The following is a 144,179-nucleotide window of genomic DNA, read 5'->3' as shown; positions in this document are numbered from 1 at the left end:
TTTACTTACCCCCACTGAACCACCAGGAAAATAAACACCTTATTTTCCCTATCCTGTAGCATCCCTCACTTAGTGTTTCCAGCCACGAATAAAATGTATTCCTGAGACAGCAACTTTGGGGAGTTGGTTGACTTCACCCCAGGGTGACAAATGGCTACACAATGCCAATATTTCACTCAAAAGGGGTGTGTTATGCACGTGGTTCACCTCAAGAGAAATACATTTAGCCCTAGCTCGTTTGGCTCAGTGGATAGAGCCTTGGCCTGCAGACTGAAGGGTCCCCGGTTCTATTCTGGTCAAAGGCATATGCCCAGGTTGCAGGCTCAATCCCCAGTAGGAGGTGTGCAGAAGGCAGCCAATGATTCTCTCTCATTGATGTTTCTATCTCTCTCTCCCTTCCTCGCTGAAATCAATTTTAAAAAAATCTTTAAAAAAAAAAAAAAAAAAAAACACATTTAACAGTTTCAGGATGGGTTGGGTCTGGACTGTCATTTCCGGTGAGTGTCACTGAATGGGAGAGGGGCTGGAAAGTGGCATTGGCACCAGGTGTCCCAAAATGAAGTGACTTGGATGCAGGTGTCTTAAACGGACACAAGGTGCCTACGATTTCAACCAAAACAGTGGGAGTTTTACCTAAGTAAGCATCCCGGAACCAATCCCAAATATTTAAAAGCTGTCCATCTAAGACAGGTATGTGAGGTTAATAAATTCCCATTTCAGTACCTTAGCCTTGTATAAAGAAAGGTCAGGAAAATGAAGGCCAGGAAGTAAGTCCATTGTAGCCTAAGAGTATTTTGAGGAGAACACATCATTCAGTTGCTGTCATTTCTTTGGGCAAGAAAAGACACCACCAACAAGAAGTGTAAAAATAAAGGTTTTTTGAGTTACCTTATTTTGGATAAGAGTTTGAAAAAATTTTTAATTTTCCAAAAGCAAGGAGCGTAGTATACTATTCAATAAAACACGTGAGTCTTTACTAAGTACACAAACATCTTGTTTTCTAGCTTAATTCTTGATTCTTAGTATAATCGTGGCAAATTCTTAATAACCTCTAAGCACATATGTGAGAACTTACATCTGTGATTTTGCTTTCACATTTCACTTTCCAAGCCACTTACTGCTTATCAGCAGGTGTCAGTTTACCCTGTGAAAGAATCATAGTCAATAAGTTCTTCATTTTTCTGACACTGTTTTGTTCACATTCATTAGAACATTCCACAACTTGCAAAATGGACCATTCCAGGGTCACATGAAAAGGTCAATGGCTAAATACCACAAAAGGTAGTTATTCAAACCATTCCTTTCCCCTTCATTTGGGGAGGCGATAAGAGAAACAGAATAGTGGTAGTCTGGGAAGTTCTACAGTCCTGACAGAATTGAATATGTTTATACTAAACTGTAAAAGTATTTATATACTAGAGGCCCAGTGCATGATTTAATCATGCACCTGGTGCACCAGCGGGCTGTCCGCCGGTGCCCCAGGCCTTCCGAAAGCCTCCGGCGCTGCGGAGGCTTTCGAAAGGCCTTGCGCCGGAGCAGAGAGCCGGCCAGGTCCCCCGCTTTGGCCTTTGATCGCGGGGGACCTGTCCGGCTGGCTGTCCGCCGGCGACCCAGGCCTTCCGAAAGCCTCCGGCGCTGCGGAGGCTTTCGAAAGGCCTTGCGCCGGAGCAGAGAGCCGGCCAGGTCCCCCGCTTTGGCCTTTGATCGCGGGGGACCTGTCCGGCTGGCTGTCCGCCGGCGACCCAGGCCTTCCGAAAGCCTCCGGCGCTGCGGAGGCTTTCGAAAGGCCTTGCGCCGGAGCAGAGAGCCGGCCAGGTCCCCCGCTTTGGCCTTTGATCGCGGGGGACCTGTCCGGCTGGCTGTCCGCCGGCGACCCAGGCCTTCCGAAAGCCTCCGGCGCTGCGGAGGCTTTCGAAAGGCCTTGCGCCGGAGCAGAGAGCCGGCCAGGTCCCCCGCTTTGGCCTTTGATCGCGGGGGACCTGTCCGGCTGGCTGTCCGCCGGCGACCCAGGCCTTCCGAAAGCCTCCGGCGCTGCGGAGGCTTTCGAAAGGCCTTGCGCCGGAGCAGAGAGCCGGCCAGGTCCCCCGCTTTGGCCTTTGATCGCGGGGGACCTGTCCGGCTGGCTGTCCGCCGGCGACCCAGGCCTTCCGAAAGCCTCCGGCGCTGCGGAGGCTTTCGAAAGGCCTTGCGCCGGAGCAGAGAGCCGGCCAGGTCCCCCGCTTTGGCCTTTGATCGCGGGGGACCTGTCCGGCTGGCTGTCCGCCGGCGACCCAGGCCTTCCGAAAGCCTCCGGCGCTGCGGAGGCTTTCGAAAGGCCTTGCGCCGGAGCAGAGAGCCGGCCAGGTCCCCCGCTTTGGCCTTTGATCGCGGGGGACCTGTCCGGCTGGCTGTCCGCTGGTGCCCCAGGCCTTCTGAAAGCCTCCGGCAGCCATGGTACAGACGCTGAGCTCGCGGCGCCAGTGGCGCCGCGAGCTCAGCGTCCTGCTGGCCCAATCAGCTACCCCGGCCACCCTGAGTCCCGCCCCCTGCGCCTCCTGCTGGCCCAATCGTGGGCGTAGCGGAGTGATGGTAATTTACATATTACCATTTTATTATGTAGGATTTTTTTAAGTTTGAGTTTCTGTGGGTACCACAATTTTCTTTTTCTGGCTGAAAAATGGGGTGTGCACTTAAAAAAACATTAATGCTCGCAAACATCTGAATTCACAATATAATGTGCTTTTTATGCTTGACTATGTTACCCAATTCTGGCCAATAGGATCTGAGCTACCTACAGCAGGGCATGTTATCTCTCATAATAAAATTGACTCACAGAATTAACATTCCTTTCTTTTTCAGTGGATGTGGTCCTATTTACATATGACCCCTGAAACCTCTGCATCCAACAGATGACCCTGACAGAAGACATCTCCGGAATGCCAAAGGTGTCAGAGTGAAAACATGGTGAGATCTTAGTCTTTAAAGAGATTATGAAGGCCAAGAATTAACCCTAGGATTGTCCTATATGTAGACTTCCTATTGGATGCGAGAGAAAGTGTCCTTATTATTTAAACCACTTTTTATTGCATCTTGTGTTTCTTGTAAATTAAAAGTTTGCTGCTGACAACCTCTCTGTAGCAACTAGCTTCCAGGCTGGCCCCCAAACGGCCTCACCTGCTGGTATTCAGGTCTTCGTAGAGTCCCTTCCTACATTGAATCCGGGCTTGCCTTTGTGACTAATAGAATATGGCAGATATAATAAGTGTGACTTCTGAGGCTAGTTTATAAAGACATTACAGCTTCTGCCTTGATCTCCCTTGGATCACTTGCTCTGGGATAAGCCAGCTGCCATGTTGTGAGGCACTAAAGAAAGCTTGCGGAGAAGCCTTCTTGGATTGGAGCCAACTGGGCAGCACCAACTTGCCAGCATGTGAGTGAGTCTCCTTAGAAACAGATCTTCCAGTCCCAGAATAGTTGTCAGCTGACTGCAACCTCCTAAGAGACCTCAAACCAAAACACACAACTGAACTGCTCTTGAATGTCTGATTTGGAGAAGCTTTGAGAGTTTCAGCCACTAAGTTTTGGAGTGATTTGTTACACAGCAATTGCTACTTAATTGAGTGTTCTTCAACACCAGGAAAATATGCCCAAGTTGCCAGGGTGCTCCCAAAGTTAATACTATTGCTTTGGGCTTGGGAGCTGCATTGCAAAGATAAAATACAACCCTTCATTTTTTGAGTGCCCACCAAACATGATCCCAAGAATAATATAGAAAATTATAAGAATAATATTAAAAGAGTAGAGAGAGGAATTTATTGAGGAACTTGGGAGAGATTGATACGAAGAAAATATGAAAGTCATTGGAATAAAGGGAAGAATGTGTTTTGAAGAGGGACGGAGGTTGGGTGGTAGAATTTCATTATTTCTCCATAATGTCAGTGTCCATACTTGAATTTTGAAAAGCACTCTCTGGACAATAATGTCAGGCTGTGTACATAGCAAAGGGTCATATTAATTAGGTAATAAGCCATTAGAAAGCAAGTTTTAGACTCAATTCTCATGCTTATGATTTAGAGAAGAGGGCTCAAGAAAAACCTACCCTTTTCCACCATCAAGCAATTGCAACAAATGTTTATTCAGTTTATTATGTGGTAGGCACTGAGGGATAAAGTTAAATGTACTGGTTCAGCTAAGATTTATTGAACTCCGTCTGTATATCAGGCCCTGTTCTAGGCACTAAAGATTCAATGCTGAGCCAAACGAAAGCTTTTCCTTATGAAGTTAACATTCCATAAAGGGTTTTGGTAAGGAAGATGCTAGAAAAGGGGAGGAGATCACAGGCAAAGAAATAAGGATTAAGTAATATGTTTTCACATCATGAAAAAAAATGCAATAAAAATATAATAGGGCAATGAGGAAATGCACGAAGGGGTCAACTTTTGCTGGGATGGTCAAGGAAGATTTTTTTTGAAGAGGTGGTATTTAAGTGATGAGAAGTCAACCACACAAGGAGATTTCTAGGTGGAAGAAACAGCAAGTGCAGAGCCCTGTAAAGTGAATAACTTAAAGTGTTTTAGGGACTGAAGGAAGATCAATGTGGCTAGTTCCTGGTGCAAAGGACAAGAATGGTAGATGAGGTTTGAGGAGATGGGCAAGGACAAAACCAGAGGAGGCCAGGGTGAGTAAGGAATATGGACTTTATTCTGATTAGGAGGCACTGGAGGGCTTTAGATAAAGGAAATAACTTATCCCTTTAACTAAGGCAGTGGTCGGCAAACCGCGGCTCAAGAGCCACATGCGGCTCTTTGGCCCCTTGAGTGTTCTAATGCCACTTCTTCAAAAGAGACTTGCCCAGGCCAAAAACCGACTTCTGCGCATGGGCCATGAAGTTTCAATCACACTGTACGTGCGTGCACGCATGTGGTATTTTGTGGAAGAGCCACACTCAAGGGGCCAAAGAGCCGCATGTGGCTCGCGAGCCGCGGTTTGCCGACCACTGAACTAAGGGATTTGATTTATGTCTGAGAAGATCTTTTGGACTGTTAGGCAGAGAATGGACCCTGAGCACCAAGTAGAGAAGACCAGAGATGAGTTAGGTCAGTGGTCGGCAAACTCATTAGTCAACAGAGCCAAATATCAACAATACAACGACTGAAATTTCTTTTGAGAGCCAAATTTTTTAAACTTAAACTATATAGGTAGGTACATTGTTATTAACTTAATTAGGGTACTCCTAAGCTGGCCTTTGCTAAAAACTCAAGGGGCCAAAGAGCCGCATGTGGCTCGCGAGCCGCAGTTTGCTGACCACTGAGTTAGGTTATGGCGTTTTCCAGTGAACCAGGAAAAAGGTGGTAGTTGCTTGCATTAGAACCAAAGCAGTGGAGGTGGTAAGAAGTGGCAAGATTCTGAATTTTTTGAAGGCAGATCCCTCAAAACTTGCTAATAGACGGGATAATTGAGAAAAAAGAGAGTTCAAGATGAGTCCCTTGGTCTGGGGCCTGAACTCTTTCATGAAAGGTGGTGTTACTCTTTTAAACTGTTAAAATTAGGAGAACAGTTTTCTAGGGAAATCAAGAGTTCTGCTTTGGCCAATATGCTTATTGGGTGCAATAGATGTCCTTTAGACATACAGGTATCCCCACTTTTCAAAAGTTCACCTTACTTCTCTTCGCTTTTACAAAAGGCCTACAGTAGTACCTGTTTTCATAACAGAAATAAACTCAAAAAGAATTTCACTTCTATGAAAAAAGTGAAAACAGCTTTCAGCATTTGTTTTGCAGCGAGCTGTTATAGAGGCATTACATATTCCAAGCAGCAAGAGAGCCACCCAAAAGCTCCTTCCCAGGGAGCTACACTCATCACCAGCATACAAATTAATGTTAATTGCTTCTTTGCTTTAAGCCAGTGGTTCCCAACCATTTTTTGGCCATGCCCCACTTAAGCATCTCTAAAATCCTGATGCCCCCCCTGTGACATATAATTCTTATTATTCAAAAAGTGAACTCCTATTCAGGTGGAGGAAGCCTAAAAGGCCATTAACTTGGTCTAAACAAGCTTCCAAAGAATGTGGCATCCATGAAAGAGAAAAAGAAAAGAACGAAAGGACAGTTGAAGTACTGAGGAGAAATCACTAAGAAATTGTTTAAAAAAATAATAATATGAAGTGATATAAAAATATAGCAAATAAAGTTTCAAAACATATAATAGAGGACTGAAATGCATAAATATGTCACAATATATATTTATATACTGTATATGAGGCCCCTAGAACCATAAGAAGTGTAAAAAAAAAATCACTGTTAATAACTCATTCTCGATTGCCCGCCCCCCCTCCCCCCTGCTTAAAAATCAAATTGTCCCCTTGTGGGGCATGTGCCCAACATTGGGAGCCACTGCTTTAAGCCATAATGGCTTACAAAAGTTTCATAGGTATACTTTACTTTCGAATGGGGATGGAGTGAGAGTGGGGGTGGAAACCTGCATTAGATAATGTGTTTTCTCCCGGTCCTAGAGAAATTCAAAACTATTTACTCCTGCAATAGATTGTTAGGCACTGTTCTAGGTGCTGGAGCTGACAGTGATCAAAGCAGATTAAATTCCTGCCCTCATGGAGCTTACATTCTAGTGAGAAAGACCAAGAAACAAGTAAATAAATAAATATAATTCAGGTGGTGATAGGTGCTATAAAGAAAAAAACTTATTTAATTCATCCATATACTGAAAAAGTACCTTCTTTTTATAAGTGATCAGGCTGGGTGTGATTAACCAGGTTTTACCCTGAAAAGACCCTAGCATAAAATTTAGGACACGAACAACACAAAAATAAGTGCCACATCCCTGGCTGGTATGGCTCCACTGATTGCAGCATCTCCTAAGTACTGATGGGTCTTGGGTTCGAGTCCTGGTCAGGGCACATACCCAGGGTATGGGTTTGATCTCCAGTTGGGGTGCCGATGGGAGGCAACTGATTGATGTTTCTCTCTCACATCAATGTTTCTCTCTCTCTCTCTCTCTCTCTCTCTCTCTCTCTCTCTCTCTCTCTCTCTCCTTCCCTTCCTCTCTATCTAAAATTGAAGGAAAACATGTCCTCAGGTGAGGATTTTTTTTAAAGTGTCACAAAAACATAATTATAAAGCACTAAGTTCAAAGTAGAATGAGCTAAGTTTCTAATGAGAGCATCAAATAAAGAATAATTAATGAAAGGTATAATATTTAAGCAGGGCTTCAAAGGCAAGACAGAGTTTAGATTTATAGTACTGGCAGATAAGAGAAGGTATGAAGAACACGCCAAGCAATGAGACCAGTTTGAATGGGAAATGGTTTGTATTGAGAACACAGAGCAATACATTTTGGCAAAAGCATAGAGTATATAAAGGGGAATGTATGTTATCTATGGCTAAGTAATAAACTATGCCAAAATCTAGCAGCTTAAAACAACAAACATTTATTATCACTTTGTTCTGTGAGAGGGCTGGGCCCTCTTGCTAAGGCTGCAGTCATCTTGAGGTTCAACCAAGCAAGGTCAGCTTCCAAGCTTATTCATGTGATTGTGGGGAACCCTCAGGTTCTCCCTGGCTACTGCCAGGCACATCAGTTCCACGACACATGGGCCTCTCCATAGGACAGTTCAAAGATGGCAGCTGATTTCCCTCAAAGCAAATGAGGGAGAAAAGAGGGAGCAAGATGCAAGCCGGAGTCTTTTTGTAACCTAATCCTGGACGTGACATGCCATCACCTACGCTTCATAGAATATTCACTAGGTCCAACCCTTATTCAAGGAGAGGGGATTAGAAATGTGCAGGAATATTAGGAGGTGAGATTCTTTAGGAGCTATCTTAGAAGCTGGCTACCACGAGGAATAATCAGTGATAAAGGTAGAAATATAGGCTAGGGCCAGATCAAAGAAAGCCAACCTGAGAACAAAACTATTTGGATGGAAATGGAGGGTAGAAAGAAGCAAATTTAGTCTTTAAGCCCAATTCAGGGAAATTGAGATGTTGGATAAATAGAATTTTGAGAATCGTCTTAAAGATCAGCTGTTTAACAAGTTGGGACGGTCCACTGGACTGGTTATTGCCCTCAGGAAACAAAACCACTCTGTTTTATCAGGTGGTAACAGTCAAATAATTCTACAGAAGATAACTATCTGTCCCATAAAAACTTCTAACCATCTACCTTGACAATGCATTCCTGAAAATTCAGAGTTGACAACTAGTATTTGTGATTACTTTTCCTGTCTTAGGATAGGTTTGCTCTTAGTAGCTTTCAAAATTCTTTGATACCAACCCATAGTGAGAAATACATTTTATGTCATAACTCAGAATATATATGTACTAGAGGCCTGGTGCATGACATTCATGCACTGGGGGGCGGGGGGGAGGGGTCCCCCATCAGCCCGGCCTGCCCCTGGGGAGTAGTGGGCCTAAGCCGGCAGTCAGACATCCCCTGAGGGGTCCTTAGTGCTGCCGCTGCTGGGCTCACCAACCATGAGCCCGGCTTCTGGCTGAGCGGTGCCCCCCACTGTGGGGTGCACTGACCACCAGGGGGCAGCCCCTGCATTGAGCGTCTGCCCCCTGGTGATCAGTGTGCATCATAGCAACTGGTCGTTCTGCCGTTCAGTCGATTTGCATATTAGCCTTTTATTATATAGGATGTATGCATGATCAAATTAAAGTTTTACAGAATAGTAAGTAGCATCACCATACATGGCATACTGATTGTTTTTAATTCTATGCATTAAAGAATAAAAACTCGCCGAAACCGGTTTGGCTCAGTGGATAGAGCGTTGGCCTGTGGACTGAAGGGTCCCAGGTTCGATTCCGGTCAAGGGCATGTACCTTGGTTGTGGGCACATCCCCAGTAGGGGGTGTGCAGGAGGCAGCTGATCAATGTTTCTCTCTCATCAATGTTTCTAACTCTATATCCCTCTCTCTTCCTCTCTGTAAAAAAATCAATAAAATATATTTAAAAAAAAAAGAATAAAAACTCATGGTAATCCACTGAATTCATTAGTCTCTACTGCTCGGTCCTGTTTTGCAGTTAGAAAAATGCTGCTCTTCTAAAACATTAGCTTGAACATAAAGCAAAACCATAACACTTCTTACCAACAAGACTTTGGTGGTACACTTTCGCAAAAAGTGGGTAAGGGCACTGTTTACCATGCATTCTAGCCCAAAGCATAACAGCAAAACCCCAAGCACATCAGGCCTCAGTTGGAAGCCACTTGAATTAGATATGCCCCAGCTTGGCCTTTGAAAGCATGAATAAAACAACCATTACAAAAAGACAGTTCAACACCTCCTGCTCTTGGCATTAAAAGCAAAAATTGTCGTCACACCCAACCGTTTCCTCTATGCCCTGCCCAATCCTCTCCCACGTCCACAAAAGGAAAAGAGCAGTAGGTCAAGCTCGTTTGTTTATTAATTCATTCAACAAACATTTATCTCTCAGAAGAGGCCTTTTATTTCCAGCAAAGGACGCATCCTGCCTTTCCGGCAGCACCGAGCATTCCACAGCGGAGGGGCCCCATAGTTGCCTGGCTCAGCAAGACACATCGTGGCTGGAACGGAAGGATCAGGCTCGGAAGTCTCAGACCAGCATCCCAATGGAGGCAGTGCCTTTGTAAATACAGGGAAAGAAAGGCGCGGAGGGCGAGAGGTGCTCTCAAATCGGGGTGGGGATGGGGAGGGTGGAATGAGTGAAATGTGCGAAGTAAAAACTGGGGACTCCTACCACCTCTTTAGAATAGCCGCCCCCCTAACCGGGGCCCCCTATCTAGGGGATCTGGCTTGTTGTTCGGGATGTAGCATTTCCCCTGGTAGGGTTTTCCACGTTCCTACATAAAGGCTATCCCGAAACGGAGTTGCCACCCCAACTAATCGGGATAGTGCTAAAGAGTGAAAGCAGAAACTGACCATGGAGACAACGTTGCTGCCGGCGTTAGCCCAAGTTTGCAAGAAAAAAAAAATAAATACCCCACGTAAACCATAAAAATAACAAGCAGGAGAGGGTTGTGCGCGCGGAATATGTCCCCCAAAATGCCTTGAGTAGAAAGCAAACTGCTGGTAACACGGCCCGAGGGGAATTTGAAGGGAATCTTCATTCCTTAAAGACAACCGCATCTGTTGGCCACCAATCCTGGCAGAAATGAACAGGGAACCATGGGGTGGGGGGGATCTTGCCAGGCTGACCGGGGACCTAGAGAGAGAAGGGTCTGGCATTCCGGGAGCGTGGGGGGGCGCCGGGGGGCGGGAGGGGCGCGGGGGGGCAGTGGGCGGGGCCTGCGGGCCGGGGGCGGAGCCCAGGTGGTGTTGATACACAAAGAGAAGCACCCGGAGGCCCGGGCCCGCCCACTGACGCGTCCTCGGGGTGGCCGCTATAACCCGCCGCTCCCCGTGCCACTCCGGAGTCTCCATACGCCGCTGTCCCGGAGCGTCTCGCCCCGCACCACCCCCCGCTGCCCGACCACGCGTTCCCGCACACTCGCGCCTTTCCCCTGAGACGGCGGACGCCGCACGATTGGGGGGCAACTTGCCATTTCCCTTTTTTATTAAAATTATTTTTCCTGCTTATTTTTTGGGGGGGAGGGATTTTTGTTTTGTTGACGATTTTTGTTTGAGAAAAACCCACCGAAGGAGTTCGCGTGACATTCCGGGATTCAGGAGCGGAGACCACCGAGGTAACAGCGCGGGGGGTGGTCTGCAAAGGGCGCGAGGCCCCGGCGGGAGTGGGGGAGGGGCCGCGGCGGGAAGGCAGCTGCGGGGGTCGTTTCCTCCCGCAGAGAGGCGCTTACGGTTAGCGGGGCCGGCCTTATCCCCCGGCCTAACCCCGGCCCACAAGGGGGCTGCGGGGGGGGGGAGGGTCGCCGCCCACCTTCGGACAGGGGAGGGGTGCGCGGCGCGGGGGCCTCGTGCCCGCCCGGAGCGGAACCGCATTCTCCCGTTAGGGGGAGGGGAGCCAGCCAGGCCCGCGTCTCCGCTGCGGCAAGTCTTGTGACTGGTTTGCATGAATAAAAATAATTAAATCCAGGGTGTCTGGAATTTGGGGGCACGAAGGTGGGTTTGGGTTTCTAGTGTAGCAGAGGCCACGATTGGGGAAGACGGGCAGAGGACGTTTGACAATCGGCGATCGATATTGCATCAGTTGCCTTTCCGGGCATAGGAGGGGCCGGCGGCGCCAGCGCTCGCCAGCCACATGCCCGTGGACGGGAGTGCTCGAGGGCACGGGCGTGCGGTGTAAACAAACCCGCTGCGCTCCCGGGGACGGTCCTTCTCCCCTGCTCCACGGAGACTCCCGTCTGCCCTTTCCGCCCCCCTCGGTGGGCGAACGGCCGCAGAGGCATCCCCCCCTCTGGGGGCTCAGGGCATGAAAGGACGGGTTCCGCGGCACTGCTGTTTTAAATGCTGGAAACGGGGAGCTCTCCGTGCGCCTGGGCGGCATGCACACCTAGCCAACGCCTGGGTGGGCTGTGCGCCCGGCGTGCCTGGGCACGACCAGAGAGAGGCAGGGGAGTCAAGCCACAGACCTCCCCGCACCCCGTCCTCCGACTCGGGATCACGGAAAGGCTGAAATACTAAAAATGTGCTGTGGGGCTTCGGGGTCCGACGGGCGCGGGACCTGGGCGGGCGCGGCGCCGCGGTGGGACCATCTTTGTTCTCCGCGGCTCGCCGTCTGTACTTTTCCGCCCCTCGGCGCGCCCCCGCCCCGCGCGCGCGAGGCTGGTACTTTTCCACTCGCCTGGCGGGGGCTGGGTCCGCCGCGCTGCGCCGCCCGGCGGCGTCACGTGACCCGGGCTGGGCGGGCGCTGCGGGTCCTGACGCGCCGCCTCTACCTTCGCCGGCAGGCAGGCAGGCAGGCGGGCGGGCGGACACGCCGGGCGGTGCACCGCGAAGGACAAAAGGCGTCCAGTGTTGCTCGAAGCATCTGATCCCTCCCGGCGCCCAGCATGAAGAAAGCCGAAGTGGGAAGATTCAGTATTTCCCCGGATGAGGACAGCAGCAGTTACAGTTCCAACAGCGACTTCAACTACTCCTACCCCACCAAGCAAGCCGCTCTGAAAAGGTGGGAGAAGTTCTGTCCTTTTTTTTTTTTTTTAAATGCGGCTTGTGCTTCTGTTTCTTTAAGTTACTGTAGCGTTTGGAGAATGATCGCTGAAAGAGCTTCGGGTTGTCTTATTGCAATGACAGTATCTGGCGTGAAAGTCGACTCCTACTTAACACTTAAGCATTTAAATGAAGGTGTGTGGCAACGAAAGGGCTGTTTTGTGTTAAAGCATTCTCTTGTCTATTTCGATCTAACTTAAGATTTTTCTTTCTTTTTTTTTTTTTTTTGCAGCCATTATGTAGATGTAGATCCTGAAAACCAGAACTTTTTACTTGAATCGAATTTGGGGAAAAAGAAGTATGAAACGGACTTTGTAAGTTAAAAATAATAAATAATTTGTGTGTCTGTGGCTTTATGGAGTGAAAGAATAGTTTTACTTTTAGATTTCAAATCTATCTTGCCCAAAGCTGGTTTTCTCCATTTAATTATTGTTATATGTTTGGTTATCGTTTTCCCTCTATGTAGCATCCAGGTACTACTTCCTTTGGAATGTCAGTATTTAATCTGAGCAATGCGATTGTGGGCAGTGGAATCCTTGGGCTTTCTTATGCCATGGCTAATACTGGAATTGCTCTGTTTATGTAAGTATGTGTAAGTAGTGAGTCTGCCATGCAGGGCAGTTAATATGATGATACAACGCGTTTTGGCCCCAGAAACTATAACTTGAAAATCATTTGCTTAAAATTTAAAATACGAGAAATAAAAAAACATTTTATTCTGGTATATAATTGCATGATATCAAGAAAGCCAATTAGGGAAAAATAGGACAACAATTAAAACTTGAAAATTAAGTCTAAAGTCTTTAAGTCAATGGGAATAGTTAAGACAAAGTATTAACAGGTGGATATTTTAAAGGAAGTATTAATAAATCCAGGGTAGTTAGAAATTTTACTTGGCAAAAATCAGAAGCAAAAAAAATATTAATAAGCATAGTACTTCCAAATCAGTTTGGTAAATTGGCATAGACTCCCCAAGGACCTGTGGCCCCTGCATGTTTAAGGAAAACAAAAAATTTAAAAAATATATATATGATGTAGTGGTATTTGCTAACCTGAAATAGGTTTATTTTAAGAAAAGTGAGTCATAAAGCAGTTTTTAAATATTCTAGATCTGATTGCCATATGCCATAGCAAGAAATTAATGTTTTAATAAGTACCTGCTTCTAAATGGTATTTTTTTTCCTAGTTGACAAGTTAGAATTAATTACTCCTGTGCTTTCCAGCATGTATACCTAGAATAGAGTTTTGGAGCTATAGGAGATTTTAGAGCAGTGGTTCTTAACCATTGTGGGGGGTCACTGGCCCTTGGAGAGTGTAGTAGAAAGTATGGACCTTAGTTCCAGGAAAAAAGGCACAAAACAAAAAAATACAGTAAAGTTCAGCGTGCATTTTCAATGATGTTTATGTCATAGGTATTAAGTTTAAATACCTTTGGGCTTCTGGCTAAGTCAATTTCTGTGGAAGATGTATGATTGATTTTGTTGTACAGATGAAGAAACATGGAATTGTCCCTTTGTGACAGATAGACATTTTGTTAGCTGACAGGTGTCTTCTCTTCAAGTTATTTTCCCAGCAAAGTAAAATGTTCATGAAAAGAAAAGCAGATGTTTGCAAAGCTCTGCTGAAGTTAAGCACAGTTTGAGCTTTGAAAGCCAGAATTAAGCTTCCTTCATTAACAGGAGGCTTTTGAGACCTCTTACTAAAGTGAAGGACCAGACATTTACATAGAAAGGCCCCTGGAGTTTCAAAGTTTTTAGTGGGAGAATTGAATGGCATCATTATTAAATATTTGAAATCCTTTCTAACTCTTACTATAAAAACTGGAAGCCGTTTTTAAGTGGGGTTCTAGTGCAGTATTTTACATGGCATCTCAGTTTCATAAGTAAAACCACAATTCTGATATATGAGCCTTGTGCTTTAGAAATTATTTATATTTTAATAGGGTCTCTGTGTTTGATGATTATGGTTACATAGTATCAGGAATGCTAAAGTGGTTTTTAATCCATCAGTATTTTACTCTGGAGCTCACCTTATCAAGTAGAATCAATCTTGAGGTTGAAAGAGAACCTCCAAGGTTCTGAAGTCCATGCATCTCTCACTGTCATTTCAGTGTAAAGAAAGGGGGACTGGCTTTGTCAGCATACTTTGAAAACCGTTTTTTATTAAACCAGCAGCTTTGACTACTTAGATGTCCTTCCCCACCTCAGATTAGACCCCATAAAACATTTGGCGTTAGAAGAGCAGTTTGATGTCACCACCTATGTTTAACTAACAGACATCAGTTTCTTTGCCAGACCTTATATGGTACTGTATTCGGTTTGCTCTTAACAGAATCAAAAAACATTTGACTGTCTTCTTGTTTGCAGAGTTTAGAGTTTTCTCTTAAGAGTTTCCCTGATTTTGATTTGTTGTTCCTTCTACTAAAAAGAAATGTATATTTTTCTTGGCTTGCCCTGGGGGAGGAAAATAAAGCTGGAATGAGAGAGGACCTGTGCCCTAAAGAGAAACATTAGGAAACCTTAGTCCCAGTTCTTTTGTCTCCCACCCTATTCCAGGGAGGCTATAGCCTAGACAGTTGGACTAATAAGTCTACGTATTCTAAATAGCACAGGCATTGTTTAACTCTGTGACAATGCTGGGCCTATATTCCACACCATAGATTGTCACATTAGTTGCTTCTTTGATTTATGCTATCTCAGTTGGATCTCAAAAGTACCTTGTAGGCTAGGTTTCCTGGCAGGTATTATCACCATTTTACAGGTAAAATGAACTATTAAAGTGCAGACAAGGGGCAAGTATGCAGCTAACTATTAATGGTGTCCGAATTCAAATTATAAGTCTCATAACTCCACCACTTCAAAGCTAGGCTTTCCATAACTCCCTGCATGTTTGGTTCAATGGGTAAACTCCTGCCCTTACTAGTACTGTAGAACCTATTCTATTACCTGAGATATGATGTAAGTTTTTTTAGGGCTAGGTAAGAGAATATGTTGACACTAGCCAGTAGAGTGTCATTCTTGAGGATATTCTAGCACAAAAATATTAGGACAAGTTCCATATTTAATGTTCAAATAACAACACTGAAGAATTGTCTTTAAATAGAGCTATGCTTGTTTATAACCTTGTACCTTTTCTTTCTCTCATCAGAATTCTCTTGACATTTGTGTCAATATTTTCCCTGTATTCTGTTCATCTCCTTTTGAAGACTGCCAATGAAGGAGGTATGGTAGCATTCTTGGTATTTCTGAAACAATTATGCCTGTATGATTTTGCTCCCCGTATAAAATACTTGCTTCACGCTACTGCGTTCTTCAAATTATAGGGTCTTTATCATATGAACAGTTGGGACACAAGGCATTTGGAATGGCTGGAAAGCTTGCAGCCTCTGGATCGATTACAATGCAAAATATTGGAGGTAAGAATTTTTTAAAAGGTGATTTGGGTAGACTTTTTGTGTAGCAGAGTGGTGACACGTTACTTTTGGTGTCACGTGCCACATTTTGCACTTGTAATGGTATAATTTCTTTTCCTCCAGCTATGTCAAGCTACCTCTTCATAGTGAAATATGAGTTACCTTTGGTGATCAAGGCATTAATGAACATTGAAGATACAACTGGGTAGGTGCTAAGTAAGGTTACTCATAAGAAACAATTCTAGTCTAAAATAGTTAGATACATTTTATCAAAGTTGGGTACAAAATTATTATCAGCAAATTATTGTAAATGTTATTGTTGAAACTGAGAACTTTTGAGAATGAAAGGCCAAAGATGGTAGCTAGTCCTGTAACTCTGAATAACTTAAGTTTTAGCCTACATGTAGAAACAGGTTTTCTAAACTTTTCTCTTTATATTTACTCTTTAGAAATTATAGCTGAATAACACCCCAACCTATGTTAGGACTACAACTTTTAATTGTGTTAAAAACCGACTCCTATCTGCTTTTTGTAAATTAGAAATTCTTAAAACTTAATCTATTTAAAATTTGTAATACCAGAAATGTATGACCATGATGTAGACATTTTATCCTTCTAGCAAAGTTACTCATCCCAGGCTACTAACACGTTTTTATCTAAAGTAAACATGGGGGAGATAATTTACTTCCCCACTTATATGCAGCCCTTTAGCTCAAAATCCAGATGTGTTGTGGTTATCTCCATGCTTTAGAAATTTATTTTAGTAACCTGATCTATAGATACTAGTTTTCTGTTGGATCTTTGTTGCTGAAGTGAGTGGAGCAGAATTCATAGGGCAATTAGAATTTGAAATAGTGATTTAAAAGAGAGGGTATAGTTGATTAAGGAAAAATATTGCTAGAACTCTTAGGACTCCTGGGTAGTATTTTCTCTTAACTTCAAAAGGGATCTTTTGACTATTTTTACATTTAAGGTGGGTCAAGGTATTAAAATATACTCTTGACAATCTGGCATAAGTCCGGGTTTGGGGATTGGTTTTTGTCTGTTTTGCTTTGTTTTGTTTTTGCCTATGTATTTTGTCTATGTATGAAAAAATTTCTTTGTTGAAGTATTTCATATGTACATTTGCTAACAAATTTCTGAAAGTAGCTTATTTTAAAATTTCCTTGTTTCTAGCATTAAAAATTACAAGCCAAAGCCATGACAAAGTTTGGTGTACAGTTTTTCTAAAAATGCTCAGAGATAAGATTACTGGCTTAACAGTGCCTCTTTGTGTTCCCTATATTAGTAGCAAGCATTTAAGAAGTGTTTTATGTTATGAATCAACTGGCAGCCTTCCCAGAGCAAACAGTGGGACAAAAGTTATACTGTTTCATACCCCATTCCTAACCTGAGTGAACATTCATCTAGCACCACCAAAGTTGGAGATTTACTCCTGTTCATAGGCTTTTTGAATAAGCGATACTTCCAAACCTATCTTTTTTTGTGTATGTTTTTATAGTACTTATATAAAATGAGTCCTATGAGAAGACGTGTATATTATTCTGAGAATATTTGTGACTGGTTTTGACCTAGTTTTTCTTTTCTTTAATTCAGACAGTGGTATCTGAACGGTGACTATTTGGTTCTACTGGTGTCGTTGCTGCTCATTCTTCCTTTATCACTGCTGAAAAATTTAGGTGAGCAAACCCATCTCTAAAGAGGCTTGAAATGACCCTCTCACTAGCTAATTGGCTTTCTCTTAATAGACATTGAGAGCTATAAAGCTCTAAAAACATATCTTTAGGAGTTGCAGCATACAAACCTCTTTAGGTCTTGCAAAATCCTAGCACGATCACCACCAAGGCACTAAATTATGGTGTTGACATTTTATGATATCTTATACTTTGTAAATAATAATAATACAAAATGAATGAAAGTTTTTATTTTAGTTATTAACAACTACTTTTAACTAATTCTATAGCTTAGTATGTAAGAATTAGAAACTTAATATTGTGGCCATGTTGAAGTTTTCCTAGCAGAATTGAGTTATTTTATTTAGTAGAAGAAATATATTTGCCCTAAACCTATTTCATTAAATTAACATTTATCTTCCCCTGCTAGGATATTTGGGATATACCAGTGGCCTTTCCTTGTTGTGTATGCTCTTCTTTCTGATTGTGGTAGGTATAACTTCTTTAAAGCTAGAAATTTTTTTTTATATGCCCTGTCACATCATTCAGTTTAACAAATGAAAAATAATATATTTTCAGGTGATTTGCAAGAAATTTGAGATTGCTTGTCCTTTTGAAGATGCAGTAAACATAAACAGCACCTTCATAGAGCCAACAGCTTTAGTACCTCATATGGCATTTAACACGACTGATGATTCTTGCAGACCGCATTATTTTTTCTTCAACTCACAGGTAACTAAATATAATCTTCATTGTCTGAAAGGAAGATTTTAGGGAAGAAAAGGTGGAAACTTTAAAATAACTCCCAAGGTAAAGGAAGAGGGGTAAGAGCTGCTCTTTAGAAAACATGATTAGCTTATTACTGAGGACTGAGAAGAAAGTATTCGTTTTGTGTCTTAATGTAGATTAAGAAATGAGCCCTAGCTTGTTTGGCTCAGTGGATAGAGCGTCAGCCTGCGGAGTAAAGGGTCCCGGTTCGATTCCAACCAAGGGCACAGGTCCTAGTGCAAGCTCAATCCCCAATAGGGGGCATGCAGGAGGCAGCCAATCATTGATTCTCATCATCAATGTTTCTATCTCTCTCTTCCTCTCCCTTTCTGAAATAAATAAAAATATATTTTTTAAAATGGAATAAGAAATGAAATATAATTACGTTAATAATTGACACATTCAGAAATTGGGACACTGATCACACATAGTGAACAAATTAGAAGATTGGAATTTAATTATGTAAGGAAAACTCTTGTAGGTTTTGATTATAACATTAGTTGATATAAAATATAAGTTGCACAACTGATAGGACATGAGTTTGTTACATTGGGATATTGAGTGCATTTTTACATCTTTTGCAGACCGTGTATGCTGTCCCAATTCTGACTTTTTCATTTGTTTGTCATCCTGCTATTCTTCCCATTTATGAAGAGCTGAAAGAGTGAGTGCCATACCTATTTTAATATAGGTTTTTTGGAAAAAAATTATGTGATTACTGCTATAACTACTGCTAATAAACATTTTTGTGTTTTTCTTTGAATTTACATAGCCGCAGCCGCAGAAGGATGATGAATGTATCCAAGATTTCATTTTTTGCTATGTTTCTCATGTACCTGTTTGCTGCCCTTTTTGGATACTTGACATTTTATGGTAAATAATGTCTGTTTCTTTAAAAAAAGAATCACATTGTGAAATGAAATTGATATTTTAATATCTATAATTCTATTTAAAATTCAACCTGTTTTAGTATGTTTCATTTGTGATAAGAAATTGAATTTAGAGCTTAGAATTTTCTATAGTATATTTAATCAGTAATTTTTAGAATCCAGGTTCAGAAGTATACCATTAGTCATTTGATGCCATTTTTTATATGATACACTTCTATCAACGTTCATCCTACCTTTTTCCTCCCATCACTTTCAAGTTATACAACACATGCAGACTGTAAGCCAAATCATGGGATTTAGCTATTTAGCTCCTGTTGTTTTTAATGGGGGTCATGTGGCTAAATCTCTACTTGGTATTTAGAAAAATTTTCCTTCAATGTTATTTTAATTGCATTAACCCTAATTCTAAATTAATCTTATTAGCCTCTTAGTTGGTAGTTATTTTGTGAGTAGCTAATAATAACTTTGTAAATTTTGCCACAAGTTAGATCTTCTACCCAATCTCCAGAGAAAACAGCACACTTCAAGTTTTGTTTTTGTCTTTTTGTCTTTCTCCACAGAAAATGTTGAGTCAGAATTGCTTCACACATACTCTAAAGTCTTGGGAACTGATATCCTTCTTCTCATTGTCCGTTTGGCTGTGTTAATGGCTGTCACCCTGACAGTTCCAGTGGTTATTTTCCCAGTAAGTAATCACTTGCTCTCTTTTCAGTAGGAATGAGTTTAAATGTGAAGATTTGTGAGATTTTTATCTTCTGGGAGAAGGGAAACCCCACTAGAGCAATATTGAATTGATGGTTGTTTTGAGGGGGCTTTTTAAAATACTTTGTAAGTTTTTAAAACATCCCAGGGCATGTTTTTCATAATTGAAGGTGTTAAATGATCTTTTCAGTGTTCATATGTTTAGAAAACAGCAGTAGAGGAAGGGGCACAATTTTATTTAAATAGCTGCTTGTTTTAAATACATTTTCTATTTGGGTTTTTTATTAATTAAAGCTGAAACTTTAATTTGTTTATCTGTTTATTTATTTTTGCAGATCCGGAGTTCCATAACTCAGTTGTTTTGTCCAACAAAAGATTTCACTTGGTGGCGTCATGGTCTCATTACAGTGTCCATCTTGGCATTTACCAATTTGCTTGTCATCTTTGTCCCAACTATTAGAGATATCTTTGGTTTCATTGGTAAGTTTTAGAAAGTATCAAGCTTGATTTAAGTATCAGGAATTTAAGGTTTAAACAATGGATGATAAGTGGTTTATTGAACTCTCAAGAAATGGTAAATGTTCTTTTACAGGTGCATCTGCAGCTGCTATGTTGATTTTTATTCTTCCGTCTGCCTTCTATATCAAGTTAGTTAAGAAAGAGTCTATGAAATCTGTGCAAAAGATTGGGGTGAGTAAGAGATTATGGCTATAGAAACTAATAATCTTCCAATAACAAATTCCTCAACTGATTTTAATTTTAGTCTCTTAGCTATCATTCGTTATAGTTTCACTTTTATGTTTCTAGTAAATGTTTCTATAACAGTGTGCTTCACAGTTGAAAGATTGGGGGCAAGGAGGTGAAAGACAGTTTGCCTTCTAATACATGCTTAATTTAATTGCAAGAAAATTATTAGATATTAGAGAGATGGAGTATAAAGTGTAAAGATACTTAGCGTTCAGCACTTGTTGAACCAGTATTTTGGGGGCTGCCTGTTGTGTGACAGGCACTTAAATGGGCCTTGAGTATATGAAAGAGAAAAAGAGGGGTTGTTTAGTCAAACAAGAAAAACCATCTTCAAAGCAAAGTTTGGGGTGGGACTGTTTGTAATAACTAATTTTTCAAAGGGTATGATATATTAAGTGTAAATGATTATGGTGGGTCTGTTTAGGAAAAAAGACTGCTTTTCAATTTTTATTCTCTACTACCATGCTAATCTGATTAAAGGACTGGAATTGTTTATAAGCCAACAACTGTCATCTTTTTACTCTAAGTATATAGTGGCAGTAATTGAAGGGTGGGTAGGATTAGAAGTAAACTTCTGTCCATTAGAAAGACCTGGCCTTGACTCGGGCTGCATTTTAGGATGACTTGGGTTTGTTTTCGTGACCTCAATTTTTGCTTTGAAAAGATCCAGCCCAGTGCTGCTTTACGAAGTAGTTTATACAGCAAAGAAAATGATTTACCTTTTCATTGGAGAGAAAGAAATTTAATAGTGAAATTTTGGAAGGTTTCAGAGAGTTATTTTATATTATAGAAGACTCTTTGATTACTTCAGACCATTTAAATATCTTTAGCGAGGGGGAACTGTAGTTCTGTAAAATACTGCAGTAATTTTAGTAATGACAAGCCCATTTTTCAAAGTAGAAAGAGAAATGTTGAACGGAACATATTTTGTTGCTTGCTGATCAGTGTTCTCTGTGTGCTCATTGCAGGCTTTGTTCTTCCTGTTGAGTGGCTTCGTGGTGATGATCGGAAGCATGGTGTTGATTATCCTGGATTGGGTACACAATGCCCATTAACTGGCACTACTAAAACTTCAATAGTCCATTTGATGCCAGTGTTGAGTCAACTCTCAACTACTATGAAATTTCACCTAATGTTTTCAGTTTCACTTCCTTTTGAAGTGCAGATTCCTCGCTGGTTCTTCTGAGTGCAGAATAAGTGAACTCTTTTTTTTTGTTTGTTTGTTTTTTGTTTTTTTTTGTTTTTTTTAAAGGAACTATTCTGTATGATAGAAATGGACATTAACAACAAAACCACGAGTCTCGGGTTAATGGAAGTGACAATTTTATTCCATTCCAGAGAATGGACGAACTCTTAACTTTTATCAAGCCACATGTTTGGCTGTGTCATTGTTTAAACTTGGATATTTTATGGTTTTACTTGAATGTGCCTAATGGAACCATTTGATGTGAGAAACAATTCTTAATTTACAGCAAAGTATTGAAATAACCATTGAGAAAAACACTATTATTTTTTGTACCAAAAATATTTAAAGACCTCAGAAGCACTATTTTACTTTTAAAAAATGCTTTTTTTGAACATTGTCCAAAAAAACAGTTGTCAGTAAATTCCGTAAAAAAAATTTTCATTGTTTAAAAACAAATGTATTATGAAATGAATTGCCTTTTTGTAGGCATAATAAGCCAAATATGTTTTTTATCCAAAATGATTTTTAGGAAAAATGATGTAATGAAAAATTGTACTATGAGTTAGGAGCATAGTTTTTTTTCCATGTCAGACTTCACCATTGGAGGATAATGGATTGCCTATTGTTACACCAAATCAGATGAACCCTGTTCATCATTTTTCTTCTCTGTTCCCAAATAATTTAGTTCATTCAGACAAATATTTATGGCTTCAGTCTATTAGAATGGAAGATAATGCAGATATTTCTGTGGGGAGTAAAATAACTAATTTTGAGGTACCAAATAGTGCAATTGGGTAAAACAGGGTTTATTCAGTTGCGTCTGTTTCCAGAGTTGGATTGACAGCTCTGTGTTTTTGGGCCAGCCCTTTGTTAACACTGCTTCCAGCGGCGGGAAATGGGCATTTGATGGCAATAAGGCCAAAACTATTCTAACCAGAGTACAACTTTTCAAAATGCTCATCTACTACTGGAAGTGTGAATTACTTGATACTGTATGGCTTAGTCATGTTCATGTTTCGTCTACAGTAGAGGTCTAATCTACAGTTTACACCGATATTTGGAATAATGTAAGTTCTCTTTATATAGGCCACTGGGTTTCATGCAGTAAGCTTTCTAAATACTTACTTGCACTGGAATGTCATCTCATTCTTGTACAACACAGAATTATTTGTTTACATCCAACAAATGGTTAGCTAGGGGAAACAGTGCAACCTGAGTGTAAGTAGTTGGTACAACTGCATGTTCACCCTTCCATATAAATTCCAGTTAGAACTGAAAAAACTAGTTGGCTTTTAAGAGCACATTTATTGTATGTTACGGTGTATGGTGAATATATTATTAAATAATGTGGTACTTTGCTCATCAGGCATAATGTCTAAAATCTAATATACATAATTCCATTAGTGGTTGAGGGAAGCAAATAATGGAATCATCAATTGGTCATCTGGCTGTTAAGGATTTCTCTTGAACTAAACATTTTTTAGTTCTAGGCAAGGGCCAGAAATGGGGCAGACATGGTTTTTGTTACACATTCTTGTATTATATGTGACTAGCTTATAGATCAGATATGTCTGTACTTAAAGACCCTTGTGGAACTGGAAGACGTCTTGTAGTGCTACTTTGGTGAAACCAATGGTCCATTTGTGTTTGTTTCTACAAAAATAAGCAATTGGGGACCACCTAGAAAGGCAGTGAGAAGGCAGATTCTACAGCACTGCTTTCATTTAATTGGGCTTTGGTACTCCCTTCGAATCCAGAACCTCGCCTTTAGTTCAGAGCAAGAATTGGTACTTCTGCTGGAGTTCCTGAAAGAATTGCTGATTTTGGATCTAAGGCCTATCGGAGAATACCAAGTAAAAGTTTACGTCCTTTCCTAGGGGAAGAAATACCCCATCAACCAGGAAAGAATGGAAAAAAAGTCCTCACAGCTAATCAATGTGGGGAGGCTCATCCAATCTTCTTTGGCTGTTTGAGGTTCAAAATCAGTTGCTTAGGATAAATTCCATTGCATGATTTTCTTGGAGCTATCTTGTCTGTCCTGAGGTTCCTGAACAGTGAATTCCCATTAATAAGCAGTCTTCAGTATTAAAACCACTGTCTTGTCACCTCATTTTGCATTACTGTCTTCCGTGGATGTTTCAGTTATAACTGTAATGTTATTTATAGAACAGCAGTAATCCATTAAAGCTAACCTATTTTTCAATATTTATGATAATCTATGTACATACATTGTCTGTCCATATGTATTTGTAAATAGGTTGTATATAATTCCATGGGTCAGGTTTGGGTCTTGGGTTCAAATGTATATATTCCTGTAACTTTCTTAACTGCATTTTGATGAATTCACATTATGTATATCTAAGAATTGTCCCAAAATTACCTGTACAGAGATGTCAATATAAACAAATTGATAAATTGTGTAAACACTAAAAATTTTAAATATTGTTTAAATTGTATTTGCAATAAACAGACTGGTTTAAGCATTATTTTTTTTTTCATGAAAACTTGGTGCAAATTTAGATCTCTTAAATTTCAAAAAGATCTAAATTTTCAAAATGCAGTAGTTATCAAAATGTGATCTAGTGTAATGAAATCAAATGTGATCTAGTATAAGGAAAGACCTTTGAGAACCTACATGTGTTAATCTTATGTATATAGTGTAAAAACCCCCTTGTACTGTTAGAGGCCAACAATTCCAGTATGACTTGTTGGCAAAGAGTGCTACACCGTTTCAATGAAACAATGTATGTTTTAACTGAACTAAAATAAATACATGCTTAATCCTGAGTAGCAGTGTTTTCTTTGGGGTAATAGGATCAGCAGTGGCTGATGTATTTTGTAAGGACAACACCTAGCATATAGGTCCATATTGATTTGATTATAATGATGAAGGGAAAAAAAATGGTCAGGAATAAAGTTCTGCTTTTAAGTTCCTGAAAGATTGTAAATTGACAGTAGAAAAAAAAAAAAAAAAAGTCATCTCAAGGACCCAGGTTTGAACCTGCTGTAAGTAGGCCAATAGTGCATCAGAGTCACCTGGAGAGCTTTAGATTAGCTTTCTGGAACAAGTGCCTTCAATAGGAGTCCACAGGTCTGGAGGGCTGTCCACAACCCACCCCCACCCCTTCACAGAAAGCTACCCAGGTGATATCTGATGCACAGTGTAAGGGGTGCTGAAACTCCTGCAAGAAGTCAGATTAGTTCTTTGGTGAATTAGCAAAGGAGAGGAAATGCTGGAGAGGACTGAAAAAGACGTGGGTATGTAGATGGACCTTAGTGACACCTAGTGAAGAGGATTACTAAGATACACAGCATAGTTTAAGACCTGTTTAGGGCTCCTAAAGTGAGCTATCCACAGTGGAAACAAAACGGGGTTACCACAGAACAGCAGGTGTGCTTGGGAGTGGTTCCAAAGGCAAGGGGATTCTGCAAGAAACACCCCTGATTAACCTTGGTCAAGTGGGAAGAAATTTGTGGTTAGAAAGTGCAGCAGGATTTGAGCCACAAAGTTACTCATCTGAGAAACTTTGAACACCTACCATGTGCAACTAAGATGCCCATGAGAAAAAGGGTAGGGTTGTGTGTCAGACTTTTTTTTCTTCTTAATTTTCTTTTAAATATGTTTTTGATTTTTAGAGAAAGGGTGGGATAGAGAGAAACATCAATGAGAGAAGCATCATTGATTGGCTGCCTCCTGCACGCCCCCTCCTGGGGATCCAGCCCACAACCTGGCTGGGAATTGAACTGGTGACCTCTTGGTGAATGGTGCTAGCCCAACCAATTGAGCCACACTGGCTGGGCCAGACTTGGGTTTTAACAGAATCTGTACACTTCCAATTAAACCATTTTTTAAAAATGATACCAAAATGAACCAGAAGGCCAGTTTATTAATGTAAAATTAGAAATACATTTAATGGATACGTCCACAGCATATCAAAATACAGTTCTATAGCGAGGCAGCCAGCTATACCCAAGAAATTTCAGTAAGCCTGAGGAATGATCTAGAAAGATTTCTAACTAAACCAGAACTGTTTGTCTTGACTGGAAATACTCTTACCTGGAAAATAGGCTTACTTAAATTTCTGGTAACAAAATAAAGAAAATCCATTTAAATTAGCTAATGCAAAAATGGTGGCAGATGGAGAGAACTTCCTAGGAGATTGGGGTACTTCTGAGAAAAGTTAAACAGGCTTCCAAAAGATCAAACACTAGATTTGTTCTAGAAACTTCACTATAGAACTATACAGTTCGATTCTGAGCAATTTCCTCAGCCAACTTCTCAAGATAAATATTGGCTAGTAATGAGTGTTGATTTATTAATTAATTATTTTTTAATTCTCACCTGAGATTACGTTCTCCATTGATTTCTAGAAAGAAAGTGAAAGGGAAGGAGGAGGGGGACAGAGGGAAACATGGACTTGAGAGAGATATATCGGTTGGTTGCCTCCCACTTGTGCCCAGGGAACCCACAACCAAGGTACGTGCCCTTGACCAGGAATCAAACCCGCGACCCTTCAGTCCATGGGCTGACGCTCTAACCACTGAACAACTGGCCAGGGCAGGTGCTGATCTTCTATATAGCCAGGTGGACATGGCTGCTAGGACCCTCCCCAGTGGTTGAGAGAAGAGTTCTCAGAGGAGGAGTGAAATAGTCATGGGCTGCAAATTTGGTCATCAGCCTTGGCCAGTGTAGCTCAGTGGTTAGAGCACCAGCCTGCACACTGAAGAGTCATGGGTTTGATTCCCAGTCAAGGGCACGTACTTGGGTGTCGGGTTTGATTCCCAGCCCCAGTTGGGGCATGTGGGAGGTAACCAATGGATGTGTCTCTCTCCTCCGCCTCCCTCCCTCTCTTTTACTCTTTCTAAAAATCAATGGAAATGTCATCAGGTGAGGATTAACAACAATAAAAAATTGGGTCCCCAGCTATTGCAGTTTTAGCACTGGAAATGCATCCTGGGAAACCCTTGAGTCCAACCAATCTCGGGTAGTTGGTCACCTCAGTTATGAAGGCACACACACAACAATGCCTAATAAAATAGCCTAGAGATAGCAGTACATTCATTACTTTTGGATTTCCTTTTTCTAGACATCCAGGTAGAACACCAGTCTTCTTTTATGACTTTGCCCCAACTCAATGGATTACAGCTTCCTCAAATCACTATTTTTTCTGTTCCCCCTCGCCCCCACCAGAGTTGTAAGCTTTGCAAGAGCAGGCATCTGTCTTTTCACTAATTTATCCCCAACAGTCATAACAGTGTCTAGCAAATAGTACATAAATCCTCAGTTTCATTTGTTGAGTGAATAAATATGCCCTGCGTTTCCTATAACATAGCTGAGAGGAGGCTCAACATTTTAAACAAGAATTTACTAAACGCTTACAAAAGAAATACAACAAATACCATGATATTAGCACTGACTTAAAAGATAAGTTTATTTCTCTTCAACCAGAGGCCTGCTACCTACAGGAGAGAGGCTTTCTTGCCCAGCTTCTGATCTGCCTCCAGGAGGCAGAAGCCATCTTTAGCCTCTACCGCATGTACGTGATTTTGTAGTTGTGAAATCCTTTTTCCAATCCTAGCCCCAGATTTGGTGTCCTCCACATATAGTGAGGAAAAACACTGACCCAGCAAGTCCAGGGGCTTACTACTTCTGTCTTCCAGGGAACCATGGGTGAACCTTGGCAAACTCCTGGGAATGTGGCCTTCAGAATGCTTTTCATGTTAGTGATGGATGGTTTTGTTATACACATCTGAAGCAATGGACCGTGCTAGACTGGCTTTGGAGCTTGCTTTACACAAACGCCAAGATTAATGATGTGTACCTGGTTTCATTGCCGGGGTCCTTTGTTTCGGTTGCCAAGGCTGGCTGCAAAGCAGAATGTGTCTACGTGACCGACCCCACTAAAAGCTTTGGACCTTAAACCTCATTTGGCCTTCCCTGGGCAGACATTCCATATCGGTCCCTGTAGTCCACTGCTAGAAAAAGAGCATACCTTTGTGGAAGCCTCTAGAAGCCTTGCTGGACCTCTCTGGACTCCATGGTTGCATGTCTTTTTCCTTTGTGCTCCGTCTCTTTTGCTGTAATAAATTGTAGCAGCACCTATTACCTGCTATTGAGTCCTGAGAGCCATGCTGGTGAATCACCAAGTGAAACATGTAATGTTTCTGTTTTACTTTACATCATCAGTTTGCAAACCTTACAAAAGAAATACAACAAATACCATGCTTTCACCAGAAAGAATCAATCCATGACTAAAGTCCTTAAAGCATTACTGTATTGAGCAAATTTTACTAAATATTGTCTTGGGTGTGGATGTTGGGAGGGTTAAATAGCAAAGCTAATTTTTTATACTGCACATCCCACTATGTTCAACTTCATAAACTCTCGTTTGGCTGTGCTGTGAACTAAAGAGTCTCACTGTCCCCCCTTCCATACCATACACAGCCTATCCCCTATCTTCATGATTTAGTTCAACTCTGTCCTCAAATCTGCCTATCCTTCTTAGGTAAAAAAGTAGTCAAGTCATCAGGACTCACTTTCTTGAGATGGCATTTTATTGGCCATTTATTTTCACTTCATTGTTGCTTTTGAGGATCTCACTTCTACTCCCACTCTTCCAAAAGGACTTAATCTTAGTATTCTTTCTTACTACTTACAGTACTTCCCCTGAAAAGAGTTCTGGAAAGTTCAGCCTTTTCATTTGATTATGTTAAAAAATATCTGCTGTAGAGCTCAGTCTATAAAGGAGATAGAAACAAAGCTGTGTGGTTAAGATAGTCAGGGGTGAGGTCTAGAGCTGAAGAGCTAATCCCCACAACCTCTTTCCACCTGCCTCATCTCCCCACAATGGCCCACCAGATGCTGCCTTAAACTAGGGCCCCATGCATCATGGTTTGAAAACGATGGCTCTAAATTCTTTCAGGAGATTAAGACCCCAAGTTAACCACGATCCTGCCAACCTGAAGCTCAGCTACTGAGTTGCCATTTTCTGGAAACCTTTTGCCTCTTTCTCCCTCTATTGACAGAACAGTGACCTTAGCCCCCTGTCTCTGACCCAATCACCTTTAGGCCAGTACAACCAAAAATCCTCAAGATTGACACTCAGTTCACATAGAAGTAAAGTCTCCTTGCCTGTGAATGTATTGGTAAGGAGATAATCAAGTCCTTCCGGGTATCTCTAAGGTAGAGTGGGTAAATACACACTCATATTGAAAAATTCATTTCCTGTCCCCTCATCAACAATGAAGTCATTGCTGAGAATTGCCTCAGGTTTCGCTGAAAGAAAGTGTAGTGTTTATAAATAGGTAGGGGAATAAACCTTAAAAAAAGAATGACATTTGGTTAGATCTGGTTCTGGAGGTCTTTACTTGGATTATTATTATTTTTAATATATATATTTTTTATTTCAGAGAGGAAGGGAGAGGGAGGGAGAGAGAGAAACATCCATGATGAGAGAGAATCATTGATCGGCAGCCTTCTATACGCCCCCTACTGGGGATCGAGGCTGAAACCCGGGCATGTGCCCTGAACAGGAATCAGATCATGACTTCCTGGTTCATAGGTAAATGCTCCACCGCTGAGCCATGCTGGCCAGGCTGGAGGTCTTTACTTTTAAAAGAACAAGTGACTGTAAATCAGTCCTCTGAATCATGTTTCCCAGGGAACTTGGGGAATTATTCCAAGGTCCTAAATGTATAACTTTAAACTTCCAAAGTTACATACATTCTTACTGAAAATTTGGCAAAATCACACATCAGTATAGTTTTTTAAAGTGAGGAATCTGGTCAGTAGGCAATAAAAGGAACCAAATAATATTAAGATGCCTGTTTCAAGGATGCAATTCCAGCAGCCAACTGTTTATTTTTCTGGAGGGGAAAAGCACCCTGTAAGTTTTGGTAAATGATGGATTTTCTTTATTATCTCCAATCTACTGTAGCCTATCTTGGAATCATGTTGTGTTCCAAGCCAAAAATAAGCTATATTTCTTTTTTTATTTCCTTTTGTTTTCTTTGTGTTTCCTCTTGAAAGAGACTGACAGTCTCAAGAGACCTGGAACTCGTGGTTCACAACCCTTCCGCTCCAGATAGAGGGACTGTATTTTTAAGCCAATCCCTGAGTAGGAAGAACCAAAGAAGGAAATATGTGGAGTATAAAAATCTCTTTTCAAAATGCATGAGAGCCTCATAAATTTGAAAACATTTTTCTCTCATAAATTGTTCCAAAAAGAAACATTTAGTACTTACCACCTGTATTGGAGGCAATTAAGCAAACCAGAGAACATTCCTTCTTTCTTGTGGGGGAGAGACTGGTGAATTGCATTTTAAACAAGCACTCTTTCTTCTTAGAACACACACACACACACACACACACACACACACACACACACAACTGAGACTGGCCAATAAGCCAGGACAAGTGGAATAGGGAAACTGAGATAGTTAATTGGCCAAGCAGTTTACAGCCATCTAGTAAATAGCAAAAATCCTATCTTCTGTAACAAGGACATTTAAGAGTAAATGGTTTCCACTTCTCTCCAACCAGAGGGTAAATAGCTTAAATCACCCTAATCAGGGAGATAGATAGCAGACATCCAATTAGTACCATTTGTGCCAACCACACCCAAGGACGGATGAAATTAAGGGAATAAATCTCACTTGGGTGCACCAGCATAAGGCTGATGAATATTCTATTAAGATCTTCCCCTAAGACCTCCCCTAAACTCAGCCTTTAAAACCCTCAAGACAAAGGACCTAGGATGCGCTCTCCCTCCTGGGAGCATGCCCACGCCTTTCTCCCCTCTCAGAGGAGCATCTCCTGAACTCTAAGGGTCCCCACGAGACTTGCAATTAGGGGAGCAACGGGCAGTGGCAGCTCCTCCTGGCCTGCCCCCCTGAACCTGTTCCGAGGCCTCCTTTTCTCTGACTTTCCAGTGAGCCAAAGCAGCTCAGCCTGGGCTCTCCTGTTGCTTCTAATTAGGCCTTCCCTTTCATTTCACTGTCCCCAGCTTTAATAAAGGTACTCTCAACATCACCGGGACTGGTACTGTGAAAACTTTCCTGCACAAAGTCAAGAACACACACACACACACACACACACACACACACACACACACACACACAGGCCAGTCCTACCCTAGGCAGACCAGCTCTGGGTCCAGTCCCTTTCCAGTAACACAAGCAAACAATATTACACTTAAAGGCTATCACAGACTTTACTACAATATTTGCTGAAGAGGAATTAATAATCAACAGTTACCAGTAATTGCTCCACACCAGTTGTTACTATGCGCACTGTTTATGGAAAGCTCTCCTGGTTGGAGGGGAAAAAGCATGACCTTGTAGTTGTGCAGAGACAGGTTCAGGTTCTGGTTTGCCGTTACAGTCACGTGCCACTTAACCTGGGATACGTTCTGAGAAATGCATTGTGAGGCAGTTTCATCTTTGTGTGAACATCAGAGAGCGCACTTATACAAACCTAGATGGTATCGCCCACTACACACCTAAGCTAAATAGTATAGCTTATTGCTCTGCAGGGGAAGACAAATAATTTTCCCTCTACCTTTCTGGACTCTTGGCCAAGACATCCCTGTAATAAAAGACAGATTAAGCCCTAACCGGTTTGGCTCAGTGGATAGAGCGTCGGCCTGCGGACTGAAGAGTCCTAGGTTCGATTCCCGTCAAGGGCATGTACCTTGGTTGCAGGCACATCCCCAGTAGGGAGTGTGCAAGAGGCAGCTGATCCATGTTTCTCTCTCATCGATGTTTCTAACCCTCTATCCCTCTCCCTTCCTCTCTGTAAAAAATCAAAAAATATATATATTTTTAAAAAGACAGATTAACAAGATTTAAAAAAACACCCACAAGTTTAATAAGATGTGTGTCTCCAGTATACATGGGAGCGACCCAGCAAAACTGAGTAACTCACCACAAAGGCCGAAGCCACCACTCTAAATACCATCTTCACTAAAGACAAAAAAAGATGTTGGGGGAGGGGGGGTCAGTTACGGGAGGTTACCAAGAAAAGCCCAGGTAAGGTTGCTATACAGATTTAAGTTGCTGTCTTCTGCACTGATAGGAGTTTCTAGAGATAAAGTTGCCCCCCCTCTTCCTGGTACAGCCAGGAAGACACCTTATGAATGGAGGTTCCCCTTTACAAATGCAAATGTCTCTCACAAAGGGTAACTTCTGCTTGGTTTTCAGATCTTCTTCCACGTCTGCTGTTTCTTAAAATTAACCAGCCTAAAATAATCCTTATGTCAAATAGACATATTTTGGGTTGACAACATCTGTTCCCCTATAGCTCTTAGAACGCAAACCTGCATGGCATGTTACTGGACTGAATACTGTAGGCGATTGTTATGTCACCAACCCTTGCAGGTCAAAGACCCCACATCGTGGTCGTTCTGTGGTAGGCAGTTAGACAGACATGAGCAAAACAAGGACAGTGGGCCAAGCACAGAAAGTCACCAGGGTGGGAAGCCCCAAGTGCCTAGCAAAGGACCTTGCCCACAGGGTGACCTTTCCTCCACTAGCATATCTCTGATCTTTCTGTTCCTCTTTAGAGATAACTTCTAGGCCTCAGTTGTATTTCAGCTCCAGGCCCAGGAAAGCAATAAAACCAGACAAGTGACTGCAAGGCTGACTTCAGGACCGGCTTCACTGGATAATGACCCCCTTTTGCAGACCCATCAATCAGTGGGGACTACAAACCTGAAGGGACACACCTGGAAAGCTGCTGAATATTCTATTGAGATGTTCCCTCTGGGACCGCCCCTAAAATCTTCACCCTTAAAACCCTTAGGAGGAGGACCAGGACCCGGGAACTCTCCCTCCTGGAAGCACCCCGGAGCCTTTCCCTTTCCCCTTCCCATCTCCCCCACCCCCAGGAGTATTAACCTTTAGCTTCCTCCCTCCCAAGCTCCAAGGGCCCTTCCTTTACCTCTATAACCACCTCTGTGATTTTATAAATACATGTTCTCTTACAGTTTGGGTCTGGCTGATTCTTTCCTAGCCAGAACTCAAGTCCCGAGAGGTTACTGAACCCAGGTCCGGTCTGACCGCACCAGCCTAACACCTGGTGCCATTCCTGCCACCTACAATAGTTCTGCCTGGTGTCACCGCTATCAGTAAGATGAGACAGTATTTGAAAAAGCAAGTCAGAAACTTTATTTCTTGGCCAAGGAATGGAGAAGGATAGTTGAATGCGTAATGATTCCTTCTCCCATTTCTGTGGAATTAGGAAAGAGTTACCGGACAGGGAGTGGGCCCAGTGCGGGTCTGCCTCAAGCCGCCAGGTAGTGTGTGGGTTCTTGACTCCGTGCAGGAAACATTTCACAGTAGGAGTCCAAGTAACTTTGAGAATATGTTTCTTAAAGCTGGGCACAGTGAAACAAAAGAAGGGCTTAGGATAGAAGAAGCAACGGGAGAGAGCCTCGGCAGGGCTCCTTCAGTTCTCTTAGAAACATCCTATCTAATAAAGAGGGAATATGCAAATTGACCATCGTGCCATCACAAAGATGGTGGCGCCCATAGCCACAAGATGGCGGTGCTCAGTCCCCTCAGCCCAGCCAGAGTCCCACAGTCCTTTCAGCCCAGATGGGGGGGTTAAGAGGGGCGGCAGGCACACCATGTGGCTGGACCCACCCTCAGCCCCCCAGCCGCCCAGGGCTGGCCTGAGGCACAGGCAAGCCTCAGATGGTGGCTGCCCAGCCACCCAGGGTCGCCTGAGGCGCAGGTAACCAGGGCCGGCCAAGGCTTGTGCTGCCAGCAGTGGCAGCAGCAGAAGTGTGATGAGGGCGTCGCCTTCCCCTGATCGCTGGATCACCTCCCACCCCTGAGGGCTCCCAGACTGTGAGAGGGGGCAGGCCAGGCTGAGGGTCCACCTCTTCCAGTGCATGAATTTTCATGCACCAGGCCTCTAGTAATAGGAAAAGAGTGGGCCACACTGGGTTGCATGAACCCACCAAGAAGTAAAAGTCACAGTGACAGAAGGGAGCTAAGGAGGGACTAGAAAATCAGAGAAAAAAGGTTCAGGGGGTAATCCCAGGACAAGCTGCTGCTTCCCATTGCTCTCCTGGTGGCAAGTCTTGCGGGGACCCTTAGATTTTAGGGAAAAAGAGAGCAGAGATACACATCTAGGAGAGAAGGGCATGGGCATGCTCTAGGGCAGTGATGGGCAACCTTTTGAGCTTGGTGTGTCAAACTTCGCCAAAAAACTGAGCATAACTCGGGTAGTGTGTCACTTTGAGGAAAAAACTAACTCCAAGACTCTAGTCGCAAATGTTTCATCCTCAGGAGCAGCAAATGTTTCATCCTCGGCATGCGGCCGCATGTCATCAGAAATGGCTACGCGTGTCAGTGCTGACACGTGTGTCATAGGTTCGCCATCACTGCTCTAGGGAGAGCGAACATGAGGTCTTTTGTCTTGACCCTTTTTATCTTGCTTTAGCCGGTGGGAATCCTAAGGGAGGTTTCGGGGAGGGTCTTAACAAAATATTCATTAACTTTTCAGGTGTGTCCTTCGATATGTTGATTCATCCAAATGTGCGTGTGAAGGGGTCAGGGTTGTTTTCTGGGTAGTTTCACTTTTAAAGAACTTAATGGAAGAGGGACCAGGACCGAGGCTGGGCTGCCTCAGGATGGTCTGGAATGTGTAAACCATTTGTGCCTTAGTGTCCTTGGTCAGGGAAGATAAAACCTTGTCATTCATTAGTTAGCTGTAAATTGCTCAAATTGTTTAATTATTTTGTCTCAGTTCCCTTATTCCACTTGTCAGGGAATTTCCCTAGCTTCTTACTATTCTGCCTCATTTTCTTACTATCAAAGGTGTTACAGGGTTTGGGGGCAAGGGAGGGTGTGGGCCAGTTCAGGGGTGGGGATTCCCCAGGAAGGGTAGAGAGTTCTCAGGTTTCTAAGGGAGATGTGCAGTTCCCACACATGTTTGGAACGTGCCCAGCCACACATGGCATGTCTCATTTTCATGTTAAACCTCCACCTCTGGGGGTGACTTTTAGTATGCTAATGAGCAAATGTTCATCCAAAGGTTGCTTGGGAAGGGGTTACAGGTGCCATCTTGTATATTTCCTGGTGCAAACCAATTTCTTAGTGGTGGTCCTTGGGTTTCTTATTTTATTCCTTCCAGCAGTCTTAACTAGCTCTGGAATTTCTGCCTTTTCTTGACATGTTCAGCTTGCTTTTGCCAGGGGATATGTTAGAGATAAAACAAGGAGTGGGAGAAGTTTAAAGATTAACTGATGATGTGGTGGCACAACCTGGGGACAGTTACGCTATGGTATTTGTGTAATCCGTGGTGCTTTGAAGCTAGAACAGCCATGACATCACTCAGTGATAGGAATTTTTCAGCTTCATTTTAATCTTATAGGTGGTCCATCACTGACCGAAATGTTGTTTGTGGCACAAGACTCTACTAGCTGTGTGGTCTCCAGCAAGTTCCTTAACCTGCCCATGCCTCAGTTAGCTCACTTTGTAAAAAAATTTAACATAACTCACATCATTTAGTGCTTACCACATGCCAGGTACCTCACCGAGGGTAATCACTACAATCACCTGAGGCTGGTGCTTTTTTAAAAAAAAATTGTTTATTTAAACTTTACTAAAGAAGAAACTGAGGTTTAGAAGTTAAGCCTCAACCTTAAGAGGTTAAATAAGTTGCCTAGAAAATGGTGGAGTTGAGACTCAAGTCTGAGTCCTCACTTCATGCTGATAATTAATTTACTCTCAAAGTAAAGATGAATATTAAAAGCCCATTTTTAGAGTGTTTTTTAGATTAAATAAAGTAACCCAGAAAGTGCCTTTCAGTGCCTACGTCACACAATGAAATATTCGATAGCATTGAACATGAACGAACTTCAGTGCATTTTAGCAGTAGAAACTTGAATGAAAACAGCAAGTCTCAGAATGTTACATACTTACAGTATTATATCCTCTTTATAAAGTTCAAAATAACTAAAACTAAACAATATCCTGACTAGCATACTTCTACATTTGATACAATAATTTTTAAAAAAAAGCAAGGGAATGTCATACATAACTTTCAAGATAGTGATTATTTTGGAAGAGGAAGAGGGCATGTAGGCAGATGGAAGTTATTGTCAGTGTCTTAGTTCTCCGTGTTCATAGGGAAAAGTTGGAAAACAGTAGACAAGAATGGCCTATAGGACCAACGGTGAACGTGACTGATTAACCCCATTATGCACTTCTGAGGCCCATAGTCTGAACGACATGAAACTGCTAATTTACTATAAGTTTTCACCTACAAAAGTAGAAATTTAATGTTTTTTTCCCTCTCTTCTTTCTTTCCTTTTTCCTCCCTCCCTCCCTCCCTCCCTTCCTTCCTTCCTTCCTTCCTTCCTTCCTTCCTTCCTTCCTTCCTTCCTTCCTTCCTTCCTTCCTTCCACAAACCCTTGTGTAGAGGACTTTCAATAGATCGCAGCAAGGGGGCTGCTCTGCTACCTACCAAACCCCGATCCAGAGGCAGGCCGTCTAGGAATGGTTTAGCACCAGGTTCCCCACGAACGCGCATTGCATGAAGGGTGAGGGGGTAGCTCCCTTTCCGGCTGCGCCCTGTTTCCTGAGACAAGGGGCTCTCCACACCGGCTGCACAGGGAACCTGGTCCCAATGCATGGTGGGCTCGTGGCACCACCATGAGGGGTGTGTGTGCTGGCAGGGAGGGCAGGAACCACTGTGTGAGGCTTGTCACTCTGCCTGGATGGCGTTCTGACTTAGAGGCATTCGGTTATAATCCCTCCTCAGCCAAGCACATACACCAAATGTCTGAGACATGGACATGTTCTAAATGACTATGTAATCAATAAATATTGGTTTCTTCTATTTACCCTTTTTCTAGCTTGCTTGATACAATGAGGTGCCTACACCATCCCACAACACCCTAAACTGGCCAGCATCCCCCAGCCCAGGCTATGAGAAAGACAGGTTCTCCATTCCAATGCCAATTACTGGTCTCTATTCCAAGAGCTCTATAAATTGACAGTCTAGGGGGCCAGATGCACCATAAGGTTCATCTCAGATGATGAATAATTGTTGAGTTAATGATCTCTCAAAATCTCAACATAGTTCAATGGGAGAAGAAAGGGATTCCACTGGGTGCAGTATAGGTACAGAGGCTTGGGCACAGATCTCAGGGACCAAAAGCTTGGCTCCTTCTTGTCCTACCTCTTGCAACAGGGGACATGCATTGCTGCTTTGAGGTTTCCTCTGTGATAGCGCAGACTCTGCACTTCTTCGAGATCCCAGTCCTGGAACCCACGCCCGCTGTTGGCACCTACTTTCTGCCTTCTGACCCAGCCTGGCTCCTCTCAGTGGTTCTCGGACAGCAGCTCCCTTAGACGGCCTGACTTGGCTTTCAGTCCCTATCTCTGGCATCTGCACCCCATGTTCTTTTTAAAACCCTACGGTACCTTCCTATCCCCTTCGGCGTGAAGTCCCAGAGTTTTGTGGCCCTTCTTGATCAGGACTTTCCCCACCTCCCCAGCACACCGCCCCCCCACTTTACTCCATATCCCAACCACAAAGAATGAGTCCCAGAGCCTACCAGGCTCAATACCTCTGTGCCTTCATGCTAGTATATGTTCTGTCCTCTGCTTGGAACACTGTTTACTGCTCTTCTGCAGCTGGGTAATCTCCTCCTCTTTATTTTATTTTATTTCATTTTATTTTATTTTATTTTATTTTATTTTATTTTATTTTATTTTATTTTATTTTATTTTATTTTTTGTTAATCTTTACTGGAGGATATCGTTTTCCATTGCTTTTCAGAGAGAGTGGGAAGGAAGGAGGGAGAAGAGAGAGAGAGAGAAACATTGATGTGAAAGACACATCAACTGGTTACCTCCTGCATGCACCCTGACCAGGTATGTACCTTTGACTGGGAATTGGACCTGTGACCCTTTGATGCACAGGCTGACACTCTAACCACTTAACAACACTGGCCAGCCCCCCTCCCCGCTTTGTTTTTAAATCGAGAATCAGGTCAAGCACCACTTCCTCCACTGTACCTTGTGTGCTCCCTGAGCACACGTCTAGCTGTTCTTGAAGACTCCGTCTTACTGTGCACCTGGCCCACCAGACTGAAGTTCCCTGAGAGCAGAGACTGTGTGCTCTTGTCCCGGCACCCCAGCATCTAACAGTGCCTGGAACTCGTGCTACACTGCGGCTTGCTGAGTCATCACAGCCCATTCTGGACCAAGCCCTCAACTGGGTCTTGGCTTGATCCTGGGCAATGTCTTCAGCTTCCAGAAAACTCCATGTGTCAGACCCTGAGATAATCTTTAAGCATTCAATGACAGAGAATGCTTTCCCGTCTTTTAGGAAGCTCACAGCCAAGCCAGGGGAGCAGGCCAACAGTTAGCCACATTCTAACAGAAGTTCTGTCATAAAGTGGTGCAGCAAATAAGGCAATCATGAGTTAGTGTAGCATAGGATTAAGAAAAGGCTTGAATCCATACCTAGGTTTGAATCCCAATGCTGTACTTCCTAGACGTGTGAGCTTGACAGTGCTGTTTTCCAAGCCTGAGTTTGCCTCTCCATATTGCAGGAAATAGTACCGAGATGGCAGAGACAGCGTGCTATTTGGAGGGAGGGGTTTTGATAAAATTTACATAATGATATTTAGCATTCTAACTATTCATAAGTGTACAATTCCATGGCATTAAATTCATGTTGTGTAACCATCATCACTCACTATCCCAAAACTATTTCAATATCCCCAACAAAAACTCTGTGCCCATTAAACAATAGCTCTCCCTATCTCCTTCCCCTGTAACCTCTTTTCTATTTTCTGTCTCTATACATTTGCCTAGGCCAGATACCTCGTTATGAGTGGAACCATAAAGTATTTGTCCTATGTCTAGCTTATTTCACTAAGCATAATGTTTTCCAGGTTCACTTATGTTGTAGCATATAATAAAATGTCATTCTTTTTATGATTCAGTAATATTTTATTGCTTGTGTATATCACATTTTGTTTATCCACCCATCTGTTGATAGACACTGGTTGTTTCCCTCCTTTAGCTACTGTGCATAATGCTTTGGCTATTGCGCATTGAACGTGAATATACAAATATCTGAGTCCCTGCTTTTAGTTCTTTTGCATATATACTGAAGAGTGAAATTACTGGGTTATATGGTAATTCTGTGCTTAACCTTTTGGGAAACTGCCAAACTGTTTTCCACAGCAGCTGCATCATTATGCAGTCCTACAAGCTCATGCATGGGGCTTTCAATTTCTCTAGGTCCTCACCAACACTTGCTATTTTCCTTTTTATTTTATTTTAGTCATTCTAGTAGATGTGATTTAAAGTACCATATTTTCTAGCGTATAAGACGACTTTTTAACCCAGGAAAATCTTCTATACGCCCAGTCGTCTTATACACCAGAAAATACGGTAATAACTGCAGCTTCCTAAACTTGATGGCTAATTCATAGATCAAAGGATGGCCTTTTGGGGCATGAAAGATAAAGCTCCCCCTGCTCTCTCCTTCTAGGCATAGTCTTGAAAACTGGGAGAAAAGAGTACAATTAAGGGAGAACCAAAAAAAAGGAGCGGAGAAAGTGGAGCATCCAGGTTGAGAGTAGAGGGAATAGGAGGGGAGGAAGGGGTCCAGCTGCGAGAGGCAGCCAGACGACATGTTCTGAGGATGAGAATGGGCAAGGGACTTTTAAGAAGAGCAAAGTAATAATTTTTAAAACAATTTAATAAATTGTTTATTATTTTATTTTCTTGAAAAGATGTTATAAGCCCATGGTCCAAATTAAAAGCCCATCTTCCAATCCTGAGTCCCTAACCTTGCAATTCCCTCCTCCTTAGGTATCTACGATTAGCAGTTTCTTGTCCATTCTCACATAGATAGTCGGTTTAATGTTCAACTTTGTATTGCTTGCTTTGCTGCAATGAAACATGCTACTTTTCCCCCCTCAAAACTTGGGTAGAAATCTGCTAGCTGCCACGGCCTTAATCTGGTGATACAGTGGTGACGTTAAAGAGAAGGCCCGTGTTCCCCGTTTAATATAGAGCTAAGAGATGACACAGGCAGGAGGAAAGACCCAAGTGAGGTCAAGAATTCAGGAGGGACAGAAAAATAAAAGCAAGAAGAGACTATGGTGTGTGTGTGTGGGGGGGAAGTCCTAGGAAATTTGCAGGAACCTTGGGGAGACAGTAATTACGGTAAGGGCTCCCACTACTTGGATTTGCATGCTAAGGGATAGGGAGACCCCTGAAGCCTAGAAGACCTGGGGGACTCCTTCAACTAATATTTGTGTTAAGACCTACACATGATTATCAGGATTAATGAGAATTGTGTGTAAAGCTTTTAGCGTAGCACTGATGCATGGTGAACCTTCAATAAGTTATCGTTGTTGTCTTTATTATTTATTGATTACTTATTTTTTGCAGGAGCTGGGAATATAAAGACATAGGGTGCTTAAAGAACTCACACTCCAGTGAGGATAATAGATAAGTAAATGGACCATCAATTACTACACAGTGTGATAGAAGCTGCTTTAGAGGGAAGCATAGTGTTCTAAGTGTATGTGAAAGAAGGGTACTAACTCAGCTGAAGGGTCTGGAGAGGTTTCCCACAAAGGTGTTTGAGTTGATAATCTAATGTGTTCCCGAAGCAACCCAAACACACTAAATTTTACAAATACTTTTTAAAAATATATATTTTATTGATTTTTTACAGAGAGGAAGGGAGAGGGATAGAGAGTTCGAAACAATGATCAGCCGCCTCCTGCACACCCCCTACTGGTGATGTGCCCGCAACCAAGGTACATGCCCTTGACTGGAATTGAACCTGGGACCCTTCAGTCCGCAGGCCGACGCTCTATCCACTGAGCCAAACCAGTTAGGGCTACAAATACTTTTATAACTGAATTCCAAAATGCAAAATTCTGTACTTCTAATAAAACACATCTTGCTGAAATACTTAGAAAATCATCAAAAGTTTTTATTTTTAAAGGAAGCTGGTAAGCATATATTCATATTTAGAAAGGTCTCTCTATTTATTAATTTATTTTTTGTTAATCCTCACCCGAGGATGTTTTTCCATTGATTTTTAGAGAGAGTGGAAGGGAGGGGGAGAGACAGAGAGAGACATCAATTGGTTGCCTCCCGCACATGCCCTGACCAGGCCCAGGAAGGTCTCAGTAGCAGCCCATATTATATGCTCTATAAACTTTTATTAAATGGAATTAATTCATTTCCAGAACTAAATGATAAGCAACTAAATTGATACTTTATTTATTCTTTCCACTTTCAAACAATTACAATGTACAGATTAGTGCTACAGGCATTGGAGAAAATGGAAAAGAGAGTTCCTGGGTTACCCAAAGGCACAAGTAGCACAGGGCAGAACCATGAACAAATACTAAATGCTAGTGAGGGTCTTTTATGTATATGAATGACCTTCTCTTTACTGGTTCAGCCTAGAGGAAAACTTAGATAATTGTGGTGAGACAAAATGAAAGCACATCTCCTAGAAATGGCTTAATTACTGATATCTACTTAATAATATAGGGCACAAATGGCAGCATGCACTTTGCTTATCTAAGGCATTTGATTTTATTATGTGTTTCAGACAGAATACACTTATCCTAAGGGAGACAAGCCGAAGTCTCACCGACAACATCCAACTTCAAGTCTAGGACTTCTGGCAGATGTGTGTGGTATTTCATTGGGCGTGATGCTCCATTATGTCTACACTAGAAGCCCAGTGCATGATTTAATCATGCACGTGTAAGCTGTCTGTCCGCTGGTCGGCAGCTCCGAAGTCCCTGGGCCCCTAGGGCGAGGCGGGGCGGGGGCGTGGTCCTCCTGCGGCCAGAGCCCAGGCCGGGGTCTTGCCTTTGCCTCCCGCCCAGGAAGGCTGGGGCCGCTGCCACGTGCTCCTGCGGCCCAACTGCCGCCAGACTCCTCCCCGGGGAGCCGCGCCGCCCGCCCACCGCCCGCCGCCTCCAAACCTCCAAAACGCCGGCTCGCTGCCCCAGAGGCCTGTCTGTGCCGCAGCGGCAACGCGAGCTCAGCGTCCTGCCGGCCCAATCACCACCCCAGCCACCCCGAGTCCCGCCCCCTGTGTCACCCGCTGGCCCAATCATGGGCGTAGCGGAGTGATGGTAATTTAAATATTACCTTTTTATTATGTAAGATTAGTACTAGATGGGATTCCTCTTGCTAAATACTAAATATATACTATATACTAAAGTCCTATATACTAACAAAGGTAAGTTATCAGCTCTCAATATACTTATTATACCCTGGGGGTCAGGGGAGTGTTACATGTGGAAGTCTGGGTCTGTAGCGAGTCTAAAATCCAGCTAGGTCAACCTGAGGAAGGCTTCCTACCTGGGATGGGATAAGTTCTTTAATTAGCCTCCCATTCTGTCCCCTAGAAGGGACTCCTCAAGCCACTTGTCTCCATAGCCCTGGAATGAACTCTTTGTAGGAGTCTTCTTTTTCTGATATCCTCCTGAGCTTCACCCAAAGTGGGGATTAATGAATACATCGTCCTTAGAGATTAAGAAATTTTCCTAGCCCACTTCCTACTCATAGAAGGTTGGGGCCGAGGGTTGTTTTAAATCCTGAGAAGTCCATTTTTCTTTTTCTAAGCTAGTGGTCCCGTTAACAGTTTAATTCTCTCAAAAATGTAGTAATATACTCATCTGATCCCGGTGAATTATATACAACAGTAGTCATACCCACAGTTTTCTTTTCTGGACATACTCTTTTTTTTTTCCCATCTAAGTTTATTCTTTGATATGTAATTAATATGTCATGCACTTAATATACAATTTAAAGTATACAGTTCAATGGTTTTTAGTATATTCGCATAGTTGTACAGCCATCACCACTAATTACAGAACATTTTTATCATCCTCAAAAAACCTCCATACCCATTAACAGTTACTCCATACTCCCCCCACCCAACCACCCCGTCTTCTCCCACCCCAACCCACTCTACTCCCAACAACAGGCAAATACAAAAATCTGCTTTCTGTCTCTATGGATTTGCCTATTATGGACATTTCATATAAATTGAATCATACAATATTAGGTCCTTTGTCACTGGCTTCTTTGACTTAGTATAATGTTTTCAAGGTTTATCCATGTTGGAGCAGGTATCTGTACTTAATTTCTTTTTATTGACAAATAATATTCCACTGTATGAGTATACTGTATTTTATTTATCCAATGACATTTGGGTTATTTCCACATTTTGGCTGTTATGAATAATGCTGCTATAAACATTTGTTTACAAGTTTTTGAATGGACGTGTTTTTATTTCTCTTTAATCATGCTTCCTGAATTTTTTACATTTCTTTGCTTTATTGCCTCTCTCTCTCTTAAAAAAAAAAAAGATATAGCAGATGCCACCTTAACACATACAGAGATTTTTACAATATGTTCAATGGCTTTGCCTTGATTTGATCCTTGCCACAGGGCTACTTTTTCAGTGCCACTTTTTATTGTTTGAGGCTCAGAAATGGTTACTTTTTACAACTACTTCCCAAATGTTGGACACTCTCTAGTTCCTAGCCCACTTCCTACTCATAGAATGGCCATTTTTTTTCTGAGCTCATCTATTTCTTATAATACCTTGCCAAACAGTCATCAGCAAACAACACGGGCTACAAATATTCCATTTTCCAAACTCTTATTCTAAGACTACAAAATATTAGGAACTTGATGTGCCTTCCAAATGATCTCAGATGCCAATTTTACTAAACATTTTACCACTGCATAATAAGCTGTACATCCTTCCATCCTCCAGTAATAACCATTGTCTGCCACCTACTACCAGCCCCTAAGTCAGTACCTCATTTTATGAGAACTTAATTTAAACAAAAATTTCTATGCATCCAGGATAGCTCCATCAGTGGTCGGCAAACTGCGGCTCGCGAGCCACATGCGGCTCTTTGGCTCCTTGAGTGTGGCTCTTCCACAAAATACCACAGCCTGGGCGAGTCTATTTTGAAGAAGTGGCGTTAGAAGAAGTTTAAGTTTAAAAAATTTGGCTCTCAAAAGAAATTTCAATCGTTGTACTGTTGATATTTGGCTCTGTTGACTAATGAGTTTGCCGACCACTGGCCTAGGTTATGTTCTGGCAAACACACACACACACACACACACACACACACACACACACACACACACAAAACCTCCAGAATATCAGCAGTTCAATCTTACACAAGTTTATTCCTTGCTCATGCTACATGTCAAGTGAAGTTCATCAAGGTAATGAGAAAGTAAAAATCGCTTGGACTGTGTAAATCTGTCCCACCACTCATCAGATTGGAATAAAAGATACAGAGAAAGCCAGCTGCAAAGTTAACCGGAAACATTCTTTCCCCCAAGGACACACTGCAGCTGTAAAGTGTCATAACAACCCTCCTCCTGGGGCGACTATTGCTTTCTACTCACGGAGAAACTGTTCTCTAAAATCAGAGACTATCATAAATTTAAGTAATTTGATTTAAATTACTGTTTAAAATGAGTCAGTGAGAATGAAACAACCCACCGTTGCCTGCGGGGAGGTCTAAGTTACTGTGACAGAGAAGCAATCTGGATCGGCAGCCAGGTGCAAAGCTTCAGATAAGGGGTTTCTGCACACAGCATTCCGCATCAGTCTTCACTTCCTTTTTTTATTTATTTTTATTTTTTATTCCTCACCTGAGGATATTTTTCCCTTGATCTTTAGAGAGAGAGTGGAAGAGGGGGAAGAAAGGGAGAAAGAGAGAGAGAAACATTGATGTCACATCGACTGGTTGCCTCCCGCACTTGCCTGACCAGGAATTGAACCTGCAACTGAGGTATGTGCCCTAGACCGGGTATGGAATCCGTGACCCTTCAGTCCGAGGGCCAGTGCTCTAACCACTGGAAAACCGGCCAGAGCTTCACTTGCTTTTTTCTAAGTAAACAAGAGCCTGGTTCTACTTTCCAGTTTGGATGTCACATTCACCACTTTATATGGCCTTGGAGCCTATTAAAACACTGATTTATCTAAATTTCACCTCAACTCTACTCTTCCCCAGAATTCTATCCTAACTCTATTTTTCTCTTTGGTGAGATGCCCCACAATTTCTCTAGTGTATGGTCTCCCACTCAGCAATGGGTTCATAAATCTGATTTTGCCTACCAAAAGGTTTGTTTTTATTAGTTTGCGGCTGACTGGATTAAGACAAAGCATTCAACTCATTATAAACTTTTGACCTTAAAGTATCTGTATTTTATGTAATGAAATAATTTTAAGTTCCTGTCAGGCCCGGCCTTGACCATAGACTATCTTAGCTTTCTGATGATTACTTCGTTTCTGGAAAAAAAATGAAGCCAGGTAGATTTCATAACACAAGCCCACCCTCATAAATACTACGGGGGTTAGAAATAACAATAGCTGAAGTCCTAAGTACTTCAGGGCAACTTGGGTACCAGGTTGTCGCTTAAAATTCCATTGGTGCATAGCCAGGCTGCCCACTAAGCCCCTTTCTGTCTCTGTCCCTTTAAAACTCTGTACAGGGGGAATCCCTGCACTGTCCCAGTAGTTGCCATCTCTCAGTAAGATTTATTGAATAAAATAGAAGGAAATGAATTATACATATGCAATCCTTTCTCACTTCCCACCCATCAATGTGGTTATCCCAAGAGAATAAGGAAGGAGTTCAGAAGTAGTCATTGGGAGTCCCACCAGGAAGCCTCAGAGGGAGATACACAGGGAAAGGTGTAGGATGTCAGTCATTATTTCAACAAGAAATAGATGTGGACAGGATTAAAGAATCTAACAAGGCAAGAGGAAGCACCTAGGACAAGCAATACAGGAGGCCATTGTCACCACTTGGTCTGGAAAGGTCAAAGGAGGGACATTGGAGCCTACTGTCATCTGGAGATAGGAAAGGGCATTGCCTGACAGGAGCTAGGGCTGTAGAGCAATGAAGCTATTGCTAGGATCACAAGAAAGTGAGGGGTGGGAGTGGGGGGTGGAAAAGAAGACAAGAAGAATAAATATCCCAATCTCCTTACTTTCATCTTCCAAACGAACTTCTTGTGCCTCTTATTGGCCAAACCCAACTGGACCCCAAAATGCAAGAGAATTCAGGAGATGCATTGGTGAAGGTCAACCTCCAGAACACAGTACAGGGTGGAAAAGAACAGACAGTGGGCTGAGGTTGGGGGTGGGGCAAATGGAGACTAACCAGCGTAGGTGGGTTGAAGAAACCAAGGGGAAGATGGACTTGGGCAAATACATGAAATAGAAGCTATTGCCCATCACTGGCTTTTATGTGCATGCAACCTCTGCCCGGTCTGAGCTGGCACTTTTCTGGGTCATCCAGTCATGGCCTCAATTCATTCTTCTCCATGAACCAGGTGCTAGAGCTGAACAACATTTTACCAGGAGTCTAGTATCTTTTTTTAAAATTGAGATATAATTCACCCACTATAAAATTCGTCCTTTTGAAGTACAAAAGTGATTTATAGTATATTTATAAGGTTATATAACCATCACCACTATCTGATTTTAGAATATTTTCATCACCCCCAAAAGAAACCTCAGGTCCATTAGCAGTCATTTCTCATTCCTCCCTCCCCCCAGCCCTAGGCAACTATTAACCTAGTTTCTGTCAGACACTTCATATAAATGGGATCCTATAATACATGGCCTTTTGTGACTTGTTTCTTTCACTTGGCATGATGTCTTCCAGGTTCATACATGTAGCATGCATCAGTACTTCGTTCCTTTTTTATGACTGAATAATATTCCACTGTACAGATATACTACATTCTGTTCATCCATTTGTCAGCTGATGGACATTTGGGTTGTTTCCACTTTTTGGCCCTTCACTTCCACGGTAGCACTCAGGCATTGCTGGGCATGAAATTCTTTGCTGACATCAGCTGAAAAGAAAGCTGTTTAGGCTCAGGAAAGAGACATCTATTTGATTTTAAAGAGGTTGCAAAGGATTGACTCTCTACTTCTCTTATAATTTATTTTTGTTTTAGTCTCAAAGCTCTGTTTCGTAGGGGAGCTAGTAGTGGATTAATTTATTAAATAAATATTATAGATAAGTTCTGATAATAATACTGGTTTACAGGGTAGGTAGGGAGATTTGTGTGGCCATTTCTAATCTGCTTTATAGATTAGAATTTATTTTTATCAATTAGTATAATTAAGTGTATGATCCAAATAAGCTCTGGATCTGATTACATAATGTATTATTTTCTGTGTAGAAATTTTTCTATTGAGAAATGACCCCTAGCCCTGAAATATCAGTTGTTGCACCTGTAAGATTAAAAACATTGCATAACATAAAGCCTGTAATATTATTTCAATCTGATTCCTTACTTTAGCCTATCTATGACATTGTTCAATTTAATTCTTAAAGGGGATCAAATGGAAAAGCAATACAAAAATTCAAGTTTGTTTTTAGAATGGACTTTATCTTTGCTTACTGGTTTCTCAATTTCTGGAAGAAATTCATTGCTTAAATAAATTGGGCAAGTAGAGAACAGTGGTAGAATTTAGACGCAGCCTTGCTAGAACTTCATTAGTCATTCTCTTTAATTCTTCGTGTCAAATGAGTATGCTGTTTTAGAATCACTCTTAATAATAAGAATTCTTCTGCCTTTTCAGGAAGCTTTAAATGTTCAGAAAACAAACATTGCCTCAGAGGCTTCAACTGGTGAATGTGAATAGAGAGTGCAAAAATTTCCATAATCCTGCAAAAGGGTTTGAGCAAATTTGCTATTAATGTTCCCTGCTTTTTCTGGAAAACTCTGATTTTCAAAGAAAGGATGTTTTCAGAAAAAGTTGGCTTTATGTAAACAAACTTCAAGTTATTTATAAAAATGCTATAACTCTGCTGTGGTGAAATTATATATAGATGTAGTAAAACAACTATAATAGTCCTATCGGTACCTAGTCATGCTCCCCCCCCCCCATTCCTTTTTAGCAGCTTTATTGAGATATAATCCACATAACATACAATTCACCCTTATAAAACATACAACTCAGAGTATTTTAAGTACAAAACAGAGTTGAACATACTAACTATAAATATATCTACATTTATGGAAAGCATAAATATATTTCATTGCATGGATACACCACATTTTATTTATTCATCAGGAGATGGACATTTGGGTTGTGTCAACTTTTTTGTCTATTTATGTATATAAAAGCCTAAGCCACCAGCTGACCAGCCAGTAGGTATGACATGCACTGACCACCAGGGGGCAGACGCTCAATACAGGAGCTGCCCAGTGACAGCAACTTTGCAGAGTGCCCTCTCTCACTCTGGGACCCCTTGGGGGATGTTGGATTGCTGGTTTCGGCCTGATCTCCACAGGCCAGGCTGAGGGACCCTGCTCACTCCGCAGACGTCCTTCGAGCCCTGGCTTTGGCCCATTGCGGTCAGCTGGGGAAGGGACCACGGGAGGTTGGTTCCAGGGTGTGTTGTGCCCGTCTCACCCAGTCCCGCCCTGCCAGCCACCTTCTAATTAATTTCCTTTCAATGTTCATGAATCCGTGCACTGGGCCTCTAGTTATGAATAATGCTGCTATGAACATTCATGTACAAGTCTTTGGACATAGGTTTTCCAAACCAGTCATGTTTTAAATATATGTATAGCTTATTGACATGTGCTTTTTCCTTCTGTATGCCTTCTTCTGAAAGAAACTTTATAATCAAGTACACCCTCCCATTCTCTTTAAGCCTGAGTGGGAGGAGAGTAGATGAGAGAGGTAAAAGGAAGGGTGACCTGGAACCCTAAACTCCCCTTTCCTAATGCAAAATGAAGGGGTATGTTCACCAAGGTTATCCTGCCATTTCATGTTTCTTTTTTTTCTGTCAAAAAAAATGAAAGTAAGCAAACCAAGAAAACACACAAACACATTTACATAAGCATTAACCTATGAATGTGTTGTGTGTATGTGTGTATAAAGCCTTCTTCATCCAATAGGTAAATAAAAAGTAATTGAGAAGGAAGATTTTCAAATGAAAATATTAATGTTGTTTAAAAAGTATCTGTTTTAAGCCTGGCCAGTGTGGTTCAGTGATTGAGCCTTGACCTATGAACCAGGAGGTCATGGTTCGATTCTCAGTCAGGGCACATACCCGGGTTGCAGGCTCAATCCCCAGTGGGGGCGTATAGGAGGCAGCCAATGGACTCTTTCATCATTGATGTTTCCATCTCTCCCTCTCCCTTCCTCTCTGAAGTCAATAAAAAAAATATATTTTAAAAAGTATCTCTTTTGAATACCGGATCTCCAGGTCTTTTATGGAAAACCAAATTTGCACAAGTAGGTCTTGAAAGACTTTATCTAACCTTTGTTCTAAGAAGCCATTTGCTCACTTAGGCCCACTTTGTGTATAGGGTAAACTCAAGTAATACTTTTTTTTTCTGCTTGCCTATTTTCTAAATTTAATCGAGAAATCATTATTTTCTATACAATCTACTGCAATTCTCCATTTTGTTGATATTGTGTAATGATCAATAAAGCAATGCTCTGTACATAATTCCCACTCCACATTACTTATGCTGGTGTGGTCAACTCATCATCAAATAGAATAAGAAAGAGTGAATCCTCCCACCATCCTGCTGGGGCCTCTCAGTGTAATGATAACATGCACTGGCTCTTAACTGGTGTCAGGCATGGTTAAGATACAATGCATTGTATCATTATATATGCATTTTGCCTTTGAGCTTCCCCAAAGACCCCAAAGGTAACTTACTAGCTCCATTTCACAGATAAATAAACTGAGACTTAAAGAGGTTGTGCAACTTCCCAGGGTCACAGAGTAGTTCCTTGTGAAGCTCACATTCAAACCATACCTTTTTTACTTTTTTCTGACTCCAGAGTCTACATTTTTAACCACTCCATTATAATGCCTTCATATGTTATGAACCTAGGTGAGGGCAAAGAAACCTATTAAAATTTTACCAAAAGATTTCACCTATGGAACTGAGCTATTAGATAAACTTCTTTGCATAGAACAGAGCTGAGAACCAAGAAAGAGACAAAATTCACCTCATATAAGTGGAATCATACAGTATTTTTCTTTTCGTGACTGTTTTTTTTTTTCACCTAGCATAATATCCTTAAGGTTCATCCATGTTGCAGAATCTCCTTGTTTAAGGATGAATGGAGTCAGTTGTATGTATGTATCACATTCTGCTTATCCATCATTCATCTATCAACAGACACTTGGTTTGCTTTGTTTTAGCTGTTGTGAATAATGCTGCTCTGAACATGTGTGTAGAAATATCCCCCCAAGACTCAGCTTTCAATTTTTTGGAAGTGTATACACTCAGAAATGGGGTTTGCTGGGTCATATTGAAATTTTATTTTTAATTTTTTGAGGAGCAGCCAGACTATGTTCCACAGCAGCTGTACCATTTTAACATTCTCACCACCAGTGCACAAAGTGTCCAGTTTTTCCACATCCTCACCAACACTTGCTATTTTCTGTTGTTTTTTAAATAGTAGCCAGCATAATGGGTGTGAGGTGGTATCTCATTGTAGTTTGGATTTGCATTTCCCTAATGGTTAGTGATGTTGAGCATCTTCTCATGTGCTTGTTGGCCATTTGAATATATTTTTTGGAGAAATGTTTATTCAGGTCCTTTGCCCATTTTTTAATTAAGTTGTTATTTTCTTTGTGGTAGCCATGAGGATTATATTTAACATCCTAAAGTTATAGCACTGTAATTTGGGTTTATACCACCTTAACTTCAATAACAAACAAAAATTGTGCTCCTTAATATTTCTGCCTCAACCCTTTCAGTTGTCATAAAATTGCATCTTTATACATTGTGTGTCCAAAAATATAAATTTAATAATTTTTAAATGCATTAGTCTCTTAAATCATGTAGAAAACAAAATGTCGATCTATAAGCCAAAGTTGCAATAATACTAGCTATTAGACAAGTAATTGTTTTAAATATATTAGTCTCTTAAATCATGTAGAGAACAAAAAGTGGAATTACAAACCATTGTTACAATAACGCTAGATTCTATAATTGCCCATACATTTATCTTTATTGAGCTTTTTATTTCTTCATTTGGTTTTGAGTTACTGTCTACTGTCCTTTCATTTCAAACTGCAGGACTCACTCAAGTATTTCTTGCAGGGAAGGTCTCTAAGGTAACAAACTCCCTTAGATTTTAGCTGGGAATTACTTCATTTCCCTCTCACTTTTGACAGACACTTTTGCTGTTTGCTGTATAGAAACCATAAAATGTTCATGGACACAGTTATTCCATTACAACATGTATAGTCTCAAAAGAGAATCTAAAGTGTGGCAAGTTCCATGCCCTGCTTTATTTATAGTGCTGACAAATTATAAGAAAATGAATGGTCAACAATAAAGATATTAGAGTTTATTTATCTGATGAAATTTTATATCGATATTAAAATAATTAGTACAGGATGGGGCTATAGTAAGTTTACAGTTGTTTGTATGGAAAATAATACAATAATTAATAAATAATAATACAAGAATAAACTCTGTGTTTTGCATACTCCCAACTGTAAACCTATTTTTGCCCCACCCTATACAAAGTCTGTGGAATGACATATCAATAAGCTACCATGTACTGAATGCTTACTATGTCCCAGGCCATATATCAGCCATGCTGTGGATATTACTTCATTTCTGTCTCACAATAATTCTGTGAAGTAGGTATTGCCCCACTTAACGTTCTTTTCTTTTTTTTAAAAAAAAAAATTGATTTCTGAGAGGAAAGGAAAAGGAGAGAGAGATAGAAACATCAATGATGAAAGAGAATCATTGATTGGCTGCCTCTTGCACGCACCCTATTGGGGAACGAGCCTACAACCTGGGCATGTGCCCTGACCAGAATCGAACCCAGGACCCAGGCTCTATCCACTGAGCCAAACTGGCTAGGGCTTAATATTCTTTTGAAGGTTTTTCTTTGAGCACCCCCCCCCCCCAGCCCTCTTCCTCTCCTACTTACAAGAAGAGGACTCCTTAAAGAGGACTACAGAGCAAAAAAACATTACCTTAAACCAAGCATGTCAAACTCAAAGGATAACATGGGCCAAATAAACAAGGTTTAAGTTTATGTGGGCTGCAAAAAACAAAAGCTCAATTTTCATAGAAACATAGGTTTATTTCGAAAAGTATCCTATATAATAAAACCCTAATATGCAAATCTACCGACCGGTGGAACAACTGGCAGAACGACTGGTCGCTATGATGTGCACTGACCACCAGAGGCCAGACGCTTAATGCAGGAGCTGCCCCTGGTGCTCAGTGCGCTCCCACAGCGGGAGCACCGGTCAGCCAGAAGCCGGGCTCATGGCTGGTGAGCGCAGCAGTGGTGGTGGGAGCCTCTCCCACCTCCGCTGCAGGCGGGTGGTAAGGAGCAACAGGTCCCAGACTGCAAGAGCCCCCACTGCAAGAGGGATGTCTGACTGTTGCCTTGATCTCCAGGGGGATTGGGTCTAAGCTGGAAGGCGGACATCCCCCAAGGGGTCCCAGACAGCGAGAGGGTACAGGCTGGGCTGAGGGACCCCCCTCCCCAGCACAAATTTCGTGTACTGGGCCTCTGATAGTATAAAAAAAGAAGAACAAGAGCAATGAATGCAATACGATTATAGTAATCAGTCATTAGCAAACATTGTAGTTCATTATTAATAATTATGTATGCAGGATATTGTAAAACTTGTTACAAAATTTTTATTAAAATGTTTCTTACGTACCATTATATTGGCTGGGCCGCAAAAATATTCATTGTGGGCTGCATGCGGCCCGTTGGCCGCAAGTTTGACATGCTTGCTTTAAACTGTCTTCTATTTTATACTAGAGGCCCGGTGCACAAAATTCATGCACTTGGGGGAGGGGTTGTCCCTCAGCCCAGCCTGCACCCTCTCCAATCTGGGACCCCTCGGGGGATGTATAAAACTGGCAGTCGGACATCCCTCTCACAATCCGGGACTGCTGGCTCCTAACTGCTCACCTGCCTGCCAGCCTGATCACCCCCTAACCACTCCCCTGCCGACCTGGTCATCCCTAACTGCCCTCCCCTGCAGGCCTGGTTCCCCCAACTGCCCTCTCTTGCTGGCCATCTTGTGGTGGCCATCTTGTGACGACATGGGGGCAGCCATCTTGTGAACACATGGGCGTGACCATCTTGTGCTAGGGCATGATGGTCAATTTGCATATTACCTCTTTATTATATAGGATGGTGTTAAACGGAAAAGAAAAAGGAAATCAGATTTTTTAAATTATTATATCCACTACCATTTAAACTAAAGATTTGTCTCTGGAAAAAACTTGGAAGAGAATACACAGAATTGATGACAGTTTTCTTAGGGTAGTGGAATTTTAGTGTTGATATTGTCCCCAAAAATGTAATTTAATTATTCTTATAATATAAGCATAAACATTTTAAAGCCCCCCAAATGGAAATAATTGGGTTCTTGAATGATGGATCATTGTTTTGTTGTTCTAAAGCATTCTTTATGGTCATTGTATTGTTGTTTTAGGAATTATAAAATATGCTAAGCAATAAAAAATGTTGTTGGCTTTGTTTATGAAAGTAATGATGATTAAGCTTTAAAGTCTTGGAGCTTAAGGAGAGAAATACAATCTCACACAAACACAACAATGTAATGCTTTGTAGGTTTCAATTTTATGTACATTGGCTCACTTGATCTTTCTGACACCTGGATGGTTAGAACTTCAACTTCCTGAAAATTGCCAGAAAGCCCATTCCTTAGAGTTTCGGTGTAGCCATCGCTCTACCATATTTACTGTTAGTCTACACGCTCCGGAAGACGGCCACTAGGGCCCTCGACATACGCACCATCCAGCCCCACTCGGCACAGCTGGAAACACAGCTGCCGGCTGCAGCTGGCTGCGTCCCTGAAGCAGGCATCACTGAAAAATGCTGAAGAGGAAGGCTCTGCGGCAGGTCCTTCCTCACCATCACCCCCTCCTCCGTCCCTCTAGGCTGACTCTCCCACTTAATAGGAAGAGCAAGTCTACGTAGCGTTGTTAAACAATGAACAGGTGCTGAACGATGAGGAGCCTCACTTCTTCCCTGCGCTTAAGGCTCTCCCAAACATACCAGCAACAGGGCAACTGCAGCAATCTGGGGGACTACTACTGCCCCCGCCTGGCAAAGCACTAAGCAGAAACTACAACTTTAATTCAGATCTAAACGCCTAACCAACCAACCAAACAACAACCAACCAAACAAACAAAAAACCAAAAAGCATACACTCTAAATGTCGCTTTACTTTTTTAAATGTATGGTATTTTTTATGATAAAATAAGTATGTACTCAGTGTAGAAAATTGAAAATAAATTTAAAGAATAAAAGAAATGCACCCAAATCCTTTTACTCAGAATAACCACTAAAAATATTTTTAAATAACTTCCTGGTTTTTAAAAATATGTGATATACTAGGACATATATAAAACATACATTATATACACTTTTTAAGTGTCACCATTCCAGAATTATATTGAATATATTACTCAGTTTTCTATCTTATTTTCAGTTGACATTACTTGCATCTTCCCATTTTCTTAAATGTGCTGCAAAAATATGTTTAAATGCTTTATGCATAATGTCATAACTTTAGGAAGCGTTCCCTGCCGCTTTGTTGTATTAGCACCATCTGACTCCTCTTCCTGTAACCCTTCACTCCGCCGAATCCTCATGGGCATCTAACACTCTCTGGCTTCAGTGAGAATTAAGCACAGGAAGAGGAAAAGCAGGCCATCTGTGCAGGAAGGTAAACCCAGTGTAAATTAAATGGAGTGTGAAAAAAAGCCACTTATGCTCTTTAAATATGTGCTACTTGAGAGAAATGCTCACCTATGTACAGAACTAATCACTGAACACATGGGCTCCAGGTGCATGACCAGTTGGTTCTGAGTGTTCTTTGTTCACAAAGCAAAAACAATCCTATTTTTTAAAAAATAATTTTTTTATAGCTCCAACACGATTCAAGCAATCGATCAAACCTTTCCAGGATGGTAAGTCAGAAACAAAACAAGCCTCTGGTCGGTGCCTTTCCCCCCAGCGCTGTTATTTTGGACTTTGCCTATTCATCCAGGGCTGTGTGCTTACACACTGCCACCTCTGCCTTGTGGATGGGCTTTTGCTCCTCCCTTTCTTTTCTACTTTTTAAAAAATATATTTTTTATTTATTTCAGAGGGGAAGGGAGAGGGAGAGAGAGATAGAAACATCAATGATGAGAGAGACTCATTGATCGGCTGCTTCCTGCACTCCCCCTACTGGGGACTGAACCCACAATCTGGGCCTGTGCCCTGACCAGAATGGAGCTGTGACCTCCTGGTTCATAGGAGGATGCTCAACTACTGAGCCACACAGGCTGGGACCCTCCCTTTCTTTCCTATTCTCCTCCTGTCTTCACTGGGATGCCTGTAGTGGGATAGCCTGGTGGTGGAGAGCACCAGATTTGAAGTCACGTGTGCATTTGAATCCTGTCTGAGGCCATTTATGCAAGTCCCTCAGTTTCTGACAAATGGGGATAGTAGTATCTACCTCATAGCACTGCTGTGAGGAGTACAGGTGTTACTTTCCGTAAAGTGCTTTTAGAGCAGTGCCCAGCACACAGTGAGCCCCAGTTACGATTGCCACTGGAGGAGCTTTCTGGATGCTTTCTCCATTTTCAGTCTCTCAGGCCCCACACAAGAATACTTACAGCTCCCTCTGTCCCAACTGAGTGCTTCCTATGTGCTGACCCTGGTCTAAGCTCTTTGTGTGATTTACTTTTTTTTTTTTTTTTTGGTGAATTTAATTTTTATTTTTTAAAAATAAACCTTTATTGTGGAAAGTATTACATATGTCCCCCTTCTTCCCCCTTTGACCCCTCCAGTTGGCCCCACCCCCCACCCCAGGCTTTCACCACCCTATTGTCTGTGTCCTACTAGGTTTATTTTTATTCCTTACAATGACATGCACAGTAGAAATGACTCTCTATTTCACAGATGGGAAAACTGAAGCTTGAAAAAGTTCCAGTCCATCCTTTACAACTTCTTTTAAAAATGGCAACATCCTTTGTAGCCACATTTCTTAGCTCAACTGTCCACAAGATATTCTGTAAATGGTGCCCACATCACTTGAGCTTTCCAATCATGGGTATCGGGGTGGTGCCTGTTCACGCATTCTCACTGCAACCAGTCTGGCCATTCCAAGTCTATCCTGTCTTTTTGGCTCAAGTCCTGAGATTACTTTTGATTCTGCTTATGCTCCTTCCTTTTCTTCATTACCTTTTAAATCACAAGACAAAGATTTATATCTCCATCTTCTCCTAAAAGTACAGTGAAGTACTCTATCCCTGTACTTGAAGCACAGCACCCACATCTTGAACATCCCTAAATTTAACTATACTCAACTTTTATAAAAAAAAAAAAATTCATGCATGCAGTCAAGGTTAAAATGATTGATACATGTTGGTAGAATTTTGGAACAAAGCATTATTATTTTAAGATTTTCCAGCCATTGACAAAGAAGCATGGTGTAATTTCAGGTGGCTGTGATGGTTTAACACAGTGCTTCTCAGAGAGCACATAATCACCTAGGGATGTGTTTCAAAGCAGATTCTGATTCAGTAGGTCTGAGGTAGGGACTTGGATTCTGCATTTCTGACAAGCTCCCACGTGATGGGGACACTGCTGGTCCTTGAGCAGCAAGGGTTGAGTAGATATTCTCAAGAAAGGAATTGAAGAATTAATGGAGGACCATAAAAAGATTAATTAATAAAGAGTTGGAAAAACAAAATCTACCGAAGACAAATATTTATCAAGAAACAGAAAGACCCAAAGTTTTAAGGGATGTCAGGTATAAATTTGACTGGATGTATCTTTCCTCTTTTATATTAACTTTAGACCCTAACTCTGCACTCCCTCTCACCATGCAAGATTTATTGCTCGTACCACCTTTCAACACAATCTGGTCAGTCCTGTATTCCATGTTTACCAGCACCTTAGAATAATGTTTAGAGCTCTTTAGAGATCAGCAACTTTTACAGATACCTTTGGAAAGTATTTAGGAAGCTGTAATGGGCTGAAGGGAGAGGAAGAAAGCAACATCAGGGGTCAGAATTGAAGAATTTGAAGGAATAGCCTGGTGGTTCAGAGCAACAACTTCTCCAAACAAAATCTGGGATACCTAGTCTGACAGTGGAATAGCCAAAGAGAGCACAAATCACATATGTGAAAATTTTAAGTGCAGGACATATTGCCAATACATATATAGGGAATGGTCAAGGGAACTAGAAATACTTACGCTGAGGAAGAGAAGACGAGACAGATTGGGGTGGGGGAAGACGGTGGTGGCTACAGACAGAATACACGAGAAGCTTCTCCCAAATAGCTGGAGTGTCTGTCACGTGGCAGAGGGAAGGGGAGGGTACCCTCTGTGGTGAAGGACAGAGCAAGGATAAGCAGAATAACCTGAAAGCAAAATAAATAGCCCCAAGAGGCTAGAAGACCACTTATCAGGGACTTTTAGCTTCCCGGCTTGGAATGCTGTATTTCAATGATGCTTTCAGGATCTATCTGGTCATTCTTTTAGCTGACACTTTCATTGACACTGGCACACTCAAGGCATGCCTAGTCTTTTCAGGGGCCTTGTCAAAGCCCTCACCTAAACGTTCTTCTTCTCCCTCTTCTCAATGTGGCTTCCTTCTTTTCTTCAACTGAAAGTGCAAAAGTTTCTTATGGGAGAAAAGTCAAAGAGACTGACCAGATACGTGGAGACAACACTTCCTAAACTGAAGATGGAACCCTTGATTTGACTCATAATCTGGGAAGGGATCAGTACAGCTGAGGTGTCCAGCACACCTTGCACATATACCCTAGCACCTCCAGAGAAGCAGCAGGCAGAGGAGATGGGTCCCAGTGCTCCACTGATGTGGGCTCTCACCATGCCCCGCCCCCCCCCCCCCCCCCCCCAGGTATGAAGGAGAAGGGGGAGGGCTGGAGAGTGGAAGCAACAAAGCAGGCATTGACCTTTCCTCCTGTAAAAAATGAGAGGTTTCATGCCTGAGGTTATCAGCAAATACCTTAGTTAGAGTTCATACTTTAGCAGGCTCACTGGTGAAAATCACTGAAATCTGGGACCAGGCACAGGAGAGGCCCTGGGGGCAGAGTTGGATGGGAGTAGCAGAAGGAAGAAATATAAGCTGATAAGGGAGGTGAGGAGGGCACCGGGGTTACCCTTTGGCCTCAGGGTGGCTGGGCCCCAGGCAGTTCAGTCCTCCTGTCTTATCTTGCCCTTAGATTTTGTTACAGAAATCAGCTCCCCTCCCCAGGGAAATTCAGCAGGGGAAGAATGCATTGCTGGTCTCCCTAGGTCTGCAGCAGCTTGGACTGTTTGTAGCTGGGGTGTGTGTGTGTGTGTGTGTGTGTGTGTGTGTGTGTGTGCGCGCGCGCACATACCAGTGTGTTTGTGTATATCTGAGGGCTTGTGTGTTTTGCTATGTCAATGGATCTAGAGGAGCACATGTCTTTAATAATCTGAGCCATTGATGCTGATGATGGCGATGATGGCCATGATGATGATGATGATGATGATGATGATGATGATGATGATGATAGCTAACAGTCTCATGGCTCTTCCTATATGGTGCTTCTCTGGAGGCTTTACTTACACAAACTCAATCTTCACAACAACACCATTAGTAGAAACTGTTAACATCTCAACTCTGCAGAAGGAAATTGAGGGACAATGTGGTTAAGTAACTTGTCCAAAGTCACGCAGTCAGCACACGGCAGAGCCTGGGTTTGAACTCAGACTGTCTGGTTCCAGAGACTATTTTAAAAATAACCAGACTTTACTGTTACCCAGATTAAATATAAAACAGAGTTAAATAAGTGTTCAAGTAAAGAATACTAGTTCTTAACAAGAACTAATCATGGTAAGCACTGTCAGGCCCTGTTTAAGCTTGTATATCATGGAGTCCACACACCAATCCGATGAGATAGGTTACTATTTTTATCCCTGTTTTGCAATGGAAGATACTCAAGAGTAAGGAACCTAAGTCACTGCCCACACATGCATCTTGTATGTGGACAAACTAAAATTGGGTATATTCCGTAGCAAAGCCCATGCTTGTAACCAGGACCCTATACCAAATGAAAAAAACGAATGGCATCTAACTTGCCATTTTAGGTTCTTCATTAAAATCAACAAACAATTCAGGAATGCCCCTCTTACCTCACATTTTTACTCCCCTAAAACCACATTCTTTTACTTTGCCTCCGTTAGAAAAACCGGTTGCCAGTTCTTGATAGCATATCCCCCTTTTATCTCCAGAAATCCACCCCACGGCACACCCTCTGTGTCAGATGCCAGCTTGACATGCACTGAGATAACTTGGTGAAAGCTTTCAAAGAAATTATAACTATTCCAGTTACTTTGACACTTGTAAAGGAGCAAAATGGCAAAACCAACACCCTAATAATTAATGGGACTGATAAGCTCGGTGGATCTTCATGACTGAAACTCATGTCTTTTTAATCCCCCACAACTAGTAAAGTGCCTGGCAAGCACTCAGTAAATGTTCATTAAACCACTGAGTGGTAGAGTTATGCTCACATGGAGGAATGATTTCTGATTGTTTTGTCCCATTCTATCCCTCATATGTATAGCACATGATAGAAACAGCCATTGGGAGCAGAAGGATCTGAGTTTGAAATCCAGCTTAGCTATTGCCTGTGAAATCTTGACTAAGTCACATCTCCTCTCTGCCCTTCATATCCCCCCTCTGAAAATTTAGGATAATAGTATCTATCTCAAAGATTGCTGTGAAGTCGAAACAGGCAACATGCAAACACATGACCCAGAGATGGGCATAAAGAGGTGTTCAGTCATTTTCCTTCTGTCCCCCTCCCCTGCAATCTTCCTCAGCAGGCACATCTCCGGTGCTCCCCATTCTGCCCTCTACCTCTGCCTGCTTTGTCTCCTCATCCCTTAACCTCACATCATAAAGGTGAGAACATTTAGCTACTTTCACTTATATGGATAGGTTACTATGAACTCTTCCCTGTTCAAGAATGTATGGTGACCTTGGTCTCTTGTTACCTCCTCCCTCTCTCCCCACTTCCCCGACTTCTTTTAATTGTGCTGCTTCACTAAAGAAGGGAATGGATAGCAAAGGAAATGAGATTCAAATTCTTCCATTCTAGTTTTTCATGTCCAGGAGTCAGAGAAGTCAGGACAAAGAGAACCCTGGAATCTTTTCTATTTCTTATCTGTCTTTATGACATGAATGAAGTACACTAGGTTGTGTGTGTATAAAAAGAATCTTCTCAAAAATTTCTTGCAATTACATTTATATTTACTTTTGTTGAGTATTCAGTGCGATATGATGCGGAAATTATAAGGGGTACTTGAAGTATATACGACAGAGGACACTGAGGGACAGTCCATGTCCCCTTAGGATTGGTGCTAGAATTGCTGCTGGCAGATGCTCTTACTCATCCTCCCTCTTATGGAGTGTCTCAGCCCCAGAAAGTTGATTCACCTAAGGTCATACTCTCCTCCCATAGCAGGCAGCATCCAATATGGGGGTAAAATATCTGGCCCCTCAGCCTTACTCAAGACAGCTCCAAAGGGCCTCACAGGCTTGGAGCTCCCTGTGGGGTTGGCCAAGGCCTTCACTGAGACTATGTCATAGCCCAGCTTCTCTTTCCTGGTATAGCTTCTCTCTCTCCCTTCCTCAAGTGTGGATCCCAAGAGCACTCCCTAATAAACTTTCTGCCCAATTAATCTCAGTCTCAGGCTGTTTCCCAGAGAACCCCATTTGTGACAGATACCTAATTGGTTGATTTTCTAAAGCAACGTTGGCAACTTGGACCAAGATTCTCTTTTCACTCAGCATGAGTTGTATCTTTTATTTTTATTTTATAGAATAAGAATGTCCGCAAATATATTGTGAATAGTTAACAATTAAGCACACAAGGAGTTCTTATTTTTGCTTTCTTAATGTAGAAATGTCATTTACCTAAAAGTGACTGCCTTAGCTGTGAATGGTTAGCCTGACACATTTTTTATTTTTATAAAAGGATTTCATGTGCAGTTAATTTTGTGTCAATTAATTTAGGAAAAATTGCTGTCTTCCAACTGAATAGTATATTTTTCAATGTATTCAGATCTTCACTTACATATTAGCCACTTTTTATATTTTAAAAATTGTGGAGCCCTAGCTGGTTTGGCTCAGAGGATAGAGTGTTGGCCTGCGGACTGAAGGCTCCCGGGTTTGATTCCGGTCAAGGGCATGTATCTTGTTTGCAGGCTCCTCCCCAACGAGGGCCCTCCTCTGGGTGCGTGCAGGAGGCAAACAATCGATGTGTTTCTCTCACTTCGATGTTCCTCTCTGTCTTTCCCTCTCTCTTCCACTCTCTCTAAAAATCAATGGAAAAATATCCTCGGGTGAGGATTAAAAAAAAAATTGTGAAAAGAGAGCCTACACATTTCTTGTCAAGGGAATTCTTAGATAGTTGGTGTTTCTGTTGTAAATGTTTTATGCATGTGTTTAAGTTGATTTACAAGTATAAAAAAACTCTAATTCTAGTGTTTTTGTTTTATTGGTTTAGTAATGATCCAAAAATTCACCCGGAGTAATAAACAGATACAGCAACTAAGAAAAATATGAATGGACTTGTGCCCTAGTAGATATTAAAACACATAAGAAGGGTCTAAGCAATAGGTAATAACAGCATGGACAGATCACTGGACAGAATAGTTAGATCAGGAGTAGAACCTTATCTCTATCATAAAAACCCTGTGGTCGTGACACTGTCATGGCGGAACGACCAAAACCGGTCACCAGGAGGCTGAGTGTGCAGGCGCCGGTGGGGACTTGATGCCTGTGGGGGTGGGCGAGGCTGTGAGCACAGCGAGGCCGCATGGGTGGGCAGGGCCATGCGATTTCGCGTGCTGGTCTTCTAGTGTATATATATATCATCCTATATAATAGAAGTGTAATATGCAAATTGACTGAACAGTGGGATGATGTGTCGGTGGGGGCTGGTCCCGCAAGCAGGAGGCACCAGGCCAGCCAAGGCACATGCCAGCGGGCAGAGGGAGGGGATGGCGATGGGGGGGTGGAGGGGAGGGCGACTGGGGACGGGGCTGGCCACTCACTGGCCAGCTCTGTCCCCAGATTGACCTGCCAGGGTTGCCTCCCACAGAGGGAGGCCAGACTGCGGCTTAGGAGCAGGCCTAAGCTGTCAGTTGGACATCCTCTGAGGGCTCCTGGACTGTGAGAGGGTGCAGGCCAGACTGAGGCCCCCCCCCCCCCATGCACGAATTTTTGTGCACCAGATCTCTAGTATAGAATATATTTCAATGTAACAACATTTGATAAAGGAGGCACCACAACTAAGGAGAAATTTTAACAATGGGCACTGAAATAACTGATTAGTGATTTGGAACAAATCAATTTAAATTCTTAACTCTCACTAGATGGATTGAAGAATTAAATGGGCCCTGGCAGGGTACCTCAGTTGGTTAGAGTGTCATCTCCATAGCCAAGGTTGTGGGATTCAACCCCTGGTCAGGGAACATACAGGACTCAACCAGTGGGTGCATGAATGGGTGGAACAACAAATCAATGTTTCTCTTTCTCTGTCTCTAAAATCAATCAATAAAAAAACATTTAAAGAATAAAAAAGAATTAGCCCTGGCAGGTGTGAATCAGTTGGTTGGAGCGCCATCCTATATACCAGAGGATGGCGGGCTCCATTCCCAGTCAGGGCACATACCCAGGTTTCAGGTTTGATACCCAGTCGAGGTATGTACAGGAGGCAACTGATTGGTGTTTCTTATTTACATCAATGTTCCTCTCTCTCTCTCTCTCTCTCTCTCTCTCTCTCTCTCTCTCTCTCTCTCTTTCTCTCTCTCTCTCTCCCCTCCCCCACCTTTCTCTCTCTCTTCAATAAAAAATATATTTTTTAACGAAAAATAATAATAATTAAATGGGGGGAAACCTAAGCCATAAGAAACTAAGGCCAAATTCTGGTAGGTATTATATCTGTATGATAAATTAATTTGTAGGTCTAAAAAACCTCAATTTTTTTCAAAAAAATTTATGAATATAAAAATAGAAGGCAAACCAAAAAATAAATCAAGAAAAATTAGCTATAATTATGACTTTTGAAATACCATCTGTCTCCTCATTTCCACAGTGAGAGGAACGGGAATAGAGGTAAGAGCTTGATAGCTGCTCCAGTATGGGGTTAGTATAATAAAATACTTTGTGCCTCTCAACTTGTGCTTTGAACATTCATTGCCCAGAGCTCATTTCTGCAAAGTGTGCAAACTATTAACAGATACCATTTATTGAGCACCTATTATGTGCTAGTATTCTGTAGACACTGAGCCACTTGATCATCAGATGGGTATCATTACCCAATTTGGCAACCAGCTAGGAAGATACACGCACAGTTGAGCTGCATAATGATGCATAAGTGTCAGGTAAATTAGACATTAAGCTTCAGGACTGATCACTGGCCCTGGTTCTTAGTTTGGCTTGGATGAATAAGATTGTATTGTCGACAAGTTATAATACCTAATGAACCTTATTCCCCACTCTCCTAAGAGATAAAATATAAGTGACCCTATAAAACTGACCGGGGCCAAAATCAGAGACAATAGGCATATTTAAAGAGGCCCGTACTGGGATTTTAATTTAAATTCAGTTTATTATCCATGGGAGTTTCTGATCTCCTGCCAGAGCCAATTACAAATCTGGTGAGGTGGAATGTTCATCAGGAAGAGGTGCCAGTAGGTCCTGTCACAGTGCTACCAAGGGGGTTAGGACCCAGTGCCATGTATCTGCAGACGGATGACCACATTACTTTTTGCTGTGGCTGTTTAACTAACTCCTAGTGTCAAAATATTGTCATCTATGGATGAGATCCAAGGAATATTAAGGATGGTAAAAAAAAAGAAGAAGAAAAAAGAAGTTACTCAGGCAAGGAAATGCCAAAAAAGAACCCAATAATTTTGAAGACCATTTGTTGTTTCAGGGTAGACCCTATCAATAGAAATAGAAGGTTGATTTCAGAATAAATAACTTACTTTCTAACAAGGTAAGCTTTGTTCTTAGATGGTTTTATTGCTTCTGTTACAAGTTTTTTTCTAATTATTCAGAAGATAGTTTTGATCCTGTTACAGAAACTCAAACACAAGCGGTCTGCTAGTATCAGACCAGATTATTTGGAAAGCTTTGAAAACCTACAAAGTTCATTTTTTCCGTTAGCGCGCCGCTGGAGGTAATGCTTCCAGCTGCCCTATTGGGTAACTCAGGCTGGGAGGCAGTGCAAGCCCGGTGACTACTGGGTGAAGCTGGGTTGGCAGCAGGTGTGGCTGAAGCGCAGGCTGAATCCTCTTTGGGATGTGATTGGTCTTTGTTCACAAAGCTGTCCCTCCTTCCTGGAACCACACAGAAAGGGCCTATGGGACTCCTAGAAACTTCCAGGTGATCTGAGGTGATTCAATTTTCCTTTTACAGTACCAATTCCTTCTCCAGCCTCACTTTCAGAGCAGAGGCAGAATTTTTATTTTCTCAGTTCCACAGGGCAGGTCACAGTACAACCTGTTAATGTGTCCCGACTACCTCAGTACCATTTTGGGAACATTCAATCTATCAACAGTGCCCTTGGAGCTCACAAACCTGTTAAAGAGTAAGCTGATTCCCTGGACTCTCTAAACACAGGGCAGTCGTTCACATCTGAAGGCAGAGTGGTCTGGGACCTTTCCCACCTCCGAGCCCTCCAAAGAGGGGTGTTGCAGCATCAGGGAACATTTTATTTTTCAATTACAGATTGCATTCAATATTATTTTGTATTAGTTTCATGTGTACAGCATAGTGGTTGGGCAATCATATAGTTCACAAAGTGATCTCCCTATTATTCAAGTACCTGCCTGGCATCACACACAGTTATTACAATATTATTGACTATATTCCCTATGCTGTACTTTACATCCCCGTGACTATTTTGTAATTACCAATTAGTACTTAATCTCTTCATCTTTTTCACCCAGCGTTGGGGAACAGATTAGAGTCAAGCACAGAGAATCAGCTTTGGAGTCAGCTCTGGATTCAAGCCCTAGAGGTGCCAATTAGAGCTGTGTGAACTTGGGATATGTTCCTTAATCTCCGAATCAGGGATTAGAATGGTCTGCACTTCTTAGGAATGTTGTGAGGATTAAATGAGAGACCATCTGTCACCTGTATGTCCTCCTTGGAGAAGTGTCTATTCAAGTCTTTTGCCCATTTTTAATTGGATTGTTTTTGGGGTTTTTTTGGTGTTGAGTTTTATAAATTCTTTATAAATTTTGGATATTAACCATTTATCAGATGTATCAGCGAATATGTTCTCTCATTAAGTGGGTTGTCTTTCGTTGATGGTTTCCTTTGCTGTGCAAAAACTTTTTAGTTTGATGTAGTCTCGTTTATTTACTTTTCTTTGGTTTCCCTTGCCCAAGGAGATAATCAGATAAAAAAAAAATGTTGCCATGATCAACATTCTACTGCCTATGTTTTCTTCTAGAATTTTTATGATTTTGAGTCTAACATTTAAGTCTTTAGTCAATTTTGAGTTTATTTTTGTGTGTGATTTAGTCCTCTCCCCCCACTTTTTTTGCACGTATCTGTCCAATTTTCCCAACACTATTTATTGATTAGACTATCTTTATCCCATTGAGTGTTCTTGTCTCCTTGGTCAAATATTAATTGACCATAAAGGCATGGTGAACACACACACAATATACAGATGATATATTATTGAATTGTACATCTTAAATGTATATAATTTTATTAACCAATGTAACCCTAATAAATTCAATAAAAAATAAATGGGAAACTATCTGGAAAGTGCTTCTATTACCCATCTCTCAATAAGCACAAAGTGGACAGTTGTCATCATGGTATTCTTTTCCCCATTTGAGACCACAGCAATTGGGTTTCAGAGCTGAGCTACTTACTCTGAAAAGAAGTTTCACCTACAAGTAGTCAAGGAGAAAAATGCACATGAAAGTTGTAGAGAGCACCTGGGAAGGCACATGAGCATTTCTTTAATTATTATCAGCTGAATCCAGTGGCCATGTCCTGGAAACACACCTTGCCAGAGGCAGGTGTGTTGTCAGCTTGACCTTCACCTCAGGCACCAGGGGATGGGTTTCATTCTCTAAATCCAGCCAAGCACCAGGAACAAGAGCGATTATCCGGGCCCACCCAGAAGTGATGATTACAAAGAAGCCACAAGAATGCACATAATCTTCTTTATCTTGGGCTTTAGTAAAACGTCCTAGTTTTTGCTGTATAAAATAAACGCACTGTAGCGGCTCTGGGTCACTGTCTCTCCATCAGAGGACAGCTGTCCCACCTGGCCCCAGCTTTTTCCTTCTATCTCTGTGTCTGTCTCTTTCTTTCATTTTCTCAATCCCCAGCAGCCCCTACTCAGGAACCGGACCACTCTCTAGCCAAGCTGGACTCGGAAAAGAGAGAAATATTTACAGGAAGTTACTTGTCGTAAACACTACCTCTTCCCTCCTGACCCCCAATTCTCCACATAGTGACAGTTCTTCATTTCAGCCTCCAGGTTGACATGTATACTGCAGTTACATGTTGTCTACTAAATGGGGGTGTAGATCCTTGTAAATTCTAGGCCCAAGAATGTCTAGTTGCAGATGGTTATAGCATCATGGTTAAAGCTAAGCATGGACTTTTTGAACTGAGACCTGAACAGGAATCACTTCCCATGCTTCCCCTTTCACCACTTAGTCTTAAGTGATATGGCCAATTTAGCCACTTAGAACTTGCTTTCTTGTTTATACAAAGAGGATAGTACTTAATTGAGTGGTTACAAGGATTAAATGAGAGAATATTTATATCTGAAGTGCTTAGCTGGCAAAGAGTAGCAGCTCAATTCATCACTATTGAATCCAATTCAAAAAATGCCAGGTAACTGCAGTTTCTTGGTGCACTGAAACTAGCAAATAAGTTAAAACTGTAATCAAAAGATAAGCTCTGCAAACCAACATTAGTGAATATACATGCTGCTTAATAAGGTAAACGTTTCAACAGGCTTATGGACCTGTACCCATAGTTCACCTACTTTGCCTATTCAGACTTCTTAGTTTTTTCATAAGAATTATGGTGCCATTCAGGCAAGATGCACGCTACTTAAAATGAGTAATTTTATACTAAATGAGCTGCTTCTAGGACGGAAAGGGGAGAGGGGGAGAATCAACTTTTTGATAACCTGTAGAATATTACTATGATGTGGGTCCTATTAACCGCCCCCCCCCCCTTTTTTTTAACAAAGTGGGGAAACAGGATAAGGACAAAAGTGGGTGAAGGAAGCAATAACTGTCAGACAGAGTTTGATGGCAGGTCTGTCTGAGATGGGCTGCCCATCATTTCCCCCCCTTCTGTTGGCAATGACTGTTCAGTTTCTCAGGTTTACTCAAAAGTATTCCTCCTAAATGGGGTTCTCAGGAAGCCATTGTTGAGCTAAAGAAGATATTTACTGCCATTCCCCAGCAACAGGATTTTAGTTGTGAAATTTGGCGGTCCTCTCGCTTTTCCAGTGGTGCTAAAAAAAAAAAAAAAAAAAAAAGCATTAGCCACTCCATTACACGGACTACTGTCTGTCTGCCCGCTTGAAACACCCCAGGTGGATTAATTTATGATTCACCTTCCCTTTCCTGTTTTGATGGAACACGGAGACTGAACCATTCCTGTTAATAAAAAGCTCGAGTTTCCACCCCGCAAATTCGCTCTATGATGACAGTCTAATTGGTGGCTGACGCGCAGGTGGGATTTCCTGTCGCCATTTTAAGGAAACACAACTCCCCTGCAAGGAAGTGCCCAGTCGATGAAAAGGTGCTGAAACAAAGAGTAAGCAAAAGGGAACCGGGCCCAGTGGGCCAGTCCCCTCCATCCTGCTCCCTCGCTCGCACCGCTCCACGGGTGTGAAGCGCCCCTGCCCAGGTCCCTCCAGCGTGCCCAGCGCGCGGGGCAGAGTCACGCGGGTAGCCAGGCTGGGGACCCGCGCGCCCCTCCGCGCCCAGGCAGGTGCGCGCTGCCAGCTCCGCAAATCCTCTCGGTCTAAGTCACACCCAGTCCCCAAAGCGACGCTTCGGAGCACAGATCTCCGTGGGGTGCCGAGGTCCACGCTGCAGGTCCCGGAAGAGGGGAGGCCCCTCCCACTGCGGGTTAGAGACAAAGGCTTTCCCAAGGTGCCCCGCTGCCCGGCCACTTCGGCCCCCTTCACGCCCACCTAGGCGGTCTCGGTGCGGTCCCCGGAGCCATCACACCGCCCCAGCGCCGTCCGCAGCTCCGGGCTCTGCGCGAGGACCAGCCACTCCCGCGGCTACCCTCCGCGCTGCGCCCTTCCCACAATGCAACTCCCCTCCCTCCGGCCCCGGGGCTGGACTCTGGCGTACCCCAAAGTGCGCCCTCCTCTCCTCCTCCCGCGCCCACCTGGCCTCCCCACTTCCATACCCAAGGGTTCCCAGTCTCCAGCCACCGCCACAGCCCGGCTCTGGACTGGCTGCCGGACTCCAGGGGGGCGTGGGGCAGGTGTCCAGGCTGCGCGCAGCCTCTGCTCCCGCGGCTACCGTCGATGCGCCGGGCATAGGCGTACCCCGCCACCCCTCCCTCGCCCCTTTCCCGATGTTCAGTCTCCGCCAGCCGCGTCCGCCGCGTCCTCAGCGAGCGGCGAGAGGGAGGCCGCAGGCTCGGCCGCCGACAGAGACACCATGTGACGGGCACTGCTCACGGGTGCTCAGCTTTGGTGAAAGAGCGGGCGCGCGGAAGGGGAGGCCACGGCGCGCTGGACCAGGAGGAATGGCTTAACTTTCCATGTTAAACCCCTTCACCAGCCATGGACGAGCGCGGGCGACGCGGCTCCCCGTAGGAGAATGACGACGATTCGAGACCCTCAGCTCCCGAGCGTGTCGCAGTAAGTGCGAGGCTGGCGGGCAGTGTGTGTGTGTGTGTGTGTGTTGGGGGGGGGGGGGGGGGAGGAGGGGGAGGCTCTGATGCAATCCGCCCCTAAAGGAGGAGGAGAGCTAGGGGAGCGCGGGCTGAGGCAGCCTCGCTGCTGTCTGAAGGTCGCCGGGAACCGCCGCCCTTCACCTTCCTCGGAAACCGGCCGCACCACGCCAGGGCTCCCCGCCCAGCCCTCGCAGACAGAGGCCACATTTCCCCGGCGGAGGCAGCGAGACCTTGGCACAAAGGACATCACACCGCCGGGGATAAAACCCGGCAGGGAGGACGCCTTGACTTCTCCCCCTGGGACACTTTCCCCTTTATGGCCCAAGGTAGGGTGATTTTTCCTGGCTCGAGAGAGCCCAGGGCGCGGCAGCGGGAGGAGAGGGATGTGGGCGCTGTGCGGGGAGGAGGCGGTAACCGAGAAGTCCTCCGCGCGGGCCTGGGAGGCAGGGGTGCGCGGCTTTGCCGGATGCATTTGGTTTTTTGCTTTGGGGAAGGGAAAAAAAGTCCAGGTCCCCTGTTCTTCCCAATGCACGTGGCAGCGGGAGGAGGCTCAGAGGTCCCTGATTTCCCCTTCCCGTGGCGGCGGCTTACTTTTTTGGTTCCGTGTTCACGGCGGGAGCACATGGCACCCGACCTGGTTAAGTTACACGAGGGTCAGGGACCTCTCGGGTCTGGAGGGAGAGCGCAGCCGAGGTGAGGGCGCGACCGCATCCTGGGCATTTGGGCAATTTCCTGTGTCCGTGGGGCCCAGCGGAGAGTGTGTGAGGTCCGGAGGGTGTGCGTGCGGGCGGCCTCGGATCACATTTGCCGCCCCTCGCTCCAGCTCTGCGGGTGGGTCTCCGTAACGGAGGGGAGCCGGAGGATGCCGGGGGAGATCACTACAGGATGCTAGCAGCGATCACTGTCCTTTCCTTCCCTGAAGAGGTTCTTTCCAAGATCAAGGAGGGAGGAAGGAGAAAAGTGCTGATCTGGGAGCCAGGGTCGCTGGAGCTGACGAACAAAAGGCCACCGCTTGCGCGTGGCCTGGGTTCGGACTGTCTCGCTTCCACTCCACCTCCGGGCCCCGTCCCTAAAAATGTTGCCACAAAAGGCCTTTAAACTGGCCGCGGTGCCGGGAGGAAAGCGCTCCACAGCCCTAGCGTGCGTCCCGCCCTCATCCCCCCCCCCACCCCCCTCATCCTTCTAGCAGAGTGTCGGGCTCCTCAGCACCCACTGGGACCCCACACCATCCGGGGATGCCTGGGCGCTGCCCCCCTGCGGAATCTCCCGCCCTCGGGTTTGGGCAGAACTGTAGTCAGAGAAGGTGGAAGTGCATATGGCGGCAAAAGGAATTTCGCGGTAACCGCGTCCGGGCGTTTCTGGTGCCTTTTACAGGCTGCCTTGAGCTGGGGAGGGTGGTGCTACAATTGCGAGTCCTTTGTGTCTCGCTCTGCGGCACAGACCCAGTTTTTATCGTACCTACGGATTTGACATCTCTGCGGTGGGTTAAAAAAAAAATTTTTTTTTTTAATATAAGGGGGAGGAGAGACTAAATCTACGGTTTGCAGACTACGGGGGCCCAGCAAGGCTGTAATTTGTCACCTTGATGGAAGAAATTGTGCAGTAACTCGTGCTTGTTCTGACGTCAGAAAGACAACGGAAAGAAAACCTGAGCTAGGTGGCTGGCTGCCCTCATTGTTACCAAACATCTCACGCCGGGTTGAGACCCTTGAAATCTATGTGAAACAGTCGGTCCCTTGTGGGCCCCCTGGATTTTGGTTCAACCCCAACCTCAAATGGCTTTGCTCTTCAGTCACTTCAGTTCTCAGTATGTCCCTTAGGCATCTGGAAACCCACCTAGTTTGGCTGGAGGTCTTAACCTTGATGAGGTTTATTCCCTTTAAAAACACACACCGCATATTCAATAAATACTTGAGGGTGAGGGGGGCTTGTTTTGTGGCTGGCAGCAACTAACAAGACACAGTTCCTGTGAGGCTTCTATTCTGGGGGGCAGGGAGGAGACGGGCAATATATGCGTGTATAAACTACTTTCAGATATTTGTAAGTGCACTGGAGAAGTAAAACAGGGTCATGTGGTAGGGGAGGGTGCTTGTGGTAGATGACCCTCTAGGAGTGCCTGTGTGAGAGGGTGACATTTGTCCTTTGACTCAGAGGCCAGGCATCTTAGTCTATTGCTAGTCCTGTCTTTTCCTCACTCTGGATGGTACTTGAGGCCAAAACCAATCTTACTCATCATTGTTCCTCTAATGACTAGCAGAGTAGCTGCTTAATAAAATGCCCGTTGGATTGAGATCTTGGCCAATCTTCATCTCATTCACCTCTTTATGCCAGTGTTGACCGCCCCTTCTTTTTCTACATCTCATTATTGGTTCTCCTTCTCCTGGGTTGAAACATTAATCTTTTTCTAGTCTGCTTCTCTCATTCTCTCTTACCCTCTCCTCACTTCTGAGCAGCTGCCAGGCCCTTGCAAATGCCCCTCAAACCTGTTTTCTCATCCCCAGTCCCAGTGTCCAAGTTCAAGTTCTCTGTCACCTGACCTAGACATGGCGATTCAAGTAGGGTGTTGGGATACAAGAATCATGAAACAAGACATGGAGGTGCCCTGAAGAAACCAGGAAATCCTTCCTCCGGGGAGGAAGATGGAAGCACAACACGTGGTTAAAAAGGGGCTAATTGATGAGATATAACAGCTTTCTAGTTGGTCTTCTCCATATCAAGCTCTCTTAATTCAATCTCGACACTTCCAGGAGATCTGTATTTCTAAAACAATTTGCACTTTTTACAGGTAACTTTATATATATATATATATTTATTGATTTTAGAGAGGAAGGGAGAGATAGAAATATCAATGATGAGAGAGAATCATTGATTGACTGCTTCCTGCACTCCCCACACTGGGGATCGAGCCCACAACTCGAGCATGTACCCTGACCAGGAATCCAACCGTGACCTCCTGGTTCATAGGTCCATGCTCAACCACTGAGCCACACCAGCCAGGCTCAGTTTGCACTTTTTAATGACCTTGCTTCTAAAATCTCCAGTGGGTTCCCATTGCCCACAATTAAAGTATAAAATCCTTAGCCAGGCACTCAGGACCCTCCACAATCTGACTCCTCACCTCTCTCTATCTCTTTGCCCCAGTTCACCTTGTACCCTCCCTGTCACTTTTCTGCCTCGATATCAGTGTTGATTCCAGACTGGAATGCCTACTGAAATTCTATATATTTGTGAAGGCCTAGCCCAGTGCCAATTTTCTATCTCTTTGAATGTGTTCACTGATCACCTTTTAGCATTTCCATAAAGATTTGTTTACCTTCTACCATGTGCACTGTTGTCACTCCAGGTGATGGAAGGTGGGGGATAAGGCCACAGGCTTTGAGTAAGATGTAAATACAGTCGGCCCTTGGTATCCGGCATTCTGTATCCCTGGATTCAACCAACCACAGATAAAAAATACTTTTTAAAAATGTTATGTTGTTGCTGACGTGTACCACGTAGTTAAGCCTACCATGGTTGTGTCTGTTTTAAACAACACAGTATAACAATTATTTACATATCACTTATAGGTATTATAAGTAATCTAAAGGTGATTTCAAGTATATGGGAAGATGTGTGTAGGTGATATACAGAAACTATGACATTTTACATAAGGGACTTGAGCTTCCATGGATTTTAGTATCCACAGGGGTTCTGAAACCAGTCCTCCTAGGATACCAAGGGATGACTGATCCAGGTCTTAACTTACTAGCCTAGGGACGTTGGGTAAGTTGTTTAGCATCTCTAGACCTCAGGGGTATTTTTTGTTTGTTTGTTTGTTTGTTTGTTTGTTTGTTTGTTTAATGGAAATAATGATCATAACGATGATGGTGGCAGTAGTGCTACCCATCTTATTGAGGTATCCTGAAGATTTAATTAAGATAATGGATGTGAAGTGCTTGGCATGGTGTTAGCATTCCATATATATTGAATTAAAAGGAAATTTGGGTTTCTCACTTATCATAGGGAGTGGGGAAAGTTGATCAGTCAACTTACCTCTGATATTCTATGACTCTCTAATAATTTCAAAATGCTTTTCAGAAAATAATATCTGAGGGAAACTACCTGAATCTTCTCAGTCTCTGGGAGAAGATGCATCTGTGAAGGGTGGTGTGGGGGTGGGGAAAGTATGTGTGTGGAAGTAAGCACATTCAAAATCACATCATAGATCTCAAAAAAACACACCTTGAAGCACTGACCCTAAACTGAGTCATTGTTATACTTACTTTTGAAATTTAAACACTTTATTTTAATTGGTTTTCTAGGGACCACCTATGTGTTAGGAATTTAGTGATTACGAATGCCCCATGGTTTGGGGAAACTGCAGGCACGGGGGTTGCAATCAAGGGACTCTGCCTCAAGTGAAGTTACAGTGTGTCTTTGCCAATAATTAACTGGGTACACTTGGGCAATTCATTTTACATTTTTATGCCTCATTTATCATCTGTCTAAGGCTAATAATAGTATCTGAGCTGCCTAACCCACAGAATTGTGAAGACACAATGAGAACGAATCTAGAAAATCCTTGAGCAAGTTAAAGGAACTATAATCATCTGAGGTTAAACACACTGCTAATGTTTAGAAGATGGGTTTAGATTAGTGACTTTCAACTCTGCCTTCACATTGGTCTTACCTGGGGTCTTTTTAAAGCTTTGAATGCCCAGACTCCATTTCCAGAGATTCAGATTTAGTTGGCCTGGGATAGAGCCAAGACATGAGAATTAAAAAACAAACACACGCAAACTCAACAAACACCATGTAATTCTAATATGCAGTGGTTTGGAATTAAAAGCAGACAAAACAGAATCAGAAATTACATGAAGACCTCCATATGTTATTTGATAAAATCTTAGTAATGTGAAATCATGATGACTTTTCCCTTGACTCAACTAAACCAACCAGTTATTGACATCATGGAGCCACAGCCTCAGGTTACAATTTATAACCTGAATTTCCCCAGGTATAGAAGCCTGTCCAGTGAGTGATACAGCCACAGCGGCATAAAGATTTAATGTGTGGGGTCTCAGTTTCCATCTCTTAGGAGTGACAAAGAAGATTGGGAAAGAACGAGACAATGGAAAGCAAAAGGAAAGGGATAGCCTAGGCCCTAGGGCCCAAGGTATGGGGGGGGAGGGGGGAGAAGGAGAGGGGGGAGGGGGGGCTCTGAGTGGGAGAGAGATGGGACAGAGTACAGGGAAGAAGCTGTGTTTGCTTTATTGAACTGGTTTTGTTAAGGTTATAAACTGGTGGCTATAGAACCAAATGAAGCCTGTGGGTGTGTTTTGTGTGACCTACCGTGTCTTTTAAAATTGTGTGGAATTAGTTGTCAACATTTAAATATCAGAATTTCATTTAAAATCTGGATCTCTTGCATGTCCTAAAAAAAGAAAAAAATATATCTGGCTTTTTCTTACTAAAATAGAGAAGATACTTGTTCTCTAGTTGCTTATGCCCGATCTGCTTTGCTCATTTATTCTGCCTACCTGGGTCCTGGCTGCATTTGTTTTTAACCCTGAGTCTAAATCTATAGGTCTTAATGCACATTAGAATCCTCTGGAGAGCATTTGAAATATCCGTGCTTGGATGCGATCCTAGGTCAATTAAGTCAGAAACTGGTGTGTGTTGGAAGGGAGCTTATCACTATTATTATTTTAAATCTTTCTCTTTTTATTTTTACTTTTTAATTTTTATTGAATTTATTGGAGTGACATTGGTTAATCAAATTATATAGGTTTTAAGTGTACAATTTTATAATACATCATCTGTACATTGTATTGTGTGTTCACCACCCAAAGTCTAGACTTCTTCTGTCACAGTTTATCCCCCTTTACCCTCTTCCACCTGCCCCACCCCCCTGACCTCTAGTAAACACCATACTTTTGTCTGTCTGTGAGGTTTGTTGTTTTGTTTTATTTTGCTTAATTTTTCACCCACCCCTACAACCCCCCTCTCTTCTAACAGCTGTCAGTCTATTTTCTATATCTGTTTCTATTTTGTTTATTTTTGTTCATTAGATTCCACATATAAGTGAGATTATATGTTATTTGTTTTTCTCCGACTGGCTTAATTAACTTAGCATAATACCCACCAGATTCATACGTGTTGTCACAAAAGGTAAGATTTCCTTTTTTTTACTGTGGAGTAGTATTCCATTGTATAAAGGTACCACAGCTTTTTTATCCACTCATCTACTGATGGGCACCTGGACTGCTTCCAGATCTTGACTATTTTAAACAATGCTGCAATGAGCATAGGGGTTCATTCTTTTGAATTAATGTTTTGGGTTTCTTTGGACATATTCCCAGAAGTGGAATCACTGGGTCATAAGGCAGTTGCATTTTTAATTTTTGAGATAACTTCATACTGTTTTCCACAGTGGCTGCATCAGTTTTTATTCCCACCAAAAGTGCACCTGGAGAGGGTTCCCTTTTCTCCACATCCTTGCCAACACTTGTTGTTTGTTGATATCTATACTAATAAAAGGGTAATATGCTAATTAGACCGGGTTGACCGGCCATCTTCCGGACGTCCGACTTCCTTCCACACAAAGCCATGGTGGTGTGGGGAGAGGCAGAGGCAGTTAGGGGCAATCAGGCCGGCAGGGGAGAGCAGTTATGGGCGAGATCAGGCTGGCAGGGGGTTAGGGGCAATCAGGCCAGCAGGGGAGGGCAGTTGGGAGTGACCAGGCCTGCAGGGATGGGGCCTAAACCAGCAGTCAGACATCCCTCTCGCAATCCAGGACCACTGGCTCCTAACCACTCACCTGCCTGTCTGCCTAATACCCCCAACTGCCCTCACCTGCCTGCCTGCCTAATGCCCCCAACTGACCTCCCCTGTAGGCCAGTTTGCCCCCAACTGCCCTCCCCCGCTGGCCTGGTCGCCCCCAACTGACCTCCCCTGCTGGCCTGATCTCACCCCCAACTGCCGTCCCCTGCCGGCCAGTTCGCAGTCGGACATCCCCTGAGGGGTCCTGGGTTGGAGAGGGTGCAGGCCAGGCTGAGGGACACCACCCCCCCCCCCGTGCACGAATTTCGTGCACCAGGCCTCTAGTCCTATATAATAATAGAGGGATATGCTAATTAGCCCAGATACCTTAGCAGTCATGACCGGTCAGGAGCGGCCCCCAGCGGAAGTGGCCACTGGTGGGGCCCGCGTGGACCCACGGCGCCGCCCAGCCTGGAGGCTGCCTGGCCGGGGGGCATGAGCAGGCACATCATGCCGCCCAGCCTGGAAGCCACCCGATCTGAGAGCAGCTCCCAGCGGAAGTGGCCATGGGCGGAGGTGCAAGCAGGTACACCGCGCCACCTGGCCTGAAGGTCACCCAGCCTGGGAGCAGGCCCCAGCAGAAGTGGCCACCAGCAGAGGCGCGCGCAGTCCCGTGGTGCCACCAGGCCTGGAGGCTGCCCAGCCGAAAGAGTCACTAGAGATTTTGGTTAAATTCAATAGTTAAAATCACTATGCTCTGTGAGAGCTGACATCCTCAAACACTCAGGACCCTCATTCGTACAAATTAATAGGAAACAATTGCATAGTGCTTTGAACTAATTGTACACACTTTAGTATCCTTTAAAAATTATTCTGCATCCTTCAAGTAAATTCAGCAGCTGACTGAGGAGAGCAGGCGCTGAGAAGCGTGAGGCCCCAGCTCTGCTATCTTGAGTTTGTGATTTCCAAGGAAACAGCCAGAAGAGATGATAAACCCTCCGCAAACAGCTCAGCCAGCACCTATCTAAGCGGCGGCAAGCGATGGCTTGGTTTGCATCGAGCCTTTTCGGCAATGAATGACCCCAACCCTCCCTGGACCAGGCAGGTTCCTGTGGAGTGCAATCTCCAGGCAATACAACCGGGGCCCCAGTTTCATCCCTGACGATCTCATGCGCGTTAGCTCGGGGCATCGGGGAAGGAAGGGAAAAGGCATCAGGCGGGGCAGCTCTGGCGAGCAAGCAGAAGGAAACCATGTCTGGCAGACACTCCCCTGCCACCCCCTTCAACGTGTAAGAAGAATCAAATAAACCAATACAAACACCCCCCCCCCCCACCCTGGAGAGATCTGGGACTGAGGGGCGTCCAGCCCAGGCATTGTGTACCTGCTTCCCACCCCCTTCATCCAAGTGGACAGGTTAGGGGGTCAAGGGGAGGAGGAGGAGCCTCACAGGAAGGGGATCCTGAGAACCGCACCCCTGCCCTCCCTCCGGACCTGACCTCTTGGAGCACAGGGCCTGACCCCGCCCCCAGCAGATTTGCATATCCCAGACCCTCTGGTGCTTCCAGGCACTGGGCATTCCCTCGTCTTCCCTGCCTCCCAGCCGCTGATCCTCACCGTCTCCTACCCCAGAAGCACTCTGTCCTCCCCAACTTTCGGTCTTTATAGCCTAAATGCATGGTGGGCGTAGTTGCTTCTCCACGGAGTTTATTTGATAAGAACCCAGCGAAGTCACTTAGCAACTGAGCTGCTCAGACTTCATCAGGGACAACGAATGACACCACCTTACTTGGCTTTGATAGCAAAGCAATCTTCTTCTTCTTCTTTTTTAAATATATCTTTATTGATTCCAGAGAGGAAAGGAGAGGGAGAGAGATAGAAACATCAATGATGAGAGAGAATCATTGATCAGCTGCCTCCTGCACACGCCCTACTAGGGATCGAGCCCGCAACCCAGGCATGTGCCCTTGACTAGAATCGAACCTGGGACCCTTCAGTCCTCAGGCTGAAGCTCTAGCCACTGAGCCAAACCAGCTAGGGCAAGCAATCCTATTCTTAAAGACTTGATTTTTGTCATAAACAAGTGGATTTGAATCATATCAAACCAATATACATTTTTAATGAAATGTCTCTTAATTTCTACTAATGCAATTCTACCTTAAAGCTTATGTAGTATAATCTATACTAATAAAAGGGTAATATGCTAATTAGAGCGGTCATCTTCCGGACATCCATCTGGATGTCCTTCCGCACAAAGCCACAGTGGCGGGGGCCAAGGTAGTGGCGGCTAGGGGCGACCAGGCCTGCAGGGGAGGGCAGTTAGGGGCAATCAGGCCAGCAGGCAGGTGAGCAGTTAGGAGCCAGCGGTCCTGGATGGGGAGAGGGATGTCCGATTGCCAGTTTAGGCCCAATTGGATTGTTTGTTTTTTGTGTTGAGTTGTATAAGTTCTTTATAAATTTTGAGTATTAACCCCTTACCAGATATAACAGCAGATATGGTCTCCCGTTCAGTGGGTTGTCTTTTCATGTTGTTGATGGTTGGTTTCCTTGCTGTGTAAAAGCTTTTTAGTTTGATGTAGTCCCATTTGTTTATTTTTTTATTTTGTTTCCTTTGCCCAAGGAAACATATCAGAAAAAACATTGCTATAAGAAATATCCAAGATTTTACTGCCTATGTTTTCTTCTAGGATTTTTATGGTTTCAGGTCTTACATTTAATTCTTTAATCCTTTTTGAGTTTAATCTTGTGTGCTGTATAAGAAGGTGGTCTAGTTTCTTTTTTTTTTTTTTTTGCACCTATCTGTCCAACACAATTTTTCAATACCATTTATTTAATAGACTATCTTCACCCCATTGTATATTCTTGCCTTCTTTGTTGAATATTTATGACCATAAATATATGAGTTTATTTCTGGGCTGTCTAATCTGTTCCATTGATCCATGTGTATGTTTTTATGACAGTACCATGCTGTTTTGATTATTATGGCCTGGTAGTATAGTTCAATATCATTTGCATGATTACTCCAACTTTGCTCTTCTTTCTCAAGATTGTTGTAGCTTTTCAGGATCTTTTGTGGTTCCATATAAGTTTTTGGAATATTTGTTCTAGTTCTGTTAAATACATCATTGATATCTTGATAGAAATTGGGTTGAATCTATAGATTGTTTTGGGTAGTATGGACATTTTAATGATATCAATTCTTCCTATCCATGAACATGGTATATGCTTCCATGTAGTTGTATCTATTTCATTTATTTCTTCAGTGTCTTATAATTTTCCAAGTACAGGTCTTTTACATCCTTGGTTAAACTTATTCTAAGGTATTTTATTTTTTGATGCAGTTTTAAGTGGGATTAATTTCTAAGTTTCCCTTTTTAATAGTTCATATAGTTTCTTAAAGTTAGTTCCCTTATTGGTGTATGTATAAAAATGCAACTGATTTCTGGATATTTATTTTGTGTCCTACTACTTTACTGAATTTATCAGTTCTAGTAGTTTTTTGGTGGAATCTTTAGTGTTCTCTCAATATAATATCATGTCATCTGCAAATAATGACAGTTTTACTTCTTCCTTTTCAATTTGGTTGCCTTTCATTTCTTCTTCTTGTCTGATTGCTGTGGCTAGGACTTCTAGTACTTTGTTGAATAAGAGTGGTGAAATTGGACATCTCTGTCTTGTTCCTAATCTTAAGGGACACACTTTTCATTTTTGCCCATTGAGTATGGTGTTGGATGTGGTTTTTTCATATATGGCTTTTATTATGTTGAACTAGAGGCCCAGTGCACAAATTCGTGCACCAGTGGGGTCCCTCGGCCTGGCCTGTGGGATTGGGCCAAAACCAGCTCTCTGACATCCCCTGAGGGGTCCCAGACTGCGAGAGGGTGCAGGCCAGGCCGAGGGACCCCACCGGTGCATGATCGGGGCTGGGGCCAGGGAGGGATCATCTCACTCAGTCCTGATCGGCCAGACCCCAGAAGCAAGCTAACCTACTGGTGGGAGCGTCTGCCCCCTGGTGGTCAGTGCACATCATAGCAACTGGTTGTATGGTCGGTTGTCTGTCCCCTTGTAGTCAGTGTACATCATAGCGAGTGGTTGAGTGACCTAAGCATATCATTAGCATATTACACTTTGATTGGTTGAACAGCTGAGCAGACAACAGGACACTTAGCATATTAGGTTTTTATTATATAGGATTATGTTCCCTCTATTCCCACTTTGCTGAGAGATTTTATCATAAATGGGTACTGTGTATATGTACCATAGTTTTCAAATCCACTCATCTGCTGATGGGCATTTAGGCTGTTTCCAAATCCCAGCTATTGTAAATTGTGCTGCTATGAACATAGGGGTGCATATATCCTTTCTGATTGGTGTTTCTGTTTTCTTGGGATATATTCCTAGAAGTGGTATTACTGGGTCAAATGGCAGTTCCATTTTTAAATTTTTGAGGAAACGCCATACTGTTTTCCACAATGGCTGCACCAGTCTGCATTCCCACCAGTAGTGAAGAAGGGTTACTTTTTCTCTGCATCCTCTCCAGCACTGTCATTTGTTGATTTGTTGATGATAGCCATTTTGACAGGTGTGAGCTGGTACCTCATTATTGTTTTGATTTGCATCTCTTGGATGATTAGTGACTTTGAGCATATTTTCATGTGTCTCTTGGCTTTCTGAATGTCCTCTTTTGAAAAGTGTCTATTTAGGTCCTTTGCCCATTTTTTTTATTGAGTTGTTTACCTTCCCTTTGTTAAGTTGATTGAGTTCCCTATAAATGTTGGAGATTAAACCCTAATCAGAGATAACATTGGCAAATATGTTCTCCCATGCAGTGGGCTTTCTTGTTGTTTTGCTGATGGTTTCTTTTGCTGTGCAGGAGCTTTTTATTTCAATGTAGTCCCATTTGTTTATTTTCTCCTTAGTCTCTCTTGCCCTATGATCTGTGTCTGTAAAGATATTGCTACAACATATGTCTGCAATTTTGCTGCCTTTGGAGTCTTGTAGGATTTTTATTGTTTCCCATCTTACATTCAAGTCCTTTAGCCATTTTGAGTTTGTTTTTGTGCATGGTGTAAGTTGGTGATCTAGTTTCATTTTTTTACATGTAACTGACCAAATATCTCAGCACCATTTATTAAAGAGACTGTCTTGACTCCATTGTATACTCTTGCCTCCTTTGTCAAATATTAATTGAGTATAATGGCTTGGGTCAATTTCTGGGTCCTCTGTTCTGTTCCATTGGTCTATATGTCTGTTCTTGTGCCAGTACCAGGCAGTTTTGAGAACCTTGGCTTGGTAATATAGTTTGATGTCTGGTATTGTGATCCCTCCAACTTTGTTCTTCTTTCTCAGGATAGCTGTGGCTACTCGGATTCTTTTTAATTATTCCAGATGAATTTTTGGAGAGTTTGTTCTAGATCTTTGAAATATGCCATTGGTATTTTAGTAGGTATTGCATTGAATCTATAGATTGCTTTAGGTAGTATGGACATTTTAATGATGTTGATTCTACCAATCCATGAACATGGTATGTTCTTCCATTTGTTTATGTCTTCCTCTATCTCTTTTTTAAATGTCCTGTAGTTTTCCAAGTACAGGTCTTTTACATCCTTAGTTAAGTTTATTCCTAGGTATCTTAACTTTTTGGTGCAATGGTAAATGGGATTGCTTTTTTCATTTCTCTTTCTGTGAGTTCATTATTGGTGTATAAAAAGGCCATAGATTTCTGGGTGTTAATTTTGTATCCTGCTACATTGCCAAATTCATTTATTAGGTCTAGTCATTTTTTGATGGAGTCTTTGGGGTTTTCTATGTATAGTATCATGTCATCTGCAAATAAGGACAGTTTTACTTCTTCTTTTCCAATTTGGATGCCTTTATTTCTTCTTCTTGACTCACTAGATCAGATGGAATTAGTTGACATCTTCAGAACATTTCACCCCAAAGCCACAGAATATACATTCTTCTCAAGTGCACATGGGTCATTTTCAAAGATAGACCATATATTGGGTCACAGGCAAAGTCTCTTCAAATTCAAGAAGATAAAAATCATATCAAGCATCTTCTCAGATCACAATGGCATAAAACTAGAAATTAACAACAATAAAAACAATTGAAAAAAATCAAACCCCTGGAGGCTAAATAGCATGATATTAAACAATGACTGGGTTATCAGAGAGATCAAAGAAAAAATAAAAAAAATATCATGGCAACAAATGACAATGAAAACACAACAATCCAAAATCTATGGGACACAGTGAAAGCAGTCTTGAGAGGTAAGTTCATAGCTATACAAGCCTACCTCAAAAAACAAGAAAAAATTGTAATAAATTACCTAACCCTATAACTCAAAGAGTTAGAAAGAGAGCAACAAGAAAAGCCCAGCGTAAGCAGAAGGAAGGAAATAATAAAGATCAGAGTGGAGATAAACGACATAGAGACCAAAAGAAACAATACAAAAGATCAACAAAACCAAGAGCTGGCTCTTTGAAAGGATAAACAAGATTGATGAACCTCTAGCCAGGCTCACCAAGAAGCAAAGAGAGAGGACCCAAATCAACAAAATCAGAAATGAAAGAGGTGAAATAACAACCGATCCCACAGAAATACAAATGATTATGAAAAAACTCTATTCCAACAAAATGGAAAACCTAGATGAAATGGACATATTCTTAAAAAAATACAAGCTCCCAAAACTCAACCAAGAAGAATAAAAAAACATGAATAGGCTGATAACTACCGAAGAAATTGAAACAACAATCAAAAATCTTCCAGCAAACAAAAGCCCTGGTCCCGGACGGCTTTACAGGGGAGTTCTACCAAGCATTCAAAGAAGAACTAAAACCTATCCTCCTCGGACTATTCCAAAAAATTCAAGAGGAAGGCACACTTCCAAGCTCTTTCTATGAAGCCAGCATCACCATAATACCAAAACCAGATAAAGACAACACACAAAAAAAGAGAACTACAGGCTAATATCCTTAATGAACATAGATGCTAAAATCCTCAACAAAATTCTAGCAAATCAGATTCGTGACCAAGTGGGATTTATTCCAGATATGCAAGGATGGTACCATATCCACAAATCAATAAATGTGATACATCACATAAACTGAGAGACAAAACTCACATAATCATATCAATTGATGCAGAAAAAGCTTTTGACAAAATCCAACACCCTTTCTTGATAAAAACTCTCAGCAAAGTGGGAATAGAGGGATCATACCTCAACATAATAAAAGCCCTATATGACAAACCTACAGCCAACATCATACTCAATGGGCAAAAACGGAACCCATTTCCCCTAAGAACAGGAACAAGACAAGGATGCCCACTTTCACCACTCCTGTTCGACATAGTACTAGAAGTACTAGCCATAGTGATCAGACAAGAAGAAGAAATAAAGGCATCCAAATCGGAAAAGAAGAAGTAAAACTGTCCTTATTTGCAGATGACATGATACGATACATAGAAAACCCCAAAGACTCCATCAAAAAATGACTAGACCTAATAAATGAATTTGGCAATGTCACAGGATACAATATTAACACCCAGAAATCTATGGCCTTTTTATACACCAATAATGAACTCACAGAAAGAGAAAAACAATCTCATTTATCATTGCACCAAAAAGTTAAGATACATAGGAATAAACTTAACTAAGGATGTAAAAGACCTGTACTTGGAAAACTACAGGACATTTAAAAAAGAGATAGAGGAAGACATAAACAAATGGAAGAACATACCATGTTCATGGATTGGTAGAATCAACATCATTAAAATGTCCATACTACCTAAAGCAATCTATAGATTCAATGCAATACCTACTAAAATACCAATGGCATATTTCAAAGATCTAGAACAAACTCTCCAAAAATTCATCTGGAATAATTAAAAAGAATCCGAGTAGCCACAGCTATCCTGAGAAAGAAGAACAAAGTTGGAGGGATCACAATACCAGACATCAAATTATATTACCAAGCCACAGTTCTCAAAACTGCCTGGTACTGGCACAAGAACAGACATATAGACCAATGGAACAGAATAGAGGACCCAGAAATCGACCCAAGCAATTATACTCAATTAATATTTGACAAAGGAGGCAAGAGCATACAATGGAGCCAAAATGGTGCTGGGAAATTTGGTCAGTTACATGTAAAAAAGTGAAACTAGATCACCAACTTACACCATGCACAAAAACAAACTCAAAATGGCTAAAGGACTTGAATGTAAGATGGGAAACAATAAAAATCCTACAAGACTCCATAGGCAGCAAAATTGCAGACATATGTTGTAGCATTATCTTTACAGACACAGATCCTAGGGCAAGAGAGACTAAGGAGAAAATAAACAAATGGGACTATATCAAAATAAAAAGCTTCTGCACAGCAAAAGAAAACAACAAGAAATCCCACTGCATGGGAGAACATATTTGCCAATGTTATCTCCAATAAGGGTTTAATCTCCATCATTTACAGGGAACTCATACAACTTAACAAAAGGAAGATAAACAATCCAATAAAAAAAATGGGCAAAGGACCTAAATAGACACTTTTCAAAAGAGGACATTCAGAAAGCCAAGAGACACATGAAAACATGCTCAAAGTCACTAATCATCCAAGAGATGCAAATCAAAACAATAATGAGGTACCAGCTCACACCTGTCAGAATGGCTATCATCAACAAATGACAGTGCTGGAGAGGATGCAGAGAAAAAGTAACCCTCATGCACTGCTGGTGGGAATGCAGACTGGTGCAGCCATTGTGGAAAACAGTATGGTGTTTCCTCAAAAATTTAATAATGGAATTGCCATTTGACCTAGTAATACCACTTCTAGGAATATATCCCAAGAAAACAAAAACACCAATCAGAAAGGATATATGCATCCCTATGTTCATAGCAGCGCAATTTACAGTAGCTAAGATTTGGAAACAGCCTAAATGCCCATCAGCAGATGAGTGGATTTGAAAACGATGGTACATCTACACAATGGAATACTACACTGCTATAAAAAAGAAGGAATTCTTACCATTTGCAGCAGCATACATGGAACTGGAGAGCATTATGCTAAGTTTAATAAGCCAGGCAGTGAAAGAAAAATACCACATGATCTCACTCATCTATGGATAATAAAGAACATTATAACCTGATGAATAAAAAGATAGATACAGACGCAGAGAGGTATCGAACAGACTGTCAAATTACAGCGGGAAGGCTGGGGAGTTTTGGGGAGGAGAGAGGTAAGAGATCAACCGAAGGACTTGTATGCATGCATATAAGCATAACCAATGGACACAAGACACTGGGTGGGGAGAGGGGGGGTGACGGCATATCCCGGGGGGGTAGGGGAGACTGGGAGAAGGTCAATGGGGGGAAAAAAAGGAGACATATGTACTAGTATTTGTAATACTTTAAGCAATAAAATAAATAAAATAAAATAAATAAAATAAAATGAGAGTAGCCACTATAGTCACCATAGCTTACAAGAACCAGGCCAGGCACTGCTGTAAGTGCTGCACATGGACCCAATTGTGGAATCATTATAACGACTGTATGAGGTGGGTATTACTTTATCTCCATTTTACAGAAGAGGAAACTGAGGCGAAGAGGCTTTAACCTACTTGCCCAGGGTCACACAGCTCCTAAATGGCAGAGCCAGAGTTTGCCATTCGGGCGTGGATTCAGGGGAATGATGAGGCCAGGAGCAAGTTGTTCAGACTGTTGGCTGTAAAGAGAGGAGGGGCAGGTGGTAGTTCATGGTTCTAGACATGGTTACTTTCCATATACAGAGCTGAGAGTGACTGACAGAAGTGGGGGAAGCCAGCAGAGATGAAATGGCGATACAGGGTCCTAGCACACCTGAGATCACTAGCACTGGTTACGTTGTGAGGTTTGAGTGAGGATAGAGAAAATACCTTTTCCTCTTAGATTGCTGACTGGCTCCCAGCCTGTTCACCACCAAAGGCCATTTTTATTATTCCCTACCTCCTAAGGAGCTCAAGTTTTCAAAGATTTTGAGTATCCACTTTAAGCTTTTATTTTAATTGAAGTATAATTGATATGTAGTGCAACATCCAGGTCTTAACTATACTGTTTAATGAGTCTTGACTATAGTGTTAATGTATTAATTCATTTTCCATTTTTATTCCTTGAAGATATATAAAATTGCCAGTTAGAATCTAGGATTATCACATCAAATTAATGCAATCTACAAAAGCAAGCATACCTGACATTTTAGTTAACCTGTTTAGCCTGTTTGAGGTTTTCCAAAATACAGAAAAGCAGCTCTTAGATCCATACCATTACCATCTAAGAGCCTGTTGATTCAAAGACCCCACGTGGGTAAGGAGGCTCAGTCAGTTACTGGGAGAGATGGCAGGAAGAACGGGACCCCCGTGGGCCTTAGAACCACTGTCAGGATTGCTTCTCAGAAGTTGAGCTCGGAGCGGTGTGATTTTATTGGTTCTTCAGAATAAAGAACATACAAACTGATTCATAATAATTTAAAAATTAAGTGAATGTGACTGGATACTTAGGGATATTAAAGAATTCTTGTCATTTTTTTAGGTGTGATAGTGATATGGCAATATTGTTTGAAAAAATAGTTTTTCCCTTTTAGAAATATGTGCTGAAATAGTTACAGAGATAGGATATCTGGAATCTGCTTTAAAATAATTCTATGTGATGGTGGGGGTAAAATTTCAACCAGACTGGCTTGAATTGATAATAGTTGAAGTTGGTATATGGGGGTTCATTATTCTATTCTGTTCACATTTACATATGTTTAAAAGTCCCCATAATAAAAAATTTTAAAGGGAAGAAAAATAAAATTATGAACATTAGTCAGGGTTTAGTTTAACAGGCATCTTTCTATGTGTGTTAAACAAAAGGGATTTAACACAGGGAATTAAGTGCCTGTAAAACTGTTAGAAGAAATGATACAGCAGGTCTAGGTCAAGCCTCTTGGAATAATGACCAGAATGCCATCGTTCAACTGACCTGCTAAGGAAACTGCTACTTGTGCCTCCATCAGGAAGCTGGGAAACCAGGAAGCTGGTTCCTCATTGTCTCAACTGCATGTTCCAGGAACACATCACTTGAGCCAATCTGATTATCAGGAATCCATAGACACAATTGTTGGCTCCAGTGCTGTCTGCTTCACCTGATGGAATTGGACCAGCCAAATATATGCCTTGTCCCCAGCACCTTGCTCTCTGATTGGTGGAATCTAAATCAGATCTAAAACCCAAGCTGCAAAGGGACGCGGGAAATATAGTTTTCAATTCTCCATCCTCTGTAGTACTGGACTACAACAAAGTGGGAACAAATATTTGAGCGGACCAATCTACCACAAAGTATATGAGCAATTGAAATTGTATTTCAGCTTATTTATCCCCAAAAGTAATTTTGAACAATGTTTAAGTTACACTACATTCTTCGGTTTGGTTTTCCCTGTAGAATCTTTAAATCAGCTCCTATCCTATCTAATAAAAGAGTAATATGCAAATTAATAATCACTCTGTTATATCCACAAGCCATGCCCACCAGCCAATCAGGAGCAAGTATGCAAATTAACCCAACCAAGATGGCTGCGGCCACGGAGAGAGCAGGAGGGAGGCTTGGGTTTCCCCGGCAATGGAGGAAGCCAAGCTATCCACACACCCTGGCCGGCCCAGGCCTCCACTCCAGGCTACAAAGTTTCAATTATAGAAGATAAATAAATCCCAACAAAAATGGTGGCAGCCATGGAGCTGGAGAGAGCAGGAGGCTAGGGTTGCCCCCGGCGATGAAGGAAGCCAAGCTTCTGCAGCCCTGGCCTGCCTTGGCCTACACTTAAGGCTACAAAGTTTCAATTATAGAAGATAAATAAATCCCAACAGAAATGGATGCTGCCACGGAACGAGCAAAGGCTTGGCTCTGCTCCAGGCTACAAAATTTCAATTGTAGAAGATAAATAAATCCCAGATACCAGGGCCTTCACTTGGGTCACTGGGGGGCGTGGCCAGCCTGCAAACCACCACAGGCCCCTCGCCCAGGCCACCCCACGCTCCAAGGGAACCCCCACCCTGATCCGGGACACCCTTCAGGGTAAACCAGCTGGCCCCCACCCATGCACCAGGCCTCTATCCTATCTAATAAAAGAGTAATATGCAGATTGACCATCACTCCAACACACAAGATGGCTGCCCCCATGTGGTCAAAGGTCCTGCCCCCATGTGGACACAAGATGGCCAGCAGGGGAGGGGAGTTGGGAGGGACCAGGCCTGCAAGGGAGGGCAGTTGTGGGCAATCAGGCCAGCAGGGGAGGGCAGTTGGGAGGGACCAGGCCTGCAAGGGAGGGCAGTTGGGGGTGATCAAGCCTGCAGGGGAGGGCAGTTAGGGGTGACCAGGCCAGCAGAGGAGGGAAGTTGGAGGTGACCAGGCCTGCAGGGAAGGGCAGTTGGGGGGACCCAGGCCTGCAGGGGAGAGCAGTTGGGGGGGGGGACCAGGCCTGCAGGGGAGTGCAGTTGGGGGGGGGGGGACCAGGCCTGCAGGGGAGGGCAGTTAGGAATGACCAGGCCTGCAGGGGAGGGCAGTTAGGGGCAAACAGGCTGGCAGGGAAGCAGTTAGGCATCAATCAGGCTGGCAGGGGTATGGTTAGGGGGTGATCAGGCTGGCAGGCAGAAGCGGTTAGGGGCAATCAGGAAGGCAGGCAGCCGAGCAGTTGGGAGCCAGCAGTCCTGGATTGTGAGAGGGATATCTGACTGCCCGTTTAGATGGACATCCCTCGAGGGGTCCCAGATTGGAGAGGGTGCAGGCTGGGCTGAGGGACACCCCGCCCCCCCGTGCACGAATTTCATGCACCGGGCCTCTAGTAAACTATAAACCTCCTATTCTTCAAGGAAAATGTACAGTACCTTGCTCTCCTTACTCTAGCTGGGCTCATCTGAATGGTCTCACAAGGCTGTTCTGTGCACATTTGGTCTCTGTGTCTTTGCCTATGCTGTTCCCAGTACTGTATAAGAAATGCCTTTCCGCCCTAGCTGGTTTGGCTCAGTGGACAGAGCATTGGCCTGTGGACTAACGGGTCCCAGGTTTGATTCCAGTCAAGGGCACATACCCAGGCTGCAGGCTTGGTCCCCAATAGAGGACATGCAGGAAGCAGCCAATCAATGATTCTCTCTCATCATTGATGTTTCTATCTCTCTCTCTCTCCCTCTCCCTTCCTTTCTGAAATCAATAAAAATATATTTAAAAAAAGAAAAAGAAAAGAAATGCCTTTCCTATCCCCCAGTCTAAATCCTACCTATTTTTAGACATTGTGCAGGTCCTAACACTGTAAAACCTCACCTGATTTCTCAAGGCCCCATTTACTTTCCTTCCTTTCCTGCCTCCCTCCTTCCACCACCCCTCCTTCCGTTGTTCCTTCCTGCATGTACATATGTATCTCTGTCTGTCTCTGAAATCCTTCTGGACTTACTCTTTGTTCTGCCATATAATTTGGTTCTACCATGCAAACGTTTTATGGAATATTGTCACTTTATGTGGGATGGTGTTGCTTGTTTAAATAGGCTGTAAGCCATGTAAAGCCAGACAAGTTTGCATATCCTCTCCTTTGCTACCTAACACCATGAAGAGCAGAGAATAAGTTTATGTATTTTACATTGGTCGTATGAATAACATGTACTAATAAGCAAACTGACATAATGTAGTGAAGGATCAGAAATGTCTGTGCTGAGTAAATTGTGATTTGTTACCTAATATAAATGTCGAGAGAGAGTAATTATGGTTGTGTTAACATCAAGATCTTCACATGATGACCCCACTCAGCTTTTTAATTAATTTTATAGTCTGATAATTGCTTTGATCTTTCAATGACACTATAATTCTTTGTTTCTTGAACTGCACCTGTACCTCCTGCCTCCGTGCTGTTGATTATCTTCTCCTTCACTGAGAAGTCTCAGCCCAGGCCTCAGCTCTGCCTGTCAATCTTCTGTCCACCAAGCAGTGTAACTGTCCAGTAGTAGCATGTTGGCTGTCAATTTATGGTATAGTCAAGCGGATAAACCATCATTAGAAGTAATTGTGTAGACCTGTGCTTACTGACATAACTCAGTGTAGGAGACCATATCTTGTTAAGTGAAAAATATGTTTTTTAAACTCTATGGTATGATTTCCATTTTTAGAAATGTATACGTATTTTTCATTTGTATTCATTCTTTTCATTTAACAGGTATTTATTGAGTGCCTACTGTGTACCAGGCATAGGCTATCTCTATGTGCATACAAAAACCCTGGAAGGTCATACTCCAATATATATACAGTGATCGTCTCTGCTTGCTAAGATAACAGGTGACTTTTTTCCTTTTACTTGTTTCCTTCTTCATTTGCAAACTTGCTTTTTATAATTTTTATACAAAACATGTATTTATTAATAAGGAACTGATATGTTTTTTTATTATATATATTTTTTTATTGTTTAAAGTATTACAAATGGTAGTACATATGTCTCCTTTTTTTTCCCCATTGACCTTCCCCGGGCCTCCCCTACCCACCAGCCCCCCCGGCACATGCCCTCACTGCCCCCCCTCCAGTTGATATCTTTTTTAAAAGCACTTCCTCAAAATGCTTACAATATAAAGCTACATAAAAATAGGTTTAAAAAGTCTAAAATCCTAATTATAAATAAAATAGAGAGAGAGAGAGAGAGAGAGGGAGAAAGAGAAGAAAGAAAAAAGAAAAGGAAGAAAAGAGGAAAGACATGAAAATCCAACAGTGGCCATTTTTGGATGGTGGGATTCTCTTACAATGTCTGTTCTAAAGACCCTACAGTGAACCTGTATTAGTTTTAGAATCAGAAAAAATATTTTTTTCTTTTTCAAGACCCAGTGCAAATGTGACATTTCTGTGATGCTGCCTCAGACCCCTGAATCTGACTTTTCCCAAACTTTCACATCCCTTCCTCACCTGGCACTCAATAAATATGTACAGTGAGTGGATTGTGTTTTCTGCAGATGTCACTAACTTTGTTAACTTTTCCCATTTTTCAGTCTTCATTTTCAAGAATAATTAGATTTCACATAGGTTATTTCACAACAATAAATATTTATTCTAAAAAAAAATAGATTAGGGTACACACTATATATCAGTGGTCGGCAAACTCATTAGTCAACAGAGCCAAATATCAAGAGTACAACAATTGAAATTTCTTTTGAGAGTCAAATTTTTTAAACTTAAACTATATAGGTAGGTACATTGTTATTAACTTAATTAAGGCACTCCTAAGCTGGCCTTTGCTAAAAACTCAAGGGGCCAAAGAGCCGCATGTGGCTCGCGAGCCACAGTTTGCCGACCACTGCTATACATGGACAGAGGAAAGACCATGTGAGGACATAGTAAGGAGGCAGCTATCTGCAAACCAAAGAGAGGGGCCTCAGAAGGAGGTATGGACTTGATCTTGGACTGCTAGCTTCCAGACTATGAGGGGAAAAAAAGTCTCTTTAAGCCAAAGGGGGGAGAAAAAGTATTCTATATGATTAACTTAGTACTGGTATTTGCCCAATACTGACATAATTTACATAATTTTAGTGGCCAGGACTTTCTGTATTCTTTTTATTCTTATCTCTTTTTGTCCATTTTTAAATGACTGGTTTTATGTATATATGTTTATATATATACTAGAGGCCCAGTGCACGAAATTCATGCACTCGGGGGAGGGGGGTGGTCCCTCAGCCTGGCCTGTGCCCTCTCGCAGTCCAGGAACCCTCGGGGGATGTCCAACTGATGGCTTAGGTGGGGAGTGGGCCTAAGCCCACAGTCGGACATCCTTAGAGCTGCCATGGAGGCGGGAGAGGCTCCCGCCACTGCCACTGCACTCGCCAGCCTTGAGCCCAGCTTCTGGCTGAGCAGCGCTCCCCCTGTGGGAGCACACTGACCACCAGGTGGCAGCTCCTGCGTTGAGGGTCTGACCCCTGGTGGTCAGTGCGCATCATAGTGATTGGTTGATTTGCATATTAGCCTTTTATTATATAGGATATATATATATTATTTGTATAAACACACGCACACATACACTGAGTGGCCAGATTATTATGATCTCTGAACGCATAATAATCTGGCCACTCGTTGTGTGTGTGTGTGTGTGTGTGTGTGTGTGTGTGTGTGTATATATATATATATGAGGCCCCGTGCATGAATTTGTGCATGGGTGGGGTCTGGCCAGCCTGGCCAGGAGGAGAGAACATGGGCGGTTAGCTGGCCTGCCTGCTGGTCGAACTCCTGGTCGAGGGGACAATTTGCATATTAGCCTTTTATTATATAGGATATACACTGAGTGGCCAGATTATTATGCTTTCAGAGATCATAATAATCTGGCCACTCAGTGTATATTGATATGACAGTTTAAATTCAAACAGTAGACTCCCAATTTATGTTTAGTCAATCTTTCCTCTCCTCAGAAAGCTTTTGTCTAGTGCCCTGCTTCCTACCAGTTTATAGAGAGGCAAGGGCTCCTTAATCCAGACTGGAAACACCATCCACTGAATCAACTTCCTACCAGCCCTGTAGCATCACTTCAGTAGCTTCTGAGGGAGCCATATAGGAGACAGCCAGTGCATTTGTGCAGCTTTCATCAAGGGGGCAAGGGGTAAGATGGTGTTCAGTTGTCTTAATGCAGTTCATCTTTTGCAAAGTAAAGACAGGGGTAAACCTTGCTAATGTGTGATCGCACTAAAAGCAATTAGAAGTGGCCCATCTCTCGTACTACCACCCTGGCTAGAAGAGGCAGCCCCGAGCTGCCAAGTGGGGCTTAGACCAGGAGTTCACGGAACTCACATATCCCTACCCCGGCTTCCTGCTTTCCAGGAGAGACCCTGCCTGCAGGAAGGTGAAGCTCCTGGAACCTGAGGTATTAGAAAGTATGTATGTTGTGGAAGTTGTAAAGGATCCCTGAACTGGGGAGGTTTCATTCTAGATAGGAGACTGTGTGAATAAAAAGGAGTAATGTATGGCCTGGCTGTGTGAGAAGGAGAAGAAGAAGAAAATCCTGGATAGATATCATTCTAGGGTACTTTCTATGGGTCCTGCACATACTATCAATTAGCCAAATGCTTCTTGAGATATGCAGGATGTTAGATGGGCACATTGGTGTTTTGACACTGAACTGCAATCATCTTATGGAATTCGGGATCAGAAAAATATGAAAGGATCATCCAATTACCATTGGAGGTAAAAAAAAAAGAATTCATTGACATTCTGCTTCATTCCATGGTCCCCATCACCTCACTGAGATTCTCCCGGTGAGGCTCCTGCACATATGGAAGCCTTACTTTTGAAACTGCATTCGCCACTCTTGCTACCTACTTTTTTTTTTTTTTTAATTCTCACCTGAGGATATTTTTTTCAATTGATTTTCAGAGTGGAAGGGGGTGGGGAGAGAGAGAGAGAAACATTAATGTGAGAGACACATCGATCGGTTGCCTCCCACACCCACCCCGCCAGCAACCAAGATACTTGCCCTTGACCGGGAACTGAACTGGCGACCCTTTGATGTGTGGGCCTACGCTCTAACCACTGAGCAAACCCAAGCAGGGCACCGCCTGCTTTTTGATTTGTGATGCTATGTGTCTGAAACTTGGTTCCCTCCTTGTATACTATTGGTGACCCCTCACAAATTTAAATCCCAGTCATCTACGTGGGGGAAAATGTGAGCTCTGCAAGTCTTTTGTTTCTGATAAGGAAATGTAGTTTCAGAAGGATTAACCTAAATCCCCTGAGTATGAATTTTTAAATCTCTAATTCCCTGACATGGAGTGATTTCATTGCAGAGATTGAATTAATCTCTTGCAGTTGATGGATAAACTGCTAAATTTCAAAACACAGATTTGTCCTTTGCTATTTGACCTCTGGGTTGGGTGGTTGATCCCTCATGATGCCATTTATTGCATTTTTATTCAACTGGGAATGCTAAATCAGAGGTGCATTTGTGGCTCTGTGGTCTGTACCCAGCTATATGTGTGTCCTACGAGCTGACGCATTCAAGTAACCAACTCGCTTTCATTTTAAACACACTGTTTTATAAAACAGTATCAATATTGCCTGCAGCTGACATGGTATTCCTATAAATGCGAGCATAAAGATTGTGGGACATAACTCATTTTATAGTTAAAAACGGAGGGAGATTTATGAAAGGCATAAAATATAGAGCCTTTATAACTTGATGTACAAAGATCACTTTTAATGTACTGAGTAGCAAAATGTAAAAGTTGCATTAACTGTTTGCTTACTTAAACTATCTTAATCAGTTGGTGATATTCATATGTTTAACTATATTTCACTGTGTTATATTTTAGGGGTGTCAAGCTTATACTTTTGCTGCTATCCACTTGTAAATACGCTCAGAACAGTAGAGTTTGGACGAAGTTTTTGACTACAGGTACTTTATAAAGATGATGCATTTCAAAAGTGGACTCGAATTAACCGAGTTGCAAAACATGACAGTGCCCGAAGATGACAACATCAGCAATGATTCCAATGACTTCACTGAAGTAGAAAATGGTCAAATAAATAGGTGAGTCTTTTCCTAACACTTTCTATCCAGTAAAAGAAATGTCTCTAAAATATTCTGATTTTCAGTTACTCTCTTGAATTATTCATTACTAAAGTTATGCTCCATTTGAAGATGTAATTTGAATTTCTTATGTGACATCTGTTGGGCATAGTCTGCAATAGCAGATGAAGCAAATGGGAAAGCAATTTATTCATCCTTTCCAATCTTTCAATTGAGTCTAATAAAAGTGTATAATACATTGGACCCCAACCAGCCCTAACTTTTCAGAAGCTCTGTGCTTATGAATTAGACAGACTATTGGCCTTTCACTGCAACCCACATCTGAATGTGCCCTATCGTCGTCTGACCTCGCCCACATTTTTAATCAAGAAATGGTCAAAGTCCCATTTGCCAATGTTCCCGTGTTAAAACGACAAATGCACTATTACAAGCATCATTTGCAACATGGATTTTAAATAATAATAACTACAGTTGAACCCAGATGGCTCTATGAGAAACTAGTAGAAAAATAGTACACGTAGCAGAAGAAAAAGAAAAGATGCCACGAGTGAGAGGAGGTAGAGAGGCAGGTGGGAAGAGTGCTGGCCTGGAAGCTTTTGGCCTCAGCATGTCTTTCCAACTCTTGGGTTCTGAGTTTCTTAATTTCCAAGAGTAGGGCCCAATATCTTTATGTTTTTAGTGATGTGGGCATTCTCTGACCTGCTGAGTTATAGTCAGCTCGTGTGGATCCCGTAGCAGGAAGGTCTCCAGCTTGGGAGCTAGTGGTGTGGCTTGTTTGAAGCATGATGCCTCTTAAAAGGCCAGGAGAAGTGAGGGGAGTATACGGGACTCCTTATTAGAACAGCAACGATGCTACACTATTTTTCTTGGGGTGTGGGGGTTGTCAGAAGGAAATCGGGGTAGAGGGAGATGACAACATTACATCACCTAACCAGGCATCTTATTGGGAATAGTGTCCGATAGTCTGCTCTATATCCGGATGTAGTGTGTACATAAATAAGTGGAAGTCCAGCAGAGGAGGTAGCTGCCATCATTCACACATACTCAGAAGTTTCAGCCCTGCCTCTTCTTTTTCTCTTCCTTAAATGTTCTTAGAGGTTAAGTCTCTCTCCAGACACTTCCTCATTCTAATCCCAAGTATCATTTACTGTTTTGTGATATTTCTTATTGTTGGACTCAAGTTTACTTCTTTTACCTTTTCTGAGTCAAATTATGAATACTAATGAACATTTCTTTTTCTTCTCTTTTAAATATATCTTTATTGATTTCAGAGAGGAAGGGAGAGAGAGAGAGAGATAGAAACATCAATGATGAGAGAGAATCATTAATTGGCTGCCTCCTGCACACCCCCTACTGGGGATCGAGCCCGCAAACCCGGGCATGTGCCCTTGGCTGGAATCCAACCTGGGACCCTTTGGTCCACAGGCCGACGCTCTATCCACTGAGCCAAACCAGCCAGGGCATGATGAACATTTCTTGACTGCCAGCTGTGTTTACATATATTGCCGTTTATCCTTATAACAACATCATGCAAAGCATTCTTTTGCAAATACGGAAAATTTTTAAATTTCCGTGTACAAATAAGGAAATTGAGGCCCAGAGAAATAAAATAACTTGCTCAAGGGCATACACAGGTTCATCTGAAGTTCTAGTCTTTCAACTCTATCCACCTGCCTCTGCTGATAATGCTCAGGCATTAGCTAGTTCAATTAAACTCTGCCAGTGCTAATTTATGCTCTGTACTCCTGGACTGTTCTGCAGTCACTGCTGACCTCCACTTAGTGGTGCATGGGATCCCAACCATTTCACAAGTAGGACACTTTGGTTTTATAGCACAGCTTCAATCCCAAAGCAATGCAAACCTTGAAGACCTTAAAATGGGAGTCCGTTTAATATTCAGTTTAGAGTCTGGACTTGATCTTACAGAGTTTTATGTACTAACAATATTCCGTTTTTGAGGGGATGACCATTCTCACCCCTGACTTGGGCACCTGGGCACCTTGCCCAGTGAACTCACTTCTTCTGAGACTATGACCAAGGCAGTGAGCTGGTACAGCAGGGTTGCTGGTGGTGTGGACCCCTTGTTTTGCAGAATTTGGTTCCTTTACTGCACATGCGGTGTGATGCATTTATTTCTTCATTTATCTTACCTCCCCTCTTTCACTGACACAGTTCATGAGCCTTTCTTTAGTTTGGCTCTAGGACAAGTAAAATTAAAAACAACATATTATGCCAAGAAGCCAAAAAGATATATAAAAATCAGAAAGGATCTCCACCATGATGGCTGCAAAAGCTGTACCTAAATACCTCTCATTCTTATTTATTTTTTAAAAATATAGGTTTATCGATTTCAGAGAGGAGGGGAGAGGGAGAGGGAGAGGGAGAGGGAGAGGGAGACAGAAAAATCATTGTTGCCTTCTGCACGGCCCACACTGGGGATTGAGCCCGAAACCCGGGCATGTGTCCTGACCGGGAATCGAACCATGACCTTCTAGTTCATAGGTGATGCTCAATTTCTGAGCCACACCAACCGGGCAATACCTCTCATTCTTCTTTAGCTTTTCCACATTTTTTTTTAAAATATATTTTATTGATTTTTTACAGAGAGGAAGGGAGAGGGATAGAGAGCTAGAAACATCGATGAGAGAGAAACATCGATCAGCTGCCTCCTGCACACCCCCTACTGGGGATGTGCCCGCAACCAAGGTACATGCCCTTAACCGGAATCTGAACCCGGGACCTTTCAGTCCGAAGGCCGATGCTCTATCCACTGAGCCAAACCGGTTTCGGCAGCTTTTCCACATTGATGGGAGGAAGGTAGGCTCAATTATAGGCACCCAAGGGAACCAGCCCCTGAAACAGGGAACTTCTATGTAACAGTTCCTCTTTTTTAGGAAGCTAAAAAAGCTGGTCACCTGGCATCTAGCTTACAGCTTTGCCTGGAAACTCCCCTATTCTTAGAATAATGTTTTAAAGTTTAGGCAAAAATAGAGCCATTTGGGCATTAGAACACCTGCCCCTATTCCAGTTCAGTGGGTTTATTTCATGCCATAATTCTTGGGTTATAGTCATAGAAATCTATACCTGGAACAGCAAAACCTTTCAAAACGTCCACTTAGACCAGTTCTGCTAACATCTTTGTTTCTTTGTTTGCTTGTGGTGTGGTTGGAGTGGTGGTGGTGATGCGGGGGGGGTGGGGGGGGTGGTGGAGTAGTGGGAGTTCTGCTAACATGTTAATGTGCATAGGAAGTATCTGGAAACCTTGTTAAATGCAGATTCTGATTCAGTAGGTCTGGGAGTGGGCCTGAGGTTCTAATTTCTAGCAAGCTTCCAGGTAATACCCATACTGCTGGTCCCTGGACCACACTTTGAGTAGCAAGCTCTAGACTCTTCCCTTAGGAGTGAGCTTCCTGAGAGGAGGAATCATCTCTATATCTCTTGCACCTTGAAATGATAGATAACAGTGCCTGATATAGAGTGGAAGTTATAAAATATTTGTTAAACAAGAGAGAAAAACAGAGACAGACACAGTAGTTAAGTGGTGTGAATTTGGACTTGTCTTGAAATCCTGGCTCTTTCGATAGGTCTTGTGTGATCTTGTCCTTTGAGCTTCAGTTCCATCCCTGTGAGAACCGGGATAGTAAAAAATACCTTACTTCCTGGGAGTGTCGGGGAATAGTAAATGTATTACTGTTTGTAGGTTAAGAACTCAGGCTCTGCCATCAGCCAGTTTAGGTTCAAATCCTGGCTCAGTGGTTTTGTTATTAGTCATGTTACTTTGGTCAAGTTACTTAATTTCTCTAAAATGGAGCTAATGGCCTAGCTGGTTTGGCTCGGTGGATGGAGCGTCGGCCTGCGGACTGAAGGGTCCCAGGTTCAATTCCAGTAAAGGGCGTGTACCTTGGTTGCGGCCACATCCACAGTGGGGAGTGTGCAGGAGGCAGCTGATCAATGTTTCTCTCTCATCGATGTTTCTGGCTCTCTATCTCTCTCCCTTCCTCTCTGTAAAAAATCAACAAAATATATTTAAAAAATAAAATAAAATAAAATGGAGCTAATAACAGTACTGACCAATACAATTATTGTTAAAATAGATGAGAAAATCCATGAAGGTGCTTGGCAAGTGTCTGGCAATAGTAAGCCTTTTAGTGTGAGATGAGTCTTTATCAATAAAAATGCATCTTCTTTCTTTGGCAGGTACTTCTTTCTTGTCTACACAAAGGAATAATAATGTTTTAGGGTCTAGATGATTGCTGACTGTTGTTACTTTAAAGCTGTTGGAATATTAGTAGATTATCCTAACTGTATCTAAGCAGATATTCACATATTTTCATATTTATTTACTATTCTCATCTCTCTGCGTGGTTATTGTTGTTGTGACCCAGGCAGCATCTAACAAAGTTTGAGAGTCCCTCGTTAAAATTGTTCTTAAAAGGATTTGGGGCAATTCTTGTCACTACCCCTTGCATCAGCCTTTTTTTTTTTTTTTTTGTCCCTCTGTATATGCTTCAGATTTCATGTGCTAAATTTATATCACTTGGGAGAATCCTTGAAAAGGTATCCATTTTCGTCTTCTAATATCTTTTCTATACCTTAAAGAAGAAGATTCCATCACCTTCTGATGACCAGTTCCTATGTCAGAAAGTTCTTCCCCTGCTTTCAGAGCTCCTGTTACAACCTGGATGTCTCCTATTTTCAGTAGACTTTATTCAACCAGAAAGGCTTTGCTTACCTCTCAGTCTTCTCTTTAAATGCCTGCTGTTTTCTTTAAATCTTACGTGTTCTCCAGCCTCTTTGTTACTTGCTTCTTTCCTCCTGTTCTCTTTTCCATTTTTATAGAATGTTAGAATTTCAGGAAAAGAACTGGGAAAGGTCCTCTAAGTACAACCATTGATCTCTTCTGTGTTATGAAACCTCAAATAGAACACTATAATCTAGTAAGAATCTGATTGGTAGAGATTAAACTAGGAAGAATATCTTCCTATTGTACAGCCCATCCTTGTTCGATTGTTGTTGATGTTGATTTATTTTTGGTTTTAAATAACTGCTCTATATTGCTCAGCCTCTCTTCACACCACTTCAGTATAACACCTACTCCTTTTGAAGGCTTTGTCTGTTGAAGGTCACCATGACCGCCACTCTAAGTTTTTGTTTGGTTTTGTTCTCAGAACAATTGGCTACCTAATAGTTGATTGAATTCTTCTTTATGGGTACAGACCAACTCAGTGAAAACTCTTTTTTATAATTATCATCCTGAGACCACATGTCAAAGGCATCTTCCATAGCCCATTTTTAAGTGAATAAAGAGAAATTTAACTCAATTTCTTAGCCAGAAGTCCGTGGTTTTTATCACACAATTGCATTTTTTAAAAATGGTAAGATAGCAGAAACTTGTGATAAGCTGCTTGACCTACTTATTTTGAATGGACTTTTCCATTACTAAAAAGGTTGGTTTTATTTTGTTTAAAAAAAGTTTTCAGAAATACAAAGCAGAGATTTAAAGACTAAAGAGAAGAAAAAGTGGAGATATCATAAAGAGAATAAAGAGGATTTCTTTATTCATTCTTACTGAGTATTTCATTCTTACTGAGCCTGACTTCCTGCAGCCTAAGCTACTCCCTAATTCCTAAATAGAAGATGCATATTTGGTTTATGAAAGGTTCCTCTGAGTTGCTAATGCATGGGCAGGTACATTTAAGAAGGAGCTGAGGGGCTGAGAGCACGATACAGCAACTCTGGATGCGAGATGAGTTTAGTAGCACAGTATGTGCCACATAAAAAGTAATAAGTAGGTCAGAGTCAGGAAATTCAGCTCAAACCTGAGTATCAGAAGGCTCATGGATGAAGCTTTGAACTGGCAGGAAGGTGCTGGCTCAGAAGAGGATGCAGGGTCTCTCTCCCCAGTGGAGGTGGATTCCCACTGCTGCCTTGTTTTTCGGTCTCTAGGAATGCTATGATCTTGTCTCAGTCCTCACCCCCTCTTGGGAAGATCATTTTGAGTAGTGGGAGCTGAGATTGGGACATGGAGGCAAAGTCAAATTCAGCAGCATCAGGAATTGCAGGGTGAGGGATTTACACTTGAAACGGTCTCAGTAGGGGAGCCAGTGAAGATTTTTGGGAAAACCTGTTAGGTCTGGCTGCAGAAAGTGCACCGGAAGAGGCAGAATCAGGGAGGCTCTTGAGATACAATATATTTTAATGTGCTTTTTGATAGTTACTCATTTCCACAGCCCTGTGAGTCAGTTTCATCATCCCCATCCTGCAGAAGTTCTGCAGGGAAGAGCCGGCAATCATGTAGGGGCCTTATTCTTCCTCCCCTCCCCTTCCTTTCCTTTATCTTTTTTTTTTTCTTTCTCCCTTTCTATTTTATTCCAACTCCATGCACTAGATGCTACTTTTAAAAAGACCCATGTCTTAATACGCCACCATTACTCGGTTTGATTCTTTCCTCTTCCTCCCCTTTCAATGCCCAGTGTTTGACCCTACGGAATGCCTTTTGTGTAACAAGGACGATACCTCTTCCTTCCCGGCCCTCCAGTCTTCTGCCACCAATTCTGGGGCATGGGGCCAGGCCAGGGGGCTTAAATCTGCGACAGGCGGTTTGCTAGTGTTTTGTTCAGTTTGCTTGAAAATGTTTAGGCTATTCCATTAATTTAAAAATAATGGAAATTCTCTATGGAAAAGAAGCCCCTCCACAAGAAAGGCAAATGGGGGACCTTCTGAATAAATACTTGGTTGACTTGAGTTGATTATTAAAATTAGCCTGATTAAATACAGTCTTTTATTTAATGGCTTTTTAAAATATATGTATAAACCCTCACCCAAGTATATTTTTTCCATTGATTTCGAGAGAGAGTGGGAGGGAGGGAGGAGGGGGAGAGAGAGAAACAGCGATTGGTTGCCTCCTGTATGCGCCCCTACCAGGTCTGAAGCACGTGCCCTTGACTGGGAATCGAACCCAAGACCCTTAGGTCCGAGGGCTGACATTCTAACGACTGAGCAAAACTGGCCAGGGCCCAAGTGTATTTTTATTTTGGAAATCGATTTCATTTTGGTAAGTCCAGCAGCTGCATTTCCTGGGCTGCCTGTGTGAAAAGGAAGGCTGCTTTTCCTTGCCTCTCTCTAGCCAGGACTGTGACCCTCAATTCCGTGGAAAGCTCTAAAACGTTAAGGGCAAGAAAAGGGCCAAACACTCTATATAACTGCCAGATTGGTCTCCAAAATACTGCTTTCATCATGTCCTTCTCCTGTAATCCTACTTACCAGGCCACTGGCCTTAAGTGTCTTCTGGCTAATCCCTTCCAATAATGGTTTCCCAATAATCCCTTCCAATAATGGTTTTCCCTTCTCTGGATTCCTTATCTCATCTCAATTTTGTGCAGCCTGGCATTCCTATTCTGGTGTTAGCCAGTGTGGTCTCTCCTGTTTCAGAGACCAAGGTTTTTTTCCTTCATCTTCCTTTTGGTCTCTCACAGTAACTGGCCAGGTGCTAGGCAAAGGCAGATGCTGAAGGGAGTAAACCACAGATTGTGCTGCTTATACCAGGTGATGGTCTCAGGAAGTTTGTATACTGCCTGTTTTTGGTTTATTTTGGCAAAATAATGCAAACTTGGAGAGGTAATGCCAGGGAGAAGCCAGACCCCCTTGGATTAAAGATGAAAAAGATAGGTAAATAAAGCCAATATTGATGATGGTTTCATTGAAAATGGTTTCTTATGAAACATAGCATTATTCAAAAAAGCATGTGAAAATATAATGTACAGTTTAAAGATGAATGCTTCTTTAAAAAATAGTTCAGCTCAAGTGGCTTTACATTCATTAGTGAAACACTTATTGTGATTAGTTCGTACTAAGACCAAATAATTAACTTTCTGAAAGAGGAAACAGCATACCTAACATGTTTTACTAATACAAGCAGCCAACAAATGGACTTTGACAATACCGCTAATTTTTTTACTGGTGAATTTTTTAAAAAATATATAGTTTTATTGATTTCAAAGAGGAAGGGAGAGGGAGAGAGAGATAGAAACATCAATGATGAGAGAGGATCATTGATCGGCTGCCTACTGCACGCCCGACACTGGGGATTGAGCCCACAACCCAGGCATGTGCCTTTGACTGGGAATTGAACCTGGGGCCTTTCAGTCCGCAGGCCAATGCTCTATCCACTGAGCCAAGCCACCTAGGGTTGAATGGTGAATTTTTTTAAAATTAAAAGATTTAGGCCATAAAGTTCTGATGTTAATGCCAAATATGGTTCTGAGAGAATTCTGAATTCCTTCTATGTATTTGCAGACAATTTACTCCACTTAGCCTGCCTGAATCTTTCCCATCCCAGCTCAAGTCCCACGCCCCCCATGTTGCTCCTACTCTGTGTCTGGAGCTGTAGTGATGACTTCATCCTCCCAAGAGCCCCATGAGATAATGTAATAGTGTTACTCTCCTTTCACAGAGGAAACTGAGGTAGCCTAGGGCCTTGTAGCTAGTGAGGATTCAAACTCACCTTCCAACTCCCTCCCTTTCTTAAAGCCCCAGTTCTGCCCCTACCCATGGACTAATGCCCTGCCCCCACCACCATAGTTTCCTCTGCTGAACTCCTATAGCTCAGTGGCTGCATCCCGTATTACATGCCCTCATGTCTCTCTCATCACCTTGTCCGGTGACTTGCATATGGCAGGTGCTGAAGCAATGTTTGATGGAGAAAGAGTCGTTTCCTTTTTTTCAGGGGAGAGGGAATTCCTATTTCATAACTTTGTACTCCAGGAATGGGAGCTCAGAAGGAATCCTGCCTCTGCTATTCTTTTACATGACAGCATTAGAGTGTTTTTGACATTATCTGATTTGTAGTTAGAGAAAAATCTACGTAAAAGTTAACTTACATTACACACAGTGTTTTAATGTCTTCTGATTGAAATGATTTGAATTAGATTGATAAGTTTTCATGTGTAATATGTTTTGGTAAGTAATGAATCACTTAGATAAAACGTTAAGCTTAAATCACTACCGTGATGTTAAATGTATTATACATGTCTTTACAGCAAGTTTATTTCTGACCGCGAAAGCAGAAGAAGTCTCACAAACAGCCACTTGGAAAAAAAGAAATGTGACGAATACGTAAGTGTCATTATAATAAGTATGCTTATTTTTTAATCACATAAATTGGGACAGATGTTTTTAATTCATGGAGCATAGTGCCAAAGGCATAGCTATCTATATTCACCAGGATGTTCCTCAGATTCTATGTATTTTCTCTGGAAACCCATTAAAAATCAACTAAACCACTAAGGAAGGTTTTCTTGAATTTAATTTGTGTTGGTTTCTAATAGTGCTTTAAAGGCTTTGGTGTGATTAACAGATTTGGGGACTGTTTTGCTTAGTGTGAATGTTTGTCTCTTTGTTCAGATTCCAGGAACAACCTCATTAGGCATGTCTGTTTTTAACCTGAGCAACGCCATTATGGGCAGTGGGATTTTGGGACTCGCCTTTGCCCTGGCAAACACCGGAATCCTCCTTTTTCTGTGAGTGTTGACATTGCAGCATTTTTCAATTTTAAACTGTGTTTTCTGTATGTTTCTGTTCAAGCACAGAAGAAATTGGAAATATTTTAAAGTAGTTTTTATTTCTTTCTATGTTTTTACTAACTTTGCTAAGTTACCAGTACGTACTTTTGTATTTTTATTTGAATGATTTTCCAAGATGCACCCAATGTTTATAAGAAAGTGAAAGAAGACAATCTTATTAATTACAAATACCAAAATAGGCATTTATAAAAAGAATTAAAAGCATTTTTTGTATTTTTGAACTTTTTACCTGTCACTTTAAATCTGTTAAATGGTCAAAATATTAAGAGGTGTTTAATCCAACTAGTCCACCACTGTAGTATTTGGATTGCTTTGGAACATTTACTATATCCAAAAATAATTAGGCATTGTTTGAATAAATATTCAAGAAGCATAGAAGTTGACAGTGTTTTAAAGAAGAGAAATTAGCATGTACTTTTCTTCTGCAATTCAGTGAAAAGTAAATGGGCAATTTTCTTTTAAAACAAGTTCATCTCAAACTGTTAAGTGAGACTTGGTGCCAATATACAGAGGGTTTATTTTCAGTTGGAACAAGATGAAGACATACCATAGAATTTCTACCAGGAAAATTCTCACCCTCTCAAACCTCAAAGGAGTCTCAGTGGTGCTTTGCCTGATAAGACATGGAAGGAATTCTCTTCTCCCAGGATCTTGCCTTTTCTCCCCTGACTGTATTCACGCTCTTCATTGCCTTGCTCAGTAGTCTTCATTGCCAGATCATTCTGATGAGAGCATCATTACTTTGGTAGCAGTGGCCAAAAAGACTACTATTCCTAAAAATGGTGGGTATTCCTTTAGAAAGGCTTAGAAAACTGTGATGGATGTGCATTGCTTCCCATCCTTTTACTTATGGATGAGCAATGCACATCCATGCTGCCTCATATTGGTCCAGAGCATTAGGGATTAATATTCTCACTTTTGTGTGTAAAGCCACCAGAGGCGTCCTTCCTATGCAATGAATTCAATACTTTTTCTTCCTAATGTCAACCTAATTCAGTAGCCTCCTCTCTTTTTTGCTCTGTATAGCTCTCTCTATGTGGCCTTTCTGCTTATGTATATTTGAGTGCAGTGCCTGGTTCTAGGATATAATCACTGAATTGGACAAACTATTTCTGTGGTGATTTTGTTTGTATGTGTGACCCTCTGAGGCTAGCTGCACTTCTGATTTTTAGTGTGATGACATGAAATAGCTGACTGCCAGTCCAGCTCCTCTTCTAAATGCCTGTGTAGTCTGAAGCAGGTTAGCCACTCTGAACTTCAATTTCCTACACTTTAAAACAAGAAAATTACACTAGAAAAATCTCAGAACCCTGCAAACCTCCTAAACCCTATGGTTCTATGACTCTTTTTAGTCATTCCAAAGCTGGAAGTATGTTCAGTTCAGAAATGTGTTTTACATTGATTTCTTTCTTTTTTAACCCTTTGCACTCGCTTGCTTTTTTCTCGATTCCTTTATTCTAATGCTAACCCTGTCGAGTCACACTCGACATCCGAGTGCAAAAGGTTAAAGTTATTGTAATATGTAAAGTAGTTATATGTTAACATAGAGTAGAGTCAACTCTTTGATAATGGTAATACCCGGTAGCTCTTACTTTGTGCCAGGTACTACTCTGAGTGTTTTATGCTGAATCCTTACAAGTCTGAGACAGGTACTATTGTTAGCTCCCTGTTCCACAGACAAGGGAACTGAGTCATAGATAGTAACTTTTATTTTGAAATCTTTATTTGTCACTATTCTGGGAATTCCCTTCACCTCTCTTCTCTGCTAGACTCCTTGTTTCCTGTATTTCATTTCTTCCTCTTTCTGTATTTACTTCCTTGCCTCTGTTGCTGAGAAAGGATGAATAGAAATAAAATGTTTGAGGTCTTCATGTCTGAAAATGTTTTTATTCTACCTTCACCTTTAATTGGTAGTTCGGTTGGATATAGAAATTATAGATTGGCAATAATTTTCCTTCTGAATTTTGAAAGTATTACTTCATTGTTTTCTAGTTTTTTCTGTTGTGAAGTCCTATATACTATAGTACTTCTGATTCCCAATCTTTCAAATATAGCCAGAGTTTTTGTTTTTCTTTTTCTGAAAACTTGTCAATTCTCTACTCCCAATGTTTTGCAGTTTCCGATAATGTGTTTTGATATGAGCCTGTTTCATCCACTGAGTTAGGAAGTTGCCACATTCTTTTCTTTTTTTTCTTAAATATATATTTTGTATTCATTTCAGAGAGGAAGGGAGAAGCAGAGAGAGATAGAAACATCAGTGATGACAGAGAATCATCGATTGGCTGCCTCCCACATGTCCCCCACTGAGGATCAAGCACCCAACTTGGGCATGTGCCCTGACTAAGAATCGAACCGTGACCTCCTGGTTCATAGGTCCATGCTCAACCCCACTGAGACACACCTGGCTGGTATGCATTCTTTTCTTTTAGAAATTCATGGTCTTCAGTTCTGGGACTTTTCCCTACATTATTGTGTTGATGAATTCCTTCTTCCTCTTTCTCTTTTCACTCTTCCTGGAACTGTTACCAAGATTTTAAACATTAGAGAACTAGTCCTCTAATTTTTATTCTTTTCTTTATTTTCATTTCTATAATTTTTCACTGTACTTCCTGGGATATGTCCTCAATTTTATTCTTTAACTCTTTACTAAATGTTTTATTTCTGTTATTATTTATTTACAGGAGCTTTTAAAAATTCTTTGAATATTTCTTTTTATATTATTTTGTTTCTGTTTTACGATTTTATTATCTTCTCTGAGGATTCTAATGATAGTTTTCTTTGTTATTGAAAGTTTCAAACATATAGTAAAGATAATATTATAAAAGACTTTCATGTTTTCTTCATCCCATGCCATGCTTGTTTAGTCAGTCCCCTTACCCAGACAATCTTGAAGCAAATCCCAGCTATCATATAATTTCATCCATAAATACTTCAACATATTTCTCTAAAATATAAGGACTGTTAAAACAATTATAATATGTTATATCTAAAAAATTAACAACAGTTTCCTAGTATCATTAAACATCCAACAATATTTAAATTGCTCTGGTTATCTTATTTTTTAAAAAAACCCTTGGATTGTTCAAATCAATACTCAAATAGGGTCCATATAGCACAATTCGTTGATATGTGTTTTAAGTCTCTTTCAATCTATAGTTCCCCCCATTTCTCTCTCCTTTTTTTCCATGCATTTTTATTTATTTATTTATTTTTTAAATCTTTATTGTTCAGATTATTACAGATGTTCCTCTTTTTCTCCCCCATAGCTCCCCTCCATCCGGTTCCCACCCCACTCAAGGCCTTCCCTCTGCCCACTGACCTCGTCCACAGGTGTAAGCTCTTTGTCTAATCTCTTCCCGTACCCCCTAACCATTCCCCCCAAGAATTGTCAGTCTGCTCCCTTTCCATGCCCCTGATTCTATTACATTCACCAGTCTGTTCTGTTCATCAGGGTTTTTTTATTAATTTGTTTTTAGGTTCACTTGTTGATAGATATGTATTTGTTGTCACTTTGTTGATCATAATTTTTTATCTTTACCTTTTTTTTCTTCTTTCTCTTCTTAGAGAATACCCTTCAGCATTTCATATAATACTGGTTTGGTGGTGATGAACTCCTTTAGCTTTTTCTTGTCTGTGAAGCTCTTTATCTGTCCTTCAATTCTAAATGATAGCTTTGCTGGGTAGAGTAATCTTGATTGTAGGTTCTTGCTGTTCATCACTTTGAATATTTCTTGCTACTCCCTTCTGGCCTGCATAGTTTTCGTTGAGAAATCAGCTGACAGTTGTATGGGTACTCCCTTGTAGGTAACTAACTGTTTTTCTCTTGCTGCTTTTAAGGTTCTCTCTTTGTCTTTTCCCTTGGCATTTTAATTATGATGTGTCTTGGTGTGGTCCTTTGGATTTCTCTTGTTTGGGGTTCTGTGCGCTTCCTGGACTTGTAAGTCTATTTCTTTCACCAGGTGGGAGAAGTTTTCGGTCATTTCTTCAAATAGGTTTTCAGTATCTTGCTCTCTCTTCTTCTGACACCCCCATAATTCAGATATTGGTACGCTTGAAATTGAACCAGAGGCTCCTTACACTATCTTCATATTTTTGTATTCTTTTTTCTTTTTGCTTTCCAGATTGGGTGTTTTTTGCTTCTTCATATTTCAAATCTTTGACTTGATTCTTGGGATCCTCTAGTCTGCTGTTGGATCTCTGTATATTATTCTTTATTTCAGTCAGTGTATGCTTAATTTCTGATTGGTCCTTTTTCATATCCTTGAGGGTCTCCCTAAATTTCTCAGAGGTTTCTAGAAGATTCTTGAATAACCTTATAACCGTGGTTTTGAACTCTATATCCAGTATTTTGCTTTCATTTATTTCTTTCATTTGTGAGTTAGTTCTTTGTCTCTGCATTTTGGCTGCTTCCCTGTGTTTGTTTCTATGTACTGGGTGGCTGCTAAATCTCCTTGAGTTGATAGAGTGGCCTTGTGTGGTAGGTATCCTATAGGGCCCAGTAGCTCAGCCTCCCTAGTCACCTGAGGTGGACCCTCTTGGTGCACCCCTTTGTGGGCTGTGTGCATAGTCTTGTTGTAGTTGAGCTTTGATTGCTGTTGGTATCACTGGGAGGAATTGTCCTCCAGGCCAATTGGCTGTGATGACCAGCTGTGTCTACACTGGAAGATCTGTTGTGCAGGAGACACCCTTATGGGGCAGGACTTGCTTCAGTGGGGCTTTGGTGCTCACTGAGTCTGCCCCTTGAGTGTGTCTCTTATGGATGTGAAGAGTTGTAATCTACTATGGTCTCACACTGACCACTGGGTACACTGGATCTTGGATCTCCAAGATGTTGCAAGGTCACCTATTGTCTGGGGCCACCCAGCAGGAGCTACAGAGACATCTGCAGACTCCTTCTCTTTGTATGGGGTTTGGAAGTGCCCAGACGAGGCCCAGCTGTAAAGCAAGGCAGGCTGCTGCTGCCGGGCCTTGGGCCTTCTTTTGGAAGCTCTGGGGCTCTCTGACCTAGGTGCAGTTGGGCAGGTTTTTAGGCGGAGAAAGAACAGGCCATTCGTATGCAAAAGCCGATGCGCACAGCTTGGGTGGGGTTGTAAATTGGGTGGGAATAATCACCAGGGCTGAGCAAATAGCAATGGCTGCCAGTCAGCCCTGCACCAGAGAGGTCCCCGGGTCTCCACGTCCCGCGCCCCCACTGAGGAACAATGATCCCTGGGAGCACCTCTGAGAGAAAGCCGCACTCGCGTTCCTGTCCCGATGCCAGACAGTCCAGTTTCTCCCCATATGTGTCTGGGTCCCCCAGAGTCTTGCCTGGAACTGGAGTTCAGAGCAAGCAGGAGCTTGTATCTCCCTCCCGGTTAAAAGAGCAGCACATCCAGGTGCCAGCACTTTCCATGCCTCTGCACCTCTTACCAGTCTCAATGCGCTTTCTTCACCTCTCTAGTGGTGGAACTTCCACTCAGCCAGCTTTCCCGCGGTTCTGGGTGGTAGTTGTTCTGCCTTTTGTTGTAATTTTGATGTGGTTGTGGGAGGCAGCAAGTATAGGTGTTTACCTATGCTGCCATCTTGGTTCTCCCCTTCATGCATTTTATTTGTTGAAGAAACCAGGCCATTTGTCATATAGAGTTTCCAACAATTTGAATTCTGCTGATTGTATTCCTGTGGTGCAAATTGACATTGTTGTTTGTTTTGGACTCTGTCTTTCATTTTAGAATCTTTCCTCCAATGTCAAGTCATCCTTCTTTGTTATATTCAAGAGTGGGGAGGGAGGGCAAAGTGAATTTGAGCCTGATACACACTGATGGGGCTTGTTGGCACTGGCTTTACTGGAGGTGCTGTTAATGGCTCTTTACTTGTGGAACCACCAGTGTCCATTTCTCTTTGGCTGTTCAAATCACCCAGAGAGCTTCCAGTCACCTGCTGGGAGGGTCTAGGCATTGCTGCCATCTTTCTGGAAACCAAGTGGTGGCAAAGAGTTGGGGTGGCAACCTCAGCATGCATGTGTTGACCCAATCCCAGTGTTCATTATAGTTCCCCCTCCCCCACACGTTGTGCTGAGTCTCTCACCCGGAGACTTACATTTTATACTTTCCAGAGAATGTATCTTGGGATACATATCTTTTGCCAGGATGGGAGAGGTGTAGTCACACAGCTTTTCAGAGTAGGTGCCTGGTCTGGGGAATCTAGCCATTTCTTAAAAGAAGTTAAACAGATCCTCTTTTATTTTAGCCCTGCCATTGTTACCTACTTCCAGTAATGCCCCCAGGGTCTTTTGGGAATTCTGTGGTATAAATTGGATTAGTCTTGGCTTTCTCCACTGCCAATTTAAGATTCAGCTCTGCTACTTTTCAGCTGTTGAAATTTTGTTATTATTGTCTTCTCTCAAGTTTTTACTCTCCTATAGGTTTTATACCTTTAAATCTCTACTAGGATATCTATGATTCCTGGAATTCATTGATTTTTAATTATGCTGGTGCAGGGATAATTGATTTCTTATCTCATGACTTTAATTTCTGATTGAAAGCAAATAATTGGATAAACTTGACTTTCATCATTGCAGGAAGATTTCCCCTGGATAAAACTATTGTAGATCATTTGGTTATTTGCAAGACATGCGAATAGCAAGCACAACACACCAAATCTTCAGGTTACAGCTCATGAAGGTAGTTGTATATAAAGACCCAAACTTCTAAGTTTCTCACAACAGGTAGAACCCTCCTCCTTCAGAACAAGGACTCACTCTGTGTGTTGTAAAACCAGCTGCTCCCACAGCTGCTCAAAGCCAAGAAGCAGTTGGCAGGATCAAGACATTTCATCTGGTACAGGGCCCTCTTCCAGACTCCTATCGGCCAACAAGGAAAAAGAGTCCAAGCCTGTCCAGGCTTCTTTAGAAAAGCAGCTGGGAAGGCTCCTCTGTGTCTCACTGAGCCTGGCTGCGGGCTCCTCACTGGGCTCCTGTGAAAATTAGCTGGGGTGATTTCTTTTCCTTGGATGACTTTGGGGCTCATTTTTTTCAGCCTAACCATAATGGCTGTCAACCCTGTTCAACACACATCTGATTCAAATAGGGCAGATTCAGTGAATTCTGAATGCTGTGAGGTTTTGTGTTTTCCTGAACTCTGAGGCCTCATAATTCTGAAGAACAGGAAGTGTGGGAGTGAGGAATCCCAGTTTACATTTGATCTGGATGTATATGTTCTCTTTTGGAAACGAAATGGGGCTGTATCCTGAAGCAGCAATTTGGGAATATGCCGAGGCACAAATTCCTCAGAGTGATACGCACCTGTTGAGTTGAGTTTTCCCAAGAAGGGAGATCCAAGAAAAAGGCAATGGGAAGGAAGAAATTCCTTCCACTGTGACTGCCTCTTCTTTCGCTAATCTTCTCACACAGCTTTCCCATAATCCCATCAAAGCAAAAGTAGGGGTTGGCATGAAAGTAAATATTGGCATGGAAGAATGGTGGGATTTGGTTTGTCTTGTTTGTTTGTTGTGTTGTTTTTTTGTTTTGTTTTTTACAATACTATCCCCTTTACCCCAGCCCACAATAGGAAAGTTACATTATCTAAAGATTTCTATGAAAGGCATATATTTTATAGAAAACGAATCTCTTTAGAATATATCACCTCCTCATAGTGCTAGGTAAAGGAGAAGTTTATTGCACCATACAGAATCTATTAAGCAATAAATACTTAATATTTTTCCATAATTTCTTAGCATGTAATATTATTTATTATTCTTTTAATAATGTAGCCCTTAAGTTTAAAACCATGAAAAAGGAGAATGTAACTCATTACATTTTTGAGAGCTTGAAGAGATAGCATAGTTATTTGTAAACACTGGGTTTATGAGCAATCTGTTTGAAATGCTCATTGTGAAACAACATCTGAATAAAACAATAGTTTAAATTTTATTTTGGTTAATTATAGCACCAGCCTTTTGCGGATCTTGTTTTCCATTTTCTGTCTCACTTGGGTAGTGTTTGTGATAATAAAAACGATAATGTATCTAAAAGCACACTTTGAAAAGTGGTATGCAAGAAGACATTTGTTAATTAATAACCCATAGGGCTGCTATGTATGAGAAGTTAGGGGCCCTAGCTAGTTTGGCTCAGTGGATAGAGTATCAGCCTGCAGACTGAAGGGTCCTGGGTTCGATTCTGGTGAAGGGCACATGCCAGGGTTGCGGGCTCGATCCCCAGTTGGTGGGGCGAGGTGCAGGAGGCAGCCGATCAGTGATTCTCATCATTGATGTTTCTGTCTCTCATTCCCTCTTCCTCCCTCTCTGAAATCAATAAAAATATATTTAAAAAAAGAAAAAGAAGTTAATGGGTGTGTGTGTATGTTAGAGAGAGAGGGAGAGCACACCAGTAGTGCCTGCTATATATTAACACTATATGGTAAATGCTTGTTAAAGTATTCATTAGGTAGTCACTATAATGGTTAAAATTTATAGAATGGTAACTGTACAGGGTGGAGGAAAAGTAGGTTTATAGTTGTGAGTACGTGAAACACAGCTTATTGTATTATAATTTATTAATTATTGTATTATTTTCCATAGGAACAACCGTAAACCTACTTTTGCCCCAGCCCGCATATGCCATATTATCTCATTTAGTCTCCACCAGCAGCACTATAAATATCAGTGCCATTTTACAGATGAAGTAACTGAGGCTTGATAATGACTTAGAAAGTAGGGGAGCCAGGATTCCACCCGGACTCTAGAACCTGTGTGATCTAAGACACTACTTTCTTTTAGTGATGCCTTCTTCAGAAACCAAACGTACATTATTTATATACATCCTGAGGGGGATTTTATTCTTATCAATGGAAACTTGCAAGTTGATACTTTAGCTTTTAAATCGCCTTGTGTAATCAGTCAGTATTCCTGAATTATTATACTACTGTTCCACCAAGAACCATCACCTTTATTGTAATGAAAGGGTTTTGCAATATTGAGTATACCAAATTGTAGACAAAGTGGGGAGTGCGGGGGGAGGAGGATGGTGTTCACGTGCCCGGTCATGGCAGGTAACATAATGCCTAAAGTATATTGCAAAACCAGTGAACCTTCTGAACTGCTTCCTATGTGTCAGAGCTGTGCCTGACTTTGCCTCATGTGCTATTTAAGATTTCCCACTGACTTCAGGAGCCCTTGGATTTAATATCTTCTAAGGATTTAACTGAACTTTTGTATTTAAGAATTAAAAACCAAGTAACACCAAAGTCAAATAAAGCCAAGTTTATTATTAAGGAACTAGAGGCCCAATGCACGAAATTCGTGCAAGAGTAGGTCTTCCTCCTCTCAGCTGCCAGCACCGCTTCCCTCTGGCCACCAGCATTCGGGACCCAGGCTTCCCTCCGGCCACTTGCACCCAGGACCTGGGCTTCCCTTTGGCCACAGCCGGTGGCACCCGGGACCTGGGCTTCCCTCACAGAGGGAGGCCCTGCCCACCCAATGCAGCCCACTGGTTGATGGCCTGGGCCTCCCTCTGTGGGGCAATCATGGGGCAATGGCTGGGCCCCCAACCAATCGCATCGCACCCGCCTTGGCTGGCCTGGTGCCAGTGGGTGTCATAGTGTGGTCCCTGATGGTCATCCGGATGGTTGTTCTGCTGTTCAGCTGTTCAGCCGATTTGCATATTACGCTTTTATTACATAGGATAAGTAGTGGGACTATAACCCATAACATGATGACTATAGTTAACACTACTCTATGGTATATTTGAAATTGTTAAGGGAGTAAATCCTAAAAATCTCACCACAAGGGAAAGATATATTTTTGTATCCATATGAAATGATGGATCTTAACTAAACTTATGGTAATCATTTCACAATACACTGAGTGGCCAGATTATTATGATCTCTGAACGCATAATAATCTGGCCACTCAGTGTGTGTGTGTGTGTGTGTGTGTGTGTGTGTGTGTATTAGAGGCCCGGTGCATGAATTCATGCATGGGTGGGGTCCAGCCAGCCTGAACAGGGGGAGGGGACATGGGCGGTTGGCAGGCCTGCCTGCTGGTCGAACTCCTGGTTGAGGGGACAATTTGCATATTAGCCTTTTATTATATAGGATTGCTTCAATAACCATAGTAGTTCCATAAACTAGAATATTTAAAAGAGTAAAATAGATTTATCTGTACTGGTATGGAAAAAATTTCCCTGGAATATTATGATGTGAAAACAAACTGAATGTTGGGTGAAGTGAGCGTGGGGTGAGATAGTGTACATATGCATCAATTGCAGACTATCTGGGTAGAGAACCCAAGAAAACTGTTGACAGTGGTTACTTCTGGATAGTGATTCAGGGTCTGGGGATGGACTGGGAGTGGAAAGTTTATAGTCTTTAAATTACCTTTTAACCGTGTGCTATTAGGGAAAAAAACTATTGAAAACAGCTGTTTTTTAGAGAACATAAAAACCAGCTGTATTTTAGGGAACATAAAACGAGTGCAATGTTTCCCTTTTCCTCTTACCTACAGAAAACTTGAGAAAAAAATATTTTCAGTGTAGATATTTAGACCATGCATGAGAGCTAGAATGAGAAATGGATGCCGTACAACCTGTCTGAACTACCTTACCTCCCTTCAGATTGCCTCTGCATCAGCCACTCTTGACCTTCCTCTTTTCTGTAGGGGCCCCCTGCACCATGCCTCTCAGCGCGGCCTTTCCACCTCCCCAGTCCCATGCCGTGGGGCTGTGCAGTCCCATGGTGCACCCTGATGGTCCTGGAAGGCCCAGGTCAGGGGCCATCTCCAAAAACGCTTCTCTGATTCGTCCAGATGAAAGGCATTATTTAGGTATATATTTAACCTTCCCTGTTAAATTGTGAGCCCTACAAAGGCAGGATTAATGTCTAATTCTTCCTTGTTGAATTCAGTCCTCTCCCCGACAACAAGATCTAGAACAGTGCTTGCAATGTAGCTGATTCTCAAGAATGTTTCACTGAAATGAATGAATGAATGAATGAATGAATGAATAAGTAAGAAGAATTCGACTTTGCAAAACCGAAAACAAGGCTTTGGGGCAAAACAGTGACTCTCATTGTTGTTGCAAACTTATCAGAAGAAAAAAAAAATGAACTGAAAGGTTTAGTTCACCCTCAAATTTTAAGTAGGCTGTGGAGATGTAATGATATAATAATCACAAGGTTATTGTGGTTACTCTCCTGGGAATGCCTACTTCATCTGAAAATTCAAAATAGTTCAGAGTATTTCTGTTAAGAGATTAGTAGATACTGTTTGAGATTAGTATTGCATTGCTAAAAGGGCATTTGTTGTTAAATTGCTATTTGCAAAAAGGATACTAGTTGTCATTGTCAGTTTATAGCAATTACCTTCGCTTTGTTGATTGTTTGCTTCGATTGTAGGTGAATTCATTCTGTTTCTCTGTCCCTGTCTCTCTCGCAGTATTTACCTTGGTGGACCACTTATCATTATCCTACCACCAAAAATATGCAACATCGTGTTGTCTATAATTACAGTGTTTACAAAACAAGCCAGTGAATAGCCATGCCGGTAAAGGTAAACCTAAAAAATAAGGGTCTCTGTAAATTGAGATCACTGTCCGGTGCCTTTATGCTTACATTCAGTGTTTTACAGTTGGGCCTACACAAGGGATAGACAGAAATGGAACTGGAGCTATAGACCCATTAGCACATAGCTCTAAGTGCTGTTCATTTATTATAGGTATTTGATCATTACTGTTGGGTTGCAGAAATGGGCTTCTCATTATCAGGAGGTTTGTGTTCTGCGTCAACATAGCTTTCTAAAGTCAGCAAATTCTACTAAACAGGAGTGAAATTGCAGTACCTTTGTAAGTGCTCTACAATAGTCCTGAGCTATGATTGCTATATTACCTTATATATATTCCAGAAAGTTAGAATCACACCCACCAAGATGATAATTTTGCTCTTAACGTAACAAAGATGGTCTGGGTGATATTTCTCAAGTTAGTCCCTGTAAATGTTACATTGTCTTTTCTGTGCATTCCTAAGCCAGAAGTTCTTTGCCTCCCAAGGAAAGACCAAATTGTCATAAAAACAGGGCAAAAGAGGAAGTCAGTAAGGAAACCCTGGAGGGGTGACCCTAGGAGGTCCATGGGTTGGTTGCATTCATCTTCTGTCTTGTCAATCAGTTACTTGTTTTTAAAATTCTTTGAGTTATAGTCACTGCTCCCTAGAAATGATCTGAAGAGAAAATTGTCCTTCGGCTGGCAGCAAAAATCATGGGCATCAGAGTCTCTTGTTTGGGAATAATAATACTGGGAGGGGAGAAGTGGCACATTCAGGCTTGCCAACATTTGAAATACATGTAAAAAGGACAGTGACAGTGCCACTGAACTCTATTGAAATGCCCCGGAATAAGAAGCGGCTCAGAAACAGGGAAATGAGAAAGTGGTGCGCGTTGTGCTAAACAAAATGAGGGCCTATTTTGTAAACAGAAAGAGTTGGCAATCATAGGCGATGAGTCCCACTCATTGTTTTTAAAAATTGAGCTGCTTTGCTTAGTTGGTGAGTCATCTAAGATGTGCCAGATAAGGGGTTCCAAGAAGTCAATTCTCTTGGCCCCAGAGAGGTAGGAGTGGGTATCTGCGCGCACATGCGCAAGAGTGTGTCCACGGAGCTCAGTCCTATCGGTGTTGAGTTGCATCCGGTACATTTTGGAGCACTGCGTTTTTTCTTAGCTTGCAAGAAGCAACTTACCTGTACTAAGGTTTTAATAGGGTGATTCACCTCCACGATGCATAGGATGCCTTTTCCGCTCACTGTTCTGGGTTATAGTCGGCCAGGTGTCTATCAGCACAATAGGTCAGCAGAGTCCAGAAGTTTGGGTTTTCAAGGTTAACTTGAACTTTATTACTCCCGGCGTGGTAGTTGGTCTAGTAGAGTGGGAAAGCTGGCCCTGCATGGGCCAGTTAGTTTTGCTTTGCTCTATGGCCACAGGCTTCACCTTACATCAGACACATGGTATCACTGATCTACATCTGTATCGGCCAACGACAGCCTACAGGCCAAAGCCACCTGCAGCCGCTTTTTGTATGACTTGCTAGCTGAGAATGGCTTTTATTTTTTTTAATATATATATATTTTAAAAGATAGTTATAAAGTACACATTGTTTCATGGGATCTTTATAACAATCCTATTTATCATCCTCATTTTATAGATAAAGTAAGATTCATAGAGGCTAAGTACTTTGCCCTGGAGGACACTAACTGGTGGTGGGAAAGGAAAGGGACGACCACAAACCCATGGATTCTTCCTCTTAACTCTCCCATCTCTCCTTAAATGTGCACCGTGACCATGGAAACAGTAGGAAAGTAGGAAGGAAGCCGCAAACCCATCATTCCTAATGGAGTGAAAGTCCAAAATATTCACCAAGTATAGCACATTCCTTTATTTAATGATGAGTATTATGCTAAAAATGAGTGCCTATTTTGTAAACCGGAAGAGTTAGCAATCGTAGGAGATGGGTCCCACCCATTATTTTTAAAAATTGAGCAGTTGTACTTAGTTGGTGAATCATCTCAGATGTGTCTGATAAGTCAATTCTCTCCGCCCCAGAGAGGTAAGAATGTGTTATCTGCGCACGCATGCGCAAAAATCCCACATGGAGTTTTTCTGCCACTGAAGGGGTACATGTTTACAGTATGATAAAGGGGGCATCATTTTAAAATGATGGAAAGTTTATAGATTCGAAGAGAAGGGAAACTGTTTATCCTTGGGAATGGAAGAAGAGGAAGGACACGTCAAGAGTTATAAATGGAGCGCCCACAAAACCCGCAGCTCTCTACTAAGGACTATAGGCAAAACAGGAAGTGGTGGGGGCATATGACTTTCTTACTGGTATAACTTCCTCATTTAAACTCAGGCCTCCTCCTAACTTGTTTAACCTCACTAAGTGTCAACTAAACTGACAAATTATATTTCCATCTGCATACCTCTTTTAAATACTTATTTCTTTTTAGGAATAAATATGTTGATATTATTTGATTTGGTCATCAGCGATACATATTTCTTTCTCTAGACAAAATAAAATATCTAACCAACAGTGAGGGTATTTTAAGAGCAGCCTTGCACCAAAGAATTTAGATTTACCTACAAGGAAACACATAGAATTAATTATACAAATAATTGACCACCACCTGTTCCCTGTCCAACCTTTAAAACCATCCTTTCCTTCCCTAGTTCAGTTGGTAAATATTATAAACAGTCACATGCTATCAGATCCCGGGGTGCTGGACCTCTGACCCTCAGAATGTTGAAATTTAGTCAGAATTTAATGACTAAGAAGTCCACTTCAGGACTGAATGATTATATATTTCTGCTTCTTTTCGTATTTTGTGAGCTCTTTAAATAAAATAGGGGCTTGGGATTTAACCACCCTCCCCAAAAGGGTTTGGAATAATAATATATTATTCGAAAGGCTACTTATAGTTTTTGTTTCAATACTTTTATTGTAAAGGTAAGATAATCATTACTTTTTTGAAAATGCATGAAATTAATTTTAAAAGTATAAAGAAATCATCCAAAGTGTCACTGTTAAAACTTGAGCTCTGTTAATAGTTTGATGTATTTTAATCTAAGTTTTTGTCTTCTGCTGTCATTCCTACACATTCTCTGCACATTGCCCTGGGCAGACAACATAGCGTGGTGGTGGTAAGGACTTTGGAGTCCGATTCCCAGGCCTGAGGGCTCTGATATGGACCTAACATAACGAATACCCCTATATTTAATTTTAGTAAAGATCAAGAAAGTGTTTTATTGATTATATTGAATTCCCACTAAAGTAAACTAAAGCTCCAGGAAATGCATTTGTATGTAAAAGGTAATTTTGAAATTTCACATGAATCAGGGACCCAGGACACCTTATCTCCTTCCACTTGAGCTCTCAAGAAATAAACCATTCTTCCTCTGTGTCCTCTTTCCTCTCCACTTACGCTTGCCACCTGCCCGGCTTCCCTGGGCCAGGAACCACGCTGCACCACCCCCTCTGCAATTACCCGACTTCTGACCACAATCTCTTCTACTCCCAGCATCCAGCCTTGCTTACGTGCTCCCACTGTCTCTGTCCCTGAATGTCACTGAGAACTGCTGGTCTGTGTGTCCTTCCCTGCTCGGCTTAGATGGCACGGGCCCGCACTGAAAGCCCTCTCTTTCCCACGCGCTGACTTTCCTTTCCCACTGGCTGGCCAGCACACTAGCCCGGGAACCCCCCACATCTGACCATTCTCAGTTGGGTTCTCCAGGACACCCAGAGCTCCCTTCTTCCCCAGCTAGCGCTGTGCCCCGCTCAGCAGTGCTTTTAAATCTTTACTCACTTCATACAGATGTTTCCCTTGGGAGGAGTGGGAGGTGGAGTTAGTGGCAATAAAAGATGAACGAAAAGGTGCCAGAAGGGGAGACAGTTTGGAAATGTAGAAGAAAGGTAAGAGGGAGAAGGGACTGAGGGAGAGGTCACAGCAGGGGGAAGGACTGGAGGATGGTTGGCCAGTAAACAATACGTCTCCTTGTACCGAAGTTTTACATTTTCGTGTAGATATTTTGCCTCAACCAGCATATGTGTCCTTGAGTTTTGGAGTGAGGGCCTGAAGATTGGTGGGAGATGCTGATGGATAAAAGTAGGACTGGTGCGAAAGATCACTTTTCCTCCAGTGCAGGGAGTTTTTATGAGGACTTTCTGCTCATTGGATTGAGGGTGGTAAAAGTTTTATACCTTTGACCAGGTTTAGAAGAGGAAGAGTTATATAGTGCGCTGAGCCTCATATCCCTTTTGGAACGCTAGAGACATGGCTGGTGGAGGAGCGGAGTGGAGTTGAAAAGAAGAAATATATACCTTGGTGAACATGTATTTTATTTCTGAGTACGAAGCCAGATACCATTCAGACTGTGAAAAACTGGCCCGAGGCCATGAAGGACAAAAAGGAGACGCGTTGGTCTGGTGCCCTGGGTCCCAGGGCCTTGCCATGGGAGTAGGCAGCGGGGAGGCAGCAGCAAAAGACTCCAGCCTGTTGTGTATGTGGGGGAGGCCAATCTGCCGACCCCATCAGAGGGCCCCGCTCTCTGCTCCTCGGCGCCTCCCGGGACTGGGGACTGAGGACTGAGGTTACTCCAGGCCTTTGGCGTCACTGGCTGTCTGGCCCAGAGAGCCCCAGGAAAGGAACGGGCTGGGGTGAGGCAGACGGGAGTGGGTGGGAAACATAAACCTTGGTGAAGATATACCTCAGGGCCCTAATGCCCCGAGGAAGCCAACCAAAGGAAGCAGATAAGACCTTGCTTTCACACTGAGGGCAGGTCAGTGACGCAGGGAATGATGATAATTCAGCTCTAAATGCAGTCTCACCTGCGCAGCTGTGGGCCCACGTGACGGGTAATCGCGCTGTAATGCTGGCATGGCACCCACCCACAGACAGCGTGGCGGGCGGTTTAGCCCTACCTCAGTGGTCGTGAGAATCAGCAACACTGAGATGTATATACCGCGGGGCCGAAGCTCCGCTTGAATCCCTGCTGCTCCAAGAGGGGCCCATGGACCAGCATCACCGGCATCACCTGGGAGCCTGTTAGAACTGCCCCACCCCAGACCTCCTCAGTCAGAATCCTCACTGTGACAAGATCCTGACGTCACTCACACACACACTAAACTGAGAAAAGCTGCTTTACCCGTCACTGGCTGGGAGAGGACAGGGAGAGGCGTGCGGGGGAGGCCGGCAAGGGTTCTGTATTTTGAGAGCAGTGGGTCCTGGGGGAGTTGAAAGCAGTCACCTGCGTGGCAGCCCCATCCGAGCTTTTTCTGGATCCACAGGGGTGACTGCCGCTTCACCTCCACCTCTTTCAGGGGCTTTACATGAGCCGGGAGTACCTCATGTGATCTCATTTTATAGCTAGACGTGTGTGCGTGTGTGCGTGTGTGTGCGTGTGTGTGTGTGTGTGTGTGTGTACGTGCGCGTGCGTGCGCGCGCGCTTTAATTTATATGGGTGACATTTGTTAATAAAATTATATAGGTTTCAGGTGTACAATTCTGTAATACATCATTTGTTTATTGCGTTGTGTGCTCACCACCCAAAGTCTAGTCTCCCTCCTTCACAATATATTTGACCCCCTTTACCCTCTTCACCCTCCCCCACCCCACTTTCACCCTCCTGTTGTCTGTGTCTTTGAGGTTAGTTACATTTAGATGTCACAATTTCTGTGTCTCTGACATCTATGACTGGATCCTCAAACTTTTCCAGGATCTATTATAGCCCATTAGACAATGTATTGGTCCTTTCTAAGAATCTACTCTTTAAAAATCTAATCCCATTAATGCTAGAATCTATTATAGCCTAAAGCAGTCTTAGAATCTTACATATAGAATTTGGATCCGCAGGGGTGACCTGATAGAAAAATATTTTTGTTCTTATTTTAGTCTTTGGAGGGAAGATCTGTGTTTTGGGAGAGATGAGAGGAGAGTCCTCAGAGATTGGGTGACCAAAGGCAAAGGCTGTCATACGCTCATTGCGCAGGTCCTCTTGTCGGGGGTGCAAGGTTATGTCTCTTCGGCACAGGAACAGGGAGTTGTTCTCATCAACTGTGGGAGGACTTCATTCGGCTGTTAAGTGTGGGGAACAGGATAGGTGAACTCCCTGCTAAAATCTTCCCTGATCAACACTTCCCTTACCTGAAAAGGAAGACGAAGGGCCTTGGCCGGTATGCTCAGGGTTTAGCATGTCGTCCCCCACACTGAAGGGTTGCAGGTTTGATTCCCAGTCAGGGCATATGCCTAAGTTGAGGGTTCAATCCCCATTTGGGGCTCGTGTGTGAAGCAATGGATCGATGTTTCTCTCCTCCTCTCTCTTCCTCTCTGTCTGGAATCAATGAAAAATTTACCCTTGGGTGCAGATTAAAAAAACACACCCATCTCCCATAAAAGAAAAAAAAAGAAAGAAAAAGAAGCAATAAGAGTTCATGAAGAAATTCTTTATCTCTTGCCAAGGGCCATAGGCCAGCTGAGCATCATCTACAAAGAGATTCAACCAAATAAAATGTGTTGAAGTTTCCTTAGAATATTTCTTTTGCTAATAAGTAACCCATTTGCCCAGACATAGGGCCTTTGGTTAATCATTACGTAGCTGTTAGTAATTATCCCTTCTGCTAGGCACATAGCTCCGACAAGGTCATACTCTGTGCTCATTAGCTTGGGGCCCAGTGTTAAGTCCCCTCTTCTTCAGGTCAGTCCCAGGAGAATTGACTCAGCAGGGTACGTGGTCACTCTAGCGTAGCACATGGCTTATCCTAAAATTGCCTCCATCCTACCTCCACCTGGGGTTCGGTGGCCTGTCACATGCACATGCCAAAGTTGCCACTTACTGTTCAGTGCCCCTAAAATCATGTGTGAACTCTGAATGAAACTCAAATCTTACTTCTTCCACATAAATACTGTTTATCTTAAACGATGAAAGAAAAACCATACCACAACTGTCTCCTATATCTTACTCTCTGGCAGAGCGTATCACATCATGTTCCCTTACATATTCGAAACTACTGGAGTGGTTAATAAAACATGCTTGCTCTCAGTTTCTTGTGTCCCTCAGCCAGAATAGATAATGAGGGACTTACCCTCTTTATCACCTTCTTGTTCAAGGATCTTCGCTAACTCGGTCTATATATGAAGGCACTTCCTTACAGCCATATCTTTATTTAAATTCCCCTCTATTTATTAACCTCCATCCTAAGTGCTGGGGTTTCTATTCTTTCTCCCAGTGTTTGTTTTACTTCTGCTGAGCTCTGTTCCTCTTGTGTGTTCTGGCCAGCTCTGGCAGCCCACCTACTCTGCAGTTGATCATTTTGTACCCCCAGTGGATATGGGGGGAACAAAGTGCCGTAAAACCCGAGAGAGCGAAGGAGCAGTCTTTCTGTCTGGGGCAAGGGAAGACACCCAAGGAGGTGACATCTGAGCTGGGCCCGACGGCAGAGGTTCAGCAGGTGTGCGAGGTAGTGAGAGGGTTTGGGAAGGAGGCAGCCCATGCAGAGAGAACTGCAGGTTGTGCCAAGGACCTGTCAATAGCACTTGCTAGAAAAATAATTACCTTAATTACTCAGACAGAGAATCAATTACAGTAATGTATTATGCTAGGGATGTATTTCCCTACATCAGGAAGTGAGTGGTTTCATCTGGGGGATTGGAAATGTTTTCTTTTTAATAAATAGGCTTTAGTTTCCATGATGATGTCTGTTTTAACCAAATGATACAGAAATAATCTATGTAATCTGCCACATCATTTTAACTGTGCTTTTTCTTGAGGAGGATTTGATAATGAGCCAGAAGTACTAAAACAAAAACACGAGTTCATCATCCAAAAAAGTATTTTCATTGTGCTTGATTGGCAAAATTTTCCCCACCCATTAAAAGAGGTGCTTATTCTTTCAAGAGGAACCAGGTGCAAAGAACGTGAATTATCTCAATGGTCCGATGCATAGATTCGTAAATAGCCATAGAATAATTGGATGAAAAGAATGTTAGATATTATTTAGCTTGTGTCTTTATATTATAGGTGAGGGAACTAGGGATGGGAGAAATTGGGCCAGTTGCCCAAAGTCACATGGTCACTAACCTAAGTGGGGTCACAGCAAGCCTTCCCCCAGCCTCCTCAACCCCACACCCCCTCCTCATTCCTTACTCAGAGGGAACAGGGCAAAATCTTTCTTTCATAATGTTGTTTTAGAGTCATCCCAACTGAAATGATCTCAGATTACTATTTAGGCTTTGAATTACGTAAAGGATTTGAACCGTTGGTTACTCAGATTCTAATGGGCAGTTCTTTATTTGGTGGAACATTTTGATCAAGGATTTTAAAGAAGGTATGACTAATAGATTCCACAATTCGGATACCATCTACAAATAGTGTTAACCGTATAAACAAGCCTCTGCCCTTCTAAAACAATAAGGTCAGAGTATGTGCTTTTACAGTTATGACACGACTTCTTTGCTTTGCTTTAGGGTACTTTTGTCTTCGGTGACACTGCTGTCTATATATTCAATAAACCTTCTGTTGATCTGTTCAAAGGAAACAGGTAAGCTGCTACTGTAATAGGTCTACCTTTGTTAAAGCCAGGAGGAGTGATTTTGATGGTGATGGAATTGTAAACAAATGATGCTCTCCCTGCTCAGAAACTTGATTATTAAAGAGAAAGAGTACTTTGACCGACAGTCCCTGGAAGACCTGTAGTAGTATTTACCCAGAGAAATAGATACAGCAACTATAAATTAAAGTGTCGTGAAGAATGCACAATGGTGTCGTCATTTAAAGTAAACCCTCAATTATACCTCTTTTTTTTTTCTCCTAGTTTAAGATGACTTCATTTTAAAGGCTTTGGTTTTCCCCCAGGTCTTTATAAATTCAGAACAAGGATCCCATGTTTTTTACATTATAGCCTCCAAGTTCTAAAAGTAAACAGAGCTTTCATTCTCTCCCGTGCCTATTTCAAGGAGAAAACGTTACTCCGGAGGGACTATGGGAGTGAGTGTGCTAGGAAAAGATTTCAAGTACTCTGGGCAGTGTCATACCTGAAGTGTTTATTTTCTATTCCTGGGATACTGGGTTATGTTTGTAATACTTTGACTTTTGCATTCGCTAAAACTACATTGGCCGACTGTTATTGTAAATAGACGACTCCATTTAACTGGAACATTCTGTAATAAATTGAGGGTCTAACCATTGTCTGGTTTAAACACCAGTCTTATGAGGGATTAAACAAAAGTTTAATTTAGCCTGACCCATATTACTTTCTGTGAACCTTTTAAAAATGTGAGCTGAATTGTCATAAAGAAATAGAAACAGTTTTTAAAAAATGAATGGCTTTGAATTTTAGTATTTATTGAGAAAGGCTAGTTGAATACTTTAGAACTTTGCTGTAGCCAAATTATTGTTTAGGTAGACTTCTCGACTGCTCTCTTAGGTGAGTTGCTTATTTTTGAACTAAATTTTACAAACAATCAGAATTCTGATGGCATGACTATTACATGTTTCTGAACTTGTTATTATATTTAGAATACATGAGACATTGATGGAATATGATTAAGATAGTTCTTTGTTAGCCTAAACATTCAGGTTATTAATTCAAAAAGAGCCTTTTATCCCAACTCTCAGGATTTTTATTTTTAAATCAAATCTTTATTTTAATGATACTCACCAGACCTGACAACATGTCAGAGTGGGGATTTCCCCCCAATAAAGTGAAAGGACTATTTAAGGTAGTCAACAATAAGCCTTATGACCTAATGGTTGAATTGTAATGCTTTTGTAGCCAACCTGAGAAAGGAGAATTTGTGGTCATGTCTGACATTTAAAAATGTCAAGAGGTTGTTTTTTTATTTTTTTTTTTTTAATTTAAATTCTTTATTGCTTAAAATATTACGTAAGTCTCCCTTTTCTGCCATTGACCTCTCCCCGGGCACCCCCACCCCCCAAGCGAAATAAGCCAGTCGGAGAAAGATAAATATCACATGATCTCACTCATTTGTGGAATATAATGAACAACATAAACTGATGAACAAAAATAGAACCAGAATCATAGAAGTATCAAACAGACTGTCCAACCTATGAGGGAAGGCAGGGCGGGGGGCGGGGGGGGGGGGCTAGGGAGGTGGTGAAGGGGTAAGACATCAACCACAGGACTTGTATGCATGCATATGAGCATAACCAATGGCCAAGGTTGTTTTAGAACGAGAATGCCTTAACCCTTGCAAAGTCAAGAAGGCCATTTGTGTGGTTTTGAGAAAGACATGAAGTAACTTGGGGAATCGTCAGTAGCATGATGAATCTTGGTTAGTGTTAACTTTTAGAGCCCTGTCATTTCTTGTGTTCTCAAATATGATGTCTAAACAGGTTGCATGGTTTATGAAAAGCTGGGAGAGCAGGTCTTCGGCACCACGGGGAAGTTTGTCATCTTTGGAGCCACCTCTCTACAGAACACGGGAGGTAAAAACAAACGCAAACGTGCTTTTATGCTTAACTTTAAGTAGGTGGCCCTGCTGGCGTGGCTCAGTGGTGGAGTGTCGACCTATGAGCCAGACGGTCACGGTTTAATTTATAGTCAGGGCACATGTCCAAGTTGTGGGCTCCATCCCCAGTGTGGTACGTGCAGGAGGCAGCTGATCAGTGACTCTCTCTCTCATCATTGATATTTCTCTCTCTCCCCCACCTTTCCTCTCTCTGAAATCAATAAAAATATATTTAAATAAAAATAAAGTAGGTGAACATTATGATGTTTTCTAATTCTGGTGGTTGGGTGGTCACATGAATTTTAACGTAATTCAAGAAGTTATCATCCCCATTGCTAAAATGGAACATGGAAAGTAAAGCGGAGACAGCAGGCACTTATTTAAAACCAAGGAAACTGTGAGAGTATCTAACGCTGTCTTTGTGTCTTACTGAAGGTTAGTCTAAGAACAGGCTGGTAACCTTTTATATGGCTTGCAACATGAACCTCAGTATCTTCTTTCTAAAATGTTCTCATTTCCCTCTAGCAATGCTGAGCTACCTCTTCATAGTCAAAAATGAACTACCCTCTGCCATAAAGTTCCTAATGGGAAAGGAAGAGACATTTTCGTAAGTCATAGACCCTTTTTTTTGTAAGATAATTAAAATGTTTTTAATTGAAATGTGAACTAACCAAAGTTTTTGTTTTATGAAAATTGCTGAAGCAAAGTTTTCCCCAGGCTGTTTTTTGTTTGTTTGTTTCAACACTTTTCTCTTGAGTTACCTAAATAAAAGAAGCAGAGAGAATCCCTTGAATATGAGCACTTCCAAGGCAGATTCATCAGTCAGGCTGCAAAATGGTAGATGCTGCATTTTCTCAAGAGTGTAAAATCTATGTCTAGTTTCTGTGAAATGGAACAGATACAGAGTATTTTTTAACACAGATGTAGAACATGCAAAAAAAAAGTTGAGACTCTTTTTTTAAAGAAGGGACGTAGCATTTTGGAAGCAAAACTTACATGAGCCACCTTCATTAAAGATGTAGTTAACCCTGGAAAACTTTGCATCTACATTGGGTACAGCTGTTATGTTTTGACTCCCTCTTGTTTAATAGTCCTTGTGGGTCTTAGTTTCTCTGTTTTCTTTCAAAGGAGAATCATCGAAGCCATAGTCCCTAGTGTTCTATAATCAGGATTTAAGGTCAAATACAAGAGATAAGGGAGAGAGCCTGTGGTGACTTGTTTTTCGAGGATATCAGGCAAGCAAAACAAAAAGGAACTTTCTCTTTAAATAATTGATGATACAAGTTGTAATCTGACAGAATGCAATGTGTGCATTCAGCTTTGAAACCACATAAATAATTCAAAGGAATGCCACATCGGCCAATAGAGGAGGAAAAGAGAACAATACCGCTTCTTCCATCACACGGGGGAAAGACCGCAGTAAAGGAGTAGCGGTTGCGTTGAAGTGTTTGGATAGAACCTGAATAATGATAAAATTTAATAACAATAAAAAAATTAGTAAAAATATATTGTGAAATTTTCCTCTTAAAGGAAAAAAAGTCATTTTTCTAAGGAAATGTGACCTCCCCGCTGAAATGTCTTTCAGAGCCTGGTACGTGGATGGCCGTGTCCTGGTGGTGATTGTCACCTTCAGCATAATTCTCCCTCTGTGTCTCCTGAAGAACTTAGGTAAGGAAAGATCTTGCTTTTATCGTAGTCTCTCCAGTGCCCAGATAAATCAGAAGCCTAGTAAAATGAGCAACTTTGCCCTCAACTTTCACTTGTATAGTAAAGATTAAGTAAATGATAAATTATAAGCATTAATCAGTCTCAACTTTAATATGGGATAAAACCATGGCCAGTGTGGCTCAGTTGGTTGGGCGTCATCCTGTGCACCAAAAGGTTGCCAGTTCGATTCCTGATCAGGGAGCATGCCTGGGCTGTGGGTTCAATCCCTGATAGAAAGTATGCAGGAGGCAGCCTATTGATTTTTCACTCTCTGATCTCTCTCTCTCTCTCTCCCCACCCCTTCTTCCTTCCTCTCTCTCCAAAACCAATAAAAAGGCTTTTAAAAACAAAACAAAACACTGGTCAGTATGTGACTTCCTAAGCAATCATTCTAGGGAGTTATGGGGACCGGCAACAGACAGTGCATATTTCCAGTAGCACAAACTTACAGGCTATTCTGAGAAAAGTCCAAAAAATGGAATTCTCCTGATTATTTAGACAATTCGATTTTGAAAAAATCTAATATCAAGACCGAAAGTTGCTTCTGTTTATTCCCAAGAGTATCGTGAATTACTCTTAAATGCTCAAAGTCTAACCAACCTCAGTTATTTGCCTCATTAAAGAGAGAGAGAAAAGTGAAAAGTCAAAAGTGGAAAACAACCACTAGGTCATATCCATTTGGTTTTGACCTCTTTAGGTATGCTTGTAATCAGAGACGAGTGTGTCTGATCTTATGGGAGTTTCACACATCGAACGATGTGGCCACACTGCCGTCCAGGCCAAACCTTCTCAAATGCATTTCCTTTCATTCTGGGCTAATTACAGGCAGACATTTAAAGTTCTTCCCAAAATGATTGCTAGCTATGGTTTTTAAATTTTGTTTTGTATGAAAAATATCCAGCCTCTGTAGCTGTTCTGTATGATCTATAAGTAGACGTTTAAAAAAAAAACCACACCCAAACTACTTAATGTTCTGGTTTCTGGGTCTGTGTTTAGGCTTTTGTATGTATATACACATACGTCTTTTCAGTTTCAGTAGAGAAGGACTCTTCTCCCCCAGGGATGAGAATAGTGCAGCCCCAGAGGCCACTTAACTCTGCCTCTCTGGAGGTCACGGTGGTTGGAGATCTGCCAGACAATCTAAGGGGAGCAAGGTAAAGATCCCCAGATGCTCAGGTTATCCCTAGAAATCACTCCCTCTCCTCTGTGCATGCCCCTCATTTGGGAAGAGAAGTATTGTGGCTGATAGCATTATGTATACAGTAGGTACATAATAAAGAGGAATGGATTTGGCCATAGGTATCCATCAGAGTACAGCAGCAGAATTCCATAACTAAATTTGGGAGGCCCTTTTCCCCTGGATTCTGGGAAGCTGTTCTCCAGTGTGTCAGGGAGAACTGGAATCAAAACTCATAATAATGCTTTTACTTAAAGTCACATTTTTGCCAAATAAAGTAGCACTATTGAGGAATAAATGTTATATTCACATTGGCATGTATATATACTATTTGAACCCCAAACTGTGCTTGAGAAAATGCATTACCTTGGCTGGGGTGGCTCAGTTGGTTGAGTATCGTCCCGTGCACAGAAAGGTTGCCGGTTCCCAGGTTGCAGGTTTAGTCCCCAGGATGCAACCGATTGATGTTTCTCTTGCACATTGATGTTCCTCTCTCTCTCTCTCTCTCTCTCTCTCTCTCTCTCTCTCTCTCTCTCCTTCCTCTCTCTCTAAAATCAATAAAAACATTTTTTTTAAAAAAAGTCATTGAAAGAAATAAGGTGATGGATGAAATAATAATAATTTTAATTTTTTTAAACTTTTTTTAGGGTACCTTGGCTATACTAGTGGATTTTCCTTGAGCTGTATGGTTTTTTTCCTAATAGTGGTAAGTGTTGGTTGGAATGGTTGGTTTGGTATTGCCATAGTACAATGCTATGTAATAATTATTCCTTAGTTGGCTCTATTTGATATAAAGTCTATATTGTTTCTCCTATGTTTTTTAATATCAGGTTATCTACAAGAAATTTCAGATTCCCTGCATTGTTCCAGGGCTAAATGCAACAAGTGCTAATTCAACAAATGCTGACGTGTGTACGCCAAAATATGTTACCTTCAATTCAAAGGTAAGGTTTCGTATCCTTTAAATATAAAAAGGAGCATTTTTATTAAGGGCATTATATTTCTTATTCTTATAGTAAGTAAACTGTTTTGAATGTATTCAATCTCAAAAGGACACAGTCCCCTGCTTCCAAATTCCACAATCCATTTAGAGACCTTTGAGAAATATACAAATATTATAGTTCATACTCCCTCTTAACCCAGTTTACATGTAGGACAACTTGAAGCATTCTCTGTGAAAATGTCTTTCTCCATAATTGTCTCAGCTCTTCTCTTTCCTATAGATCTATAAAAAATAGATTGATAGCATCCTCAGCCCACTGCTTCCTATCTGGTGGTGACTAAAAGAAATACCTGCAACTTCCCCAGCTTATACATTTGAAATACAGATACCACCACAGATTGGTAGTTACAAAACCATCATACTATTGCGATATTGTTAAATAGTATAGGGAGCAGTGGACTGTGGGACTAATCAGGCTTGGACTTGAGCCCTCAAGCAAGTTACCCAACCCCACATGTAAAAACAAGTATTCTATTCTGTATCTTACAGGGTTTTTGTTGTTGTTGTTTTTGTTGTTTTTTTTGTTTTTTTAAGAATGAGGTGGGTTCAGTACTTGGGCAAAATTAGAGCATGACAAATGCTACCTTTCCTTCCTGCTCTGCCAGTTTCTTTTTGCATAAGAAGTTATGTTGAGTCTGGCCGACATGGCTCAGTGGTTGAACCAATACCTAGGAATTAGGAGGTCACAGTTCGATTCCCTGTCAGGGCACATGCCCACATTGTAGGCTCGATCCCCAGTGTGGGCCGTGCAGGAGGCAGCTATTCAATGATTCTCTCTCATCATTGATGTTTCTATCTCTCTCTCTCCCTCTCCCTTCCTCTCTGAAATCAATAAAAATATATATATTTTTTAAAGTTATGTTTTTTAAAAAAAGAAGTTATGTCTGAAAGTTTTAAAAAGTCATATCTAAGAAAACAGATCTATCGCTCTCTGACTCTCTTTTAATTCTTAAAAATGAAGCCAAAGTAGTGAATGTGGAACTAATTTTCTTTTTTAGAAGCCACCTTTTAAGTCTGATTAGATGCAGCCTCTATATATATATAGCGAAGAGCAGTCAAATAGAGGTGGAAGTCCGGGGCATGTCGCCTGACCTGCTGGAGGGAGTCAGGAGAACAGTAGTGGCCTGCCTACTGCTCAGGGCTGTTGTAGAAGTCCAAGAGATGGTGTAGGAAAAGTACAATGTAACTGGTTAGCGCCATATAAAAATGGGTTATGCTGTGTGTGGAGGATGTAAAATACGTTGTAGGTGAGCTGTGTCTCAAACCCCTCTGAGCCAAGTGGCTGATGTCTCAAGCTAGATAAACTCTCTTTGGAAAGCTGTTCCTATTTTAGATATCAAAGCCCTCCTAATACCCAAATAATCCAGGGATTCAGAAGAGCTGTCAGATAAAACTACAGCTCAGAAATACTGGAACTGAATAATTTTATGATAAAAATACCTTTTTTTAATGTTTATCTTTTTTCTTTCAAATAGACTGTGTATGCTCTACCTACTATTGCATTTGCATTTGTCTGCCATCCATCAGTCCTGCCAATCTACAGCGAGCTTAAAGAGTAAGAGGTTTTTTTTATTTACCTTGATCATTTTATAACCGCTCATTAATAGGCAAGCCCTGTATTAAAATAAACAGACTCATGTAATGAACCCCATGGATTCATCACCCAGTTTTAACATTTACTTTCTGCCATTCTTGAGCAAGTTCTGCATTTTAAGAAAGGAAAAATAAAAGAGGAACAGAAACCAGAAACCAATATATTTTGGATGTAAATATATAAAGTGGTACACTAGGTAGGCTTTTTTTGTTAAACTGGTTTTTCAAATACTGTATTCTTAGGAGAGTTCAAGTATATGGGTTGCTTTATGTTACTTATATTTCCTTGGCAGGTAGAATATAATGATCTTCAGATTCAATATCTGTAAACTGCTAAACACATGATTATTAATTTCTCTCTCTTTACTGCCTCCAGCGTGGCTAGAGATCAGACAGAAGTCCTGAGTAGGGGCGAAGGGGGATTGAGAAAATGAAAGAGACAAACACAGAGACAGTAGGGAAAGCTGGGGCCGGGTGGGACAGCTGTCCTCTGATGGAGAGACAGTGACCCAGAGCCAGTGCAGCGCGTTTATTATATACAGCATGATTCCAGGAAGTTTTACTAAAGTGTAAAACAAAGGAAATTATGAGAAATCATGGTTAAAGATCAAGCTATAATTTTTCATTCTTGTGGCTCTTTGTAATCGTCACTCTTGGCTAAGCCCAGATAATTGTGCCCGTTCCTTGTGCCTGGCTGCACTTAGATAATGAAACCCACCCCCTGGCACCTGAGCTAAGGGTCAGGCTGACCACGTACCTGCCTCTGGCACGGTATGTCTCCAGGACGTGGCTCTGCCAATGCTACTGGATTCAGCTGACAATACTTAAAGAAATGCTCATGTGCCTTCCCAGGCGCTCTCTACACATGATATCTGGTTTGCCTGTTGGTTTAGACAGAAAAGGCTGGTAAATCAGGCAGAGAGAAATTAATGCTAAGACCACAAACTAGACAAAAGAATTTTGTTGGTCATTTTAAATGATTAAGATGATTCTATGGATTCGTTTTTGATTGCTCTTCTAGAGAAAACTAAAGGCATACTTATACATTGCCTCACTGGTTCTCTTTTTAGCTTACTATTACCAGACTTTATATAAAAAGTCATTATGGCATAATCTTAAGCTCATAAAAGATATACAATATCGCTATTTTGTATATTCAAAATATACCATTTTGAAACAAAAATAAAGTGGATGTCACTTAGCATTGGATTCACTCATGATTCTTCCTCTTTCCTATTTAATCGAATAGGTAAATTTTGAAATATTTACATTTACCGATATCAATGCTAACTTTATGATCCTGTATTTAGGGTATTTAATTATGTCTTTGGCATCTTTTAAATTTTATAGCCCAGCTTTTAGTTTGTAATTTTCTCGTGTGTACATCTCAGTGTTTCTTGTCTTCCATACTCCCTGGTATGACACAACCAAATCTGACTATTGGTAGTCTGTTATTGAGAGCAAGTCAGGTAGACTAATTATTCGGGCAGTTAAAGCCACTTAAAGGTGCAGTCAAACCCTCAGAGTAAACTTGACCTCAGAGACAGCTCTTCGTCACCACCTCCTGTGATCGTTTGGGTGCTGCCTGCTGTGGAGACGTTCAGACTTCTAGGTGCACCTCTGGGGCCACTCAGTGGGAAAACTGGAACCCAAGTAACAGCATTAGCAGCAGCACACCTGAGGTCAAGTTCCAGCTCTGCCCTTCTTTCCTGTGAATGCTCACTGTGGAGAAGACACCAAACATGAGTATTTTAAAAAATGCCCTCTGCCCTTCAGATGAGAACTCGTTCTTTCCAAAGAATGGGTCAGAGCACTCAAGGAATTGTTCGTTCCCTGGGTCTCCCTCTCACTCAACACCCATTGGGTGTAAAAGAAGTTATTCTAAACCGGCATACTTGCCTGGGATGATTTCAGCTGGTCAGATCTGCCCTACCCTGATAGATAGTGACGTTCCTATAAACACTCTCGTGTTAACACTGGTCTTTAAATTGGTTTTTAATTTTTCAAATTCTTTTATCTTTGTTTTTAGTCGATCACAGAAAAGGATGCAGATGGTTTCGAATATCTCCTTTTTTGCCATGTTTGTTATGTACTTCTTGACCGCCATTTTTGGCTACTTGACATTCTATGGTAAGTAACTTCCGTCAGTACATAAATGTAGGTCATTGCAAGTGAATCATAAAAATCATTATCAAAACAACTTTTAACATGATAGTTAAAAAGCAACGCATCTGTCCGTTGATTGTGCTGTCTCTTCTTCTACGCAAAGCAAATGGCACTGGCTGCTTTCCATATTCACGCGGACTGCACAATGGAATAATTACCGAAACAATATACTGTAATGTTTTTCTCCTCATACTGGCCTTAAAAGGAAGAGCATTTTATAAGCATACCACCTGCACTGAGGAAAGTGAAAACTATATCAGAGAATTTCCTAATTGCTGTTGCGAATGGGGTCAGATTCCATTAATAGAGAGACAGAGACAGATGCTGAGCGGGAGACAGAGCCGAGTGCCACACTCACGACACTTCGCGTGAATTAAAAACAAAGTGCCTGATTTTTCACCCGCGGGGTCGGAGCCTTGCCAGGAGGTGAGGGGACGACACAGAAAGTTAAAGGGACTGAAATCCGAGGTGCAGCCAGAAGCCCTGGGAAGGAGACTGAGGCGAGCACTCTCACTCTCAGGGGCTGCCATGCTAGCTTTGGTTGTCTTTGACATAACATTTCCTGAGGTGCAGAGTGGAGAAAAGTCCAAAGTGGTACATAAGCAAAATGCTCTCTTCTTTTTTTAAATAAGAAAAACATGCACGGAAGAGAAGAGTTATTTCTTTTGTTTGTTTGTTTTTCTTTGTTGTTGTTGTTGTTTTGTAGAAAACCACGCAATAATTTATTGACCACAGCAAAATGTTCTTAGAGTGAAACAAGGGCATAGAAGAAGCAACAGGAGAGCCTGGGGGCGGGGGGGGGGGGGGCTGCCGTGGCTCACTGGGAAGTCAGAGAAAATGGGCCCTGGAAACAGGTTCAGGGGGTTAGCCCGGGACAAGTTGCCGCTGCCCATTGCTGGCCTGGTTGCGAGTCTCGTGGGGTCCGTTAGAGGTTCGGGGGATACATGCTAAGGGAGGGGGGAAGAGGAGAGGGAAAAGGGGGGAAGGAGAAACGGGGAAGAGAATGGCCTGGGTGTGCCCCCTGGAGGAGAGAGTGCTGAGAAGAATTTTTTTCTTTTCTTTTTTTTAAAGAATTATTTCTTGATGGTGATTAAGTCCCATTGGCACCCCTGCTGCTTGGCCACTGAAAGCTGAGCAGTAAGAGGAAAGTTTGAAAGAGGCTCCGAGGGGCCTGCAGTCCACCCATCCACTCAGGATGAGTGGCACCGACTGGGAGAAAATCTAAATTAAGAATAGCTTTGTGCTTCAACCTGTGCTGATTTTAATCCCAATTTACTCCTGGGATTAATTTAGTATAAATTAAATGTAGCCACTCTGTGTAGCGTCTTCTCATGATTAGTATAAATTCCTCTAGTTAAAGTTGCGATGGACGGGTGGAGCATGCCTCACTCCGGGCATTCTCTTTTCAACGCCATACGCTGCTTTCACCGACAACCCAGATCATTCTTGCCTTGCCCGTCAGCTGACACATTCGCTGCTGTTCGGAAAGCTGTCAGTCACCATGTGCTTTGCTTCCTCTCCATACCCTCTTTTCCCTCACGTTAGAAAACGTCCGCTCGGACCTCCTTCACAAGTACCAGAGTAAGGATGACATCCTGATCCTGACGGTGCGGGTGGCTGTCATCGTGGCTGTCATCCTCACGGTGCCGGTGTTATTTTTCACGGTGAGTAAAGCCTCGGTGTCATCTGAGAAATGCTGAGGTCTCTCCTTTCCTTCTATCTCAGGAGCCCGTTCCAGAGAAAGCCTGTTGCAGGTAGCTTTCCTGTGTCATTGAAACTGCCTCCGTGAAGATTCTGCAGGAAGAAAGTGGGATCAGTGATATGGGGTAGACTCTGGTGGAAGGAATCTTAATTCTAATTGATCGGTCCCTCGTTGTTGTTTTTTTTTTAATAGAGAAATGTAGATAGAATGGTTGAATCTCGATCATACACAATCAGAGAATGTAGAAGGACCAGGAGGGAACCCTTAGCCATAGAGAAAACAAAAACAGAAATTACTCCCCCTGAGAGGAAACAATCTATTTATTGTCAGGCCGGTGTGGCTCAGTGGTTGAGCATTGACTCATGAACCAGGAGGTCACTGTTCAATTCCTGGTCAGGGCATCTGCCCGGGTTGCGGGCTCGATCTCCAGTAGGGGGTGTGCAGGAGGCCGCCGATCAGAGATTCTCATCATTGATGTTTCTATCTCCCTCTCACTTCCTCTTTCTATAAAATCAATAAAAAACATATTTTAAAAAAGAAAACAATCTATAATAATAAAAGCATAATATGCTAATTAGACCAGACATCCTTCTGGACGTCCTTCCAGATGACCTTCTGGATGAAGCCAGGGCTGCGAGGGAAGCCGGTGCCGGCAGCCGGGGGAAGGAAGGCCTACTCTAGCACGAATTTCGTGCATCGGGCCTCTAATCTATTTATAAATAAAAACACGTTTCCACCTTAAATCAAGCCCCCTGCTTTCCAAACTGTTATGCTATCAATAAATTACAGGACATTTCACAAATCAGTTGCTGCTGAGAGCATGAGTTTGGCAAGCTGCAGGCCCTTATGGAGTCTTCGTTTTCTTTTCCCGCAGGTTCGTTCATCTTTATTTGAACTGGCTAAGAAAACAAAGTTTAATCTGTGTCGTCACATCTTCGTGACCATCATACTCTTGGTCATTATCAACTTGTTGGTGATCTTCATACCCTCCATGAAGGATATCTTTGGGGTTGTCGGTATGGCTTTAGGACTTCACACTTACTCTGCAGCAGCTAGTTAAGAAGCTGACGTTTCACAGTAGCAACTTCAAACTTTTTTTTTTCTTATTTTACAGGAGTTACATCTGCTAATATGCTTATTTTCATTCTTCCTTCATCTCTTTATTTAAAAATCACAAACCAGGATGAAGATAAAGGAACTCAAAGAATTTGGGTAAGTCTTATGCCAGCCACCCCAATTTTTCTGATCAGTTTTTTGTTTAAATGTGCCAAATAAATAGTCCATCTCTGCCAGCGAAGACTACTTTTAGCAGCCTCAAAGGGAGGCAGCAGTTCTGTAGTTCTCACCTTTGGGAGATTTAAAATATCTCATCAGAACCCTCTCTATTTCCTCCCAATACCGTTTCAGGTATTACTCTTGCTGTGCCTTTGCGCTTGCTCTGAGCTGGGGCAGGGCCAGCTGGGAGACTGGCTGTTTGCCAACCTGTCTCTGTGAGGGGATGCCCTACCTTTAGCTCAGGGAACATGTCATGTGATGCTGACTTTAAATGGCTGAGTTAGCGTAAAAGAGTCTTTTTATGATTTGACAGAAATGCTTTGGAGCAACAGACCTGGATTCAGAAACTACCTTTCTATATTGGGATTCTTGTTTCCAGGTCTGGTGAAGTTCAAGGGCATCTTCAAGGTGGTGCACTTGGAGACAGTGAGGGAAGCAGGGTGAAGTGGCTGCTGCCTGGGTACCTTCTGGAGCACCATTTTGTTTGGCCTCGGAGAAGGCTTCTCCGCTGCCCTCCCCGATAGTGTAAGACTCCAACCGCACATATTGCCTGAGTCCACAGACCCGGTTAAGAGGTGGAGGCAGGAGGGATCATCCTTGTGCACTGATGCATCTTCTGCCCCCACAGGATGACCCCTGAAGCCATAAATCCCATACCCTTCTAATCCTTACCAGGAGTTGCTTCACCGGGTCAGAGAGGAAGGAGCCGTCACTCTGGCACAGCGGTAAAATAGACTAAGATCCGAAAATGGTAGAGGCCTGCTGCCCAGGAATGCTCTGGGCTTCCCCAACCCGGCTCCCATAATAAAATGGTAGTAGGAACTACTGAATAGCGTTAGACAAGGGTTCCTGTCCATTTGACGACCCACTGGGAGTTAGACCAGACCCACGGTGGTGAGCCCATGTGCATCCCTCTGAACCCCACCCCCATTCCCCTCCTGCCCTTAGCCCTTCCTCCAGGCTCCCCGTGGCTCCCATGATGCTCCCTCCCTCTCCCCGTGGCACTCTCATTGGATAGTCTCAAGGCCACACAATTTATAATCTGTGTTCTCCAGATTCTGTATTTAATGATCTGTCCGCCTGTGGCCTTCATGACCCCTTGAAGTAATTTAGATGTTTTCTTTTTTTTACCTTCAGTATTATTTTGTATTAGTTTCACGTGTACAGCATAGTGATTAGATACATACTTTACCAAGTGGTCCCCCCCTCCCCGATATTTCCAGTACCCACGCGGCCCCCTACATAGTTATTACTGAAGTCACTTAGTTTTTGACACTGTTTCCTATATCACTTGATCTAATTTGCTTTTATATCTTTTTCCACGTTTCAAACAGAAATGTTTGCCTACCAGCGATAACCTAGGTTGGTTGGTAAAGAGAGATGAAAGGACCTGTATGTTTTCCAAAGCCTTTTTTTTTTTTTAGTCATAATCTTAGTCGGAAAGATAGAGGAACAAGCATGCCAGAGAATCTTTCCCTACAGTCCTCTGACCCACACAGTGCACAAGTGCAAGCCTCTCCAATGTGGCTTACAAAGTTAAAAACCGAATCTCAGAGCAAATGCATCCAGTTCAAACAACAGAATGTAGAGGAGGCTCTGTGTAGTTTGTTCTTACTTTCCCATCCTTGGAGAATCAGATTCACACACAGTTTCAGAAAGATTCTCACAGTTCCACAGTGGTTGTCACAAACTCCAAATACACGGGTACTCAGAGGAGAGGGAAAGCATGGATGTTTATTTCCAAGGTGCATGTGGGAAATGTTTGCTTCGCTGAAATAACCCATGCCTTTCTGTTGCTGCAGGCGGCCCTCTTCTTGGGTCTGGGGGTGTTGTTTTCCCTGGTCAGCATTCCCCTGGTCATCTACGACTGGGCCTGCTCATCGGGGAGTGACGAAGGCCACTGAGACCAGCTGGGAGCCAGCAACATTCCCGTCAGCTGCTCAGTCCAGTCACCGACCACACATCAGCAACCCTCATCCCTTCCTTTGCAAGTTTACAGAAGCAAACAGAAATTTACAGGATACTTAAAATGGAATCCCACTTTGGTCGCAAAACAGAAACCTGTTTCTTTACTGGTTCGTGTCCCTCCAAGATCTAGGATCAATTTAAGGATCATGGATATTTTTTCCCCCTTCAAATTTCATGGAATCATATTTCCTAGTACTTTCCACAGTCAGTTATTTTTTCACTCTCCTAACTCAGTTTTTTGTGACTTCATGGTCTCTTAGAACTTTGAAAACATGATCATCAATCATGTTTATTTATTATAGATCAGATTCTGAAATAATTTTCCTACTGATGTTCAGCTCACACTATCTGTATCTTTTTAGAAGAGAAAATAATCTTGAATTGTATATATTTATTTTGCTTTACAGAAGAAAAAAAGGTTTCGTAAATAATTTGCCTATTTTGGTTAACATAGCACACAGGGATCATCGTCGGGGAGTCGCGGGGTGCGTGCGTTGCCGGGTTGGAGCACGCCTGGGATTTGAGGTGGCTCTGATCTCCGGCAGGCAGACCAGTGGCCTCCCCGGTACTACGTCCACTTCATACAAAGGCATTCCCTGGTGAAGTGTCCTCTCAGCTGGGAAGGGGTGGAAATGATTCTTACCTTGGTAAACACATTAAACTGCACAGGTGGGGAATCTAGCAAATTACATTTTGTTTCCCTCTTGGCAACTTGTGTCTAAGTTACTCTGACCTGAGTCCATTTCTACTGGTTGAGTCTCATAACACCTTTGTAATAAATTGAGGAGCAAGAATACTGCAGAAAGATTGTCCATAATGCCTAAGAGAATATTCCTCTGATGCAGATAGCCTTCAACCCTACACTGGATTGTTGAAGGGAGAAACGTTTTCTTACTAGTAAATGATAAACCCCAGCAGCTTTTCCTCATGTCCACCAGCTTTTTGCACAGGGAATAAGGTGTATCTAACCAAGGATGATCTAAGTAATTCCTGTTTTATATTGGGTACTTTAGGGGGAGGGAGGGTGTCTTTAAAAGACTTGTTTTATACCTATAAATTTAGGTTATTATAAATACAAGATTTTTGTATCTTAAATAAGCCTCATTCCTATTTCTTCTCCATTAACAATCCATCCAGAGTGTTAGGAAAAGAAAGAGAACCCTCAGAGGTAGTCTTTGAGGAGAACTTGTGACAAAAACCACGGAGTACCTTCCTTTCCCCCATGAGGACCTCGGTGTCCGCGCTGTTCCTCCTCGCTCCCAGGTGAGGCTGGGCCATTCCTGCCTGCCCCACGTACCCCACACAGGGTAGAGCTGCCCCGCACTCATACCACAGCCCCTCTTCTAAAGGGGGCTGAAGGAAGCGACAGAGACTGAGAAAGGAGAGCGTTTGGGACAGGTAGTTTGGAAAGTAATGAAGACAGAACCCCAGAACTGCATTCCCCCTAAGCTGGGCCCTCACCTGTGGTTGGATGTTCCATGTCACAGTAAGAAATGTGTGCGCTCCGTGAGCTGGTCTCTTGACAGAGGCCTGTGTTTTCAGCTAGATTCTGGTGAATTTCTCACACACAGAGGTTCACCGAGCACAGATTTCTTATCCTGTGGTAAGTAGACTCTAGCCGCAGACTCTTGGCAAGGCTTCCAGGCACTGAGCTCTGGCTTCTGTTCCTCCCCCATTCACACCCCCAGAAGCCTCTACGCTCCCTGGGAGCTCCCTGGAATGGTACCCCGCCCCCCATACACACACACACACACACACACACACAGACCTCTGTCCCATGGAAGAGGCACCATGTTCCAGTTCTCTTTGAGGAGAAGGGAAGGGTCGTCATAGCTTTAATGTAATGTTCCAGAATCACACTCACATTGGGTCAGAGTTCAGGCACTGAGACATGAATACCTAACCCAGTAATACGGAAGACTGCTGAAAAGGATGTCTTAGGTGAGCAGGGAGAGAAACTGAGCAAAACAAGTCAAGTCAGTTGGCCCTTAGAGGCTTGTCTAGAGCACCAAGTAATGAAATACCAGATAGTGGGATGGCCCTCCATTGAAACATAATAATAATAATAATAATAATAATAATAATAATAATAATACTTCCATTTCCAGCCATATTTTGCTACTTTCTATTTTCCTCATTAATTTACAACAATTCATCTTACACTCCCAAAGTCAATTTAGAGATTTATCATTAACTCTTGAGGGGAAAAGGATGTGTAATGCTATTTTTGGATCTCTGGATTTTAAGTGTCAGTAAAGGAATAATTATTATTTAAAATATATTTATTTAGAGGAGGCACATTAGTGTAGATGTCTAGGATACCACAGGTTTTTAAAATACTCTTTGTATGTTTATCTAAGTTTGTTGTTGACTGAATACAATAGACCCTACCGTAGTTTGTCAAATACCACGGGTTATATCATTTGTGTGGGATTAGCTATAAAGTATACTGCTCTTAATCTTGTTCAGAATAGTGAACTGGTAGCCAAAACTACATGTATCACAGATGTTAGGTAGAATTTAAACAACACAGTCAAGTGCTATAGAAGTTTTTCTGCTAAGTAGACTGAAGAATAGTATCCCTTAAGCCACTGGGAGCAGCATGTTTTCCTTTGGTAGCCAGATCTCAGGACCAGCGAGCAGTGCCAGTTTCACGCTTTGGATTGAGAACTGTTCTCTGGTTATTGCAATACAGACTAACGTAAATCCCCGACTTCCTTAGTGCTACTCAATGGACGCGGGGGTAATAAAGTGTGCACAGGAGAGAAATTTAGTCTTGTTAAGCAGAGGCAGTCCCAGTTTATAAGCTGATCATATTGGGAAACTTTCAGTTGATTGTGTGCAACCTGGAATGTATTTCCTGTGACAAACGGGGTTATACATGGTGGTTAGGCCCCCAGACCAGCTAGAAAAGATGATCAAACCCATAGTTTAGCTGAAATTGGATAATATAACAAGGTTGTTAAAGAACCTAACCACTACACATAATATTGTTTCTAGGGGTATTTGTTCAGTGTTGCCAAGAATATGTCATTCCTGTTGTTAAGTGGACTCTGGGTCGCCCACCGCAGCGACACACACCTGCTGGATGATGGGTGTAGGGGCACCACCATCTGGAGGTGACCAGAGTGGCCGGAAGCAGGGTCTCCAGCAGAGGAGGGGGAGAGTAAGCCCGGGGCCACCAGAGAACCCAGTGTAGGCAGAGTATTTCCTTTCCTGCCCACTGCACACACACAAAAGGATGTTGCTGCATAGCCTCTCCCACATGCCAGTCATTGGAACCAGCATACAGCACTTGTAATGGGTTCCGTGCTAGCAAATCGCAGGCTCACTGCCCAGTCATCAGCTGGGGGTGGAAAAGCTTTCTACCACTTTCCTTTTTCTATATTTGCACACCCTGTAGAGAAAGGCGCACCTGGGTGATGTAATGGTTACGGGCTCGGGGTGGACAAAGGCCTGTGGTAGGATCCCCTGGTATTTCAGAGGACACCACAGACAGTTACCCCAGAACAGGAGTTGGACTCGAGCCTCTAGGCCAGTGGTTCTCAAAGTGTGGCCCCCAGAGCAGCCGCACCTGGAACTTGGAATGCAAACTCTCAGGCCCCATCCCAGACCCAGTGAAATCGGAAGCTGGGGGGTTGGAGGAGCTAAGAAGCCCTCCTGGGGATCACAGTAGCACTGAGCCAGTCTGTCTCCCCTTTGTCCTCCCATTAGTCCAACCCAGAGGATGGTTCAGAGGACTCCTGGGACAAGAAATGGGAAGCAGCCAAAACCAGTTTGGCTCAGTGGATAGAGCATTGGCCTGCGGACTGAAGGGTCCCAGGTTCGATTCCGGTCAAGGGCATGTACCTTGGTTACGGGCACATCCCAAGTAGGGGGTGTGCAGGAGGCAGCTGATCGATGTTTCTCATCAATGTTTCTAACTCTCTATCCCTCTCCCTTCCTCTCTGTAAAAAATCAATAAAATATATTTTAAAAAAAATGGGAAGCAGGACTTGGGGGCAGGAACCGGCCCCAGCCCCGGAGCCTCCTCCCCTCCCACCAGCATAGCTGCTGCAGGTGCTCAGTTGTATGGAGGCTGCTTGCACGCTTGTATAACTTTGGGCTGAGGCATAATAAGGCCACATTTTTTAGAGCTGTGAAAAGAGTGAGGTGTTACTGTGTGGTTTTTTTGTTTGTTTGTTTTTAGGGGAATTGAAAGAACAGACCCTTTGTAAACGCAGCCTTAGAGGAATTTCTGAGGTCACGTCAGGAGTAAGTTCTGCAGAATGTTGGGTCATTGGGTGTTGACCAATCCTGTCCTCTTGTTAAAGTGAATTCCTTGCTGAAAGGTCGGCACTGAATATGGAGCTGCAAACTGCTTTGAAAAGAATGCAGAGCTCAGAGACTCAGAATGCTGGGCGGCACCGCTGAGTGGGGTGGGGAGGAGGTCAGTGATGTGGTCAGATATTTCATTTTATGCCTTAGAGCAAAAGCCATTAGTTCCTCTCAGTTTATCAATATAAACAGCTTGAGGCTTAGAAAGGGCATGAGGATATAATTCCTCCATTCCAGTTCATAGTAAACTTCCAGCCACTTTCAAAACAAAAGAGATACGGACTCTAGCATTTAGCAATGCTAACAAATGATTTCCTTAGGGATGGCAGATCTGAGAATCCTTTAGCAACAGAACCTACTTCTTTTAAAATACAGTTAATTATTAATGATATAAGGCTTTCAGGTACAACTTGGGGGTAGGGTGGCTAACAACTAAAAACATATCCCCATATCTAAAAGGGAACGTTCTCGAAAAATATGTTAAATTCACAAGGCTTAGACATTCTCTTTTTGGGTTGTCTCAGAGAAAGGACTGTGAAACGGGGCCCATCTGTGTACAGACTTGAATTTGTGTGTTTAAAGAAGTATCTATGCAGCTGAGGCTTATTGTAGGAAATGCTTCATTTGTATGTAAATATACTGTAAATAAATAGGAGGCTGTATATTTTTGCAGTTATTGATTCACACTGAAATAGAAGTCTCTATTGTCTGCATATCAAGAATAAAAGTTTTCATAGATATTAGTGGGGTTTGGGGGGAATTAGAAAAATTTACATTCTCTGCCAGGTAACATAGTTCTCTCAATGTAAACTTGGAATCTAAAAATCTTTAATTGTTTAGAAAGAGAAGTGTCTAAGAAATAGTTGTGTTGATTTCATTAAGATCAATCATTTAAAAGATATTAAGATCAATCATTTAAAAGCTAGTCCTCTGAGCTACAACTAAGGAATATTTAGACCAAGTTATTGTCTATAGAAATAGCTTTACCCAAAATGACACACTGTTTCTTCATAATACACAGTATTTATAAAAACAGAAGTTGGGAAGGAGAATGTTATTATTTTTTTCAAAATTGAATTACTACATTTCCCAAACTTTGGGATCTTAGAAAAGGGGAAAGAATCTGAACATTAACTAGGAGCACAAAGTTGAAGGAGGGAAAAAAAAAAAACAACCATTACTTTATCAAGCTTTTGAAAGTCTTGCATGTTTGCCTTATATTTTCAGTGTTGACCCCAACATAGACTGTCTTAAGTCATCTTTTCCCCAAACATGTCGATCTTCATCATTGGGATGTAATCCACTCCCGAGTCCAGTGTATTTCAGACTTCATCTCAGTCCAGTACGTGCAGCACACCACTCTTAGTAATGTAAAAACCTTGTAAATGAATTTCAGAGCCATGACTTAAGTGAGTCACAGGTCACCAAACTGCTATTCATGCTTAATCAAATAGAGGTTTTTTTCCCCCCCAGGATGTGGTGTAAATAAAGAAATGTAAGAGGTTCTGTTCTATAACTGCTCTGTTAACATGGTTTTTAAACATTAAAAACAAGAACTAAAAGTATTTATGAATTTTGTGTTTATTTTTTTTGGGATGCCGTACTAGAAGAGGGGGCCATGGAGTACTTACTATACACACTATTCGGAGTTATTGGAGATAGATTTGCACACATTTGTCAGCATTCTGGAACACTGGAAGCTCCTGAAAGCTTATATTTAAAATATACTTCTGATAGTGATCTATCGGGTCTGAAAGATATTACATATTTCTCCATAATCAGAGTAGGTTGACCATAGCATTTTAAACTCATGCTCACCTTTACAGGTATCATGCTTTGTGCTATGTTGTAGGAGGGACTCCAGTCTTCCTCTACCCGCATGAAAGCCAACCATAAAACAGGAAATTCTGCCCCCATTGCTATTTATC

General features: G+C 42.3%; 2 protein-coding genes across 3 annotated transcripts; both read left to right on the top strand.

The window, feature by feature from the left end:
• The first annotated feature begins 10,350 nt into the window (after positions 1–10,350).
• On the top strand, positions 10,351–24,245 carry SLC38A2 (solute carrier family 38 member 2). 2 transcript variants are annotated; one of them, XM_079775886.1, is made up of 16 exons: positions 10,351–10,657; positions 11,826–12,039; positions 12,313–12,394; positions 12,547–12,662; positions 15,228–15,301; positions 15,403–15,495; positions 15,616–15,697; positions 17,089–17,171; positions 17,596–17,654; positions 17,745–17,897; positions 18,518–18,597; positions 18,706–18,806; positions 19,384–19,508; positions 19,861–20,005; positions 20,118–20,215; positions 21,241–24,245. In XM_079775886.1, exons 2-16 carry the CDS (start codon positions 11,924–11,926, stop codon positions 21,325–21,327), a joined length of 1,494 nt encoding a protein of 497 aa, XP_079632012.1. In that variant the 5' UTR covers positions 10,351–10,657; positions 11,826–11,923; the 3' UTR covers positions 21,328–24,245. The 2 variants fall into 2 exon arrangements, with proteins under 2 accessions (XP_079632012.1, XP_079632011.1); XM_079775885.1 differs by having other exon boundaries at positions 10,352–10,657; positions 11,822–12,039.
• Positions 24,246–67,768: 43,523 nt separating this feature from the next.
• Positions 67,769–143,819, top strand: SLC38A1 (solute carrier family 38 member 1). The gene is made up of 18 exons (XM_079775111.1): positions 67,769–68,469; positions 68,621–68,830; positions 89,454–89,572; positions 93,571–93,788; positions 102,827–102,902; positions 103,191–103,306; positions 123,340–123,413; positions 125,228–125,320; positions 125,869–125,950; positions 126,929–127,011; positions 128,875–128,933; positions 129,058–129,171; positions 130,706–130,785; positions 132,853–132,953; positions 134,535–134,653; positions 135,566–135,707; positions 135,806–135,903; positions 137,769–143,819. Exons 4-18 carry the CDS (start codon positions 93,667–93,669, stop codon positions 137,868–137,870), a joined length of 1,461 nt encoding a protein of 486 aa, XP_079631237.1. The 5' UTR covers positions 67,769–68,469; positions 68,621–68,830; positions 89,454–89,572; positions 93,571–93,666; the 3' UTR covers positions 137,871–143,819.
• The last annotated feature ends 360 nt before the right edge of the window (positions 143,820–144,179 follow it).

Source organism: Cnephaeus nilssonii (genome assembly GCF_951640355.1).
Source record: "Cnephaeus nilssonii genome assembly, chromosome: 6".
Lineage (NCBI taxonomy): Eukaryota > Metazoa > Chordata > Mammalia > Chiroptera > Vespertilionidae > Cnephaeus > Cnephaeus nilssonii.
The sequence above is the reverse complement of the archived record's forward strand: the minus strand, read 5'-3'. Positions and strand labels throughout refer to the sequence as shown.

Coding starts and splice junctions, on each gene's coding strand:
- SLC38A2 (XM_079775886.1), top strand. CDS start 11,924: ATGAAGAAAGCCGAAGTGGGAAGATTCAGTATTTCCCCGGATGAGGAC. Junction 12,040..12,312: donor AAGCAAGCCGCTCTGAAAAG/GTGGGAGAAGTT, acceptor TTTTTTTTGCAG/CCATTATGTAGATGTAGATC. Junction 20,216..21,240: donor AATCTGTGCAAAAGATTGGG/GTGAGTAAGAGA, acceptor TGCTCATTGCAG/GCTTTGTTCTTCCTGTTGAG.
- SLC38A1 (XM_079775111.1), top strand. CDS start 93,667: ATGATGCATTTCAAAAGTGGACTCGAATTAACCGAGTTGCAAAACATG. Junction 125,321..125,868: donor CTCTCTACAGAACACGGGAG/GTAAAAACAAAC, acceptor ATTTCCCTCTAG/CAATGCTGAGCTACCTCTTC. Junction 132,954..134,534: donor TGGCTACTTGACATTCTATG/GTAAGTAACTTC, acceptor CCCTCACGTTAG/AAAACGTCCGCTCGGACCTC.